Here is a 141,028-nt window from a genome sequence, read left to right as displayed (position 1 = left end):
CAGCCGCAGTTGTAAATGCATTCGCCGGCCTTTACAATAACTGCATTCAACCCCGAGGGTACAAACCCAGAACAACAAGAATCTAGAAAGTACAATTTCTTCAAAAATGAAGCAAAACTACAAATTTCTATAAGTAAGTGCCTTTTAAGTGCTACTAAATTGTTAGTTAAAAAAAAATAAAAATGGATGGCGGGCCGCAGTTGGCACGGGGGCCGTAGTTTGGACACCACTGGTCTAAATCCTTTAAATAATGTTTTCACAATTTAAAAGATCTACAGTGTTTCACCAGAGATCATTAGTTACCTTACACGTTGAAGCCCGGTCATACTGAGGTCCTGGTTAGGGACCATGAGATATGAGTTCTGGTTGGGTTAAGGCTCGGCATGAATTGATAAAGAATGGAAACGTGTGTGTGTGTGTATTTGTACAAATTAACTAAAGTAAGCATGGATGGATTTTCACTCATCATTACGTGGCAGGGATTATCCAGTAACTATTTGCTCACTCAAGTTATTAGCCCATCTCGATTAACGTGGCAGAGATGAAGTGGTGAGAAGCAGTTTGTTTTTTTATTCTCTCCCAACAGAAGTTCATGTTCAAAAGACTGAAGACATGGTGCATGTCAAACTGGCCTGTATCACCAGCTGTCCACAGATGGAAGCTCAAACCATCACATGGTACAAAAACAGACGATTGGAGCCGGAACCACAACCAGTTCCCAGCTTCTCTCCTGACTCTTACTCCTGTGCTGTAGAGAACTTGATCTCAGATGAAGTTTGTGAGTATGAACCCGTTTGTGGTCTGTTATAATTCAAAAAAGATTTGAGTCAAGAGCCTGTAAAAGTCGGAAAGATAAACTGATTGATGATTTGTTTAAAATCTCTCTTTCAGGTATTCAGGATAAAAACTGCTTCAGAGTGAATTATGTCAACAGGAGGATCTGTGCTCTGCAAGGTTCCTCAGTGAACATCTCCAGTGAATACTCGCATCCTTACTACCAGCAGCTGAAGTCTAAATCGTGGTATAAGAATAGGAGAAGTGATATGGCGGCTGGTGAAGAACTGATAAGGAATACACATCGTATTAAGTTTCATGAAGTGATGAACCGCCACATCCTGACAATCAATAAACTAAAGAAGAATGACTCAGCAGAATACATATTCAGAATAGGAAGTGATGCAGGGAAATGGGCGGCTGCTCCTGGGGTGACTTTGGTCGTCACAGGTAGGTACAGTATTTAGATTAAATACCTGCATACTTTCTATAGAGAGTTACTATTGATAATAAGGCAACTAATTCAACAAACTAATAACATTTACCCTTCTTGCTTATTTGGGTTGTTTTAGAAGACACTTGTTCAGGAACGTCTTTATCAACTGACCAATCTCATCTTTCAGTTCTGAGAGTGAAGTTTAGTCCTTCTGAGGAGGTGACCGAGGGGCAGAGAGTCACGCTGACCTGCAGAACCAGTTGTCCTCTGACGGACAACATGAACTACATTTGGTACTTGAACAATCAACCTCTGAATCTGACAAAAACACAAAGCAAGTACCTGGTTCTAGACCCCGTCAGCAGTGAACATGAAGGAAACTACTCCTGCAAAGTTAAAATGCTCCAAAAGAGCTCTCATCAAAAGATGCTCACTGTCCACAGAAGAAGAAAAAGGACTCAAGCAGCCATAGGATATGTTGCTCTTCTCCTGGTTGTAATACCCATCATCGTCTTCTTGTGGATCAGGTGAGCATCACTGTGCTCTGCTTCAAAACAATGACTTTCACATTCTCTTTCACACTAACCTGGCTTCACCTATTCATTTCACTCTCTAGAAGAAAGAAGACTTCCATCCAGTCTCCTAGAACTGAAACCTCTGTCAACTTGGAGGAGGTAAAGCAGAGAATTTTAACAGTTTCTTCCATTAGACAAACGTCCTCATCTCTTCAGAGAGTTCAACTGAGTCCAAACAGCAGCTTCAACCATTGTTCTAATGAAACAGAGATGCATTGTCCCATATGTTCCAGGAATGTTATATTTTACAATACTGTACATAAATCATGTTTTATTTTCCGAGTACAATTCAGTTTTTAATTTACCCTTCCATTCATTTGACCTCCATTAGGAATATGTTAATTTCATCTAGAGAATTTTAAAAACACAGAATTAGTAAATAAAAATGTTTCTCTTGTCTCTTCATCAGATAAGCCCAGATCATGTTTACGATGACATCTCAGCTCAACCAATAGATGAGGAAAATAGTCACTATAGCAGGGTTCAACACCCCAACAACAGAGATGCTCTCTACTCAAAGATCCAGACACATCAGCCCCAAGAAGAAGAGCAAAGCCCCTATGATGTTGTCAGCTTTACACCCAAAACAACACCTGAGCAAACATCTGTTATTACAAGTGATTCAGACTTTGTGACTACACAAAATTAAAAGCTGCCTCAGACCATATTCATTATTTTATATGTTTGTATTAATAGGCTACTTTGATTGTAATGGCATTTCCTTGACATGTTATCTGCTATGCTGAATGTAATTAAAGAGTCTTATGACGAATATGAGAAAACATTTTTTATTTCTAATATTTTTATTTTTTTATATTTGTTTGTTTATGTTGCAACGTGATTGACCACAAGTCTACAAATGCATTTCTATTTCCTCTTTCAGGCAAACTGGCCTGTAAGTCGAACTCTAAAATTAGCACATCACTACAGACAAAGGCCTTGTCTAAACTACTGCAGATAACAAACACTCAAACGATCTTGCTGGGCCAGTAGGTGGTGAAAAAGTCTGTGATAAACAATCAACCAAACATTGTTTATGTTAGAGGTGAGCAAAATTCACAATTATGCAACATTTGTTAAAGAAAACATTTATTATGGCAATAATAAAAGGATACTAGAAAATTCCTCCTGCCGAGAAATTTCGAATGGGTGCCTAGAATTTGCCGGCTCGAAAAGAGACGCTTTTTTTGGGGGGGAAGAGAGACAGACTGTGTCAATTTGAGAGAGAGAGACAGAGAGAGAGACCCAGAGAGAGAGACCCAGAGAGAGAGCGGGACAGAGAGAGAGCGGGACAGAGAGAGAGATTGGCTATTATAAAATAGAAAGAAAGAGAGAGAGAAAGAGAGAGAGAGAGAAACAGACTGGTTGCTTTAAGAGAGAGATATACAGACCAAGAGAGAGAGAGAGAAACTGGCTGGTATAAAAGAGAGCGACAGACTTGATCAGTAGGTGGCGCTATCACTAACACTGCATACACACTCATAGATCTCTTCAGGACAGGGCTCTGATCATGTGACAGGATTTTGGGGACGATTGCTTAAACTTCATTTTCACACCGACCACCAGGTGGCGCTATCATTGTCACTTCATACACACTAATACAGGAATCTGATGTAGAGCCAATCACATTGCAGTACAACAGTTCCTCCCCTGAAAGACAAAGAAAAAAAAAATCAATGTTCAACTGTCACCCACACTGGGACTTGCACCGACAACCTCTGGGTCACTGTCCCTCTGCTTTACCACCTAAAGTGTTGATTAACACAGGTGCAGTAGTTTATTTATAGATCTCACTCTCCCCTTCCCCCATTTGGCCCCCCTCCTCAGCGTGTGTGACTCACTGATTACCGCAGGTGTGCGAGAATGAGAGGGAGACATCAGACCTCAGGAGAACGTCCCAAACAAAATGCTCTAATACAAAATCTATAACTCCTACCCGTGAAATGAAAACACCGTAAGAATGACAAGGCTTGGACGAACAAGTACATATCTATATTATTGTTTAGAGCCAAAAAATGAGGCCATGCGAGCAGTTTAGAAACATACTTCTCATTCCAAAGATTGTCCTCCGAAAAAGTACATTGACGTCAATAGAGCAGATTTATTTCCACACTCTAGCACCGTCATCAAACAATTACTTGTTACTCAAAAACTTTAAGTCCTATCTGGAAAATGAAAACATTTTGAGAATCACAAGAGTTTACACTACAACCAGATATTTTTTATTCATGAGAGCTGAGATATTGAGCCGTGGGAGCGATTTACGTTTTATTTTTCAGTTTTAATCTTTTCAGAAAAACTCTTCAGAATTAACATGGGGCTCCAATGGGAGAAGGATCCGGAAATAATTCCTCGATTTTTCGATGCGCATATAAGAATAGGTCCGAAAAATGAGAGTGACATGTCTGCGAAGGAAACAATCTCACCACCTCAAATATCTAAAAATCATGTCTGAGGACCTCTGTTTGGGGATTTGAGAGCAGTTTTAGTGACGAAAAAAGGGTCTAAAAACACTGATTTTCAGCCTCTCGCTCTTTTGGTAGAGCGAGCTTGTGTCCCATTGTACGTTTTTGGCCACGTTATCGCGATTTTTGTGCGAACCGGGGGACGAATCAAAAATCGGAATAATAGCACACCAATCGACGTAATTCCGCAGGTTTATTTGTTGGTCTCGTGAATGTGCGACAATTTGTGGGAGGAGAAGCGTTGCGCCATGCAATGCACTGCCTAGTGCTGCCTGCACCTCTAGGCACCCATAACTACTAAAAGTGTACTAACTATATATAAAGGTGTGTATGTGAGTATGCGTGTGTGTGTCTGTGTGAGTGAGTGTGCTTTCAAAATGGCAGCTGACCACTATGAAGGCAATAAACCATCACCTCTGGTATGTTTACGACATTTAGCAGGGGTCAGAGAGGTGTGTGGGGAGATGTGTGTGTGTGTATGTGTGTTGGTGTGTGTGTGTGTGTTGGTGCCAGGATATGGAAAGTAGCTAGTAGCATGCAAAGAAAGACTGTGAAGAGCATTACAAAACTAACAATTTCTTTCAAATAACTTGTATCCAAAATATCACAGCAACACAAATCAAATGCATCAACATCACAAAGAATCGAATAAACAGTGTTTGCTTAGCCTAGAATAATTATTAGGTCCAGTTGTGTTACCAGTTCATGAAAAGGGAAAACAAGTTGATGTGCTGTTTGAAGTCCAGTGAAGTCGTCTTGCTGGTTTGTGGCTCCTGTGTTTGTGGTTCTGCTGTGCGATGCAGCTCTTGTGTTGAAGTTCTTAGGCAGGCTCTCGAGACGCTGACTTTTGGAAGGTTTCAGCAGTCTGCTCCAGGCAGGCCTGCTTGAAGGTTGGTAGAGCTTGGGTAGGGAGGAGGTTTCCCTTGCTGTGTGAGCTGGAGACCTGCAACTCTCCTCCATGGAAGTTGTGCAGAAAGAGAGGTGAGCTCCTCTCAGAGAGTAGAGTAGAAGGAGTTGAGTCGAAAGAGGAAGAAGAGAGGGTACTTTGCTTATATTGGCCTGGTGACCTCATGGGTCATGGGACCCAAAGTGACCAATAGTGGTTGAAAGGTCCAATTTCACACCTCTGTGTGACGTTGAGGCACCCTGGGAGACTGAGTTCTTCAGGCTCTGCTTGTCTCCCGAACACAGAAACACTTGGATAGGATTTGATGAACCATGTAGGCCGAACTGTAGTTCACAAATACCAGGTCCCAACAACACTTCCATGATTAATAAGAGACTAATGCTTGTGAGGACCCAGCCGGTGAGCAGTGCCCCACATGGCTGAGGACAGCCAGGCAGAGGAAGCTAAGGGGCGTGGTGTTGGATGGGCAGTACTACTCGAGAGGATCATCAAGGGAACTCCTCCCCCCCAGGTGGCTCTGATTGTCCCTCACAGGTGGAGTGAATCAGTGAATGTTTGTGAATGAAGAGGATTAATTGCTGACTCTCTCTCGTTGGACCAGGAAGAGCCCGACGGAATCCCAGACACCAACTGCCAGTCCGGTGAAGTGTGCTGAGTTACCTTTGTGCGCCCTCCTCCCTTTTCCCCTCAACTTATAAATAAACCTCATATGTTATATTCACCACAACCCCTGCTTCTGACTGCTCTTTTTCCGGTTTGTGTACCCACTGTCTTCTTTTGCATAGCCAGGCTCCCACATGCTGCTTACAAATGAAACTTCTGAGTTTATGGTTATGACGTTGTGTAAATGGGGTTGAAGTTGTGAAAACACTGCTGCAAGCGAACTCTTTACTGACGTTACTGTCATTATCGAGAAGCCACAGTTACACAATCTAGAACGTTGGCAGGCGAATCACATACAACAGGAAACGCATAGAACTCTTTTCATGAGGAAGCAATTTTTTCCAAGTTGAGATCTGACAAACCGTCTCACACAGACAAGCAGATCATTCTGACTTCAGTCTTTCATTTTCTAAGTGAGAGATTTTTACCATTTATAATTATAATTTTTGATGAGCTTCATTTAAAGTCATACTTTCTGTTGAGAAGCTGAAGACAACACCATGTTGTCGGCAGGAGCTGAATGTGTGTTCATGGGTTTGTTCCTGTACATCTCAGGTAAGAATGATCATTTATTTCTACAACACTAACTGTGAATCGTAACTGAACCATAAGAAATTTAATGTTTATCAAAATATTAGTCAATTGTAGATTGAGTAAAAGAAAAAAAGATGAAACCTAAAATGTTTTCTCAGATTCTGCTCTTCACATATATTACAGCAAATTGTTATTTACAAAAGTAATTATTATATACAATTAATCTCCTAGAAGTTAAGAACTTTAAAAATTATTTTCTGTTAAAGGGGTTGGAGCAAACAGCATCTGTGCCTTAAAAAATTCATCAGTGGATCTACACTGCTCAGCTCAACTTCCCGATTCAAGCAGGAAATGGTTCACTGTTCGCGGGGAGGGCAAGAAGAAGGTTCCAGATCAGATTGTTGCAGATGGAAAACATGTGATCATATCTGAAGAGAGCAACTTCACGATGACAATCAATGATCTGAGAGAGAGTGATAAAAACACTTACTGTTGTAGTGACGTTAATGACAAACAAACAAAATGCCAGGGGAAAGAAATTCAACTCGATGTTGCAGGTACAGTGGAAAAGTTATTTATTATTAATTTATTACTAAAAAATAACATCAGTGCATTAATTCTTGTTTTATTCAACATCATCTCAGACCTGCAAGTGAAGGTGTTTCCTGCCACAGGAGAAAAGACAGTGTCACTGATGTGCAGCAGCAGTTGTCCTCTGACTGAAAGACCTGTGGTCTATATCTGGTACAAGAACACAGAGTTTCTCTATGAGGACTTGTCTCCTTGGTACCAGGAGCTAATCAGCAGCGAGGAATCAGTCACATACTCCTGTGCTGTCAAAGGCTACAAGCATCTCAGAGCCCCTGAAGTCTCAGTGGGTGAGTGACAACATGTGGCTCCGTATCCTGCTGCCTTGATTTGTAAAGTTTGTGAAAAACTGTTCACCACAGAATGTCGTTTTTCTTTTGTCCAGCTTCTCTCACATCAGCCTGCTTCACTGTGACCTATGCTAAAGGCAGAATGTGCTCAAATCAGCAGAGACCAGAAGATGAGCCGTGCTCTATCACATATCCCAGAGGTGAAGTTTCACAAATAATTACATGCAAACACACTCCCAACCCCATACGTCTAAATCCTTTAAATAATGTTTTCACAATTTAAAAGATCTACAGTGTTTCAACAGAGATCATTAGTTACCTTACACGTTGAAGCCCGGTCATACTGAGGTCCTGGTTAGGGACCATGAGATATGAGTTCTGGTTGGGTTAAGGTTAGGCATGAACTGGTCAAGAATGGAAACGTGTGTGTGTGTATGTGTACAAATTCACTAAAGAAAGCATGGAGGGATTTTCACTCATCATTATGTGGCATGGATGTAACTATTTGGTCACTCAAGTTATTAGCCCATCTCGATTAACGTGGCAGAGATGAAGTGGTGAGAAGCAGTTTGTTGTTTTATTCTCTCTCAACAGAAGTTCATGTTCAAAAGACTAAAGAAAGTGCGTATGTCAAACTGGCCTGTAACACCAGCTGTCCACAGCAGCAAACTCAAAACATCACATGGTACAAAAACAGACAATTGGAGGAGGCACCACAACCAGTTCTCATCACCTCTGCTGAATCTTACTCCTGTGCTGTAGAGCACTTGTTCTCAGATGAGGTCTGTAAGTATATTTATATATTATTATGTTATTGCTCTGTTATAATTCATAAAAGCTTTGAGTTATAAAATGGAGCCTGTAAAATGGATAAAGATAAACTGTTGATGATTTGGAGCGGTGTGGCCAAGGGGGTAGAGTTGCCGTTCTCCAACAAGAAGGTGGCCAGGTCAATTCCCAATCTTCCCCATATGCATGCCAAAGTGTCCTTGGCAAGACACTGAACCCCTAAATGGCCCCTCATAAAATGTTGAGTGTACTAAAGATTTTAGTCGCTTTGGACAAAAGCGTCAGCTAAATGATATGTAATGTAATGATTTTGTTTAAAATCTCTGTTTCAGGTATTCAGGATCTAAACTGCATCACAGTGAATTATGTCGACAGGAGGATCTGTGCTCTGCAAGGTTCCTCAGTGAACATCTCCAGTGAATACTCACATCCAAAGAACCAGCAAGCGAATTCTTTATTGTGGTATAAGGATTGGAGAAGTGATATGGCGGCTGGTGAAGAACTGATAAGGAATACACATCGTATTAAGTTTCATGAAGTGATGAACATCCACATCCTGACAATCAATAAACTAAACAAGAATGACTCAGCAGAATACATATTCAGAATAAGAAGTGATGAAGGGAGATGGTCGGCTGTTCCTGGGGTGACTTTGGTCGTCACAGGTAGGTACAGTATTTAGATTAAATACCTGCATACTTTCTATAGAGAGTTACTATCGATAATAATAAGACAACTCATCAAACCAACTAATTCCATTTACCCTTCTTGCTTATTTGGGTTGTTTTAGAAGAAGCTTGTTCAGGAACGTCTTTATCAACTGACCAATCTCATCTTTCAGATCTGAGAGTGAAGTTTAGTCCTTCTGAGGAGGTGACCGAGGGGCAGAGAGTCACGCTGACCTGCAGCACCAGTTGTCCTCTGACAGACAACATGAACTACATTTGGTACTTGAACAATCAACCTCTGAATCTGACAAAAACACAAAGCAAGTACCTGGTTCTAGACCCCGTCAGCAGTGAACATGAAGGAAACTACTCCTGCAAAGTTAAAATGCTTCAAAAGAGCTCTCATCAAAAGATGCTCACTGTCCACAGAAGAAGAAAATGGACTCAAGCCGCCATAAGAATCGTTGTTCTTCTCCTGGTTGTAATACCCATCTCCATCTTCTTCTGGATTAGGTGAGCATCACTTTGCTCTGCTTCAAAACAATGACTTTCACATTCTCTTTCACACTAACCTGGCTTCACCTATTCATTTCACTCTCTAGAAGAAAGAAGATTTCCATCCAGTCTCCTAGAACTGAAACCTCTGTCAACTTGGAGGAGGTAAAGCAGAGAATTTTAACAGTTTCTTCCATTAGACAAACGTCCTCATCTATTCAGAGAGTTCAACTGAGTCCAAACAGCAGCTTCAACCTTTGTTCTAATGAAACAGAGATGCATTGTCCCATATTTTCCATGAATATTATATTTTACAATACTGTACATAAATCATGTTTTATTTTCTCAGTACATTTCAGTTATTAATTTAATATACATCAAGGGTTATTCCAGGCAAATGCAGCTATATTGAATCCTCCCATTCATTTGACCCCAGTTTGGAATCTGTTAATTTCATTAAAAGACTTTTAAATGCACAGAAATAGTAAATAAAGATGTTTCTCTTGTCTCTTCATCAGATAAGCCCAGATCATGAGTACGAGAACAACTCGGCTCAACCAGTAGAGGAGGATGATATTCTCTAAAGCAGCATCCAATTCCCCAACAACAGAGATGCTCTCTACTCACAGATCCACACACATCAGCCCCAAGAAGAAGAGCAAAGCCCCTATGATGTTGTCAGCTTTACACTCAAAACAACACCTGAGCAAACATCTGTTATTACAAGTGATTCAGACTTTGTGACTACTCAAAATTAAAAGCTGCCTCCGACCATATTCATTATTTTATATGTTTGTATTAATAGGCTACTTTGATTGTAATGGCATTTCCTTGACATGTTACCTGCTATGCTGAATGAAATTAAAGAGTCTTATGACGAAAATGAGAAAAAATAAATATGTTTCTAATATTTTTTTTTAAAATATTTGTTTGTTAATGTTGCAACATGATTGACCACAAGTCTACAAATGCATTTCTATTTCCTCTTTCAGGCGAACTGGCTTGTTAGTGGATATTCACAAATTTGCACATCACTTCAGACAAAGGCCTTGTCTAAACTACTGCAGACAACAAACACTCAAACGAGCTTGCTGGGCCAGTAGGTGGTGAAAAAGTCTATGATAAACAATCCACCAAACACCAGAGAAGAATAATGTGTTCCAAGTAAATTTGGTCAGGTCAAGCTCCGGTCAATGTTTGAAATGTGGAGCTATGCTGCTACATTTAATTGCACACTTGTAACTGGACCAAGAACTGCTAACAAAACTACTGACACTGGTAAACAGCTGCTATTGTTGTTGTTGTTTCTGGTGTATGCTCATAACACAAAGCAACAGTCTCCACTTGCGAAAGTAAACTGTGACATCATCGTTTCCCAAATGCTTTGTTTTGTTTTCACACACAGAAAAACAGAAACCAGGTTCTGCAAAAATCTGCACTATTGGAAGGAGTTTGAAACAATCTCTGTATCAGTGAGTTAAAATGCCGTTTGCATTTAGATGAAAGGCCAAAACACAGAGGAAACATTTCAATCAGCAAAATATCAGCATTAGCATGGACAACATTCTCGGCCAGTCCCTCAACAGAGTTCGTCAACATTAAGCTCTAATTCTTACAACAACGAAAGAGAGGAAGTGTAAAAACATTAAATTTTCAAATTACTTACATTTTTCTCAAAAAATAAAACAGAGAACCTTAAAACCTTCTAATTTTTTTAATGTAAATAGAAAAAACAATATAAATGTCAATGAATAAACGCCATGAATCATCAATGTTTTTAGTTTGTAAATTAGCAGGATTACACAAAAACAACTGAACTGACACCATGACATTTTGTGGAGGGGTGGGACGTGGCCAAAGGAAGAATACACACAGGATTTTTCCCACAAATTTAACTCAATACGTATATGGTTAATTCCAAGTGACAGCAAACAAGCACAAACTGCAGCTGAAACTGAGGTCTGACTGACTGCGTGGATGGTAAAATCTTTAGGGATGATAGTGCAAGCACATGGCAAATAGTGCTGCAATTTGCACGACACAAAACGATACAATGCAGCAATGTGGCAAAACACCAAACTAGAGATTCCATGTTATAATAATAAATGAAGCCTTAAAGTGGTTTGGTTGATTATGAAAATATAGTGGAACAAACTACAATCTGGTGGCCGCCACCGTCTGGAGAATAACTGGACACGCTGCTTTGACATATTACATAATACTTATTAGCCTTGGTGGAGGTATGGACTGTCAGAGCAACATTCTAGTTTCAAATTAGTTTCATGTGAGCAACACCTAAGAAACTTCTGAAAAGGCAATGGGAGATGGAACTCTAGGTTTATTATGTTAAATCCAATACACTTCCATGATTATTAAGAGACTATTGCTTCTCACAAATGAAACTTGTGAGTTTGTGGTTGTGACGTCATGTACATTATGTTTAGATTGTGAGAACATTTCTGCAAGGCAAAGCTTTACTGACGTTACTGTCAGTATCTAGATGCCACAATTACACAATCTAACACGTTTGAAGGCGAGTCAAATAACACAGGAAATGCATAGAGCTCTTTTTTTAAACTAAGAATAACGAGGAAACAGTTTTTTAAACAAGTTGAGGTTTGACAAACCGTCTCACACAGACAAGTAGACCATTCTGACTTCAGTCTTTTATTTTCTCTATGATAGATTTTTACCATTTAAAATTATTATTTTTGATGAGCTTTCATTTAAAGTCATACTTTCCGTTGAGAAGCTGAAGACAACACTTGCCATGTTGTCTACAGGAGCAGAATGTGTGTTCATGGGTTTGTTCCTGTACATCTCAGGTAAGAATGATCGTTTATTTCTACAACACTAACTGTGAATCGTAACTGCACCGGAAGAAATAAAAAAATGTTTATCAGCATATTAGTCAATTGTAGATTGATTTGAAGAAAAAAAGATGACACTCAAAATGTTTTCTCAGATTCTGCTCTTCACATATGTTGCAGCAAATCGGTATTTACAAAAATAATTAATGTAAAATGTATTTTCTAGAAGTTAAGAACTATAAAAATGCTTTTCTGTTAAAGGGGTTGGAGCAAACAGCATCTGTGCCTTAAAAGGTTCATCAGTGGATCTACACTGCTCAGCTCAACTTCCCACATCAAGCAGGAAATGGTTCACTGTTCGATGGGAGAACAACAAGATGGTTCCAGATCAGATCGTTGCAGACGGAAAACATGTGATCATATCTGAAGAGAGCGACTTCACTATGACGATCAATGATCTGAGAGAGAGTGATACAAACACTTACTGTTGTAGTGACGTTAGTGAAAAACAAACAAAATGCGATGGGGGGGAAATTCAGCTCCTTGTTGCAGGTACAGTGGTTCAGTTATTTATTTTTAATTTATTACTGCAAAAATAACATCAGTGCATTAATTCTTGTTTATTCAACATCATCTCAGACCTGCAGGTGAAGGTGTTTCCTGCCACAGGAGAAAAGACAGTGTCCCTGATGTGCAACAGCAGTTGTCCTCTGACTGAAAGACCTGTGGTCTATATCTGGTACAAGAACACAGAGTTTCTCTATGAGGACTTGTCTCCTTGGTACCAGGAGCTAATCAGCAGCGAGGAATCAGTCACATACTCCTGTGCTGTCAAAGGCTACAAGCATCTCAGAGCCCCTGAAGTCTCAGTGGGTGAGTGACAACATGTGGCTCCGTATTCTGCTGCCTTGAATTGTTAAGCTTGTGAAAAACTGTTCAACCACAGAATGTTGTTTTTCTTTTGTCCAGCTTCTCTCACATCAGCCTGCTTCACTGTGACCTATGCTAAAGGCAGAATGTGCTCAAATCAGCAGAGACCAGAAGATGAGCCGTGCTCCATCACATATCCCAGAGGTGAAGTTTCACAAATAATTACACACAAACACACTCCCAACCCCATACGTCTAAATCCTTTAAATAATGTTTTCACAATTTAAAAGATCTAAAGTGTTTCACCAGAGATCATTAGTTACCTTACACGTTGAAGCCCGGTCATACTGAGGTCCTGGTTAGGGACCATGAGATATGAGTTCTGGTTGGGTTAATGTTAGGCATGAATTGATAAAGAATGGAACGTGTGTGTGTGTATTTGTACAAATTAACTAAAGAAAGCATGGATGGATTTTCACTCTTCATTATGTGGCAGGGATTATCCAGTAACTATTTGCTCACTCAAGTTATTAGCCCATCTCGACTAAGGTGGCAGAGATGAAGTGTTGAGAAGCAGTTGTTTTTTTTTTCTTTCCCAACAGAAATACATGTTCAAAAGACTGATGACAGCTGGCATGTCAAACTGGCCTGTAACACCAGCTGTCCACAGATGGAAGCTCAAACCATCACATGGTACAAAAACAGACGATCTGATCAGGAACCACAACCAGTTCCCATCACCTCTCCTGACTCTTACTCCTGTGCTGTAGAGCACTTGTTCTCAGATGAAGTTTGTGAGTATGAGCCCGTTTGTGGTCTGTTATAATTCATAAAAGATTTTAGTCAAGAGCCTGTAAAAGTCGGAAAGATAAACTGATTGATGATTTGTTTAAAATCTCTGTTTTAGGTATTCAGGATCAAAACTGCTTCAGAGTGAATTATGTCAACAGGAGGATCTGTGCTCTGCAAGGTTCCTCAGTGAACATCTCCAGTGAATACTCACATCCTTCCTACCAGCAGCCGAAGTATAAATTGTGGTATAAGAGTAGGAGAAGTGATATGGCGGCTGGTGAAGAGCTGATAAGGAATACAGATCGTATTCCGTTTCATGAACTGATGAACATCCACATCCTGACAATCAATAAACTAAACAAGAATGACTCAGCAGAATACATATTCAGAATAGGAAGTGATGCAGGGAAATGGGCGGCTGTTCCTGGGGTGACTTTGGTCGTCACAGGTAGGTACAGTATTTAGATTAAATACCTGCATACTTTCTATAGAGAGTTACTATCGATAATAATAAGACAACTCATCAAACCAACTAATTCCATTTACCCTTCTTGCTTATTTGGGTTGTTTTAGAAGAAGCTTGTTCAGGAACGTCTTTATCAACTGACCAATCTCATCTTTCAGATCTGAGAGTGAAGTTTAGTCCTTCTGAGGAGGTGACCGAGGGGCAGAGAGTCACGCTGACCTGCAGCACCAGTTGTCCTCTGACGGACAACATGAACTACATTTGGTACTTGAACAATCAACCTCTGAATCTGACAAAAACACAAAGCAAGTACCTGGTTCTAGACCCCGTCAGCAGTGAACATGAAGGAAACTACTCCTGCAAAGTTAAAATGCTTCAAAAGAGCTCTCATCAAAAGATGCTCACTGTCCACAGAAGAAGAAAATGGACTCAAGCCGCCATAAGAATCGTTGTTCTTCTCCTGGTTGTAATACCCATCTCCATCTTCTTCTGGATTAGGTGAGCATCACTGTGCTCTGCTTCAAAACAATGACTTTCACACTAATCTGACTTCACCTATTCATTTCACTCTCTAGAAGAAAGAAGAGTTCCATCCAGTCTCCTAGAACTGAAACCTCTGTCAACTTGGAGGAGGTAAAGCTGAGAATTTTAACAGTTTCTTCCATTAGACAAAAGTCCTCATCTATTCAGAGAGTTCAACTGAGTCCAAACAGCAGCTTCAACCATTGTTCTAATGAAACAGAGATGCATTGTCCCATATGTTCCATGAATGTTATATTTTACAATACTGTACATAAATCATGTTTTATTTTCTCAGTACATTTCAGTTATTAATTTAATATACATCAAGGGTTATTCCAGGCAAATGCAGCTATATTGAATCCTCCCATTCATTTGACCTCAGTTTGGAATCTGTTAATTTCATTAAAAAACTTTTAAATGCACAGAAATAGTAAATAAAGATGTTTCTCTTGTCTCTTCATCAGATAAGCCCAGATCATGAGTACGACGATATCTCGGCTCAACCAGTAGAGGAGGATGATATTCTCTAAAGCAGCATCCAATTCCCCAACAACAGAGATGCTCTCTACTCACAGATCCACACACATCAGCCCCAAGAAGAAGAGCAAAGCCCCTATGATGTTGTCAGCTTTACACCCAAAAAAACACCTGAGCAAACATCTGTTATTACAAGTGATTCAGACTTTGTGACTACTCAAAATTAAAAGCTGCCTCAGACCATATTCATTATTTTATATGTTTGTATTAATAGGCTACTTTGATTGTAATGGCATTTCCTTGACACGTTACCTGCTATGCTGAATGTAATTAAAGAGTCTTATGACGAAAATGAGAAAAAATAAATATGTTTCTAATATTTTTTTTTTAAATATTTGTTTGTTAATGTTGCAACATGATTGACCACAAGTCTACAAATGCATTTCTATTTCCTCTTTCAGGCAAACTGGCCTGTTAGTGGATATTCACAAATTTGCACATCACTTCAGACAAAGGCCTTGTCTAAACTACTGCAGACAACAAACACTCAAACGAGCTTGCTGGGCCAGTAGGTGGTGAAAAAGTCTATGATAAACAATCCACCAAACACCAGAGAAGAATAATGTGTTCCAAGTAAATTTGGTCAAGTCAAGCTCCGGTCAATGTTTGAAATGTGGAGCTATGCTGCTACATTTAATTGCACACTTGTAACTGGACCAAGAACTGCTAACAAAACTACTGACACTGGTAAACAGCTGCTATTGTTGTTGTTGTTTCTGGTGTATGCTCATAACACAAAGCAACAGTCTCCACTTGCGAAAGTAAACTGTGACATCATCGTTTCCCAAATGCTTTGTTTTGTTTTCACACACAGAAAAACAGAAACCAGGTTCTGCAAAAATCTGCACTATTGGAAGGAGTTTGAAACAATCTCTGTATCAGTGAGTTAAAATGCCGTTTGCATTTAGATGAAAGGCCAAAACACAGAGGAAACATTTCAATCAGCAAAATATCAGCATTAGCATGGACAACATTCTTGGCCGGTCCCTCCACAGAGTTCGTCAACATTAAGCTCTAATTCTTACAACAACGAAAGAGAGGAAGTGTAAAAACATTAAATTTTCAAATTACTTACATTTTTCTCAAAAAATAAAACAGAGAACCTTAAAACCTTCTAATTTTTTTAATGTAAATAGAAAAAACAATATAAATGTCAATGAATAAACGCCATGAATCATCAATGTTTTTAGTTTGTAAATTAGCAGGATTACACAAAACCAACTGAACTGACACCATGACATTTTGTGGAGGGGTGGGACGTGGCCAAAGGAAGAATACACACAGGATTTTTCCCACAAATTTAACTCAATACGTATATGGTTAATTCCAAGTGACAGCAAACAAGCACAAACTGCAGCTGAAACTGAGGTCTGACTGACTGCGTGGATGGTAAAATCTTTAGGGATGATAGTGCAAGCACATGGCAAATAGTGCTGCAATTTGCACGACACAAAACGATACAATGCAGCAATGTGGCAAAACACCAAACTAGAGATTCCATGTTATAATAATAAATGAAGCCTTAAAGTGGTTTGGTTGATTATGAAAATATAGTGGAACAAACTACAATCTGGTGGCCGCCACCGTCTGGAGAATAACTGGACACGCTGCTTTGACATATTACATAATACTTATTAGCCTTGGTGGAGGTATGGACTGTCAGAGCAACATTCTAGTTTCAAATTAGTTTCATGTGAGCAACACCTAAGAAACTTCTGAAAAGACAATGGGAGATGGAACTCTAGGTTTATTATGTTAAATCCAATACACTTCCATGATTATTAAGAGACTATTGCTTCTCACAAATGAAACTTGTGAGTTTGTGGTTGTGACGTCATGTACATTATGTTTAGATTGTGAGAACATTTCTGCAAGGCAAAGCTTTACTGACGTTACTGTCAGTATCTAGATGCCACAATTACACAATCTAACACGTTTGAAGGCGAGTCAAATAACACAGGAAATGCATAGAGCTCTTTTTTTAAACTAAGAATAACGAGGAAACAGTTTTTTAAACAAGTTGAGGTTTGACAAACCGTCTCACACAGACAAGTAGACCATTCTGACTTCAGTCTTTTATTTTCTCTATGATAGATTTTTACCATTTAAAATTATTATTTTTGATGAGCTTTCATTTAAAGTCATACTTTCCGTTGAGAAGCTGAAGACAACACTTGCCATGTTGTCTACAGGAGCTGAATGTGTGTTCATGGGTTTGTTCCTGTACGTCTCAGGTAAGAATGATCGTTTATTTCTACAACACTAACTGTGAATCGTAACTGAACCGTAAGAAATTTAAATGTTTATCAGCATATTAGTCAATTGTAGATTGATTGGAAGAAAAAAAGATGACGCTCAAAATGTTTTCTCATATTCTGCTCTTCACATATGTTACAGCAAATCAGTGTTTACAAAAACAATTAATGTAGAATTTATCTTCTAGAAGTTATGAACTATAAAAATGCTTTTCTGTTAAAGGGGTTGGAGCAAACAGCATCTGTGTCTTAAAAGGTTCATCAGTGGATCTACACTGCTCAGCTCAACTTCCCACATCAAGCAGGAAATGGTTCACTGTTCGATGGGAGGGAAACAAGAAGGTTCGAGATCAGATCGTTGCAGACGGAAAACATGTGAACATATCTGAAGAGAGCGACTTCACTATGACGATCAATGATCTGAGAGAGAGTGATACAAACACTTACTGTTGTAGTGACGTTAATGACAAACAAACTAGATGCAAGGGTGGAGTCATTCAGCTCCTTGTTGCAGGTACAGTGGTTCAGTTATATATTGTTAATTTATTACTGCAAAAATAACATCAGTGCATTAATTCTTGTTTTATTCAACATCATCTCAGACCTGCAGGTGAAGGTGTTTCCTGCCACAGGAGAAAAGACAGTGTCACTGATGTGCAGCAGCAGTTGTCCTCTGACTGAAAGACCTGTGGTCTATATCTGGTACAAGAACACAGAGTTTCTCTATGAGGACTTGTCTCCTTGGTACCAGGAGCTAATCAGCAGCGAGGAATCAGTCACATACTCCTGTGCTGTCAAAGGCTACAAGCATCTCAGAGCCCCTGAAGTCTCAGTGGGTGAGTGACAACATGTGGCTCCGTATCCTGCTGCCCTGAATTGTAAAGTTGTGAAAAACTGTTCACCACAGAATGTCTTTTTTCTTTTGTCCAGCTTCTCTCACATCAGCCTGCTTCACTGTGACCTATGCTAAAGGCAGAATGTGCTCAAATCAGCAGAGACCAGAAGATGAGCCGTGCTCCATCACATATCCCAGAGGTGAAGTTTCACAAATAATTACACACAACCACACTCCCAACCCCATACGTCTAAATCCTTTAAATAATGTTTTCACAATTTAAAAGATCTACAGTGTTTCACCAGAGATCATTAGTTACCTTACACGTTGAAGCCCAGTCATACTGAGGTCCTGGTTAGGGACCATGAGATATGAGTTCTGGTTGGGTTAAGGTTAGGCATGAATCGATCAAGAATGGAAACGTGTGTGTGTGTATTTGTACAAATTAACTAAAGAAAGCATGGATGGATTTTCACTCTTCATGACGTGATTATCCAGTAACTATTTGCTGACTCAGATTATAAGTCCATCTCGATTAACATGGCAGAGATGAAGTGGTGAGAAGCAGTTTGTTGTTTTATTCTCTCCCAACAGAAGGTCATGTTCAAAAGACTAAAGTCAAGGCGCATGTCAAACTGGCCTGTAACACCAGCTGTCCACAGACTGAAGCTCAAACCATCACATGGTACAGAAATAGACGATTGGAGCAGGAACCACAACCAGTTCTCATCACCTCTCCTGACTCTTACTCCTGTGCTGTAAAGCACCTGCTCTCAGATGAAGTTTGTGAGTATGAACCCGCTTGTTTTATAATTCATAAAATATTTTAGTCAAGAGCCTGTAAAAGAGAGAAAGATAAACTGTTTGATGATTTGTTTAAAATCTCTGTTTCAGGTGTTCAGGATCTAAACTGCTTCACAGTGAATTATGTCAACAGGAGGATCTGTGCTCTGCAAGGTTCCTCAGTGAACATCTCCAGTGAATACTCACATCCAAAGAACAAGCAGTTGAAGTTTAAATTGTGGTATAAGAATAGGAGAAATGATATGGCGGCTGGTGAAGAGCTGATAAGGAACACAAGTCGTTTTAAGTTTCATGGAGTGATGAACATCCACATCCTGACAATCAATAAACTGAACAAGAATGACTCAGCAGAATACATATTCAGAATAGGAAGTGATGCAGGGAAATGGTCGGCTGCTCCTGGGGTGACTTTGGTCGTCACAGGTAGGTTCAGTGTTTAGATTAAATACCTGCATACTTTCTATCGAGAGTTACTATCGATAATAATAAGGCAACTAATTCAACAAACTAATTCCATTTACCCTTCTTGCTTATTTGGGTTGTTTTAGAAGACACTTGTTCAGGAACGTCTTTATCAACTGACCAATCTCATCTTTCAGTTCTGAGAGTGAAGTTTAGTCCTTCTGAGGAGGTGACCGAGGGGCAGAGAGTCACGCTGACCTGCAGAACCAGTTGTCCTCTGACGGACAACATGAACTACATTTGGTACTTGAACAATCAACCAGTGAATCTGACATAAACACAAAGCAAGTACCTGGTTCTAGACCCCGTCAGCAGTGAACATGAAGGAAACTACTCCTGCAAAGTTAAAATGCTTCAAAAGAGCTCTCATCAAAAGATGCTCACTGTCCACAGAAGAAGAAAATGGACTCAAGCCGCCATAAGAATCGTTGTTCTTCTCCTGGTTGTAATACCCACCTCCATCTTCTTGTGGATCAGGTGAGCATCACTGTGCTCTGCTTCAAAACAATGACTTTCATATTCTCTTTCACACTAACCTGGCTTCACCTATTCATTTCACTCTCTAGAAGAAAGAAGACTTCCATCCAGTCTCCTAGAACTGAAACCTCTGTCAACTTGGAGGAGGTAAAGCTGAGAATTTTAACAGTTTCTTCCTTTAGACAAACGTCCTCATCTATTCAGACAGTTCAACTGAGTCCAAACAGCAGCTTCAACCATTGTTCTAATGAAACAGAGATGCATTGTCCCATATGTTCCATGAATGTAATATTTAACAATACTGTACATAAATCATGTTTTATTTTCTCAGTACAATTCAGTTTTTAATTTAATATACATCAAGAGTTATTCCAGGCAAATGCAGCTATATTGAATCCTCCCATTCATTTGACCTCAGTTTGGAATCTGTTAATTTCATCAAAAGACTTTTAAATACACAGAAATAGTCACTAAAATTATTTCTCTTGTCTCTTCATCAGATAAGCCCAGATCATGAGTACGAGAACAACTCGGCTCAACCAGTAGATGAGGATGATATTCACTAAAGCAGCATCCAACACCCCAACAACAGAGATGCTCTCTACTCACAGATCCAGACACATCAGCCCCAAGAAGAAGAGCAAAGCCCCTATGATGTTGTCAGCTTTACACCCAAAACAACACCTGAGTAAACATCTGTTATTGCAAGTGATTCAGACTTTGCCTCTACTCAGAATCAAAAGCTGCCTCAGACCATGTTCATTATTTGATATGTTTGTATAAATAGGCTACTTTTACTGTAATGGCATTTACTTGACATGTTACCTGCTTTGCTGAATGTAATTAAAGAGTCTTATAATGAAAATGAGAAACAAATTACATTTCTAATAAATGTTTTTTTATATTCGTTTTTTTTTTTAGGTTGCAACATGATAGACCACAGGTCTACGAATGCATTTCTATTTCCTCTTTCAGGCAAACTGGCCTGTTCGTGGATATTCAAAAATGTGCACATCACTTCAGACAAAGGCCTTGTCTTAACTACTGCAGACAACAAACACTCAAATGCACTTTCTGGGCCAGTAGGTTGCAAAAAAGTCTACGATCAACAATCCACCAAACACCAGAGAAGAAGAATTTGTTCCAAGTAAATTTGGTCAAGTCAAGCTCCGGTCAATGCTTGAAATGTGGAGCTATGCTGCTACATTTAGCTGCACACGTGTAACTGGACCAAGAACTGCTAACAAAACTACTGAAACTGGTAAACAGCTGCCATTGTTGTTGTTGTTTCTGGTGTATGGTCATAACACACAGCAACAGTCGGCACGTGCGAAGTAAACTGTGACATCATCGTTTCCCAAATGCTTTGTTTTGTTTTTACACACGGAAAAACAGAAACCAGGTTCTGCAAAAATCTGCACTATTGGAAGGAGTATGTGTCAATCTCTGTATTAGTGAGTTATAATGTAATTTGCATTTAGATGAGAGGCCCAAACAAAGAGGAAACCTTTCATTGAGCAAAATACCAGCATTAGCATGGACAACATTCTCGGCTGGTCCCTCAACAGAGTTCGTCAACATTATGTTATAATTCTTACAGCAACGAAAGAAAGGAAGTGAAAAACATTTTAACATCAAATTAAGTTTATTTTCCATCGACACTAAAACAAAGAACAATGAAACTTAAGTAAATAATATAACTTAAAATTAAGTAAATAAAAATAAAAAACGGAAACAAAGAACCTTAAAATGTTCTAATTTTCAAAATATAAATAGAAAGAACAATAAAAATGTCACCGAATAAACGCCATAAATAATCAGTGTTTGAGTTTGTAAATTAGCAGGATTACACAAAAACAACTGAACTGACACCATGACATTTTATGGAGGGGTGGGACGTGAACAAAGGAAGAATACACACAGGAAGTCTCCCACGATCTTAACTCAATGCGTATAAGGTAAATTCCAAGTGACAGCAAACAAGCGTAAACTGAAGCTGAAACTGAGGTCTGACTGACTGCGTGGATGGTAAAAACTTTAGGGATGATAGTGCACGCACATGGCAAATAGTGCTGCAATTTGCACGACACAAAACGATACAATGCAGCAATGTGGAAAAACACCAATCTAGAGATTCCATGTTATAATAACAAGAGAAGAGTAAAATTGGTTTGGTTGATTATGAAAATATGGTGGAACAAACTACAATCTGGTGGCCGCCACCGTCTGGATAATTAACTGGACACGCTGCTTTGACATATTACATAATACTTATTAGCCTTGGTGGAGGTATGGACTGTCAGAGCAACATTCTAGTTTCAAATTAGTTTCATGTAAGCAACAGCAAAAAACTTGTTAAAAGGCAATGGGAGATGGAACTCTAGGTTTATTATGTTACATCCAATAGACTTCCATGATTATTAAGAGACTATTGCTGCTGACAAATGAAACTTGTGAGTTTGTGATTGTGATGTCATGTACATTGTGTTTAAGTTGTGAGAACATTGCTGCAAGGAAAAGCTTTACTGACGTTACTGTCAGTATCTAGAGGCCACAATTACACAATCTAGAACGTTGGCAGGCGAGTCACATAACACAGGAAATGCATAGAACTCTTTTATGAGGAAACCATTTTTTCCAAGTTGAGATCTGATAAACTGTCTCACACAGACAAGCAGACCATTCTGACTTCAGTCTTTTATTTGCTCAGGATAGATTTTTACCATATAAAATTATTATTTTTGATGAGCTTTCATTTAAAGTCATACTTTCTGTTGAGAAGCAAAAGACAACACTGGCCATGTTGTCTACAGGAGCAGAATGTGTGTTCATGGGTTTGTTCCTGTACATCTCAGGTAAGAATGATCGTTTATTTCTACAACTCTAACTGTGAATCCTAACTGCACCGGAAGAAATAAAAAAATGTTTATCAGCATATTAGTCAATTGTAGATTGATTTGAAGAAAAAAAGATGACACTCAAAATGTTTTCTCAGATTCTGCTCTTCACATATGTTGCAGCAAATCGGTATTTACAAAAATAATTAATGTAAAATGTATTTTCTAGAAGTTAAGAACTATAAAAATGCTTTTCTGTTAAAGGGGTTGGAGCAAACAGCATCTGTGCCTTAAAAGGTTCATCAGTGGATCTACACTGCTCAGCTCAACTTCCCACATCAAGCAGGAAATGGTTCACTGTTCGATGGGAGAACAACAAGATGGTTCCAGATCAGATCGTTGCAGACGGAAAACATGTGATCATATCTGAAGAGAGCGACTTCACTATGACGATCAATGATCTGAGAGAGAGTGATACAAACACTTACTGTTGTAGTGACGTTAGTGAAAAACAAACAAAATGCGATGGGGGGGAAATTCAGCTCCTTGTTGCAGGTACAGTGGTTCAGTTATTTATTTTTAATTTATTACTGCAAAAATAACATCAGTGCATTAATTCTTGTTTATTCAACATCATCTCAGACCTGCAGGTGAAGGTGTTTCCTGCCACAGGAGAAAAGACAGTGTCCCTGATGTGCAACAGCAGTTGTCCTCTGACTGAAAGACCTGTGGTCTATATCTGGTACAAGAACACAGAGTTTCTCTATGAGGACTTGTCTCCTTGGTACCAGGAGCTAATCAGCAGCGAGGAATCAGTCACATACTCCTGTGCTGTCAAAGGCTACGAGCATCTCAGAGCCCCTGAAGTCTCAGTGGGTGAGTGACAACATGTGGCTCCGTATTCTGCTGCCTTGAATTGTTAAGCTTGTGAAAAACTGTTCAACCACAGAATGTTGTTTTTCTTTTGTCCAGCTTCTCTCACATCAGCCTGCTTCACTGTGACCTATGCTAAAGGCAGAATGTGCTCAAATCAGCAGAGACCAGAAGATGAGCCGTGCTCCATCACATATCCCAGAGGTGAAGTTTCACAAATAATTACACACAAACACACTCCCAACCCCATACGTCTAAATCCTTTAAATAATGTTTTCACAATTTAAAAGATCTAAAGTGTTTCACCAGAGATCATTAGTTACCTTACACGTTGCAGCCCGGTCATACTGAGGTCCTGGTTAGGGACCATGAGATATGAGTTCTGGTTGGGTTAATGTTAGGCATGAATTGATAAAGAATGGAACGTGTGTGTGTGTATTTGTACAAATTAACTAAAGAAAGCATGGAGGGATTTTCACTCTTCATTATGTGGCAGGGATTATCCAGTAACTATTTGCTCACTCAAGTTATTAGCCCATCTCGACTAAGGTGGCAGAGATGAAGTGTTGAGAAGCAGTTGTTTTTTTTTTCTTTCCCAACAGAAATACATGTTCAAAAGACTGATGACAGCTGGCATGTCAAACTGGCCTGTAACACCAGCTGTCCACAGATGGAAGCTCAAACCATCACATGGTACAAAAACAGACGATCTGATCAGGAACCACAACCAGTTCCCATCACCTCTCCTGACTCTTACTCCTGTGCTGTAGAGCACTTGTTCTCAGATGAAGTTTGTGAGTATGAGCCCGTTTGTGGTCTGTTATAATTCATAAAAGATTTTAGTCAAGAGCCTGTAAAAGTCGGAAAGATAAACTGATTGATGATTTGTTTAAAATCTCTGTTTTAGGTATTCAGGATCAAAACTGCTTCAGAGTGAATTATGTCAACAGGAGGATCTGTGCTCTGCAAGGTTCCTCAGTGAACATCTCCAGTGAATACTCACATCCTTCCTACCAGCAGCCGAAGTATAAATTGTGGTATAAGAGTAGGAGAAGTGATATGGCGGCTGGTGAAGAGCTGATAAGGAATACAGATCGTATTCCGTTTCATGAACTGATGAACATCCACATCCTGACAATCAATAAACTAAACAAGAATGACTCAGCAGAATACATATTCAGAATAGTAACAGATGCAGGGAAATGGGCGGCTGTTCCTGGGGTGACTTTGGTCGTCACAGGTAGGTTCAGTGTTTAGATTAAATACCTGCATACTTTCTATAGAGAGTTACTATCGATAATAATAAGACAACTCATCAAACCAACTAATTCCATTTACCCTTCTTGCTTATTTGGGTTGTTTTAGAAGAAGCTTGTTCAGGAACGTCTTTATCAACTGACCAATCTCATCTTTCAGATCTGAGAGTGAAGTTTAGTCCTTCTGAGGAGGTGACCGAGGGGCAGAGAGTCACGCTGACCTGCAGCACCATTTGTCCTCTGACGGACAACATGAACTACATTTGGTACTTGAACAATCAACCTCTGAATCTGACAAAAACACAAAGCAAGTACCTGGTTCTAGACCCCGTCAGCAGTGAACATGAAGGAAACTACTCCTGCAAAGTTAAAATGCTTCAAAAGAGCTCTCATCAAAAGATGCTCACTGTCCACAGAAGAAGAAAATGGACTCAAGCCGCCATAAGAATCGTTGTTCTTCTCCTGGTTGTAATACCCATCTCCATCTTCTTCTGGATTAGGTGAGCATCACTGTGCTCTGCTTCAAAACAATGACTTTCACACTAATCTGACTTCACCTATTCATTTCACTCTCTAGAAGAAAGAAGAGTTCCATCCAGTCTCCTAGAACTGAAACCTCTGTCAACTTGGAGGAGGTAAAGCTGAGAATTTTAACAGTTTCTTCCATTAGACAAAAGTCCTCATCTATTCAGAGAGTTCAACTGAGTCCAAACAGCAGCTTCAACCATTGTTCTAATGAAACAGAGATGCATTGTCCCATATGTTCCATGAATGTTATATTTTACAATACTGTACATAAATCATGTTTTATTTTCTCAGTACATTTCAGTTATTAATTTAATATACATCAAGGGTTATTCCAGGCAAATGCAGCTATATTGAATCCTCCCATTCATTTGACCTCAGTTTGGAATCTGTTAATTTCATTAAAAAACTTTTAAATGCACAGAAATAGTAAATAAAGATGTTTCTCTTGTCTCTTCATCAGATAAGCCCAGATCATGAGTACGACGATATCTCGGCTCAACCAGTAGAGGAGGATGATATTCTCTAAAGCAGCATCCAATTCCCCAACAACAGAGATGCTCTCTACTCACAGATCCACACACATCAGCCCCAAGAAGAAGAGCAAAGCCCCAATGCTGTTGTCAGCTTTACACCCAAAAAAACACCTGAGCAAACATCTGTTATTACAAGTGATTCAGACTTTGTGACTACTCAAAATTAAAAGCTGCCTCAGACCATATTCATTATTTTATATGTTTGTATTAATAGGCTACTTTGATTGTAATGGCATTTCCTTGACACGTTACCTGCTATGCTGAATGTAATTAAAGAGTCTTATGACGAAAATGAGAAAAAATAAATATGTTTCTAATATTTTTTTTTTAAATATTTGTTTGTTAATGTTGCAACATGATTGACCACAAGTCTACAAATGCATTTCTATTTCCTCTTTCAGGCAAACTGGCCTGTTAGTGGATATTCACAAATTTGCACATCACTTCAGACAAAGGCCTTGTCTAAACTACTGCAGACAACAAACACTCAAACGAGCTTGCTGGGCCAGTAGGTGGTGAAAAAGTCTATGATAAACAATCCACCAAACACCAGAGAAGAATAATGTGTTCCAAGTAAATTTGGTCAAGTCAAGCTCCGGTCAATGTTTGAAATGTGGAGCTATGCTGCTACATTTAATTGCACACTTGTAACTGGACCAAGAACTGCTAACAAAACTACTGACACTGGTAAACAGCTGCTATTGTTGTTGTTGTTTCTGGTGTATGCTCATAACACAAAGCAACAGTCTCCACTTGCGAAAGTAAACTGTGACATCATCGTTTCCCAAATGCTTTGTTTTGTTTTCACACACAGAAAAACAGAAACCAGGTTCTGCAAAAATCTGCACTATTGGAAGGAGTTTGAAACAATCTCTGTATCAGTGAGTTAAAATGCCGTTTGCATTTAGATGAAAGGCCAAAACACAGAGGAAACATTTCAATCAGCAAAATATCAGCATTAGCATGGACAACATTCTTGGCCGGTCCCTCCACAGAGTTCGTCAACATTAAGCTCTAATTCTTACAACAACGAAAGAGAGGAAGTGTAAAAACATTAAATTTTCAAATTACTTACATTTTTCTCAAAAAATAAAACAGAGAACCTTAAAACCTTCTAATTTTTTTAATGTAAATAGAAAAAACAATATAAATGTCAATGAATAAACGCCATGAATCATCAATGTTTTTAGTTTGTAAATTAGCAGGATTACACAAAACCAACTGAACTGACACCATGACATTTTGTGGAGGGGTGGGACGTGGCCAAAGGAAGAATACACACAGGATTTTTCCCACAAATTTAACTCAATACGTATATGGTTAATTCCAAGTGACAGCAAACAAGCACAAACTGCAGCTGAAACTGAGGTCTGACTGACTGCGTGGATGGTAAAATCTTTAGGGATGATAGTGCAAGCACATGGCAAATAGTGCTGCAATTTGCACGACACAAAACGATACAATGCAGCAATGTGGCAAAACACCAAACTAGAGATTCCATGTTATAATAATAAATGAAGCCTTAAAGTGGTTTGGTTGATTATGAAAATATAGTGGAACAAACTACAATCTGGTGGCCGCCACCGTCTGGAGAATAACTGGACACGCTGCTTTGACATATTACATAATACTTATTAGCCTTGGTGGAGGTATGGACTGTCAGAGCAACATTCTAGTTTCAAATTAGTTTCATGTGAGCAACAGCTAAGAAACTTCTGAAAAGGCAATGGGAGATGGAACTCTAGGTTTATTATGTTAAATCCAATACACCTCCATGATTATTAGGAGACTATTGCTGCTCACAAATGAAACAAGTGAGTTTGTGGTTGTGACGTCATGTACATTATGTTTAGGTTGTGAGAACATTTCTGCAAGGCAAAGCTTTACTGACGTTACTGTCAGTATATAGATGCCACAGTTACACAATCTAACACGTTTGAAGGCGAGTCAAATAACACAGGAAATGCATAGAGCTCTTTTTTTAAACTAAGAATAACGAGGAAACAGTTTTTTAAACAAGTTGAGGTTTGACAAACAGTCTCACACAGACAAGTAGACCATTCTGACTTCAGTCTTTTATTTTCTCTATGATAGATTTTTACCATTTAAAATTATAATTTTTGGTGAGCTTTCATTTAAAGTAATACTTTCCGTTGAGAAGCTGAAGACAACACTGGCCATGTTGTCTACAGGAGCTGAATGTGTGTTCATGGGTTTGTTCCTGTACATCTCAGGTAAGAATGACCGTTTATTTCTACAACACTAACTGTGAATCGTAACTGAACCGTAAGAAATTTAAATGTTTATCAGCATATTAGTCAATTGTAGATTGATTGGAAGAAAAAAAGATGACGCTCAAAATGTTTTCTCATATTCTGCTCTTCACATATGTTACAGCAAATCAGTGTTTACAAAAACAATTAATGTAGACTTTATCTTCTAGAAGTTATGAACTATAAAAATGCTTTTCTGTTAAAAGGGGTTGGAGCAAACACCATCTGTGTCTTAAAAGGTTCATCAGTGGATCTACACTGCTCAGCTCAACGTCCCACATCAAGCAGGAAATGGTTCACTGTTCGATGGGAGGGAAACAAGAAGGTTCGAGATCAGATCGTTGCAGACGGAAAACATGTGAACATATCTGAAGAGAGCGACTTCACTATGACGATCAATGATCTGAGAGAGAGTGATAGAAACTTTTACTGTTGTAGTGGCGTTAATGCCAGATGCCAGGGGAGAGTCATTCAGCTCCTTGTTGCAGGTACAGTGGTTCAGTTATATATTATTAATTTATTACTGCAAAAATAACATCAGTGCATTCATTCTTGTTTTATTCAACATCATCTCAGACCTACAGGTGAAGATGTTTCCTGCCACAGGAGAACAGACAGTGTCACTGATGTGCAGCAGCAGTTGTCCTCTGACTGAAAGACCTGTGGTCTATATCTGGTACAAGAACACAGAGTTTCTCTATGAGGACTTGTCTCCTTGGTACCAGGAGCTAATCAGCAGCGAGGAATCAGTCACATACTCCTGTGCTGTCAAAGGCTACAAGCATCTCAGAGCCCCTGAAGTCTCAGTGGGTGAGTGACAACATGTGGCTCCGTATCCTGCTGCCTTGAATTGTAATGTTGTGAAAAACTGTTCACCACAGAATGTCTTTTTTCTTTTGTCCAGCTTCTCTCACATCAGCCTGCTTCACTGTGACCTATGCTAAAGGCAGAATGTGCTCAAATCAGCAGAGACCAGAAGATGAGCCGTGCTCCATCACATATCCCAGAGGTGAAGTTTCACAAATAATTACACAAACACACTCCCAACCCCATACGTCTAAATCCTTTAAATAATGTTTTCACAATTTAAAAGATCTACAGTGTTTCACCAGAGATCGTTAGTTACCTTACACGTTGAAGCCCGGTCATACTGAGGTCCTGGTTAGGGACCATGAGATATGAGTTCTGGTTGGGTTTAGGTTAGGCAGGAATCGATCAAGAATGGAAACGTGTGTGTGTGTATGTGTACAAATTACCTAAAGAAAGCATGGATGGATTTTCACTCATCATGACGTGATTATCCAGTAACTATTTGCTGACTCAGATTATAAATCCATCTCGATTAACGTGGCAGAGATGAAGTGGTGAGAAGCAGTTTGTTGTTTTATTCTCTCCCAACAGAAATACAAGTTCATGTTCAAAAGACTAAAGTCAAGGCGCATGTCAAACTGGCCTGTAACACCAGCTGTCCACAGACTGAAGCTCAAACCATCACATGGTACAGAAATAGACGATTGGAGCAGGAACCACGATCAGTTCCAATCTCCTCTCTTGACTCTTACTCCTGTGCTGTAGAGCACTTGTTCTCAGATGAAGTTTGTGAGTATGAGCCCGTTTGTTTTATAATTCATAAAAGATTTTAGTCAAGAGCCTGTAAAAGGGAGAAAGATAAACTATTTGATGATTTGTTTAAAATCTCTCTTTCAGGTATTCAGGATCCAAACTGCTTCACAGTGAATTATGTCAACAGGAGGATCTGTGCTCTGCAAGGTTCCTCAGTGAACATCTCCAGTGAATACTCACATCCAAAGAACAAGCAGTTGAAGTTTAAATCGTGGTATAAGAGTAGGAGAAGTGATATGGCAGCTGGTGAAGAGTTGACAAGGAATACAGATCGTATTAAGTTTCATGAACTGATGAACATCCACATCCTGACAATCAGTAAACTGAACAAGAATGACTCAGCAGAATACATATTCAGAATAGGAAGTGATGCAGGGAGATGGTCGGCTGTTCCTGGGGTGACTTTGGTCGTCACAGGTAGGTACAGTATTTAGATTAAATACCTGCATACTTTCTATAGAGAGTTACTATCAATAATAATAAGACAACTCATCAAACCAACTAATTCCATTTACCCTTCTTGCTTATTTGGGTTGTTTTAGAAGACACTTGTTCAGAAACGTTTTTAATCAACTGACCAATCTCATCTTTCAGATCTGAGAGTGAAGTTTAGTCCTTCTGAGGAGGTGACCGAGGGGCAGAGAGTCACGCTGACCTGCAGAACCAGTTGTCCTCTGACGGACAACATGAACTACATTTGGTACTTGAACAATCAACCTCTGAATCTGACAAAAACACAAAGCAAGTACCTGGTTCTAGACCCCGTCAGCAGTGAACATGCAGGAAACTACTCCTGCAAAGTTAAAATGCTCCAAAAGAGCTCTCATCAAAAGATGCTCACTGTCCACAGAAGAAGAAAAAGGACTCAAGCAGCCATAGGAATCGTTATTCTTCTCCTGGTTGTAATACCCATCATCGTCTTCTTCTGGATTAGGTGAGCATCACTGTGCTCTGCTTCAAAACAATGACTTTCACATTCTCTTTCACAATAACCGGGCTTCACCTATTCATTTCACTCTCTAGAAGTAAGAAAACTTCCATCCAGTCTCCTAGAAGTGAGACCTCTGTCAACTTGGAGGAGGTAAAGCAGAGAACTTTAACAGTTTCTTCCATTAAACAAACGTCCTCATCTATTCAAAGAGTTCAACTGAGTCCAAACAGCAGCTTCAACCATTGTTCTAATGAAACAGAGATGCATTGTCCCATATGTTCCATGAATGGTATTTTTTAAACATACTGTACATAAATCATGCTATATTTTCATAATACGTCTCAGTTTTTAATATTTTTTAATTAGTGTTTAAAGATTATTAAGAGAATTTGAAATATACAGAAAAATTTAATGAAAATGTTTCTCTTGTCTCTTCATCAGATAAGCCCTGGTCATGTATACGAGAACATCTCAGCTCAACCAACAGAGGAGGATGATATTCTCTATAGCATCATCCGATTTCCCAACAACAGAGATGCTCTCTACTCACAGATCCAGCCACATCAGCCCCAAGAAGAAGAGCAAAGCCCCTATGATGTTGTCAGCTTTACACCCAAAACAACACCTGAGTAAACATTGTCTACAATTGCATTTCTATTTCCACTTTCAGGCAAACTGGCCTGTCAGACGACCTCTAAAATGAATACATTGCTATAAACAAAGGCCTATTTTTCTATCTGATATTTCCCCCTCCATTAAATATATCTGATGGTATCTCTGTCACGACGAGAACAACAACACTACAAACACTCAAACAAGCATGCTGGGCCAGAAGGTGGCGATAAAGTCGAGGATCAACAATCCACCAAACAAGGACATTTTCCATTTTGTAAAAGATCAGCATTAGCATGGACAAGGTGACGTATGGAACATGATAATTCTTCCTGTCATTATCTCTGCATTGCACTTACTGTACGTTGATGGGCATCAGTTCGCTCTGCAGCTTCCTGTGTTTGCACATCTCCAGCTTCTTGATGCCTCAACAGCACATTTGAGAGCCCTGACAAACAGTCACCGCTTGTTTTAGGAAGCAAGAAGATGAAGTTTCAGTGACCAGTCTGTTAAAACTACATAACTGACTGGTACTCTTCACTGTGCATCAACAATCCGTAAAGAAATAATACTACTTCTATGAAATGTCTGGAGCTTGAGTCAATCGAGGTAACAACACAATGTTCTGTACCGCTATTGATTATCCTGCATGATACAAAATACCCACGTTTCCGACACACGGTGGCGATTCTAAAGTCTACTGGGGCCCAAAGCAAAAATTCCCAGGGGGCCTGTCAAACAGCGTTAGTCACAATATGTTATAAATTATCTTACATCAACAAAAGGTACTAAGTGTAAACAGTTATTTAATTTCAAATTTTTCACTAGTACCAAGATATTTTCCCCAAAACTAAAACAAGAACATTCCAAACCTTCAAATTTTCTGAATATAAATATAAACATCATTAAAAACATCAACGAATAAACGCCGTAAATGTAACGCTAGCTTAAATTTAAGTGTATCTCCCATTAGCCAATGCTAATGACAGAATTCAGTTAATTTTAAGCCTCACTTACCACGGCCGTGCTTTCTCCAGCGAGATATTTTATACACTTCTTAGAAATTAATAAAACCTTTATAAATGGTTGGTGAAGGTTAACAATACAGGCTGGTTTACCAGATCAGACATCTCCTAGCTAAAAATGCTAACTAATCTCTAGGCCAATGGCTAATAATAGTTATATTACTTCTTTCTCTAACATTAGATTAAGATAAAGAACTTTTAAAATAAACTGTTGTTGTTCATATTTACTTGGGTAACAACAGATCTCGCGCTGCAGGAAGCTAACGTACGGTTCTTTGAAAAAGAGAAAAATACTCACCCAACAGGAAGTGACTTGTTGGCGCCTGTTTTCAGTGACTGCTAACTCTAACCATGTTGGCTAATGGTCGTCGCTAAATGTCCCTGAAGTCAAAGACACAGAAAACAGAATGAAAGTCGAGTAGTTCTTATTAAACATTTACTAGCTGGATGTTGCTGCGCTAGCTAAAGAGCTAAATCTTTTCATGCTAAGATGGGACTTTTGTGAAGTCATGCTAGCAACCCCCCAGGCTAAAGGTAGCTTAGCTTAACTACTTGCTTCCTAAATAATTAATTCATTTAAAGGAATATATGCTTCTGTTTTAAAACAATTCTCATTTGGGTATCAGCCTTTAAGTTACAGAAAGCTAACGGCTAAAAAATCTGACATTAAAAGATTTTTCTGTGGTAAAGCCTTATGCTACTGACTGAAGCTAATAGGCTAACAGTTTTGTCTTTTTAATTATTTGTGGTGACTGTTAAGCTAAATTCTTCATTTCATTTACTCTATATTTTTGATTTATATAATGCTTGTATATATATATATATATATATATATAATGAAATATTTGCTGTCATCTCTTCTTGCTTCATTCTTACCAAATATTTTTTACAGCACCAGAATTAATAAATTGTTGTTTAACTTGTTTGCATTCAAATAAATAAACAAATAAATAGACAACAGATTGTACCTTTAAATAAAGTCTAGTCAGTTTTCCTCTTTTACTTTTTTAATGGCCACAGGGATTAATGAATCAAACATACAGAGGCAGAAAGAAGCAGAATGAATTAAACTACAAACCACATGGATTAAAGAAACAAATCAGTCATGGATACATCATCTGTAAATATTAATATATTTTTATTATCATACCAGTATACACTTCAGTATTTAATCCACATACAAAAAAAACATAGGAATTAATATGTTGCTTCAAGTTAAACTTCTGCAGGTTGCATTGAGTCGTCTCATTCTTTGTCTTTCAACTCAGTTGATAATTCAAGTCTAGTCTCCAGTCCCATTACAGTAGTTAAAATATGTCCCTGTGAAGTTAGATAGCCGGTTCAAAGTCAGTAAATATAAATTATAAAGGCATGAAAAGGACTTGTGGACATATGCAATGGTTTAAATTTGGGTCCCAGACACATAAGGCTGCACTTTTTAATATTGCCAACATCATCTAAGTGCTTCATTACAAACACCATGTCAGCTCAGGGAGTTTGTGAAGGAAGAAGGTGAAAAGTGTTTTAGTTTAAACACAACCAATCAGAAATGGATTAGAACCTGGTCAGACTCTATTTGAGGCCAAACACTGTGAAGATCATAAAACCAGTTAGCGGACATGTGTTACATCCTGTGTGATTTTGTTGATACCACTCCCTCACACGTTGAGCCTGTATTCACATACTTCCGGAAGTCAAACTCGACACTCTGCCCTTCACTGCTTGGTGTACAAACAGAAAACAGGATAAACCACGATAATGATAAGCTCAGTGATAAGGTCACACGATGCTACATAACTTGCTGTTTATCACGCAACGTGAAGTCAGTTGTTTCCTCCATTAGATTTCAGTATTTGTATCACACCAATGGCTTTGTGCCTTGACCAGGTACTCTCATCCTCTCCTGATATGCACCATCTCCTCTTTTCTCCTGGTCCCGTCTTCTCAGCCTCCATCTCCCTGCGGTTTTTTCTCATGAGGTCATTTATCCAGCAGCAGATTGGCCAGGGATCGGAGGATATCTCTCTTCTCATATAGATACATCTGAGTTTCCCACAGCATGTCCACCAGGACCGCGTCACTCACCTCGTCCAGCATCACCTCCTGTGACAGCTGGGGGCTCAATCTGCACAAGTTAACACAGGGGTTTGTAAAGAGTCACTTTCGGGTTCACAGACATTAATATCAAACTGCAAATGAGCCAAACACTGAGGATAATAGGAGTTATGCATAGCTCTGTATACTAACGTCCATATAAATGGTTTACAGTATATAATGTAATGAGATGTAACTCATATTCAATCCAGGACTCAAAGCAGAGAAGTGGATTTCTGAATCCCAGATAGATTTTATGAAATTATTGCATTAACAAGCTTCCACAGGACTGACACACCCACATTTGACTGCTCTTCTGTTCAAACCACTTTATCTGACAATTACTACGCTTACATGAACACCAATATATCAACTACTGAGTTTAATCATATATTATTTTGATAGATGGCAGTGTCTTATTCAGCCTATTGTCTTAATCAGATCAATATAAGAATATTGCTCATTGTAAGCTATATCAGCTAAATATTTTCTCTTTGTCAACCAGAAAGTCTGTTACACGTCTTTATTATTTTAAACACTGTATAGGAAGCATCAGAGTATAAGAGAGCATGAAAAGTGCGCCACAGAGAAGGTGGTGTGATAAAGATGTTTTGCTGGAATAAACGAAAAAGGGCAGAGAGCAGAGTTAGTTGTAAAAAAGAACCAAAGCACAGCAAGTTCATTTTCAGCAAACCTGTGATAGATGGTGTCGATCATCTCACACCAGGCTCTGGCTCTGTCCACGGCACAACCATCAGAGTCTGTGCACTGTTCAGTCAGAGAGAGGGAGAGACAATTAAAAGGCTAAAAAAACATGACAAACACAACTCTGACTCATGGGACAGTAGAAATCAATGGTTAAGAGTCCAACAGGCTTTTTGTTTAACTAGAAAACAAAGAGTTGGAGACTGAAGCAGCGGCCGTAGCTCAACTCACACAGTCCACCAGCATCTTGCCCAGCTCCTTGGCTCCTACAAAGCTCTTGGCCAGCTCCAGAGGATTGGAGGGTCGGAACACGTCCACAGAGCTCACCACCACCTGAGGGGGTTTACCTGCAGACACAGGGGAGCACGTTTATGATGCAAGTATTCATTCACTATAACGATTTCTGTGCAACTAGAGCTGTTGCATGTTTACATGAAGAAGGAACAACAACGATGCCTACACCCCCCAGTCAAACTTAGTGCCTTTTATATAGACTGGTCAAGAGGAATAAGGGCTATAGTCTAGTATGAGACAGACTTGCCATTCATGCTCCTGCCAACACGAAGTGGTTGTTGACACTTTCAGATTAAGAAAGTGATCTTGACTTTTGAATTTAGTCCAGAAGGAGCATGAAATATATAATTAGTTGTGATGAGACACAATGAAGTGGCCTACCTGTCCCAAGGGAGACGACTATACCCAACTTCTTGATTTCCTCCATGTGGCCCTGAGAGGCAGGAGTGTGACGATGAGTTAGAAAGTGAGGGAACAGATAGATGAATGACACAATGAGAAAAATAAGACCTAACAAATCCATGTGGGTTAGCGATTGAATGAGCAACTAATGGAAGGGAGCAATACAAATATGAAGCTGCTGTCAATGTGCCCACCTCTGCTTTGAAGGCTTTGTTGCACTGATGGATTTCTGACATGGCGTCGAGTGTCGGGTTATTGGCCAGCAGCCCTCCATCCAGAAAGCGGCCCATTGGTCGGAAGTAGGTGGGAGCAGCACCGCTGGAGCGGGCAGCTCGCCACACCAGTTGTTCTGATGTAAAGACAAGAATATGACAATGAGCCGAAAAGGCAGTTTAGAGAATCCAAACTTCAGACAAAGATTGTTAATGACTTAATGCTTAATTTTTAAAACAAACACATTGATTGATAGTGAGAAACACAAAGAGCTGAAACGTATTTATTTGCTGTTTGTTCCTCTTAAGTAAGTATTTTTACACATTAACATATTTAAATGTACGAGTTAATACAACTTTTTGACAGATTAAAATCTTTGTGAAGCTTTTCCTTGCAGCTGCTCGTCATCTCTCATTCACACCCACACACCTTCATCCGTCACCTTCCTACGCTTTCTGGGCGGCTCCTCTGTGAATCCTACTATCAACACATCCTCATCCTCCCATCCTGCAACAACACACACGCCAACAGGTGCACTTGTTCTCGGACACACAAACTCACATGGAGGGATTTGCATTCACACAATTTCTAAAGTTAACTAAGCTGAGACTTTGTTTTCACTATTCAGATTCAAAGTCACTGAAGGTAAGATTTGACGCCATCCAGTGGTAGTTTTAATGTACTCCATTATTCTGCACTAGTCTAAAGCCAACGCACACAAGTGGTAGTTCTGGATTACCTTGTGGGATGGTGATTGGTTGGAATGTGGCAGTGGTGGTGTATGGGGCCTCTCTGTGGACGGAGGGAGGGTTGTAGTTCCTGAAGATGTGCAGCTCGCCTGGATGTCTGTCTGCCAGGACACTGGTCACCATCACCCTGTGCACCAACAAGTGAGAGGGAAGAGAAAAGAGGAACTGTTAGAGAGGAGACAGATAAAGTGCCACAATTTAAATCAATACATTTTTTTTAATCTTTTTACTTTCCCCATTGGTTTCAGATGTAGACTCTATGTAAAGCTTGGCTGCAGTATTGATCATAAACCCCACCTCCTCCATGTTAGCGGAGGGGGCATGGACCACACTATAAAGTCATATTTTTTCTCCGAAGATGGTGTCTGTCATTTTATTTAGCTATAAGTATACAGATGTATGTTGCAATGTTAGTTTTTCTGTTTAGTTTGGTTTTAATTTTTTGTTTGATGCTAGAAAAACTGTGCGAATCATCATGATTGACAGCTGAGACGGTCTCACGATTGGTCGAGACATCACTACTGCTCAAGCTCTGGCTCCAAATCACATCATAATCACGAGATGGCAGCAAATTAATCTGGGATATTTTGGCCTCATCTATGAACAGTGGCAGGAAGCATCTTTATTTACAGTCTGTGGTTTCAGAGCAGAGTCGGTTTCACCCAAAATCAGCTCAAACCTTCAAAGGCACAGTAAAACCCAAAATTGCATTTCAAGATGGTTTATTCAATTTCTCTAAGCAGCAGAAACTAAGAAGAAACACAGGTCCCCACAAGAAAGAGACACAGCCTTCTTTATGGGAACTAATTGGCAGAACACTGAATCTTTAAGGGAAGTTTTTGCGAGTATTGGTTTTATTTTTGCATATTTTCCTGTTGTGCAGTAGTGGTACTTTACACAATCATGAAGCTAACACTGGAGCATTCGATAACATGTTTCGCTGCCACTGTAAGTTACAATACAAGAGCAGGTACCTCGGGTATTGGACGTCTGTCATCTTGGTGTTCTCCCCAAACTCTTTTTTCAGGAAGTCCTCCAGCGGTGCGGATTCATAAGGTCGTGACCCCTTAAATACCATCTCCTTCATCCGAAAGTACAAGCAGCGCAGGTAATCCATAGACTTACCTACATGTAAAAGAACCGCCATTATTGTTTTGATGCAGTTTTATACAAACAATGTGGAGTGGAAAGGGACAAGCACAAACCGTGGACTATAGCGAGGGCCAGGATGCCCCCGGTGCTCGTGCCAGCGACCCAGTCAAAGAGCTCCCTGGTTGATCGACCGGCCTCTTTCTCCAGAGCGATCAACATCTGGATCAACACGAGACCCTTGATACCTCCACCGTCCAGACACAGCAGACTGTCCATCCTGCAGCAGAGGAGAGGAGAACAAAATGACTTCTTTACACCAGAGAGCTTTGTCGTCTAATATAAAAAGATCGATAGAAACTTTAAGGTTCTTTAATACATGGTATTGGAAGTAGAACTAAATCAGAAAAAATAAACAAGGACATCTCTTTATCTTAATAAAAACTACAATACTCAACATCTCATTAAATATGGATTCACCCTCAGTCTACACCCAGATTACCCTCATTTCAGAATAAAATGTAGAATGTACTCACTTCTTTTTCACCATTCTGCGACCGTCCACTTCAGACGGGCCTCTGCTCATCGCACTGATCGTTGCCCCCACATGCATGATGTCCTCAAACCCTGTCAGCCAATCACAACAGCTATTGGTGGTGATGACAACTCAATGGGCCAGTAATTGATTGGTAAATCATGGAAGACTAAAGGGGGCACTGGGTTATTTCTTCAAGCCACATTGGAGTTTTACTACGAATATCTATTCAGTTAAATACTATTTTAGATTTCGTATTAATAAATGTTGCTTTATTTGTGAGTTATGCAAATTTGGTTAAGTTAGAAAGAATGTAAGAAATAGTTAAACTATATTAGAATTCGTATCATTTTAATATCAGCGTAACTTCCTCTCAGACTATGATCCATTTGACCTATTTCCCAGATAACTCATGGATCTTTTTGAGGGGACTGTTGAGCCTTGGCAGAGTTATCCGTTCAATGAGAACAATCAGCTCAACTGTAAAATATACAACGAATATAAAAAGAATGACTGAAAATTTAAAAAGCGTTCACAGTAGATACAGCTCCTCCCTGACCCAACGAGAGAGATTTAAATTGTGGAAAAGCCTGAACCAGTGGAGCCGTGAGGTAAATGTGAGGAACAGGTGGTTTTACCTATAGTTTGAGACTTGGCCTTGAAGGTGACGGGGGGAGGGCTGCCAGGGGAGGGAGGGTGGCAACGCTGGACCCCTACACTACACAGCATGTCCAGCAGTATCTTTCTATTAGGACCTATCGTGTTAACACAAACACACAGACACACACGCAAGCAAGTCAATATGTTAAATCATGCAAACCCCACAAAAAGCAGAAAGAGAGAAAAGAGAGAGAGAGAGAGAGAGAGAGAGAGAGAGAGAGAGAGAGAGAGAGAGAGAGAGAGAGAGAGAGAGAGAGAGAGAGAGCATTTGCAAACATCATCATCATGCATTTAAAATCAATAACAGCAAATTCTATTCTTCACCATCTCTGCTTCCGAGTGTCTGGTGGAGGTTTCATGCACAATCATATCATTGTGTAAACAACAAATGAGCTCCTGCAATAATCTCAAAATAAACAGTCAATGTCAATTATGATTATACAGTTAATCATTATTGTAATTACATTGAACAATTAAGTTCAATCTTTGTGTTTTTACACCTTTAGACTGTTTCTTGTCCTGTAGCATGCAATATTAATTCTGCATGTGAGAATCAACAATATTCATCACACTACAAGGCAGAGAGATTTCCTAATTGCACCTAGTAAAGATTACAGTTATTCATTACATATAATTATTTCATGCAGAATAATGTGCTATCAACAGCAGAACATGTGCTTCCAAATAAAACCACATGAAATCAAACCCAGGCAGTTAGACGAGGCACAGTAAGTTTCATCACAAGCATTTCACTATCAAAACTCAGACTTCCTTTCTAACAGAATCTATCATCCGTCTCCCTCTCAGCTCAAAGCCCTCGTCCCTCCGGCCTCGTTTACCTTTGCTGGTGCGTGCAGCGATCAGTCCGGGGGTTTCTCCCAGGTCGTTGTGGATCTCCACATCGGCCCCGAACACCATCAGAGCTTTGATCAGCTCCATGTGGTCCATCTACAGCCAGAGCAAGTGGATATGAGTCAATTCAACTTTTCAGTACAGTCTGTGGATTTCACCTGGAAGATAAGACTAAAGATGTATCCTGGGCACAAACCTTCATGGCCAGGTGAAGGGCTGTATTCCCATCCTGCCCCTTCAGGTTGGCATTTGCCCCGTGAGTGAGCAACACCATGGACGCCTCAAAGCGCCCCCTCTTGGTCAAAATGTGGAGGGCGCTCTCTCCAGTCTTGCTGAGGTAGTTCACTGCACAGCCATGCTCCAGCAGGATACGACACATCTGACAACAGAAACCCCCCCAAACATCTTTTAACATCCAAAAACCTGAGTTAATTTGAGCGACCAGAGAAACACCATTAACAGGAGACCATCACAGGAGCTCTGTGTCACAGGAGACACAGAGCTGCAGCTCACGGGGTCATCAAAGCTTTAACATGCTCACACCACTGAAGGTGAACTCCATCACCAGAATACAAGTATGTCATTTAAACAGCTCCTCTAATGGATTTCTAACCACAGCACCTATGACGTGGCGTTTTATTACCTCAGCAGTTTTGGCCCAGTGCAGCGGCGTCCCTCCGTACAGAGAGTCTTCAGCCTGGAGCTGGCCTGGGTCGGCTTTTAGGATCTCCTGCACACAGCTGACAGACAAACACACATTTACCATTAAGTATTAAGAACATAACTCATCGTCTCTAAAACACACTGCATAGAATCCCGGTTTTACAACAGTTATTGTAAAGCTTTCAAAAAAAGTTCTTAAATGCTCCTCATTTCCTTTAAAACAATATCTTGACTCTATTCAACAACCTCAACAGCTTCCCCAACATTAGTAAAGATGTTGTCTCATGGTCCTCACCCCTTCTCGCTGTACTTCATGGCGCTGTGGATGGGATAGCCAGTGCCTCCCACGACACCACACTTGGCTCCTCCATCCAACAGAGCTTTGACGGCCTCCATGCGTCCCATGCGGCAGGCCACGTGCAGCGGCGTCTCCCCGTTGCTGTTCAGCTCGTTCACGCCCGAGCACAGACGAGAGCACAGGACCTGTTGACGAGAGGTTTAGTTGACTCCAGGAACCAGTGGAGCTGAACTCTGCTGGTCGTTAGAGAGAATACAGGTCCCAGGGACTTCTGCATGAGCTTCCCTTTCCAGACCCAGAGTCTACGTCACTTTTAAGGACAGACGATGGACTGATGTTTTCCCTCTGACCTGAATTCACGATGCACTCACTGACCAACCTTTAAACATGGGGGGGGGGGACTTCCCTTGTGCTCACCTGGATGACGGCAGGAGAATCCTGCTTGGCGGCAAAGTGCATGGGCGTCTCTCCGTTGCGGTCTCTGATGTCAGTCCGAGCTTGGCTCTCGTCCAGCAGCTCCTTCACGCACACCAGGTCTCCACGCTCACAGGCCAGGTGCAGCGGCGTCTGACCGGCTACGTTCCGGGAGTTGATCTGACTGGAAACACAAAGAGGACGGGTTGATTCCACCCTTTCACTTAGTGGGGGTTTAAAGTGTAAGCAGCTGTTGTACAGGTTCGTGTTCAACAGGCCTTCACACCAAATCCAAAACCTACAAACTTCTTATCTTACCTCTGGACATAGTTGTGTTTGAGACACTCTCTAAGGGCCGTCTCCACAGCGATGTGGGCAGAGCTCCAGTCCGGGTGGCTGCGGATGCAGTCCACGATGGGCTGCGTGGCCTCCGCCTTCAGGGGAAGGGTCTCGTAGAAGGGCCGGAGCTTGAGAGCATACTGCGCAAACCAGTTCATGGCGTCCTCCTCCGAGCCCACCTGAAACAGCCTGGCTCGGACAGGACAGTGGATGCAATGTTAAAGATAACGTTAAAGAGAAGTACGGATATTATAGATCAGTACAGTAGTATTTAAAAGTTAGTCCGAACCTGGAAAATTGTATTTTTGGCATATTTTTTGTAAGTGTAAATAGAATCTATGTAGCAAACAGACTTTAAAAGAGTAACTTTCTCCAAATTGTAAATGTTAATACACAGCACAGCCTCTTTCTACCCACAACATTTCAGTCATGTTCAAATCGGGGGATAATGAGGGTTGTTCCAACAGATTCAGTTTGGAGTTCGTGGAACATGTTGAGGTTTACAGATCATTGACTTGTTTGTAGAAGCTTCTTTCTTCTCAGTTCCAGTTTCTTAAAACAGTTTGTTTTTCTCGTGAAAGTTTTTGAAATAAAAGCGAGAGTGCATTAACATTCAAAGAAAGGCTCATTTTTAATGTTTCCCGTTGGGCTTGGACTGATTTATTTTTTGCTTCAAAGAATCCATATAAAATCTAATTAGCCTTTTGCATAAAACTGTATTTTCCTCCACAAGAAAAGATGACTGAACAGCCCGGAGCCCCAGGGTGCCTCATCAATCGTCTGTTTGATGTGGACATTTGTTAGAGAAAATCATTTTTGTTCATTGAACTCTTTCTTAATGAAAAGATGCTGTCAAATCCATCTTCTTTTGTTTCTCCTTACTAATAAACATGTTAGAATCTAACTTTTAATTTTGTGGCAGTGAGGCACAAGAGGCTCAAGTTTAAGAAGCAGCTTTAACAGCTCTATGATGATTAGCACACATGTTTGAGCATGCTATACGTTTAATCCCTTTATGACCAATAAAGTTGACAGAAATGATAACGTTTGTAGAGGAGACCATTGCTTTCATATCTGTGGCTGAATGACTCAACACCTGCTTCATTCAAGATAAAGGCTCTGGTTTAGGTTGAAGGTCGGAATCACAGACTGTATGTAAAGATACATATACACCAAACTAAAAAGTAAAAGTACACATCAATAAAACAACTCTCAGAGGTGAATTCTGTCATGTTTAATTAGTTCTTATCAGAATGATGTTTCTCTAATTGTTTGCTTTTCGGATTAGTTTGGTTTTAATTTGTTAATTGATGCTATGAAAACAGGGTGAAATGTCATGATTGACAGATGAGACTGACTCTGGATTAATTCTGCTCAGACTTTTGTTCAAAATTACATCAAAAGTGCAAGATTTTGGAATCGTTTTTGCAAAAGTGGAAGTGGACACGCACCACACACAGTCCGTGGTGGGAAACAAATCTGCAGGTGCTATTTAAAAAATCACAGACATCCTAACAGATACCTCCTATTTAAACCTATAGTTGATTGGCTGTATTACACAACACGTGACACATCACCAGTCTGTGATAAGATCTCCACTCTCCCACTCGGTCATGTGATCAACACTGACCTCAGGACCATCGATGGCGTCTCCGGGCACATGAGCAGGCAGTCCCATGACTGACAGTGGGTGTTTTTGTACAAGAGGATACGCCCCTCCTCTTTCAGCAAGACTTTGCCTGCTCCACCGTAGTCGGACAGCGGCACCTCCCTGACCCGGTAGGGGTTGGTGAAGAGGGTCGACACAGAGGAGACTGTGTCCAACAGGCGGCCAAGGAACTGCATCGTCACCTGATGGAGAACAGAGAGCTCTGTTGTTACCCCTGTTCCACCGTGAGTGGGTTCCGAGCCGATGGCTAATCTCCGATCAGTTCTCGGTGTTTCAAACGCTAAAGAACTGTCTCTCTACCGCTTTCCTCCGGGGGGGGGCCTATCAAGGGTTAGGGTTAGGAAATAGGAAAAGATCAACCAAAACATTGTGATCACCATTTTGTAAACAACAGGGTTACGGGGCAGGTTTCAACAAGTTAAATGTAGAACTTTTAAATGAAAATCTAGAATGTTGAATATTCTTTCTGAAACGTATAGTGTGGCTGAGGGGTAGAGTGGTCGTCCTCCAAGCTGAAAGTCGGCAGTTCGATCCCCATCTGCATGCCGAGGTGTCCTTGGGCAAGATACTGAACCCTGAATGGCCCCGCATAGAATAACAAAGTGCTGCGAATAGATGCACTGTACGAATGTGTGTGTGAATGGGTGAATGTAAAACTGTACTGTAAAGTGCTTTGAGTGGACATCAAGACTAGAAGCACATGTAGAATAAGAGCAGCTCTCGTCACAGGTCTGCTCCACCGCAGGCTGAGGGTTTGTTGTCAGCATCAATGAATGATTTATTCTAACCACAGGAGGAAATGATGTCACAGGAACAACAACGCAGGTGTAACAACCCTTGACATTTCCTCTTCTGGATGCTGACAGACCATAACGTGTGGTTAGTGGAATAATGGAACTGCACTATCAGAGGCTTGTTCCTGTGTTGTGCTCCTGATGGATCCTGATGGTGGTGGCAGCTTGATCGTGGACTATGATTACAACAGACTGCCTGACACACTATCCTCCTACTCACATATTCCACCATGTCTGACAACAGCTGATCCGTTTCAGTCGTCGCTGCTGCTCCCTTCATCTCTATCTCACATTTCCTTCAGTACAAACACTTTAAACATGTGACACACTTACAAACTTCCTCGCATTAATGTTTGTTGACATGTTCAGTAACACGCAGCACCTGGGAGACGGATCCCTCACATGTGTCTCTCTCTCTCTGAGGTTCTATCCCCTGTTACCAGGTGGGGGGGTTTCAGTAGTTTCACTCTTGTTATGAGTTAAGAACAGAAGATGAGAAACGGATGGGGGCTGACGGACACTTTGATGACACCACAGGAGCTGATTGGAGGCATGTTTGTTTCTCTTTCTGTCTTGCTCGCCATTACTTCAATTGGCTGTTTACCCCAGAGACTCCAGAAGTGATGTGTGGACTCACTTCCCCCACTCCCTCCCTCCCTCCCTCCCTCGGCACAGTTTCAAGTTTCAAATTTCAACTGCTTATTATCAAATGCACAACAATAACAGTAAGCAGTCGCTGGCAATGAAATGCTTGATTCACAGGTTCTCTTCTAGCAATGCTCAAGTTATTACAACCAAAGGAAAAACAAAATTTGAATAAAATAGTATATAATAGAATATAAAAAATGGTGGTGGTTGAGCAGATGGTGAGTGAATTGTCATTTTTTGGGGGGGAACCATCCCTTTGAGCCCAATGAGGCAAATGGTGATGTATGAAAATGGTCTGTACCAATGTGATTAGTTGATTGGCTGATGGTTGCTAATGGGTTCTAATGAGCTGGGGCTAACCCAACAACACATTAGCAGAAACTAGCAACTCTCCCCTTCCTGTCCTCACTCTACAGGAGCTTCTAGTTCTGATGGAAACCGGCTAACAAACGAGGCCGGTTCCTTTTAAAACACACGAACAAGTGGCTCCACTCATTCCGCTCCGGAGTTTCCCAGTAATCCCAGATCAGTGTGACACGATGGGGAGCTAAGGAGGCGACACGCAGTCCCGCTGCTGGTCCCAGTGGCTCCTGTCCTTCATGTTGAATCAGACCTCAGATCAGAGCCTCTGGAGCGGGGTTTGGGGTCTGAACGCTGCGGGGGGCTGCGGGTTAAAGGCGTGAAAGTGCGTGAGTCTTCTCACCTGCTCGCGGGCTCCTCGGCTCGTCTCTGACTCCTGACAGCAGAGTCAACAACCGCGTCACTGCAACCGGACGTGACACCGAGCGGGATGGACGGGCCGCTCCGCCAATCGCAGCCTGGGGGGGCGGGGCCAGGTCCCACCAGCACATGGGAGAGTTTACTAGTTGGGTTCATTGTGAGTTGGAGCTTAGCGTCAAAACTCTATTAATAATCATAAATGTATTATATTTAATCAATAGAAATATAAGCAAAAAGCATTATGTAATGTTGATCCACAGTGAGGATGTATAACACTTTATTTATCTGCCACAGATTTGTAAAAATCTCATGCTAAAAAAGTATTTGTCATTCTCTGCCCATAAACAAGAGTTTGTTTTACTTATTATTATTATATTTAACATTCATCACACGGACCAACACATCAACACTCTTACAAAACATACAATACAAACAACGGCATAAAAGACAATATTCACAAAATAAGTTAAGGTTCCTGTTCAATTTCATGAAAACAAGAGTTTCATTAAAATTATTATAATTATATTTAACTTTCATCACAGAGACAAAAACTAAACACCCTTTCCCTCCCACTTTTTTCATATGTCACTCAATTATACTATTTTGCATTATTTCTTATGGTAAATAACTTTTTATTGTCATCTGTGCATCACAATATGTCCCTATATTTATGTTCAAAAGGTTTCATCATTCCGCGCTACTGCCGTTACTTAACAACATCGCTATACATTGAAACATGAATATAATGTACTCACCATTTTTTTGTTATTTGTTGTTTTTATTCTTTTGCATATTTTATATTTGTCATTCTCTTTTCTACCTCAGTCTGACCTGCCTGCTGCTGTAACAACTGAATTTCCCCGGTGTGAAGCTCACAATAGTTTTATTTTACCCTGTCTTGTTTTACAGCCAGGTTCATCACTTTATTGGGTCCCCTGGAAACATTTCGTTTCTGTTGTGATATTTTGTAGCGCATGTGTCGTCATATTGATGAAGTTGTTTTCATGTTCGTATGAGTGGAGCTCTCCCAGCCGACGAACAAGTGTTATATCAGATGAACGGCTCCCAAGATGCGAGAGCCACAGACAGAGATTTCTGGAATTAGTAGCTGGATTATAAATCATTGGATTTAGGATTTACTGTGACCTTGTTTATTGTCGTGTTTTAATCACATTATTTCGTATCCAAATCCCCTCACCACCTTTAGTAGCAGTGAGTAGGAGGGAGAGGCTCTTCTTGTTTTATGTATCTTTTCTCCTTGTTTATAGGAGCTAGGTTATATGTTTGTGTAATTTAATTTATGTCATTGTTATTGCAGGGTAGTTTAGGGCCTATAGAGAATTCTCCTTTGTTGTTTTTGACCCTCTCTGAAGCTGATAAACTGCTCATCTCTTTATGTAACTTATGCTCTGTGAGGGATGGGAAGACTGGGAAGCCACACCGCAGGTTATGTCTAGGTTTCCTCTAGACCTAGGACAAACACCATTTGGTGGGAGGGGGCTTGTGCCCCCCAGAGTTTTCAACATAATGGTTACGGCCCTGACACGTTGCAGCTGTCTGTGGATCACACTGGTCATAAGATAAGATAAGGTAAGATAAGATAAGATAAGATGAGATGAGATGAAGTGTTAAGATAAGGTCAGGTAAGGTAAGATGAGATGAGATAAGTTAAGACAAGGCAAGGCAAGACGAGACGAGACAATTTGAGACGAGATGAGATAAGTTAAGATAAAATAAGATAAGATAAGATAAAATAAGATAAAATAAGATAAGATAAAATGAGATTAGATTAGATCAAATAAAATTTGATTAGATTAGATTAGTTTAGATTAAATTAGATTAGATTAGATAAGATTAGATAAATTAAGTCAAGTTAAGTTAAGATAAATTAAGTTATGATAAGATAAATTAAGTTAAGTAAAGATAAGATAAATTAAGATGAGATGAGTTAAGTTAAGATGAGTTAAGTTAAGTTAAGTTAAGTTAAGATAAGATAAGTTAAGATGAGTAAAGATAAGATAAGTTAAGATGAGATGAGTTAAGTTAAGTTAAGATAAGATAAAATTAGATTAGATCAAATAAAATTAGATTAGATAAATTAAGTCAAGTTAAGTTAAGATAAGTTAAGTTAAGATAAGATAAATTAAGTAAAGTAAAGATAAGATAAGTTAAGATGAGATGAGTTAAGTTAAGATAAGATAAGTTAAGATTAGATAAGTTAAGTTAAGTTAAGTTAAGATTAGTTAAGTTAAGTTAAAATAAGATAAGGTAAGTTAAAAGAAAATAAGTTAAGATGAGATAAGTTAAGTTAAGAGAAGAGAAGAAGAGAAGTTAAGATGATTTAAGTTAAGTTAAGATAAGATAAGATAAGATAAGTTATGTTAAGATAAGTAAAGATAAGTAAAGATAAGTAAAGATAAGTTAAGTTAAGTTAAGTTAAGTTAAGTTAAGTTAAGTTAAGTTAAGTTAAGTTAAGATACGTTCAGTTAAGGTCTGTCTCCCCACGCAGTGATGCTCGGTGTGTGTCCATGTGTTTAAGGAGAAGTCATCATGGCGGCGCCTCCTTTCATCATCACAGACACGTGACAGCAGCGCGCGCTTCTTCGCATCCTCGTGAGTGTCTTCTCCGTTGCCAGGACGACCAGAGGGGCTGACCCCAGCCACGTGACATGCTGCAGCACTCGTAGTAGAGAGTGTGTGTGTCACAGAGTGTGTGTGTGTTACACAGTGTGAGTCGGTGTGTGTGTGTTTGTGTGTGTGTGCCGCCCCTCTCTCACTTCGGCCGGGCAGTCAGTGGAGCTGTTCGCCCGCAGACAGGCAGCTCAGTCCGGGCAGAGAAAGATGGAGACGGCGAAGGCGACGGGGGATCGGATTTTCGCCGCGGAAGCCATCCTGAAGCGCCGCGTCCGCAAGGTGAGACACGCCGCCGCCGTCCCGCGTCTTTCGGCCGGCCTGCAGATGTTGGCCCTCGGTCAACACGGCACGGCTCGGCTCGGGTCCACTCGTGAACATAGAGCTCCAGCAGAGGCCTCGGTACTGCCAGGTGCCTTTGGTTAGTCACAGCTAGCTCGAGGCTAACTAGCGCGGGCGAGTGGAAGCAGGGCAATAAACCAGCGACACAAAGAAGAGGCCAGGAGCGGAGGCAGGAGGGAAATGGAGGCGCCCGACGTCTCTGCTGCTCCGAGCTAACGGGAGCTAAAGCTACACGGTCCCTGTCTTCACCTCGGACCCGACTCATGTGGAAGAGGCTGCCCGCTCCTGCAGCCTCTGATTCACGGTCCATTGACACATTAGCCCCGGGTCCCGTGGAGGAGACCGAGGTCCACCGACCACAGCTGGCTGGGTTTTATCAGCCTGTTGTGGCTTGTGTACCATGAGAAGACCCCTTAAAGGAGGGCTGGATGCCATCTTAAGAGACTGGTGCACACAGCCAGGCCTCCAGTCACTGGACTTCCCAGTTGTGCCTCTGCTTGTTGGGATGCAGATGTGCTTTGTTGAGCCTGAACTGGGAAATTCCTGTGTCACAGCAGGACGTTTCCAGCTGCAGCACACCAGTACGAGATATAAGAACATAATCCACACAGCTAATATGTGCTTTATATATAAAGTTTAATTCCATCATCGAACCAAACATAACTATTTAAATGCAAACACAAAATCTAAAATGAAAAGGAGCAGAAAGAGGATGAATCTTATAAACACTGTTCCCCTTTCACGAGACATTAATTAACGATGCAAATCATTCAATTATCTTAAAAATAAAACTAGCTTCAGGGCAACACAGCCCCTCACTTCCTTCTATTAGTTCCTATGTTCATTTTATACCATTCACAGAAGTTCACAAAAGGATTTACCTGTCACGACAAAACTTAATCAGCACATTTAGTTAGTTTTTTAATGTACTGTTTGTTTTTCGATTCTTTGGTTTGTTTGTTGGTGTTGTTCCACCAGCCACAGCTGATTGAGGTTGTTTTTATCAGCCTGTTGTGGCTCGTATACTGGAAAAGACCCATTAAAGGAAGGTTGGATGCCATCTTGAGAGACTGGTCCACACCGTCAGGCCTCCAGTTACTGGACCTTTTTCTGCAGCAGAAAGTTTTCTGGCACATAACGTTCTATACAAGATTTGAAAATACAACATGCTTCACAAAACTATACAAAGTATAAGTATTAAATAGTGTCAATAATTAATATATTATAATCGATTCGCTTGCACGTAAACAGACCTTCCATTTGAAGGCCCGATATTGTTTGATTTATTGAGAGTGACTCGTCCGTTTTGGCAATGCAGATATTTAATGGTTACCGTGCAGCTCGAGTTCCCTCAGTGTGGAAAAAAGTTTGTGATAATCATGACTTCATCGAGTGAATGGGATTTTAAATGGGAGGGGATGAGCTCAGCAGTAAGGCATCCCCCAACTCAAAGTGATTGTCCCTAACTGAAAACTAATTAAGAGCCAATATGATGTTTGCCAGACGAATATCGAACCTGACAAGGACAGAAACAAGGTTCAATTCATGTGATTGTGATGTTCTGCTTGAAAAGCATCCTGCGGGATCTGATTCTGTGTAAATAACAAAAATCCGAGAATATAAAGTCACAGCTGCAAATGGATTCCAGATTGAAAGTATTTTATTTGGAAATCTCTCTTCATTGTCATATAATAGCTGCTTTCGCTTATCCACCTTCTCTCTTCTTTTTTTTGCAGGGGAGCCTTGAATACCTGGTGAAATGGAAAGGATGGGCAATGAAGTAAGTGATGAATTTAATCTAAACATCACGACTCTCAGTCTGTTGAAAAACGAGGGATTTCTCTGTGTTTTCGTGCTTTTAAAATGTCTTCATAATAAACCTGAGATGTGGATTAAGTGGATGTTGCTCTGTCCCTGTTCAGGCACAGCACTTGGGAGCCAGAGGAGAACATTCTGGATGACAGGCTGATAATGGGCTTTGAGCAAAAGTGAGTACACACGATGACAGGACACACACCGTAGCTGCTTCCAGACATGCCGTCGTGTCCGGGCATTTTCCTGTGATCTTTTCTGGTGTCTGGCTGTATGTGACAACCTAAATGTCAGTTGCTCCCGACTTTTCCTGGAACTTCTCCTGCCAGCCCCTTTAGCAAAATGTCAAGAAAATTCACAGTGAGCCGTTGGGAGGGTTGATGGCGGTTCTGAAAGATGACGGACGCAAAACTGGAAGAATACAAATATCTCAAAATGCAAAACGTAGGATTTGGGCTCTTAACCTCTGGTCTATTTTGTTTATTGAAGTTTTAATTTCTTGTTTTCTTGTACATGTTTTCTCATCTCACTGAAAGTTAACTCCTGTGTCTCTTAGTGTGTCTACTTGCTCTTGTCAGTGTCTTCACATTCTGAAGTCCTTTATTTCTGCTGCCAGGCCACTTGTGCTGCATGTGAGAGTCGATGTTAAGACTGAAGCTAAAACGGACACCATGAAACTGACAACACTGAAATGAAACATCAAGTGGAAACTAAATCACAAGATGACAGAGAGCGGCCGCCTTCAAGCATCCTGCGTGTCTCACTGCTTTACTTTCAACCGCCCACAACCTTCACCAACCTTCTCATTTGATCCGTTTCATGTATTTGCTCATCAAGACGTCTCACTCTGTTTTTAGCTTTTAGTTGTTTGTGTGTTGGTTTAACTGTCGTTTCTTTTCTTCAGGGAACGGGACAGGGAAATGAACGGCCCGAAGAAGAGAGGACCGAAACCCAAAAACTTAGTCATGAAGGTAGATTTGGATGCTTTTAAATCTGCATGGACCTAAACTACATGTTCTTACTATTCAAATAGAGTTAGAGACACTTATGTGAGTGGGAGAGAAGTGGTGTCGTAGGCGGATTTAGATTTGAAAGGTTTCTTCAGGAAACGATACTTAAGTTTTCAGCTGCTGCCTAGCTGCAGTTCACTGTTTTAATCGACCTGATTTGGTCGATTTTAAGGTCAAAACACCACATTCAAATTAAATCCTTATTAAATCGGGTTGGAAGTGTTTTTAGTTGAGGTACTCAAGCAGCATTTTCAGGTATCTGCACCTGGACATAGTTTAATCCCAGAGATCATAAATTACCATGTTTTATCTAACAAATCACAAAAAGCGTGATTCCTAGACTAACTATTAGAAGCAGATTGAGTAATTTGACATCCAGCTTTTCAAACTAGCAGATTCTTTTTCTGTGAAGGTCAAATACTCACTCCTGAAAACACGGTTTCTTACATTGATTGTTTCTTTCAGGCACGTGGTCATAAAAAGGAGCCGAGCAGCCAGGCCTCCACCGCCCGACAACAAGCCTCCACCGCTCGTCAGACCACATCACGTTCCTCCTCCATCCGAGCACCTTCCTCCTCTTCTGCCACAGCTCGTCTTTTGCCGACTTTGTCCTCTTCCTCAACCGTCGCACCCTCTCCCAAGCTCAACTCTCTCGCAACCACCCACAAGCTGAAGAAGGACATTCACCGTTGCCACAGGATGTCCAGGCGTCCCCTGCCCCGCCCAGACCCCACAGGGCCCTCTCTCTCTAACCCTGGAGGTTTCCCCTCCCGCATGCACGTCTCTCCGTTCTCCGAGACCGTCCGCATCCTCAACCGTAGGGTCAAACCTCGAGAGGTCAAGAGAGGTCGGATCATCCTCAACCTGAAGGTCATTGACAAGCCAGGCCGGGGTGGCGCAGCTGCTGGCAGTAGGAATGTTTCAACAGGACGCCAGAGCATCCCTTCACGCAATCGTATCATTGGGAAAAAGGGAGAGGCCCCATATAGACCTTTCCAGCCTCCTCTGAAGATGCTGGGGTTCCCGATGTATGGGAAGCCATTTGGGCTGCAGTGTGGAGGCCCTGCGGCTTTCCCTTCCCAGCCAGGGTCATGCTCCAGCACAGCAGCCGGGGCCGACCACACCACCTCCTCTCAGTACAAGTCACCTCCATCTCCTTCCAGCTCCAGCGGCTCTGACGGAAAATCTCCCACCACCTCCCAGCCCCCCACTGGAGCCTCACCTTCCAGCGAGGGTCCCAAGCCAAGTAAACCTCACACAGACACCCAGAAGGGGCAGAGCGCCACGCCAGCCGCTCCCGCCCCATCCTCGGATGCAAACCCAGTGTTGTCAGCATCACCCTTCCTCCCCTCCTCACCCTCTTCCTCCTTGGAAGACGAGGAGGAGGAGGAGGGTGATGCCCTGGACCGCGTGGAGCCCTCAGAGGGAGCCAGGAATAATCCTCGCCAATGCCTGGCTAAACGCCATCCGCCCGCCACTCCCCCCTCCGTCCCAGCCGGGGACCAGAGCTCTGCCCCCAGCGAACCCAAGAGGGTGCCTGCCGAGGGAGACCCTGACTGGTACCCCGAAATGGCGCCAAGCTGCAAGGATGTTGTGGTCACTGATGTCACCACCAACCTTGTCACCGTCACAATAAAGGAGTTCCCCTCCCCGGCCTCCTGCCCTGCCTCCCCCTCTGCCTGCCCCGAAAACGCCTCCTCCCCTCCCCCTGCGGTCCCGTCCGACGACCCCTCCCCAGCCAAGCCATAGGAGAGCAGATGTTATGAAGTCGTTTGCCATTGATAAGTGAATATCATGCCAGTGTTGCCACTTCAGCCCCTCCGACCTTTTCCTTAAAAGTTTGTCCATATTTGTGTATCGATTAATGAAATGTAATGTAACTTTACACCACCCAGCCATTGAATAGTGGGAAAAAGCATATTTTTATTAAAAGGAGACTATATGAATTTGAAATGGGGCAGCTAATACGCCCTTGTTGTCACTTAAATTGCCATATTTTGATCAATTGCACATTACTGACTCTCGGAAGCAGACGGAGAGAGAAGATTGTTTGTTTTCTTTCTCTTGTTCCAGACATAATGAGTTTAGCTTCTCTGGAGTAACACAAATGGGAAGTGTTGTCCATCTGTTGTGTTGCTTGAGCCTTTATCAAGCGACCTGTTTGTGCGTTTGAAAGAAACAAATCTATTTCCCGATCCACGCTCTGCGGCGGAGGCCGATCCAGACGGCCTTCAGGTGTTACGCCAATTCCCTGCCCCCCCTGTTCTCATCGGAAGTCCAGCTTGTTAATGATAAGTGAGGTGTTGTGTCTTTGCACTTAACACAGTTGGACTCATATATTGCATCAATACAGCGAGGTAAATGCAATGCACTTGACTGCATCAAAACAAAATGACCTATTCTATGTAGTTCATCAATTTTTCAAGGCCTTTCCCTCTTGCTCTCTTGAACGCACATGCATATACGTACAGAAGGCGTTAGTATTCATATGCACGCACAACCTTAAAAGCTGCAAAGAAAAAATACTAGAGCGGTAGTTTTTAAGTTATTGCTGTCCTGACTGTCTCTCCTTGCTTGCCTTGTTTTCTCACAACCCACCATCTTTTTCTGTAACGTCCACCAAGACTCTAAACTGGCCTAGGGTTAGTCACGAGATATTCTCCTTTCAACGTTTAACTTCTCAACATGTCAAGGTCTAGAGGTTCCGTGAGCTGAACACAGTTTAGACTGATGCTTCCAACTGAGAGCAGCTAAAAATTGTCATTTGTTGAAGCTGTGAGCTACTTGGTTAGTGTTTGAAGTCTTTTGGCTTGTTGGCTTGTTCAGAAACTTGACAGGTTTGCCTGTTTACCTTCAACGTGGCAGGTAGAGTGAAGATCTAGTTTGTTGGTTTGTCTTTCAGCCAAGTGCTTTATTTGTCGTCTTGATGGCCACTCAGAGTCCCTGACAGTACAGACACTTGGAATGGTGGAGCCTGGGATGGAACCAACAACCTTCTGGTTAGTCAACGACCTGCCCGACTCCTGAGCCGCCTCCGATGGGAGCTGAGGTTCCCCTGCTGCTCTTGGTTCAGTAGATTTTTTTCCATGAAGGGTAGAAATGGCAAAACAGTCCTTGAAACACAACTTTGTGTGTGTCTGCCAGGGGCAGTTGGAAACGATGTCATGTACCTCGATGGTCAGGCAATCATTTTCACGTCAGAAGGTTTGATCCATTATGTTGTTAAACATGTGTTCTTTCAGTTTGAGAGCAGGACTTATTGATTTCATGTTGTGATGCTCTCAGTCAAAACCTTGCGCTTGCACTCGAATAGCCCCCCCGCTTGTGCTCAAACTGTTCACTTGCACTCAGATCTTTTTTCCGAACCACAGCTTCAGCTCTTCTCCTCTCGCTCACACCTCTTTTGTGCACAAGTGAAATGTTTGCTGCTCTTTGATTTCTCCTCTGCTCTTGGATTTTGTCTTCTGAACTTGGATTTTTTTGTCCAATTTCCCCGACCAATAGAATGTCAGGTGTATTGTTAAAAAATGAAATCGTCCAGACGCCCACACGTCCTTTCACCATGAAACTCTGATGAGCTCATCTCTGCAGGTTTTTTTCAATCCTTTCGATCGCTTGAAATCTAGGATCAAACTTTTTGACCCTCGAGAGGATCTGAAGTTCTCGACCCTTTGAACACAGACTCTAAACCCTCTCTCTGGTGCTTTCTGCTCTTTCTCCACCTTCCCCGACCTTGACTTCACTCCGGTGTACCTGTGTGTTACAGTTTTTAAAAACAATCTTCCGCATGTACTGCCTTATAGCTGCTCCACTCAACCCCAGTTACACTCCAGGTGGACGTTTGCCTCGTCTTACTCGGCTCCTCTCAGAGAGCTTGATCTAATACAAAACACTCTCAAACCATAACTTTAACGTGGTAACTTTAAGAATCACCTCATCGTTAACTGTAATAACTCGACTGCTCTTGTTATCATCTTCTCTACAAGTCTACAAACACTGACGAGGGAGATGTCGACTCCTCTCCTGTCACATACTGGATGGGTCTAGTCGGCGTCCATACTGTTTCAATACTCTGATAGGTTACAAATGGAAGGATTTATTCCAAAATTACATATACATAATATGAAGAAATAGACACTGTTGTGAAAAGGTCAATATCTCATATTCACATGAAGATACTTTAAGGAAGGACAGTTATTAACTTCAGTCCGGTTTCGACGTGAAGCGTGAACGGACTGAATCGTTTATCATTTTCCAGAAACACTATGAATTCAAGGATTATCTTCTTCACTGAATGGATATTTCGCAGTTTGGGAAAGATTTGTTTCATCTACTTTATCTTTAATATCTTTAAGTGGTGGATAGAAGTGACTCTTTGCAGTTGGTAGATGTGTAAGGTATTAGGCTGCTAAGCTACTTTCTCACACGGGGAAGCACAACTCAACTTAGTGGCCTCTCATTCAACCAAATAGGGCTGTTGATTTTGTTATTTGAATTTTTAAAGCTTTTTTCCCCTTTTTTGAATTTTGTTGCATTTATATATATATATATATGTATGATGTAATTTTAAGTGCTGGAGTAATTTGGCACTAATTGAGGAAAAAAGGAAGGATCCTTGTTTAAATGTACGGATAAATATGCTTAATGAATTTAAATTGTGCTTTTTAAGCTATTTTTCCCTTTGTACTGTACTTTAATAGTTTGTTTTTTTAAATATGCATAATGGTGTTAATGTGATGCAGTTTATTTGAATGCCATTTAAAAAATTTAAAAAAAGTCCAACATGGGTTTGTGCAGAAGACGAACCCCGACGGCTTTTGATGTGTGAAGACTGCGGTTCTGTCTGTTTTTATGCTAATATGAATAATGTACATTGTATTGATGGTAATGATGAGGAGGTGGAGGATAACTATGACATTGAAATGTATCTGAACTTCTGAAGCATGTTTTGCAAACCCTTATTGTACAGATTATGTATTCAGTGTCATGTTAACTGTTACCGATGTTGCTTTCTGTGTTTCTTGTACAAGGCTTTTAATTAAAAGCTCCTTTAAAAAAAAAACGGCTTCCATTTGCGTATTCATTTTGTTTCCTCTAAGAACGACTTGAATGTAGCAGGAGGCTACTGATTACACATAGAAGCAAAATCACTCACGTCAAGGTGACAAATGTTCTACAGCTTCGTCCCTGAAAGAAAGACAGCAACACTATCCTGTAAAGCTTTTAAGGTTCCATTGTACAAAATGTCTGCCTTTCATTTGTGCCTGGAATGAGCTCACTCACCTCCCTGCAGAGGAGCGAGTGACCCTGACTGGCACATCACACAGACAGGAGCCCATTCGTTCTGTGACTTAATTACTCGGATGGATGGATGAATGGTTAAATGAATAGATGGATGGATATTATCTAATCAAAACGAAGAAACAAGTTTATCTCAACAGAAATGAGCTTAGGCCGAAGCCAGGGCCAAACAGTCTCCTTCAGTTCAATCAAGTCGAACCAAATTATACACACTCGTAGAAATAAGTTCCCTCAATATGACAGATTATTTCCATCAAGATCCATTATTCATTTAATGAGAAATTAGCCTATCCCACGTTGTTACAAGGTGATTTAAAAAAACTGGATCCGTCCCTTTTCCCCTGATCAACACCAGAATCTAATGAATTCCTGTTTGACCAGTTCTCTCCTCTCTCCATTAAGTGTTGTGCAAAGCAGTTGTGTAGTTTTAGCTGATAATCCAACAAGAAGTAAAAATCCTCCCCTCCTTGGCCGTGATGCAAAACTGAGCAGACATACATAATGCATGATTCTCATAGAGGTTGTCAGAGTCACTGCCGACGTGTAGATGGAGTCGAACGTGTTTGCACGGAGAGAAATATACGAACTTCAGGCCTTTCCACTGAACATGTCTCCTACTGCCATCAATCCACACGCCTGGTGCCACAAGGCGGCGCTGCTGAGCTGCTTTGATGCACTCAGAGCTGTGTGTGAGGGCCGGGGTGACGTTAAGGTCGTCTGGGCTTTCATCTCTCAGTGTTTTGATGTTGTGATGAGAAGCCACATACATGGAGTTCAGGCAGATTTTATTTATCTGTTTGCTGCTCAGACACGTGAAGGATGTGTGGAGCAGAAGAGGAGGGATGTGATCCAGTGGTTTCTCCTCGCTGTGATCGTCTGTTCCCTCTCAGGCACGACACCGCCAGGCTTACGAGCCAGATGGAACTGAACAGTGGTTTGATACGAGTGGCCTACATCTGCAAGTGTGTGTTTGTGTGTGTGTGTGTGTGTGTGTGCGTGCAACATCCACCACCTCTGCAGATTAATCCACAATCTGGGCGACTGGGCACTGTGGGGAAGCCTGACTGGAGTCGGGCTGGAGCCTCTGGTTGTGTTGGAGGTTTGTAATAACCATAATAATTTGACAGACACCAAAGAAATGCATTCACACAATGATAAAACCAGTTAATAAATGAAACCAATAAAAGGCAGCATAAGGTAAAAGTGTTCAAGTAAAAACAAGAAGGCCAATAAATAGACATACAAAGCAATAAAGGATAAAAACATTGAAAAGATGACATCAGATGAACTGAATTATCGCTAAAATTTTTAAATATTAAACATTTACGCTAAATTTCAAACCAAACCATCAGAGTAACACACCTTCAGTCGATTGTTTAACTATTCAGAGATTCAAATGTCTTTTATTCCACATTAAAGCACTTACATGAAAAGGATAAACAAAGAACTGTATTTCCATTCTCCAGTTTATAGAAAACATATTTTCCTGGATTATTTAACTAATGTGATTCCGAGGTTTAAACTTCTTCCACATTCACATTAAACACTGACATAAACACCATGTGGATAAAAACAGGAGATGGAATAACCTAAAAGCTGGAACTATCTAGTTTTTCTGCGACTATGTTCCCTCTAGAAAACCTCATGTAAGTTCTGTGTTGATATTTCAAACTCAAGCTTCAGTTTACGTCTGAAGGGAAGAAGAAGTCTCTGGAACATCCGAGTGAGAGACAGAAGTCACACAGGGATTAATGCATCATGGAGGAGAGGAGAAGAGATGCTCCACCGACTGAGGAGAAACTACGAGCTGCACTTTACATTCACTCCTGATCTGCACCAGAGCTCTGAAATATCGTTTGATGGATGGCCATGAAATGCTGTAACAGTGTTTTTTCAGTGCCTGCAGGATGAATCTAAAGGACTTTGATGATCCCCTGAGAGAAGAGGTCTTTTTATTGGACTGATTAAACTTTGAACGAGGCCTCGTGTCCTCCTCAGAAATAACTTTGTTGGTTGTTAGTTTTCACAGATTCCTCCTGAGCTGCACGTCTCTGCATTAATAAAACTAACGCTGAGAGAAAAACTGACTAAAGGTGATTTAACCGGCGCTTGAAACTTCGGCGTGTTTGTTTGCTGAACGTGGCCACAGAGGAGGAGAGTGTCGGGGGTCGGATCGGAGGCTGCTGGTGGTGAGCTGCAGTTTGCACGGCCTCCTGGGAAAAAACACACATTCTCCATCTCCGCCTACTCAGACCAGAAACCTCAGTGTCGAGGCTCCAGAGCTTTTCTGTTTCTCCTTCTTCGTCGTCTTCTGTTATCCAGAGCCGCCTCCTCCTCCTCCTCCTCAGCATAAATTGCCTGTGAACTTCTTCTTTGCCACTCAAGTGCGATAATGTGAATTCTGCGGATACAACCACCAGACTACACACACTTAACGATTTCAGTCCCCAGTAGCTGTGTCGTTGCAGAAGTGTGTTTATCGTGCATGTATTGGAGTCTGTGCATGGACCTAAGGTGCATTTCTCACTATATCACAGATGAATTATACTGGCCTCTTCTTCTCTCTAATCATAAATTCAATGGTTATAGTTGTTTTAAATGTTTAGATGTTTTAAAGGCAGCTGAACCTTTTTCCCGACCTCAACCTCATTCTGACCCTGAAGTCTTAACCCTCACAACCACACACAGCCTTTCTGAGGACCAGGGAAAATGTCCCCACAACGTCTCAATGTCCTCACGGTATTGAACCAAAAGTGTCCCTTATAACTAAAGATAGACCAACACAGACACACACACACACACACACACACACACACACACACACACACACACACACACACACACACACACACACACACGCACACACATTGATCCATCACCTCGCTCCTCCTCTCCCGCGGTCCCCATGGTAACGCGCGGAGGAGAGCAGCTTAGCAACAGAGAGAGAGAGAGAGAGAGAGAGAGAGAGAGAGAGAGAGAGAGAGAGAGAGAGAGAGAGAGGGAGGAAGCAGCTCTGGACCAGACATCGCGGAGCCCTCTGTACACCGGAGCTACACGGAGCGAACAGCAGAACATCTGGAGAACAACTTCAACGTGTAAGTTCCTCCTTTGATCTTACATTTAGTGTAGATGATGATGATGATGTTGGTGTGATGGTGTGATGATGATGGTGATGTTGGTATGATGCAGCCTTCTCTCCATCCTCCTCCTCCAGGATCCCGGTGTGTTTATCTGAGATCTCCGCACCCAGCATGAAGTTCGTGGTGGTGCTGGTGGGAGCGGGCAGCCTGGCCTTCCTCGGCGCCGTCATCTGCATCGTCGCCAGTGTTTATCCCCGGAAACAGTCCGCGCCTCTCGGTGACAACAGCACGCTGACGTCGGAGTCGCTGCTCCTGGAGCCCGGCTCGGTGGCTCACGCCGGGCCGCTGGGCGCGCTGCACGGAGCCGAGTCCTACGGAGGAGGCAACGGGCTCGGCGGGCTCGGACTGGAGGGTCCCACTCTGAACGAGCTCCACCTCGGCGAGGAGACGGGAGGAGGCTCCGCGAAGCAGTTCAGCTTCAGCCGCCTGATCTGCACCCCGGTGCCGGCGGGTGAGTGCAACACGAAGGACCTGAGGCGGGAGCAGCCGCAGGCGGACGAGCCGCTGTACGGAGCCGGGGACGAGGACTGGACCTACCTCCGCACCACCGCGGAGGAGCTCCGGCAGATGGTCCTGCAGCAGAACGACCAGATCCTCATGGACCAGAGGACCATCCGCGAGCTGACGGGCAAGCTGAGCGAGTGCGAGAGCGGCCTGGAGGACGACCGGACCGTCCCGGAGCGGAGCCTCGGGGTGTGGAGCGGGAACCGGCGCGTCATGGCCGGGGACGAGGTGAGCTCCTCCACCGCGGCGCAGCTGCAGACGGCGCGGGCCGTGGAGGAGCTGGCCCGGGCCATCATGGACCTGAAGGACCGCATAGAGAAGCTGGAGGTGAGTCCAGGGCGGAGTCCCCCCGGAGGAACCCGTGGTCCCTGCGGCTCCACATTTGTCTGACAGCAGGGGATGAGGACTCATACCAGAATTATGACTCAGCCATTGTTTTGCAGGGACTAATTTAGACCTGAACACCCACTACTCCCAGTAAGAAGGCCAGTTTAAGACCTCAGAGTGAAAGTGATATAATACTTTTCACATATTTTCTATTACTTGATTAAAATCAGCCTCAAATGTAAAGTTTAGTAAAGAGTCACATCCGTCTGCTGCTGTCAGAGGTGAAGGCTTTACATGAGCATCCTCTCCTCCAGCTTTCATCTTCACTTCTCCTCTCACAAGTCACTCTTCATCACTTTTTATTATGCACAAGCTCCCCTGCATGCACCCAAGGGAAATCTGTCCCCCCATGGCCCTCACCCCCCCACCCACCCATAGCCAGCCACCCCCCTCCCGACTGGTGTCAGCCGCCTCTCCCCTCCCATCTCTGCATCCAGCTGCAGGAGAGGGGGGGATAAATAAAAGATGAAGCTGGCTGGACAGGAAGGAGGAGGGTGGTGCTGTTGATGGAGGAGAGTCAGGTGTATGTGTGTGTGTGTGTGTGCTGAGAGTGAGATGTATAGATGCTACACACACACACACACACAAACACACACTGCCGCATCACCGCCTCCCTGAACACAGTCAGGTACAAGGTTGTGTCTGTCAGTGTGAATTTATATCCTGGACGTCCTCATCTCTTTGTGCCTCAGCAGCTCTGTTGATATTATATATCGCCCTGGCACTTTGTATTGTGTGTGTGCTGAGCTTTTTATAAACAGTCCCTGGTGCAGAGAGAAGTTAGAGAGCGTTGTGTTCATCCTGCAGACTGTCATGGTATTTATAGTTGGATGCTGACACGCAGACGTCCAATGTTGCAGGACAAAGAACACTGTCAGTCCCTGGTAGTTGTGTCTTGTGCAGTAGTGCGAGTGTTGTGCGTGTCCGGGTGCATGAGTGAGGCTGGACTCTGTTCATTTGAGTCCGTGCACAAAATATAAGCACAAGTAGACACAATAAAATGAGGCAACAACCCCCTCAGGTGACATTTTTCAAGTTTCTCTGCAAACCAAAGTGATAAAACTGCTTTATTTGTGATTGCAAAATCCATCCAAACACAAAATGATGCAAGCGTGCTCACACACATACACACATACACACATACACACAGACACACACACGGGGGGTTATTTTTTCTTGCTGTTGTCTCCTTTGCTCTGCAGGAAGAATTTGCATTGACTTGCATTATTTCCCGCAGAATTACTCAGACTTTAATCTCAGGCCATACTCTATATATATTTATTTTAATATACCTGCCTCAGCTCCTGTCTTTTTATTATTTATCGCCCTCATAGCGTCTGAGGCTCAAACTGCAGCAATTTTCCTTCTTCAAAGATTAATTCTCGTACTGTCACTGTCGGTCTCTTATACATTTTATGAATACAACCCCCCCCCCCCCCCCGCTTTGCTTTTACACCTCTTCCGTCAGAATCATTTCCACCACGACCGTACTAAACAGTAACATGTTTCTATTTATGCTGATACACAAAGACAGGAATAGACTCTATTGTTCCTTTATGTTAAATGTCCTAACGTCCTCCAGGTGCAGCTGACAGGGAACAAAGGGTCCAGCATCAGGACCAGATGTTCAACAATAACATAGAATCAATCAGAATAATCACAATCTCTCCAGCAGAGATACTAAAGCTAATTGATCAGTATGTAATCATTGATATTCGCCATAACAAAACACAACACACACTTTATACAGAAGACAGAGTCAGAGATGTTTGTGTATTTAAGGCCACGGGCAGAATCTTCGTAAAGAAATTAATTATTAGCCGAGCATTTCATCTTTAGATCTTCATTAGGGAAAATGGCATCAAAAAGAGCACACGTGGGAAATTGAGAAAAATCCCAAATTCAGTGGAAGCTTCACAGACACAACACATCACAAAGGCTGAGGATGAATCCAGAATGAAAGCTATGAGAATATGAATGAAAAGCAAAGCAGTGATGAGCCTGTTCAGCTTCTGGACTGTCAAGCCTTTAAAAAACATTGATGCTACCTAGAGAAATACATTTTCACGTCCCATCTGTGAATTATACGTTGAAATGAAGTGCTAATCTGTACTGCAACTATCAAACTACAATAATTTATAAAATAGGCATCATGCTGTATTGAAGAAGATGCAGGATTCAGGGTCTTCCTCATTGGCTTCACTTTCTGTACCTGGAATCTACGTCCAGTCAGATAACTCATTATTCTATCCTGTATAAGCTTATCTCCACTAAACCCTGTTGATACTGACACCAGGCTGCTTTCATCAAAGATCTCCCATGAAGTGTTTTTTAGTTTTCTTTTATTATTTCTCTTTATATCTTTGCTCTGGAGTTTTTTATCTTTAATATTTTAAATACCTACCTAACCTGTGTTTCCCCTCGTCCCTCCCTCGCAGGCGGAGATAGGCCCGGCTGCCCTGAACCTCACCGACTCGTCCCTGGGGACAAGCGGCAGCAGTAACACTGGCAGCAGCAGCAGCAGCAGCAGCGGCGGGGGCAGCCCGGGTGGTAACACCGTCAAGGCCCCTGCTCCACCCGCCGGCAGCGCCTCCTCCCCACCTGCAGCCGCCGCCCCAGCCAGCCGCCGTCCCGCGTCCCCCGCGTCCCCTGCCCTCAAACCCCCCTCTCCCAAGGTGTCCCCCGGGCGCGGAAAGGGCACCTGGAGGGTGGAGGACCTGGAGGGGGAGCTGGAGCGGAAGATAAAGATGTTGGAGAAGGAGCGTCAGGCCATGAGGAAGGAGACTCATGGGCAGCACGAGAAGATCAACCAGGGGCTGGACACGGTCAACCACCGCGTCACCGAGCTGGAACACAGTGAGTGGGGGGGGGGGGGAGAGGTGGAGGGGGGGTGGATGTATGGATGACCTGTTCAGAGAGGATGTCAGATCACAGTGTCCCTGAGCTGACTCACAGGAGAGCTGACACGTTGATGAGCTGGGTGGGCGGGTGGTGTCATCGCTGCTGAGAAGAGGCTGTAGATTCAGACGAGGTGATTCACGAGTGCTGAAGGCTGTGAAATGTCAAATGAGGCCAGAAGAGGGAAAATATGAATGAAAGGGAAGTGAAAGCTCCCAAAATCAATTACTGCCCCCCCGAGGGACATGCAAATCTTCATAATAAATATATATTATACATGTTTGTGATGCAGTCGGGAAATGTCACATTGGTTCAGAGAGCTCACGATGGGAGAGGAGGAGAGAGACGGATAAAAAGATAAATCACTTCTCTTTTTTATCTCCCTCACTCCCCCGACCTCTCCGCCTGTCTCCTCATCCTCTTCACTGTGGCCTCGAGTCAGAAGAGCCCATCATTACCTGTAACAGGCGCTGTGGGGGCGTTTGTGTACCAACCTGGCAGGGGAACAAGCACTAATGACAGTGTGTCCTTGTGTGAATGGGCCATTAACACAGCGAAAACACTTCATCTCAGCCTCGTCTCTGCACCTCCCTCCCTCCCTCCCTGACTGACTGTCTCTCTCTCTCTCTCCTCCATCAGCGCTGACAGAGCCGTCGTTCCCCGATGGCTTCGTCCTCTCCTTCCCCATGCGCACCAACTACATGTACGGCCTGGTGAGGAAGGAGATCAGTGAGATGTACGCCTTCACGGCCTGCGTGTGGTTGAAGGCCAAAGAAGGAGGCATCGGGACGCCCTTCTCCTACTCGGTGCCGGGGCAGCCCAACGAGCTGGTGCTGCTGCAGGGCGTCCACAACCCGGTGGAGCTGCTCATCAACGACAAGGTATAGGCAACGTTGTTTATTGTGTTGTGTGTGTGTTTTGTGTGCGAGGGAAATTAATGACTTCTTCTGGTTGGAAAAGATTGAGCATATTGCACCCTGCAGGCTTCCTTCTAATTAGTCAGGCAAAAATAGACCGAAATGGAAATCGTTATTAGTTTATGATTCCGATCTCGGAGCCTGTGGGTTATCGTGGGGATGAATGAGCCTCGGGGGGGGAAGCGGCTGTACTTTGGGGAGTTGGCCCAGGACTCTGTTCACCGCACATTGTTTACAGTTTTTGGATACGTGTGTTGATTTCCCTCTGGGCTTTAACAACCATTTAAAACGGATGGATAATCCGCATTGAATAATTCAAAAACTGCATTTTAATAGCAGTGATTTACCGGAGAATAACAGCAAATGAGGACATTTCTTTTGAAGATAATATTTTTCTTCCGGAATAAGATGGTCCCAGAGGAGCCTGTGTCGTCTTTTTATTTTGTCACGTTTGTTGTGGGTCCTCAGCAAACATATGTTACCGAGGGGGCGCGGCACACAGGGCAGCTCTAGCCAGCTGTCGTTTTATGTTGTGTGTTACTGTTTTCTTTTTATAGAGCTTAAGGCTTATAGGCCCCTAGGCAGAGCCGAGTGCTGGTCTGCAGCAGCGATGGGAGGCAGGTTGGAGCCGGACTGAGTTCTGCTGACACACACCTGTCAGGGCAGGGTGTAACCACATGCCACTGTTCTCTCTCACCCCTAGGTGGCGCAGCTGCCCCTGTCCCTACCGCAGGACGAGTGGCAGCACATCTGTGTCAGCTGGACCCTGAGGGACGGAGTGTGGAAGGCCTATCAGGGCGGCAAGATGAAGGGCAGGGGGGAGGGGCTGGCTGCCTGGCACCCCATCAAACCAGGAGGGGTCCTCATACTGGGACAGGAGCAGGTGAGACGGACGGATGGATGGATGAACCTCTGAAAGTGTGGACATTGGACCGATTGGTGGATGAGCAGATATATGGATGGATGGATGAAGGACCTGAATAATAATTTGGTGGATGAATCATCAGATTGATTGATGGATGGATGTTTAGAAGGATGGATGATGGACCTGGAAAATAATGGGTGGATGGATGTACAATTTGGGGGATGAATCAGCGGATGGATGGATGTACAGATAGATGGACGGATGGATGCATGAATGTATGAATGTATGGATGAAAGGTTCAATGGATGAATCATCTAATGGATGGATGAATAAAGTCTTTGAGGGCTGCACCGACAGCTTTTCACACATGAACAAACAGAAACCTGAAGGCCCCCCCCCCTCCCCCCCCTCTCCTTCATTAGCGAGGCGACCACGTTACATAACCTTTATGAAATCTGACATTATCCGTCCTCCGCTGTGTGGAGAGAGCGACACAGAGGCCGTTCAGCTTCTCATCGTCAGCGCATAGAGGTTCTAATCAGAGCTGTGGGCCCGATGCTGCACTGATGCAACAACACTTGATTTAATGGACATTTTCTAAAGAGAGGTAGAGGTGAGGGGAGGGGGGGGGGTGAGAGAGAGAGAGAGAGTGCTTTATTAATCTGTCTGGTGGATGGATGCTGATCCCGTTACTTTCCCTTTACAAAGATGCTTTGAATGGACTTTTAAAAAAAAAAAGAGGAATCATCAAAACACGATTTTTCTTTTCATGGTTAAAGCTTCAGCTGCAGTTTCACTCTCACTGGACCAGAAAATACAAACACAGTGTTTACTTCACAGCAAAGTTGTTTTATATATTATATAGACTTTATATAATCACCTCAATATACGACATGTTTACATCCAGAAAAGTACATTATTGGAACATATTTTGAGATTGAAGGACCCATAATAACTTTCAGGAGGTACTGGTCTTGTTAATTGTTTGTTCCCTGAACGGCTGACATACAAAACACAAACAGTAAACATGGCCCCAGTAGTTCCTAAGTCACTGGTCAGTGGGGGGGGACTCTTGGTTAATCACGCTAACATTTTCACATCCCACCATTCTAACCCTTTGTCAATCTCCTCCTCCTCCTGAAGGACACGCTGGGCGGGCGATTCGACGCCTCGCAGGCCCTGGTCGGGGAGCTTTCCCAGTTCAACCTGTGGGATCGAGTGCTGAAGCCCATAGAGGTGGCTGCCCTGGCCGAGTGCAGCTCCCCCGCGCTCGGCAACATCGCCCCCTGGACCGACCTGGACGTGGATGTGTACGGCGGGGCGACCAAGGAGTCCCTGGACCCCTGCCACGCCGCCCAGAGGTCCAACCCCTCCAGCCCCAAACAGTGAGGGCGGGCGGAGAGAACTCGGCCGTGGGCGGTCGGGCTACAGGTCGTGTTACGAGTTGATTCCGGGCGTTTCAAGACACGTCATATTGGACTTTACAGTATATTTATTTGTTTGGGGGAAGGTAACCCTTGTGGTGGATCGAATGTTAGACCTCTGTGGTCGTTCAGAGGTGGTGGTGTATCGGTTTTGTTTTTTGTGTTGGTGTCCACGCTCGTGTGTTAACTTCTGCAGTGAGATACAATGAGTGAGCGAAGGCTGCATGGGTGGATCAACTTTCTGGCATGAACCGGACGATGATGGAATATTTCCATAAATGTCTACTGTGGGTGAGAGTGTGTTGGGCCAGTTAACTTCACGGGCTGACTCAGGCAGAGGGCTGGGTTGGGTCTGGATGCCGATATGGACGAACCTCTCATGATGCCATATCCAATCCTTCTCTTCATTTTACAAACACAAAGCTTTATCTTTGTATTGTTGTGTCCAGTTAGCGCAGAGTCATGCTATCATGGTAACAGTGAAAAAAAAGGAGTTTTGTTCTTTTTGTTTCGACTCTATATGATCCTGTCGAGTAACGTCTGTGTTCTTTTAAGTTTTCTATATTACGTACCATGACTTGGTAAAAACGGTGGTCTTATAAATGTACAGTATATTGTGTAATGTATCTCTGCTGATGTTGCTCTGCGCCAGTCTGCTGTCGCTTCACACACAAACACACAACTCACACTCCTGCAGTGTCAGGTCACAGCTTTTTTGTTTTTGCAGCTTAAAAACGAAGCAGCACTCGACCTTTTGATTGACGTCTGAAGTTAACACTCGTTGTGTAACTCACACACCGGCCGGACACCGAGGCTACATCCACACAACCTTCTACTTTTAAAAAAACGATTCACTGCCACTCACCTGAAAACCTAGAAACCAGGACTGTGTTGTAGCATGAACTGGTCTAAACGGAGCATGCCCAGTGTACTCGAGTGGTCATGTGATGTGTGGACTGGGATTCTTATGCTCGACTCACATGTAAGCGTTGTGTTAATGCCTTGCTGTGGGCGTGACCTATTCTTGATGGCATAACGATCATCATAACGACAACAAGACACACAACTAGTTATCAATACAGTGATAAAGAGCAGCTCATGGGAAATACAATCCACAACCAGATGAACACACACCAGGTTCAACAGCTGCTGCCTCTGCGTTCATATTGACGTTTGCAGGGTTGTGTTGCTCTGTTTGCAGTTACAACTCCCGAAACCCTCCCAGCACCAATTTCCTAAATTTCCCTCGGGATCAACAAGTGTCCAACTATCGATCTGTTTGATTGGCTTGCGGCTGCGCTTGAGTGTTGGCTTGAACACGATTTCATTGGCTGGAACCTACATGATAAGTTGAGCTCTGCAGCAAGAGCAACGCAACACAACGGACCCACAATGCAACAGATGAAAGACGCCATCAGCCCTTTCAAAGTAAATTATGGTTACGGTTGACGTGTCCAACGCAGAAGTGTGAGTCCAGCATAACTGATAGAGAGAGTTTCAAAAGGAGAAGGTACCAGTGTGGATGCAGCCTGACCTCGGAGCAGCTTCTCTGACTTTGTGATGTTTCCTTGAACGTAATCCAGATGGAATGTGAGTTAATGTGCATGACCAGGGTCAAATCTGCTGTCACCTCAGAAACAAAGTAGAAATGTCGGTGTCCGTGAACAGCCCCCCCCCCCCCCCCGCTCTCTGAAGCACACAGATATCTGTTGGTAAATCACATCCTCACAGAACACATGACCGACCGAGAGGATTTACTCTATGATGACCATTTTGTACTGTACGTCCAGCTCTGTGTAAAAGATCAGCATGAAGTGTTTGTGTTTATTTAACCTCGGTGTGGACAGAGACAGTAGCAGGCGGACAAACTGAAAAACCCACAAACCAAATAAATAAATAGATTCTAAAACAGCACATGTGACGCATTTGATTCCCAAATCATCTCCTCCTTCATCCTGAAGCTGTTGAAATGTATGTGACGGAAACATTTTACATTTCAAAAGCATCTAAAGGCACTTTTACATAACGTTGATTTATTGTTGAATAATAACATTAATAACAATATAATATGTCTTATTTGTGACAGTAATACAGTATAGAATTAAATAAAACATGGGGGAGAACAAAGGCTGGAAGCAAACACACCAGGATGTTATTATCTGGTGTAGCTTCATCCAGCAAAATATATATTTATCTAGACTGTGATGCTGAAATCTCCCATTTCTGAGATTAGTCCTAATCGTCCGTTCGCTTTGGTTCAATGCAAATTCAAAATGGTCATCATAGGCATCGAGATTCGAGAGGGTTGAGGGTTTGAATCTTAAAATTCTGTCAGTTTTACCTCCAGACATCAGCCTGTACGATTACAACACCACACACTGAGTTGTAAAGTGCCTGCCTGGGCTCTGATGCCCGAAAAGTTTAAATGTTTTCTTCTTCTTCTCTTTCTCCTCCTTCTCTCTCTCTGTCACTTTCTCTCTCTCTGTCACTTTCTCTCTCTCTCATGCTTTTGGTCGTTGAAGGCTGTGACAGTGTTGCACTCGTCCTTATTTGCATCTTCATGGATCTTCTATGATATTGTGAAATAGATGGAATAAAATAATAAAAAATGGTTGTGACAACATTTCCAGCCTCGTGGCTCAATTACAGTGTGTGTGTGTGTGTGTGTGTGTGTGTGTGTGTGTGATTCCCTTTATCTGTTTACATGGTCTCAATAAGAAAAAAAGCAAGTCGCCATAATGTGATGTCACCCCTAGGTCGCCGATAATTGTGTGTGTGTGTGTCTGTGTGTGTGTGTGTTTATAAGTTGGCTGTGAACAGTTTATTGTGAGAGATATTTACACACCTCAGTTTATTTGTGTTGGTCCTCAAGCTACTGCCCTTTATGACCCTAACACACACACACACACACACACACACACACACACACAAACACACACACACAAATCTTGTTTCGCTGAAATGAGATTAGATCAGCTGCGTTTATGCTTTTTGTGTGTTTGTGTGATTGTGTTTAGGTGTGTGTGTGAGTGTGTGTATGTGTTTGTGTGTGTGTGTGTTTGTGTGTATGTGTGTGTATATGTAAGAGGATGAGGCGATTCATCATCAGAGAAACACGTCTCTTCATGTAGACATGATGGTTTACTCATAGATTTAAACAAAGCTCTGATTCGTGGCCACTGATCTTCCCACGCACGACATTTCCTGGCGTTGGGCCTCGGCTGAACTGGGATCTGATGTGTAGCCTCCCACTGGTTACATTTCATTTTACTGGTCTCACTTTCGGTCAGCTTCCTCTCTTTCCCTCCGGCCGCCACACGTCACACACAGTTATGACCAAAGGACCATGACTCAACTCCTGATCGGTTTTTAAATCCAGCACCTGATCCAGATCCGCTCCAGACACACACCACATCTGTGCAGTGGTTTCTGTGTAACAATCCAAAACCAGTAAACACACAATCACTTCTAATGAAGACATAACTCCTGGTAGGAGCTAATTATGAAGTCAGTGTGTCGATCTTTCAGAGATTTCTTCCCTCTCAGCTTTTTAATGATGATGAAACTCTGCTCCGTCTCATTTGATCTCTGTCACAGCTTGTTAGCAGAGTCACATGGGGTCCCCCCCCCCCCCCTCACAATCTGCTTCCTCTGCTGCTGAATTATAGATACACAGTAATTACCTCTCTCCAGACGTTATGGAAAATCCTGGTGTGACCCTGCTCTCTGTCGCACGTCGGCACCGACACGACAACTCACATGTTGAATTTACAGCAACCCCCCCCCCCCCCCCCCCCCGTTCATCGTCTTTCTCCATTTTGGTCCACGTGCTCTGCTGCAGAGATGCTGGAGTCTCAACCCTCCTCGTGACTCCAGATGAATTGAATTCTCTCTGCATCGCTCCATCGCCGATAGCTCATCTCCACTCGAGCAATCGGAAAACATCCTCCTCATCATTCACCTTGAGCTGCCTCAGAACCTGTCTTCCATTATTCCCCTACTTTCCTCATCAGTAAGTGAGGCGGCTTGTTGATGTTTTTATTGAACACTTTGCCTCATCTCATCATTTAACCACAATTTGGTTATACAACATCTTTTCCCCTCACGGTGAAAACTTTCCTGCAGGTATTTATACCACCACCTCCTCCACCTCTCTTTTATCCCTCTCTCTTCACCTGTTGCAATCTTATTCTCTCCACCTTGTTTGAAAAACAACCACATCTCCTTCTCCACTCGTGTTTTGACACTTTTATTTCAGCTGCCTCCCGGCCCTCTGGCACTTTCCTCTGCCAGCGTCTCACCCGGGTATTTAATGTTCCCTCTCTCTCTCTCTGCTCTCAGTGTATTTCTGAGATGTTTCACACTTGATCCGAGACGAGTGCACACAGTGGCATGCAGGAGCTCCGGCTCATTTAAATGATGAAGTGTTTGAATACAAAAAAAAAAAATCCAGCATATTGTTGAGCGTAGAGAAATATAACACATACTTGAACTATACATGTTCACAGTTCAGTGACCTGATAGTGAAGTTATCATTATGTGCAATCATACAAACCAACACTTATAAAATACATGATTAAACACTAAAATGAAGCACACATTTAATCCAGGAGTTATTCCGTTCCTTTATTTTGAAATCCTCTGTTCTCCTCTACATCATGAACATCATTTATATTTTAGACGAGTGATGATTAAAATAGATTTTATTCTTTCTTAAAATTGGAAGAATTATAAGACAATAATATAAGGGTTAGGGTTAGTATCTAGAATCACAATAAACTACGATGATTAAATTAAAGGTAGATAATTTGAATAAAACTTTTTATAGCCTACTGTCTATAAATGGGACTTTATAAGCCGTTTATATGGATTCACAGTTAACTGCTTTTGGACAAGGTAAGATAAGATAGGATACTATTGAAAACTAGTTCAATGTAATACAACATGTATTGTGGGGTAAAGTAACACTTAAAAATAGTGTCTCCATGACAGATCAGAGGCTCTATAGTCGTTGATAGTTCTTACAGTTAATCTGAACCAAACAAACACTGCTGAGAAAAGGAGGCAGATCTGAACTTGTGATCAAGACGAGGAGCGACAGACAGAATAAAGGAGAAAAACGAATCATGTGATCTGTCTGTGATCTGTCTGTGATCTGTTTGTCTGCCTCTCCAGGGATTGATTGACAATCCTCTCTAATCCCGAGGACAGTCGTTGTTTCAGACACCAAATGAATCCAGATGTTCATGAGCTGGTGTTTCAGGCTCTAAAAGCACAACCCAGGTTTATGCAACCGCCACACAATCTGGGACTCACTTTCACAGCTTTGTGGGTCTTTATTTGTGTGTCTGTGTGTGTGTAGACGATTCTGGGTCAGGACTCTCCACCTGGGGATTCCACCCATATGCTTCCAGCTGAATGTGGGACAGAGACAGTGAGAGGATGGAAACACAGTCTGTTCCACAGTCGTGTTATTTCAGTACAAATAGTTAGAATAAAAAAATAAGAGAACGAAACAGACAAATACAAATATAAGAAACCATAAGTTCATATAACATAACATGGTATCATGATAATTATGATGATTGATTGAAATTAATACATATATATATATTAATTGTATTTGTAAGAGTTAACAACGTGAAACAGATAATTACTGACATTATAATAATATAACATCAGTTACATTTTCTCCACCCTGCAATAATAGGAGATGAGATCAGAATCAGAATCAGAAAGTATTTATTGCCAAGTAAGTTTACACCTACAAGGAATTTGCTCTGGTTATTGGTGCATACAATGAACATAGAAACATAAAAACATAAAAACACAATAAATACAACACACATAAAATATATATTTACTCCCTATTTACTTCTTATTAACTCTTATTTTATACAAAGTAACATTTATTTAGACATAAACATATCTACATAAAAATATATAATAGATAAAAGATATAAAAAGGGAAATGCAAGATGCAAAACAGTGAACACTGTCAGATTGCAATATGCAATGTAATGCAGTATAATATAATATAATATAATGTGTTATATGATGTGATAAGATGAAATAGAGAACAAGTAAATACACAATAAAACACAAAAAATGTAATAAAATAAGATTACTGACAATATCTACACATTACACACCATGATATGATTGTAGAGTAATGTGGCATTCTAGTTTAAATATGATGTTAAATTATATTACATGTATACTCTGAAATGATGGATAGTGATTATGATGGCTCCTCAATTCATTTGTCTTTTCTGTTCCTATCATCTCTATCAGATATGTATATATAAATATTTGTATACAGCCGGTAAAATAAGTATATCCATATATATTTCTCATCTATCTCATTATTATATACCAACCCACTGTCCATCCCTTTACTGGCTATACTAGCCCCATGCACAGACTTTACCACTACATATTCTTATATATTTAGATATTTATATATATATTTTTTTCTGCTGTTTTTATATATAAACATTTAATATTTTACTGTACTATCAACTCCAGCAGCACAAGAACACTTTCCTACTGGACACTGACACAATCACATCATTGCATTCCATTCCTGTATCTCAAAATTTGTTCTCCTTCAGTGATTTTTGTGATTTATGTGATTTATGTATGTGTGTCAGTGATGTGTTAAGTGTACAAGCTACTGGATGATCTGAATTTCCCACGGGATTAATAAAGTATTCATCTATCTATCTATCTATCTATCTATCTATCTATCTATCTATCTATCTATCAATCTATCTCTAAAGGTGCTATTGACATGAAACTTTCACCAGATGTCGGTAACAACACAATTAATCCAAACACACAAAGAAAACCAAACAAATAAGTTCATAAATTAAGTTCTGTGTAATGAAATGACTGAGGGGACTTTAAACAGTGTGGCACCAGGGAAGCTGCCTTCACCTAGCAGCCGTTTCTGTTGACACCGGAAGTGCCTGGACGAACTGCCGCTGCCACATCTGATCTTGCCCTGACTGTCGTAAGTACCTCTGCGTCCGTATCTAACTCTCACCAGCACCGACGAACCTCTGGTAGCAGCTCGTCGGTGGATTCACGGGTTAACATGTGTTTGAAATGTTGAAGAAACCACCGACCGGTGTCTGTTTGCTATCAAGCTAGCTGGGTTAGCTAGCTCCCTGAACCTGTGAAGCTAGTGACGGTTGGTAACGTGATGGAGCCCGGTTGAGTTTAAAGCGGGTTAGGGGCTCACCAGCATCTGTCTGTTGTGTGTCTGTGGTTTAAATACGACGCGTTTGTCTACAGAGGGAGTCTGAGGTCAGTCGCTTGTGTTAGCATCTCACCGCAGCTAGCCGTTACTTAGTAACGGCTAAGTGTTGTCAGCTAACTTAGCCTCAGCTGCAGATGTGTACTCAGGAAATAAGTCCCCCTAAAACAGCTGGTTCACGTGTGTGTGTGTGTGTGTGTGTGTGTGTGTTAGCTTGTGTGTGTTTAACGTGTGGCCTGTGTGTTTGCAGGGGTCGGGATGGCGGCGACGGGCGAGGGGAAGAAGGAGGAGGACTACAAGAAACTGCACAGCTTCCCTCTCATCCGGGTAGGACGGGGACACGGGACACAACATGGGAGCAGCTCGTTCTGCAGACACACACAGGACACCTTCATTGTTTCAGTTCCTCTCCTCAGGCGACAGTAGTCTGTGCTGCACATCAGACTCTACAAAACACACCACAGCAAATTAAGAAACTAATTAAGAAAACAGAAGCATCCATTTGATGACACGTGTTCTTTCTGGTGTGGTTTTGGCAGCTTGTTTTGTGTTTTCATGTGTGGTGCAAGTGGTTTTTAACTTGCAGTGCATTCAGCCCCTCGACCACCGTGGAATCTGGTTTTATTGCTAATAGGATGGCTATAATTGTGCGTTTGTCTAAAATTACCCAGAGACACAAACTAGTACCTTGTGTGTAGACTCTTCAGTCATCAAACACACAAACCAACATGCAGACATTCTCTGCTTCCATCCATCAAGCTTCAGATATTGTACATTGGCCCAGACGACTCAACTCACTGCAATTTAACAAAACTTGCAAATGGAGAAAACATCTTCGTCAATATGACAACACAACCAAATCCCCACAACACAACAGAAGTTATTTCCAGGGGGTCACTGAGAAGTGATGAACCGGCTGAGTCACCTAACCTGCCAGTTCTAGTAATCTGATAAAAATATTAATAATTAATTGACAATACGATGATATCCTGTTGGCATGATGACATCTTAACTCAGTTCATCATGTATCATCTTTATCTGAAAAAGCTCAGATTGAGGAAGCATCATTTTTACTAATGTAATGTAAACTATATTGTCCTCAAGGGAAACTAGTCTTGGTCTCTGAGCCACATTAATACATCATAAGTACATCAAACATATGAGCAGTTACACACATGTTATCAGCCTGGATCCTCTGAAACGCGTTCATAGTCATGGTTGTTCATATGAAAGATGGATGTTAGTCATGTGCTAAATTAAAGAAAGATGAGTTGAACTCGTTTTTGCCGCTTTCAGAAAAACACATTTAGCTTTAACCTTGTATTTTTGGTCCCAGAGGGAATTTTATAAACATCTTAAGTCAGCAGATTAGTTGAATGCTCGTTGGCCCATAGTGCATGTGATAGAATATAGAGATTCATAAAGGGACAATATATTTAAAACTAAATGTAGACCCTTACAAAATGTGTGGTTCTCAGCACACGGACATGCCAGAAGAAATGAGGGTGGAGACCATGGAGCTTTGTGTCACAGCCTGTGAAAAGTTCGCCACCAACAATGAGGTGAGTGTGTGTTGTGTATTCGATGCTTATCTGGTAGCATTGTCATGACTTTTCTATGGTAACCTCAGGCTTGATTCACCACAACTTCATCTGTTGTGCGTCTTCTCCAGAGTGCAGCGAAGATGATCAAGGAGTCTTTGGACAAGAAGTTCGGCAGCTCGTGGCACGTGGTGATCGGGGAAGGCTTCGGCTTCGAGGTCACCCACGAGGTGAAGAGCCTGCTCTACATGTTCTTCGGAGGGAGCCTGGCCGTGTGCGTGTGGAAGTGCTCGTAGCACCCCCCCCCCCCCCCCCTTCCCTGTGCCGTGGCTTACTGGGCTAGGAATAAACACCAGCTACCAACCAGATGCTGGTTAACATTTGTGTTGTGGCAGGGCAGTTTGTCCACACTACCAGCCACTCTGGCAGATAATAAACCACCACTTCAAGATCTCGCCCAGGTTGTTGGCAGGGACAATACTTGATACTTGAAAGGGAATGTCTGAGAGCAGCCGTCACTTTGGCATTAACACAGCTTCCTGCCTTGTCTGTCACTTTTTTTTTCTTTTCCTTTCCGTGGTTCTAAACATTTGTGTGTGCGTGTGCAAGTTCAACTTTTACAAACAATACAGCCAGGGTCTCCAAAGTCCTTTACCCTCATTCCTCTTCAGGGAGCGTGTGTGTGTGTGTGCGTTTATATGTTGGTGTGTGCTGGACACACACAGTTTTTTGAAGTAACACTTCATGTTCACCTCCCTCAGCAGTTTTGAGCAACAGTAAACTGTCCGTTTGCACTCGTCTCTCTCTCTCTCTCTCTCTCTTGCTCTCTCTCTCTCAAGCCGTGCAAGTCTTTTAATAAAATTCTTAATATTTTTTATGTGTACATAGTTTGATGCGACTTGACAAACTTCTTTTTAAAGACCAGAGGCATCTTCTTACAACTGAACGGCTCCGAGCCGAACCACACCAGACCCGGTCCACCTTTTCTCCCTGTAAAGCTGTTTGTAATAATCCAGAACAATATCACCGCGCCGAGTGATACGAGCAATGTGATTGTTTTCATGGTGATGCCAGTGTGATAATGATCCAGCACAACGGACCATTATGTGTGAACTGACCTGATTGTACAATAAAAGTCTGAAATGTGATGAAATAGGAACTTAGATTGTCGCCTGTGTTCTTCGCAACATTTTTATTTCATTTCTGGCGGAACATCTTCGTGCAGATTTATCAGAAGCAAATTGTAATTTTTACGACGCCTGTGGTGGAGATAATAGCTTCAGAGGGGATTTCTTGTAAGTAGAGACCAAATTAGAACGTGAATAAGGCAAATCATTTGTTTGTCATAACAGCTAATGCAGTTACAGAATCGTTAGTGACTGCTCCTCCATTGCCAAGAGTCAAATTACACATTAGTTTAAAGTAGTTGGCTGGGTTTGGAAAAAAGTGTAAAAAGTACGTGAGTCACACGGAGGAGTCATATGCCAGTAACTGCTTTTTTACAAATACTTTATAAAACTAAGAAATCCACAGAGGAGGACGGCTCCAAAAATAACTCAAAAAGAAAAAAGGGTAAACGATGGAGTTTCAGGGACTTGTCACAAAGAATGATGGGAACTTGCCTGAGACAGGTTTTTCCCTGAGAACCTGGAGGAAGTCGTGTTGAAGAGATGATGAATTAAAGAGTTAAAATATAACTTCCCTCTAAAGGCAGTTGAAATATTTTGGAAAGGAAGTTGCTCAAAGTGTCAGATTTTCTCAAACGTCTCAGCAGAGTTTGTGATTGACACCAGGATCCAAACTGTTCTGAGGTGTCACTGAGCGAGTTCATACAAATCACTTAGAGTGCTGCTCGGCATCAGTGAATATCAGTCTGTATGAGCAGGGATATAAAATCAGCTTCTAGCCGCACTTACAACAGGTAAGAGGCAACTTCTGTCCATGCAGGAGTTTTATCTTCAATTAAATTAAACACTTTTTGCAAGATTTAGTTTAACATTGATTTAATTAAAGATAAAATGATAAAAGAAAGAGACTCATCAGCTTTACTTGAGGTTCAAAGTCATTTTCCATTGTTGACAGATGAGCTAAATCTGGCAACTTCATCCTGGACATTTGAATCCACAAACACACTGACCCCAGATCAGGTCAGTCTGCTCTCTGGCTCTGTGTCTAGTTCATGCAGGGAACTGAATGTGGTTTTTCACCTAATTAGCAAACTATTAGCAATCATACACATACACATATTCTGAATGTGGTGAATCTCACATTTAATAACAGAGATCAAGCCTCGAATCCAGAGCTGCTGAGCAATATGAATTGTCATCTGTTTTGTTTTTAAGAAATTGGCCAGAAGGGAAAAGGAAACGTTTCTAAAAACAATTCAGAGTAAAAAACAAACAACCACTATTAGTTAAGTTCTTGAGAAAGTTCGTAGCTCAATGACTCTGAGAGTGAGAATGAATCCAGATCTCGTTAAGAGACGTAGAGATTGCTTTTCAGTCTCAGCTGTCAATCATGCCCCCCCCCCCAATCAAATAACTAATTAAAATCCAACTTTCCCGTAAAGATAAACACTTGAGCATCAGTGTGATATGAACCACCCAAAATAACAGAAATCTTTGAGAGTCATTTATGAAACATGCTCTTTGACTTTTTACTTCGGTCTATGTCCCATCTACTAACATGGAGGAATATACCACCCCATACAGAGTCTATGGTAATGACCCATTTGAGATCTCTTTACCAGGACTCGATCTGTCACTTCCATGTTCATCTTTGGCATTTCTCCATCCCGCCATTTTACATCCTCTCTTTTAATGGCTGAATTGAATTGGACCCATGCATCCAGAGTTTCTCGTCCTCCTGCTAATGTAATCCACTGATGCTTTTCAATCAGATTCCCCCGGTTGGACCATTTCACGTAAACGCAGTCGGCTCATTCTGCAGTTATCCCGGCGCCTCTCTGATTAATCCAGTGGGTTTAGTGTCAGTAAACATGGTTCCACCCTGTGATGCATCTCATTCATTATTCACCCCAGACGCTCTTTATATATATCTCCCCCCTCTCGCTGGGACTCCTCAGCGCTGTTAAAAATTCATACAAAGAGCCGCAGAGGCACTAAAGACGCTGCTGGTCGGCTCACTCCTGAGTCCTGACCCCCCCCCCCCCTGTGCACAGGAAGGAGCCTCGTTATCCCAGTGTCGAGTCAGGCTCCTGATCCACTGGTTCCAGCTGCAGACACAGACAAGGGGGGGGGGGGGGGGGGGGGGTTACGTGATGGAGATGATGATGCTGTGGACGAAGGTGGGGATCAGTGCAGAGCGGTGACGGGAGTCACGAGGCTGGGATCCAGGGCCTGAAGCTGGGGTCTGCCACAGGGTGATAGTGGAAGAGCTGGGAGCTTCTACTGGGTTTGATTCATGATGAGGAGGCAGCCAAGATGAATCGTAACAAGAACTTTTCAAGGCTGAGACACGCCCACACCAAGTCTGGTTCCCGAAGTTTCTTCTTCTTCTTTCAAGGTCTCGAACTTATGCAAAGTGCCTCGAGATAATTTGTGATATCAGCTTGAACTGAATTGAATTAAACGCAGGCTTTGCAGCTGTGGCCGCTGAGGAGGTCGTGACTGGTGTTCGTGTCGGAGAAGTCTCAGAGGTAGGAGTTGGAATCTATCTCCAAATCCAGAAATCTATCCACTTTGCACTTGTCAGGTTGAATTTGTTGTGATTTGGACGAGTGATACGCTTGATATCAATAAGTTGGAATAAAGAGGTGACCAGTGCTCTGTAGCTGCAGGGTTTGGATTCACTAAACCAATCAAACAGCCCATTCCAGACAGACACTGCACTTGTACTTGATTATTCTTCAAAACGTTGATTACAGATTAAACAAAGCAGGGAAGAGTTTACATTTTATCTAGAAACATGTATACTTTCTTAATTCAAGCTCTATATATTTGTCTGCATTTGTGTTTTTTTTTTAAATGTACAGTTATCTGTAATTACATTTCTTGGTCATATATCGATATCACAAGTGGAAGTCGGCTTTGGCCACAAAAAAACGATGTTACCTACTCAGTACAGATTTGTCCAATGATAACAGATGCTCTTAATACTGACTATTCTCAGTCCCACCAAATAAATCCAAATAAATAAAATACCTCATTAAACTTTAAAGACAATGTAAGCATGGTACATTTTTTAAATGGATAAAGACACAGAGATGATAATAAAACAGTTGAATCAGTAAACAGGACCTTGCTCATGTTTCTACAGGCGCTGTGGTTGTGGTGATTAGTTGAAGTTTAAACTCGACTGTGTGCTCTCACCATGTGAGTCTGTATCTTAGCAACCTCCTCACCTCCTGTGATGCAAGTGGAGTGTGTGTGTGTGCGTGTGTGTGTGTGTGTGTGTGTGTGTGTGTGTGTGTGTGTGTACAGGAGGTAAAAGAAAATGAAAAGAACCTGTAGGTGGTTGGAAAAGGTGACTGACAGCTCTCTGGATTCGATGGCTGGTAAAGAAGAGGGAGACGTCTCAAAATTCACAGGATGAAGATTCACAGATTTCATCAGTGGCTCAAGGACACAGGGAGTCAGAGGGAGGTGGAGCGAGACGGGGGGCGTATCGGGCGGCCACCAGTCAGAGACGGAGGACGACAGGGGACAGCAGAGGACAACGGCTCTTTATTTAATTGAGAAATGAGAACCACTATTCAATATTGATGAGTGTGCGCCGCATTCGATCGTCTCCAGACTGAAGTGAAAGAGGAAGCTCGAGTGTGCTGGGGAAACTAGAGCGAGAAGAAGGAGGCGGAGGAGATGAAAGGAGAACATTGTGTTTGGAGGAAGTCTAAGACGGTTTGTTTATAATGCATCAGTGAGAGGCAGAGACAGAACGAGTGCATGAGACAAAAACTGAGACGCTTATAAAAGGAGGAAAAGGCCCAGAAGACATGGAGCTGAGAGATGTTTGTCTGATTCGATCTGTGTCACTGACGACTGAAGAGATCGTCAACACAACATTCAGAAAGTCGAGAAAAAACTAATTTCATCTTTTAACAGAACGACCACCTCGAAGAATTATGAACCAGCTCCTCCGGCTGCAAGGCCGAGCCAGGCTGCGTCCACGGTCAAATAAAAACATAAAGACCAATAACATCAAGCTCTCAATCCTTTTTAATTAAACAAGTCAAAGCTGCATCGTCGGCATAAAGCAAATCATCGCAGTGGAAATCCCTCATTGACCCCAGAAAACTACATCGAGGCACGAATCAGGACTAATTCATAACCCTGTGATCTATGAAGTGAAATCTCAGAAATGTCTTAAGTTAACGTACTTTACCTAAACTGCTGCGTTGTTTGATCTCAGGCTAATATGCCTTTATTTAATGTATTTATTGTAGTTACTGTTTTTACTGTCTGGATCCTTCTCAGCCCAACATATCCCAGGATTCATTGCACTTCTTGTCTTTGAATGAGACAGTTGTGGCAATGTTTGATTCTTACGCTTTTAAATGTCGGTAACAAGTGTAACGATCCTGGTCCTTGATTTAAAGCTCTCTGGAAAGTCCCCTCCTCAGATCCACTGAGCCCTGAGTCCTCCTCCACTTGTTCACTCTCTTTAGTCACTTGTCGATAGAAGCTAATCCCCACAGATAATAATCACAGCTCCCTCATGCAGGGATTTAATCTTGTTTAACCCTCCAGCAAGACTCAGTCCCACTGTGGATTTCATAATGTCCACGAAAACCACGTTTCTTCTGCTCCACCAGCAACGTGCATGTTTTATAAGTGCTGATAAATAACACATGAACCTGAGCACCTGACCCAATGAGAGAGCTCACAGTAGATCTGTTTCATCTCATCAGATCATATGCATGTGTGGGACATTTCAGTTTCTTCAGGAAAGCTGATTGTCTTTGCGTCACATTAACAGTCCCACAGGTTCAACACACGTGTTTTTGTTAACCTCTCTCACCTGTGTGAACAACTTTACACAACACGTACAAAACGCACACACAGACCTTGAAGAGCCGCACTTCACAGGACGTGTGTGTCCTGCGGGAGGCGGCGGGAGGCCTGACTCAAAGTCTCAGTGCAAACTCACACTCAGAATGTGAAACATGTGTCTCGCCCAGCGCCTGGTTATTAAAAGCCGGCTTCATCAGATCCTCTGACTCACGACTCACAACTCACCGGCTGTGATTCAGGCCGCAGGAGATGGAGCCTGACGGAGTTTCCAACAGGAGCAGGTGGTGGTAGTGGATTTGTTTTCTCACGGCTTCACACACGCTGCGGATTTAATGCCAAATAGAATGAGTAGCACTGAGTAGAGCACTACACCAACAGGCCGACAGGCTCCTTACATACAATCCAGCTGCATTAGATTGTTCACACTCACAGATATTAGTAATCTAAGTATTACAGATTAATTATTCTGTGGGAAAATTTCAAAAATCTCCATTTATCTCCCAGTTTTAAAGAGAGGAAAATTAAAACCTGCACCTTCCTCTTCGAGTAAACATTTCTCTTTTACTCCATGTCCCATTCTTCCACTTCAGGTACCAGGATATTTGTATTTGTAGTTTTTTCATGATCGTGCACTCCACGAGTACACTCCAACAACATGATACAGATTATTATTATTATTATTATTTGTATTGTAAAGTGTAGTATAATGCAATTATCATCTTTGTCCCTCAAAATGAAATCCCTGTTCCTTTATATAGGTTTATAAAGACATTTTAGATTTGGCAGAAAAAAATCTTGGATCCAAAATTGAATGGGTTTGTTTTGGGGCCAACCTTCCACCAGATGAGAGACCAGTCAGATCTGATGAGCTTCAAACAGCCTGAACTCTGAGGTTACTTCGGTCTGTATGGTCCAGTAAACCAAACTCCACAAGAAGATCCCTCAGGAACCCAGGTCAGTTTCCTCAAGGAAGCTTTTTTAACTTTCAAACGGTTCCTCCAGTGACCTCCTCTCTAAATCCAGCTGTGAGAGCCTCCTCATCCCCAGAGTTCCTTGAGGTTCTCCTAATTCTCCCCAGAGACGAGGCTCTAATGGAAATGACAAGACACATTGAGATTCCTCTTCTGTTCTTTCAACACCAAATGAGCCCCCCCCCCCCCCCCCCCCCCCCTCTCCCTGGAGATTCTAACCTGTTGAGATATCTATGTTTCTCTGTATCTTGTGATTATATTTTACCTATATCCTGTGAACAAATATTAACTGTATAATCCATATAATCAATAATGCTACAACTGTTTCTTATATTTAGAATGATGTATAATCTTTTTGACTCAGACGCAGGGTCAGGCCCAGAGCACGACCACAGAAAGAGCAGGTGTCAATCTGAATGTCAATCTGACCCAAAATACAATTCAGAGAAAAGTGTGTGATGGAAATTCATCTTGAGATTTGAAATAATGAAAGCACGGATGCTCAGAAAAGAGAGAGGACGTGCCAGAACTAATACAATGAGGTGCTTCATGAAACATGGTGAGAAAAAGGTATGAAATCCTCCTGAAATGTTTAATCTGCTGGGTCTCTCCACTGTAGCAAGCTCCCTGTTTGCCAAGGCCACAGTAGTGGGACACCTGGTCAGTTGAAAGTGATGTGCTTGCAAAAAACTGCACTTTGAGGAAACAGTATACATCTGGCCAATAACTGGCCAGATGAATTCCCTCAAAGAAAAAGAACCGCCTCTGTGCCCACCTTGTGTCTGATTATATATACTGTGGACTTAGGATTGAACGGGGAATCTTCTCGACATGATCCAGTGAACCTGGTGACGTGTCCGGCAGAACCCCAGAGACTCTCTGTAAGTATTTCTTTATTTTACAATAAATGTTCAATTTCCAGAACTTCATGTATAAGTGTCTAATTATTCCTTCTCAAATCCTGGATCAACAAACACGCTTGTCCAATCGCCGGAGGCGAGTTCAAGTTTAAAAGCCTGGCGACGACAAACCCTCAACCCTCAGATCAGTTGGCAGAAAGAGAGCGACTGTGGGAAACATATTGATCCGTGTCCAGATCACTGTGACCTGGCTGCTCTCCAGCCCTGAGCTCGGTGGCCGACCCACAGAGCGGTTCAAACACCCGGGTGAAGGCTGTGGGGACACTGGGCAGAGTTTCATTCCACTGGGAAGCAGAAGGGAAGCACTCTGAAGAGGAAGGAAGACGAGTTGTGAGTTTGCTTTTTTTCTGGTGTTTTTCCCTAGACTTCGAAAATCCACAGGAGAATGAGAGCGACTCGACTTTTAAATAAGTGCTGAGAGCTTCCTGAATGTTTTCTTTCATTATCAAGGCCACGGCCTCTCTCTCTCTCGATGTTTTTACTCCAACTTTTTATCTTCCTCTCTCCTCTTCCCTTCATGCGCTCACCTCCCCTGACCTCCCCTCTCAGCAGGATGATGTGGTGTTTGCGCCGCCGCTCTCGGACAATGTGTGTGTCCTTGGCCTTCATCACGGTTCTCCTCCACCTCCTCCTGGGGCTCGCCTCTCTGTCCATTTACCAACCGCCGTGCGACTCCCCCCCGTCACCCAACATCCTGAGGAGCCTGGCACGCAGCAGCTACACCCCCACAGGGACCAGTGGTCTCGCTGACCCACCAGCTGACACCACCCGGAGAGACTCCTCCGATGGAGATGCCAGTGAGGAGGTCAAAGGTCGTGTGGGAACGGCTCCTGCTCCAGTTGAAGTGGCTGGCAGCCGGGGTCATCATGAACCTTTGGAGTCTGGGACGTCCAAACTGGAGGCGCTGTTTGACCATCCCCTGTACGCCACGCCCGGGCCGGCTGTCCCCGAGGACGACTGGCTGCTGAGAGTGAAGCCAAAGGTCAAGACTGCAGTGGAGAGCTCACAGATGTGGTCAGTGTCTAAAAAGAACTGTGTGTGCATGAGATTTCTCCTCTGGCATCATTTCTTTTTATTATCCAAACATCCTAGAAACCACTGATCCTGGTCACAGAGGAACTTCTTCAGTGTCTGTTTTGATTGCCACTAACTGGATATTAAAAGACGTGGGCACATTTACAGAAAGATTGATTTATTGGATTTAGACAAATGAATTAAACGATAAAGAAATTAAATAAAATAATAATCGCAATTAAATTATTATTTGTTGTACAAAATATTATAAAAAATGTGCCATCAGAATGTTTATCTTTAAAATAGATTTTTATGCTTCTGTGTCAGCATCAGTGAGGCGATGAGAAATTATGTTTCATCAGTACGCCTGTCCCTCAATCTGTCCCTCAATCCGTCCCTCAATCTGTCCGTCAATCTGTCCCTCAATCTGTCCCTCAATCTGTCCCTCAATCTGTCCCTCAATCTGTCCCTCAGTCTGTCCCTCAGTCTGTCCCTCAATCTGTCCCTCAATCTGTCCCTCAATCTGTCCCTCAATCTGTCCCTCAGTCTGTGCCTCAATCTGTCCCTCAATCTGTCCCTCAATCTGTCCCTCAATCTGTCCCTCAATCTGTCCCTCAGTCTGTCCCTCAGTCTGTCCCTCAATCTGTCCCTCAATCTGTCCCTCAATCTGTCCCTCAATCTGTCCCTCCATCTGTCCCTCAATCTGTCCCTCCATCTGTCCCTCAATCTGTCCCTCAATCACATTCTTGTGAACATGTCATCTCAAGAAGCCTTCAGGGAATTCCTTTGTGGTTCTTACAAACCTTCACTGAGATTGAAAGATGAATTGATTAAAATCAAAGGCACATGACTGAAGGTCGGTATTTCTAGTTCTGACCAGAGTCCCTCTCTCCCTCTCTCTCTCTCTCTCTCTCCCTCCCTCTCTCCCTCCTTCTCTCCCTCTCTCCATCTCTCCCTCTCTCCCTCCCTCTCTCTCTCTCTCTCTCGCTCTCTCCCCCCCCCCTCTTCCTCTCTCTCTCTCCCTCTCTCCCTCTCTCCCTCTCCCTCTCTCCCTCTCTCCCTCCCTCTCTCCCTCTCTCCCTCTCTCCCTCTCCCTCTCTCCCTCCATCCCGTCTCCCTCTCCCTCTCCCTCTCTCTCTCCCTCTCTCCCTCTCTCCCTCTCTCTCTCTCTCCCTCTCTCCCTCTCTCCCCTCTCTCTCTCTCTCTCTCTCTCTCTCTCTCTCTCTCCCTCCCTCTCTCCCTCCTTCTCTCCCTCTCTCCCTCTCTCCATCTCTCCCTCTCTCCCTCCCTCTCTCTCTCTCTCTCTCTCTCTCTTCCCCCCCCCCCTCTTCCTCTCTCTCTCTCCCTCTCTTCCTTTCTCCCTCCCTCCCTCCCTCTCTCTCTCTCTCTCTCTCTCTCTCTCTCTCTCTCTCTCTCTCTCTCTCTCTCTTTCTCTCTCTCTCTCTGCAGGACCAGTGGCAGTCAGCAGACCTACGAGGAGGTTCGGTGGAACAGCAGCAGTGACAGCCACCCCCCCTGGCTGCGCTTCCACCTGGGTATCTCCCGCTGGCAGCTCTACCCTCATCGTGACCCCAACATGGCGGCTCTGACGCAGCAGCTCGCCACGCACCGCATCGTCAGTGCAGGTCTGACTCCGCGGCCTCCCACCTTCATCTCCACTCAGTCCTCGTCTGTGCAGCTTGTTCTTGTTCTTGTGTTTGTTCAGCTCCATCAGTTTGGTCAGTTTGGTCCGAGCAGGGCACGGAGCCTGTGTCACACCTGGTGAGTGACAGCCGAGGTGTCAGGCCCACACAGGCAGGGTTCTTTTGAAGTAGACGATCAGAGACGGAGGGCGACTTGAAAAGGAGGGTGGGCGGGGCTTCGGGGAGGGCGAGGGCAGGAGGAGAATGATTGTGATGGTTTTGACTCGTCAGGTTTAAGGTTCGACTTTCATATGCAGACTCACTTTGAAGTTCCCCTGACATGAAAGCTGCTGTGAAGCTTTGAGGAGACTCAGCAGAGGATGGACAGGAATACTTGAACATCTCCGTGCACGTTTCTCTACGGGGGAACTTTAGTCCAGTGTCGGCAGCGACCCTCAGAAGGACGAGCAGCTTCCAGATAATGGATCAATGGATGTGTAACCTCTGACAGTGATGTTGCTGTGAGGACATTTTGGTTTGTGATGGAGATGATGGTCAAATGGACAATTTAAGGTTTAGTGGTTAGAACAAGGAACTGGCTTGAAAATGGTAAATTGGTTTAAAAGTCGATTTACCAGTGGATCTAGATTTCAACCATCATCTACGGCGAAATGCTCTGGGTACTGACCCTAGGCTTTATAAATATATGTATATAAAGATGGACTACATAGTTGCTCCACAAAAGTGAAGCCAACTCGGTCTTAAACCCCGCCTCCTCCAACCTTCAATCAAATTTCATGGGAATCCATTCAGTTGCTTTTCTGTGATCTTGCAGACAAACCAACAAACGGACAGAGGTGGAAACATAACCTCCCCCACAGATGTAATAATGTTGGTAGAATAAAATACATTAACCTTTAGATTGGTACTTTCAAATGTGTTTATTTACTTCCTAAAAAGAGACAGAAACATCCTGTAGATCCGGTTTTCTCTCCAGGTCAACATGCATAGCTGAGGAATTTCTAATTTCCTCTTTCAGAAGTCGAACTCGCAGCGTGAATATGAGCCGGGAGAGTTTTTAGTTTGAGTCGTGAGGCTGACGCGGTTCAATCTTCACTCGACCTTGACAAACTTTTGATTGGTTTGAAGCCACAAAGCCTCAGATTCTGTCTGTGCTCATCATTTCCGGATTTCAACATCACAGCTCGGAAACACAAAAAAGAAAAAGAAATAGATGAGACTTTTGTCTCCGTACTTTTGGTTTCGATTCCGCTTCAATTCAATCAGACTTTTTCAGAATAAACTCGAAAGAATCACAATAATAAGTTGATAAGAACATTTTTAACATTTTGGGAATAGTGCACATAATAGAAATGTTTGTCAAAACTTTGTGGATAAATCTCAGAAAAGAGAAAAAGAGAAAAGAAAAGAAGGCAAAAAAATGTATTAAAATCTTTGGCAAACAATATATAATAATGATGTAATACTTTTTATTTATTTAACACTAAAAGCAGAGTTTGCAAAGTTTGACAGCAAAGCCAGAAAAGTAATTGGAAGAGAAATAACAATCAGCAGGAGGCAGCAAGACAAGGAAACAAGGAAGTGTTCAAACTAAATGAATATATATATATAAAGCTATGTCACGTGAAATAACAGTAACTTGTACATAAAAGCATTAATTTGACAATAAAAATAAATGAACAAATCAAACAAAAGAGGAAAAGAAATCAATAAAAACAGTAAAAAAAACACATCAGATTGAAGCAAGTCTATAAAAATGGATTTAAAAGAAGTCACATATATAAAATGGATGTAAACACATTAAAGATTAATCCTTCTACATGTATTTACTGAGTCACATCCAGCAGTGAGGCTGAGAAACATCTGTAACATCTGTAACATCTGTAACTCTGAGTGAATCCAAAGTGTCTGGACACCGAATATAGAAAAAGAGACAAACATAGACTCAGTGGAGTCGGATCGAGCTGTGCACTGTCTTCACTGTGACGCACAAACTGAAAGGTCTCTTCAGCTTCCCCTTGATGTGTGTGTGTGTGTGTGTGCATGTGTGTGTGTGCATGTGCTGTGAGCTCTGTAGCTATGGTAACCCCCTCAGTCCTGTTGTGCAGTGCAGAAGTCTGGAGGGACGCAGCTGAAGCTGGTGATGTCATTTCCCAACTATGGACGAGCTCTGATCAAACCCATGAAGTGAGTCGCAGAGTGAAAATCCAACACAGACATGAAATCAATATCAAATTCTTTAAAGTAGATTGAGACTGGAACCTGAAGATTGAGGCAAGGAGGGAGATTTTTGAGCTTTAACACAAACTGGGAAATGTGTTTTCAAGGGAATACTGGGAAGGAAAGTGTCGGGTAATTCACAAACTGAAATGTGTGTGAGAAGATTGGTGCAGAATGAAAACCACTCGACTGAGGGGTTTGTCAGAGATGTGAAGTTAACCCTTCTGTTTGACTCGACCTCTCGCCGGCAGGCAGGAGAGAGAGGATGAAACCAACCTCAACCTCTTCTACTTCTCGGACCTCGAGAGGCACAATGCAGAAATCGCTGCTTTTCACCTCGACAGGTGAGTCAGAGAAACCGGGTTCATCCAAGAAGCACAAGATGGAGGAGGAAGATGGCAGCGAGGAGAAGAATACATGTTATTTAACTCTGCATTGGGTTAACTCCCCCCCCCCCCCCCCCCCTCCTCTGCAGGATTTTGGGTTTCAGGCGAGTGCCTCCTGTGGTCGGGCGACTGCTGGACGTGGTTAAAGAGATAAAGGAGATCACCACCGACCGCAAGCTGGCCCGGACCTTCTTTACCTCCCCTGGTAACACACACACACACAACACACACACACACACACATACAGACACACACACACACACACACACACACACACACACACACACACACACACACACACACACACACACATACAGACACACACACACCTACAAACACACCCACACCTCCATTTTCAAATTTTCAATGTAACAATCTCCCAATTTCTCTTCTGTCACCCTCCTCTTCTTCTCTCCTCTTTCCTCCTCTCCTGTTTCCTCCTTTCCTGTTTCCTCCTCTCCTCCTCTCCTCCTCTCCTGCTCTCCTCCTCTCCTCCTCTCTTCCTCTTCTCCTCCTCTCCTTTCCACCTCTCCTTCTCTCCTTCTTTCCTCTTCCCTCCTCTCCTGTTTCTACCTCTCCTCCTCTCCTTTCCTCCTCTCCTTCTCTCCTCCTCTCCTTCTTTCCTCTTCCCTCCTCTCCTGTTTCTACCTCTCCTCCTCTCATCCTCTCATCCTCTCCTCCTCTCCTCCTCTCCTCCTCTCCTCCTCTCCTCCTCTCCAATCCGCCCTCCTCCTCTCCCCCTTTCCTCCTCTCCTCTCCTCTCCTCCTGTCCTCCTGTCCTCCTGTCGTCCTCTCCTCCACTCCTCCTCCTCTCCTCCCTCTCTACCTCTCTCCTCCTCTCCTCCCTCTCTACCTCTCTCCTCCTCTCCTCCTCTCCTCCCTCTCTCCTTCTCTCCTCCTCTCCTCCTCCTATGCTCTTCTGGCTCCCCCTAGTGGGCAGTGTGTGCTTCTATGGCCAGTGCTCGTACTACTGTTCCACAGAGCATGCAGTGTGCGGCCGCCCCACGGCCCTGGAGGCCTCCCTGGCCGTGCTGCTCCCTGACCTGTCCCTGGCCACCAGGAGGAGCTGGAGATCCCCCTGGAGGCGCTCGTACAGCCGCAGCAAGCTGGCAACGTTAGTGGTGGTTCTATGTTCTGTATCAATATCTCCTCAGTTTGCCTCCAATATTATTCACAAAGCACCAGAACAATAAAGAGGTTGCTGGACCTGGTTTTTCACTGGAGGTTACACATACAGCTGCTGATATTAATAAATCATCACTGATCGATGCCTCATACATTTTTGAGATACTGGCTCAGTTGCTGTTCTTAAGGAAAACATAGAAATGTATTTTCTTCAGCAGCTTTGGATTTCTTTGACATAAGAGTCAGACAGAGGTAAAACTGGAAATGAAAACATCAAAGCCTCGGTTAAGTCTGTTATCTTCAGGTTTGTATATAAATAAGTAAATTTATGTCATAAATCATCAATTTCTTCAATTTATGATTAAAACGATTTTCTCTCAATCTAAGCATTTTATTCTTGCACCAGTTTCGTGTTTTCACCTTCTTGCTTGTTCTGGGTTAAATCCGTCCTTATCAATGACACCTTCATTTATATTGCCACGTAAAAAAGTGATGAAAATATGAAAAACATATTTTCTCAAACACGAGCAGCAGAAACCCACAGAGGCGTCTGATCATTGAAGGTGAATGGAAACCCGTCTGTTTTCAGGTGGGAGACAGAATCCGACTACTGCTCCAAGGTGAAGACGACTCCACCCTACGACCAGGGCTCCAGGCTGCTGGACTTCATGGACATGGTCGTTCTGGACTTCCTGATGAGTATGTTCACTCTGTTACTTTGAACTTCTCCATGCAGGTGCAGAAGAGAGTCGGGGATCTACAAACCTTTTCCATGAGCTTCTTCCCTGCAGACATTTAGACGTGCAACAGCAGCAAAGCCTCTCAGGTGACAGGTGTACATACTCACTGTGATGATGGCTGCAATCCACTTACATGTCTCTAAATGAATGTGTCCACCAGTTTCCACAGTCAAAGGTCAAACGGGGATCTTTGCGTTTTAGACAGATCATATAAAACATGATCTCTTTACCATATAATTTGTTAATAATTGGCATATATGCAGTTTTGATTTAGTGCATGACTCCAAGACTCTACGACTTTATTTCTCATGTCAACAATTCCACACAGCAGTCTATGGCAATTCAATCTTTGGGTCACAGGCTCCCTCTCACCATGCTCAAAAATATTTAGATAGAAAACCACACAAGCATAAAATATAGAATATGAAAACTATAATATAAAATATAAATATTTGTGTTATCAACCTGCTTTCTTCTATATCATGTAAAACGCTACAGGACTCCATGCACCTTGAACCCCATCTTAAAAACTCCTCAATCCTGCATCAGCACTTTACAAATGAATAACTCCCAATGAACTTTATTGTATTTTATTGTATTTACTTATATTCTGTATTTATTCTGTAGTTTACATCCACAGACGTATGTGATCTTTCTATGGTGAAGGGTTGTAGGGTTGAAGTGTTTTGTTATGTTCTGCTGTGTTTGTTTTATTGAATCTATTGAATCTTAATTCCATAACCGAGCCACAGACATGTACCTGTTTCTCAGTTAATAATAAAACTAGAGCAATAGATTAAAATGTCCCACGTGTAACATCGCATCTTGAATTATATTATAAATGTGTTTCTTTTGATAGAAACAGGGAAAAAGCAGCAGTTGTGAGTGAAATGCTCAGATTTGTATTTAACATATAATCCTGTAATTTGCTGGAGGATCTGTATCACTACCTTTACACCATAGAACTAAAATATGATTATTGAACAAGCTGAAAATGAAACGCGTCGTGTTATTCGTAGACTCGTGAGCCACAGACAGAATCCGAACAGGAAGTGAAGAAAACTTCAGTTTGACCTTCAGATCTGAAGTTAGTGCGCGTGACCGTGGCAACGCGCCGTCGCCGTGGCTGCGCTCACAACTTCTTCAGAGTCAGGTAAGAAAAGTCACGTGAGTTTATTTCCTCTTCTTCTTTGGTTTTATTAACGTGCTTAACGTGTTTATTTAACCGTAGACTAGTCCCCCGCTGTTTGAACGCTCTCTGTGTCTGCGCAGATTTCACAACAGGTGGAGAAACTACGTCAAGTTTAACGTCTTTGATTGTGACGTCACGGGTTATTATTCGGTGATTTCAAAGTTAACTCCCGAGTTCCAAGCTTAAGAAGCAGCGTGTTGTGATGTGATGGAGGATAAAGGACGTGAAGTTTAACGCAGGGAACAAAGAAGTGGAGCCTGAATGAAAACAAGATGGATTTCTGTGTTTTTGTGACGTTTTGTAAGAATTAATGTAAATCAGAGATGATCTATCGATGACATTTAACCGGTTTGATATCTTATTCCTATGGTTTGATAGTGAAAGGTCTTAATATGTCTTCATTTCTGAGAAGAATGCAGCTTTTTCCAATTACGAAAAGCTTCTATATCGAAATAGTCAGCTAATGTTTTAATTAGTCATAGTATGTAGATGACTCTATATTCATATCATCATTTTAGAACATAGGACAGGATGGAGAGTATCCCCTGTGCGTTTGAATGGTCTTCTGCAGTAACCACCAGGAGATGTTAGCAGATGTTAACCACCAGCAGATGTTAGCAGATGTTAACCACCAGCAGATGTTCTGGGACATGTCTTCAGTTGTGCACCTCAGCATCTGCCTTTTAATGCGAAGGACAAAATCTACAGGAAATAATTTTTCCCTAATGCTATAAAAAATATTAATCAGTAAAAGACAGTCAGCCCTAATTTTGATTGTTGTGTTTTATGTAAGTATCTTTTGTGTAAACGTTTTAAATCACATGACACCCTTTTCCAAGCCTGGCCTACTGTAAAATACATGTTGGTCTCTGTAGAGAGGACCTGCTCCAGATGTTAATATAATGTATTTAGATACAAAGGGCCCATTCTCGGTTAAAGAAAACCACACTTTGTACAGTTTAGATGAAGCACACTCGTGAAAACATCACTAGGATTATTATATAGTCAGTTTCTGCTAATAGATCCTCTTCACCTAAATCGTACACTCTGAACTTCAAAGGCTCGACCTGTTCTTTGAGTTTGGCATCATTCCCTCTCATTTATTTCTTTCTCTGGTTTATTTGCGGGAGTCAACACATACATCAACGTGCACCTAATGTTGGAACGGGATCTCCTTTGAAGATTCCGTAGGTTTTACATCAAAGGACAATGAACCAGTAGAAAATAGTCTTTGATCTATGTTGGTGTGAAGTGACCCAAACTAAACCAAACAACCAATGCAAAACCAATTTAATTATTTATTTTTCCTGTTCTAATGTTGCGTGGCGACACAAAGCATGGGGCGGGTGACCCTGCTGATGGTCTTCAGCTGACTGGTGGTCTTCAGCCTACTGATGGTCCTGATGGAAAGATGAGCATCATATGGGTCGGCGCCTCAGAGGGGGGGTCTCTTCAAATCCCCTTTCAGACCGGTGGTAGAGACATCACACGTTCAAGAACACCTAAGAAGAAGACCCCCCCTCCGGTAGGGACTCTCCCTCCTCTGTGCACAAAGACCTCCTCTCTCCCACCGGTGTTTGTGAGTCGGCCCCTGTTCAGCCGATCAGCCCTCCTCCCCAGTCCCCCCTCTGAAAGAGCACCTCCTCATCACATCGCCCAGGTCGGACCCAGGAGACCCACAGAGGACACAAAACGGAAAGTGCCTCAGTTGATGCCGTCCCTGGCTGATACCTCACAACTGAGACGTCCTGCTGGGTTGTTCTCACTGAGGTACATGAAACAATGTGGTGATTTATAATATATACAGTCCTGTATTAATTTAGTAATAAACTGCATGATGAAATAGGATGGTGTTGGAGTGTAACAGGCTGCGCTGTGTCTGCTGCAAATACACATTCTTTCCTTTTTATTCTTCTTATGTTGTTGAAACTTCTTCTAGAAACGAAACTGACCTTCTCTGTTGTTTACTCTGCTTTTATTGTTTCAGTGTCAAGGAGAAAGATGAATTATCAAAAGTTACAGCTCGTAAGGAGAAGAACCAAAGGGCTGTTAAAGGTGGGAAAGCGACCAAACCTAATAAACATCCACTGACGGGACGAGACGTCTTTCAAATCCTTTCCCAGAAGGTACCCCAGGCAGAATTGAAGATTTATTACCTGAAAGAAGCAGATGAAGACTCTCACAGGTACAACTGAGTATTTTCCCTCCTGCAATTCCATACCTCTATAGATCCCTTCATTTACTAATTTATGAAATGCATTACAGTTTGAATAAAAGTTGATAAATGCTCTTTTCTTTAGACCCTATGACCTGGAAGTGGTCCAGTTCGATGAAGCCGGCTCAGAGCATTACGTCTTCTCCCCCCTGTCTGTGCTGCATGAGACAGAGACTGGTTACGGTGGAGTGGTCAGTCTGGCTGACTGGAACTTAGAGTCTGTGTTGTGGACGGCTTTGCAGGAAATCCCATTTTTCAGGGACTTCCGGCTGCAGAAGGCTTTCACCTGGTAACTCCACACAGGCTGTCATTCATGTCTCCGTCTTTGTCTTATTCTCATTTGGCCCGTGCCGTTTTCTTTTTTCTCCAGGTGGAATATAAATGTACGCAGGATCGTTTTTCAGCGCAGGTGTGAGGCCCTGGAGGACCAGCTGCTTGTGGCTGTACCTCAGTTCAGAAGTTCTCTTCATCTGTTCGCCGGGTAAGTTTGAGCAGATACAAGTCACAGGGCTCTGAGGTGCTGCTCTCCGACAGACTCTGACGTCTGGACCTTTTCTGGGAATCTTCTGGAGGTGGAGTTTGTGAGAATGAAAAATGTCTGAGTCAGTTGCTGATGTAGTAAAATGTCTGGAATCTTCTGTGGGAGGAAGTTGCCGTGATGATGATGTTTCTTAAACGCGTCTTTAAGTGAATGGTTCTCAACCTCACCTCTGTAACTTTCACCTTGAGCATGTTCCTCCCTTCACTCTGTTTCTTTTACAGCCTGACTGAAGATCTGAACCAGACCCACTGGCTGCCCCACGATGAATCTCAAACCTACACATTGATGGAATTCAAGAACGTTCTGATGACCAGGAATCGAGAGGGTCTGCAGGCTCTGGAGACGTTATCACAGCATCGCAATGCTATCCTGAACGCGGTACTTCATGTTTGTTCCTGACAAAATACTAAAATACAACAACTCCCACAATTGAGTGTTGGAAAGAACTTATATGTTTTATTCTGTCAAAGAAAGAAGACTTTAGTTCCCTGGAATCATCTCTTGTAATACTCTTCTATCCCCAGGTGAAGGAGAACTGCTATAAGTCGCACCAGGAGCTGCAACTACACATGAAATACGCCAAAAAGCCAAATCAATGCTACGAACCCATTCACCTCCACCTGGCTCACAAGCAGGAGCTGGAGAAGGAGCTGGCTCGGTCGGAAGCGGCTCTGCAGAAACTGGGGATCTTTGGTTCCCTCGTGGATCAGATGTTTGTTCAGAGTCTCGTCTCAGTCATCCGTCAAGACGTCCTCTTCTTTCTCAGCAATTTTCTGAAGGTGACACAAGCATTCATCTAATCCATTCTATTTCCCAGTGTTCCTCTACATCAGGGGTGTCCAAACTACGGCCTGCGGGCTAACTGCGGCCCGCCATCCATTTTTAATTGGCTCGCATCAATGTCAAAAAATATCATATATATAAAAAAAAAAAAATTGAAACTAACAATTTAGTAGCACTTATATGGCACTTACTTATAGCACTTTGTTTTGCTTTTTGAAGAAATTGCACTTCTTTGATTCTTGTTGTTCTGGGTTTGTAACCTCTGGGTTGATGCACTTAAGGCCGGCGCCTGCTTCTGCGTTTTCAGAGACACACAAGAAGGGGTACGCAAGCACGCAAGAGCCCCTTTCGTGCTTGCGTACCCCTTCTTGTGTGCGTTGCCCAATTTTTATTACTATACGACAAAGCAACGCAAGCCTCCCGCAGCCCGCAAGGCTGTGATTGGTCCGCTAACTACATCTTTTCCGGAGGCACACTTCCGGCTTCATGCCTCATAATACCGGCAGAAACCACGGAAGATTTAGAAGAACGAATATCGATCCGAAAGTATGACCACTTGTATGACCCGTCATTGACAGAATACAAGGACGCGCAGATGGCCTGCAATTCCTGGAAGGAGCTCCGGCTAACTACAGATGGCAGGTCGACGAGTGTAAGAAGCTGAGTGGCCCATACCTTCGTATTTTTTTTGTATGTGGCCCTCGGGACAAAACGTTTGGACACCCCTGCTCCACATGAACACCCGTTCTGCTAGAAAACTATTCATGCTGATTAAAAACATATTAGCCTTGTCCTTTCTGTCTGTAAGGCACATCTGTAATTCACAGTACGTTCAGGTAGAACTTGCTCTTAAGCTATAACCAGAAGAGACTTGCATATGTGAAGCAGAGTGAAATAAAAAAAATGTCATTAGTATTTCACTAAACAAAGCTATTAATGTGTTTTTTCTTTGTTTGTTAGAGAAATAAATCTCCGCTGGTTAGTCTCTTCTACACTGAGCTGTGTTTCGATTCGAGCAGTCAGCTGACTGTGGCCCCCCCGCTACGACTGTTCCAAGAAGCAGTGAGTGAAGCACTGCTGACCGTTGGCGACTCCATCATTCAGGTAACTTACACATTTCTACATTTGCAATTAAAGCTTTACCTACAGTTGTGGGTGGTGTGTAGTTTTAATGTTACTGGAAATTGACTTTACAGTTGGTCCCCATTAACAGAAATGTACAGTAGCCCTAAGGTGCAAATTACAATTGTAAACACCAAAACACAACAGCAACTTAACAAGTTTTTACGCAGTTTGTTTTATAGTAATCAATTGCTTATAGTGATCATCTTGGTTCAGGACAAACAAGATCTTTTTAAGCCGTTTCCTGAATCATGTGAAATCATGTGGCCATGAAACCAATAAAAAAAAAAATTTCAGTAATGCATCAATTATGTAGGATTATCGTTTGCATGGTATTGAAGCAGTGTTGTAACTTTGACCAGTGTCTGGACCGTGACACCTCTCTTCTCCGGTAGATGTGTGACACTTGTGGATTCTTCTTGGAAATTAGCAGCAGCGTGGATACAGACGACGACAGTTCGGATAGTGATCAGGATTCAACTTGTGACCTCGGTTGCATCGAACCTCCTTCTATCATAGGTACGATCCTTTTCCCTGGAGATGTTCCTGGTCTTTCACAGAATTCTTCACATATCTGATATCAGATAATTTGAAAGTTTGCTGACCCTGTTTCTACAGATGCACATACATAATAAATGTTTGATCAACAATTGAAACATGAAGTATCCGTGTGTTTTTATTCCCAGGGGACAATCAGAACAGTGGTGGAAGGAGACGTCGTAGAAAGTTCTGCTGCTTGCATCTGCTCGGAGATCAGTTAGCTCCCGGTCTGGTGCTGCCAAACCAAGCCCTGTCGATGGTGCAGGGCAACACGGTGCATGGCTGCTTCCAGCCGCTCTCCAAGGCCCAGCTGGAGTGGCAGATTAGGATCAGTGACCTTTCAGAAGACGTTGAGAGAGAGACGATGAAGATCATGAAGGTGAGTCTCACTTTCAGACTCAATGATTGTGAAGAAAGATGCACACCAGCTCATTTATTTATTTATTGATTCTTACTTCTTAGGAAGCTGAATTAGAAATCCTGCAGCTGTGTGAGAGCAGCACATTTTTGGCGGACAGTCATTCGTTCATCCGTCAATGCAGTCGAGCCTTTTTGGAATCCATGAAGGGTCAGCCTGCTCCACAGTACGAGGAGCTTATTCTAAGGATCCGCAGCTGGACTCAACAAATCAACCTGGTTCCCTCATCGATCTCTACCTCCAACCAAGTGTTCATAATCCACTGCGCCCACCTGAAGGAAACTCTGGGTATGAATGCGTTTGATGAAAGTTATTATATCTCCTCTACAGATACGATTCCTATTCGAGGAACCAGGAAATCACCTCTGTTGTCTTTTCATGGGTAAAAGAAAACTAACTTCCCGATCTTAATAATAATGATGTTCTTGTTGCCTTTGTTTTGATCTCAGGGCGCCAGCTGAGGCTCATTGAGCAGAAGGTGCTCCGGCAGCTGGTTGAGCAGATAAAGCTGCGGTCAGAGAACCTGGTATCAGACCTGGAGAAGACCACAGCCGAGCTCAAGACAGAACCAATACACCTGGAGGACTTCTCCAAATATTCTCTCATGGTACAGAAACTCTTTGAACTGGAGATACTTGCATGAGAAATAAAACATCAACACACATTAGTTACCACAAAGAAATGCCCCAAGTAGTTATCTTTACCTCAACATGGGAGGATGATGGGGAATTCTAATCCTCCTGAGACTCTGGGTCACACGCTCACTCTGATTGAATTATTCATCCCAAGGGCTCTGCCTCATCAGAGCAAATGTGTTTTGAATTTATATTTGATTCTTCCAAGAATGATCAGATGATGCATATTCTACTCAGGTCTTTCATGCTTTTGTTTGAGGGCACACTGGGGAAGGTACACTTGTGTTTACTTTTGTAAGTGGCATGAGTAAGTACTCCAGTGAAATCTGGTGATGATGAGAGTGTGTTGGTTGTATTTCATCTAATTGTTCATTATCCATTCAGAAGACACAAGAATATTCTCTCTTTCCTCTCCAAGTCTAAATGGTGTAAACCTGCGTAACGTTTCCAAACTTAAAATCAAATCGAGAACTATAATAGATGAGGCTAAAGTTAAATTGTTTTGGCCTCACAACATAAGAGATTAATTAATTGTATGATAAACTGTTGAAATAAATGAATAAGGGATGAAAGCGTCTCTCTGCAGGTGACGGAGTCGTGGAGAATGCAGTCAGACACACAGAAGCAGTTGATTTACATCCACTCGCTCCAGGACACCGTCACCAGGACCCTCAGACAGATGACTGAGCAGGAGCGCACCTTGGAAGAAAAGGTCTGCAGGCATAGAATCATTTCATTAATAACCACGTCCGAGGGATTTCTTCTTTTCCAACACTGCTTCTGTTTGTGCTCTATATTTAGATGCTGGGCCTGTGGGACTGCTTAACGCCCATCTTGAAGGAGGCAGTGAGGATTGTGTGGCAGCGTCTTCCCACGGTGGCAAATGCGTTGGACACGATGGTCCCATTCTTGGTCTCTGACCTTAAACGTACGGTCTCTAAAGCTACAAGTGGACCCTGCCTCGACCCAGCACAGAGCGTCAAAGAGACGGCCTCCAAACTGAAGAGCATGTGGACTCACGTGCACAATCTAAAGAAAAAGCTGGAGGAACTTAACAGGATCGGTCAAAACCTACACGGTATAAATCATGGATATGGATCATTTATAGATGCAAGTTGCTGTTAAATCCACTGGGAACAACTTGTAAGAATGATAAATATATCAGAATGTAACGTTCTGTTTGCTCCCTTCAGAACCGACATTGGATCTGACCTCTTTGACCCTGGATATTCAGAAGATCACAGCCTGTAAAGACTTGTGGGAGCTGGTAGCTGCATATACAGCATGGACAGAAGAATGGAAACAGTTCCATCTCAGTGAGGTAACCTGTCAAAACTCTTTCTGTTTATTGATAATTTGACTTCTTTCATTTAGTTGGAGGACATAATAGGTAGAATATTGTAAATCAAACCCTATATCATAATAAATACATGAATTGTGCGAGTTAAACACTTTACATTTCAAATGTTTTCCATCAGGTTGTGGTGTCTCAAGGCCAGGAGAAGATTGCCAAGTGGAAGGAGCAGGCTCTGTCTCTAACAAGCATCATTCCTACCCATGATGCAGTGCTGCAGGAGACTTTAGGAAAACTGGAAAACCTAAGCCATCAGCTTTCAGTTGTGGCCCAGCTGCAGAGCCCCACTTTGAAACATAAACACTGGAGAGATATTTCTGAAGGTCAGACTGAGTTTTTATATTGTAATAACATAAGAATAATTTGTGAACAATGTAAAATTATGGAAACACCTTCCTTCTGGCAGGCATGGGCCGACTCTATGTCCAGGAGAAGACGGTCACTGTTGCTGACCTCATCTCTGAAAAGTTTCAAGATCACCAGGAAGTCATTAGCAAGGTAAGAGTAGGAGAAATGTTCCATACTGACAATATTTTGTGCCAGAATAATGATTTATTGAAACTCCACAAATTTGTACTTTCTCAGATATGCAGGGATGCACAAGCAGAATGTGACATGGAAGAAACCTTCAAAAAGCTTCAGCTGGGATGGAAAGCAAAGCTCTTTCAGCTGGACAGATTCACCCATTGTGGTTTGCAGAGTTGTCGGCCACAACATGGATTAACAGAAGCAGGGAATCCCACAGAGGGCATTGTGTCCAGGCCCCAAACTGCCGGTCGATGCTCCTGTGAAGAAATAAGATTCACCATTATTGGTGAGGCTGAATAGCAAACTAGGAATTAACAGAGATGTGCTTCTAAACAAGCTTATTGGATTATAGCAGGATGTTGCTGGGCCACTTCTCTTATAAATGGAGCTCTGCTTGCCTTCTTGTTGTGAAAGATTTTAGCTAGTTCTGGTTTATTTGGTTCATTATTGGCTGACACGCAGCATCGCTCTGGCTTGTGGCCCAGATCTGGCACTTCCACTCGGTACATGGGCTGAATGAAAGTGTTGTCTTGCTAGGTTGTTTGGGGGAAATTTGTTCTGCTCTCAACTCTCTGTGTTTTCTTCCCTTCAGGTCTTGAAATTCACTTTGCTGAGATAGAGAATGATTTGTTAACCCTGTCCATCATGTTGAAGTCTCCGCACAGTCTTGACTTCAGGCAGCAGCTGGAAGAGTGGATGCAATCTCTGCAGGATCTCGGTGAATATGACAGATTCTCTCTTCATGTCCTCAAGTGCAAAAATAGTTTGAACTGTAAAAAACTTGTTGTGCTTTTTCTCTCAATATTAATAGAGAACCTGCTCGATTTATTTGAAAGATTCCAGCAAATATGGACCTTCCTGATGTTGAATGAAACGTTCTTGAGGGTTCAACGAGTGGATCTGGTAAGTGTCCTCACCAGTCAAACCTTTGCAATGCCAAGAGTTTATATGTTATAACAACTCATGGGATTTTTGTGTTTCTTCACAGCTGGAGAAGTTCAAACCGGTTGACGAGATATTCAAGGAAATCATGCGGGGTACAACAGGATTCCCTGAGGTGTTGAGATTCGTACATTCCACAAATACAAATGGGAAGTTTCATGGTAAAAGCCTTCGCCGGATACTCGTTGGTGGTTTGTCTACAATGGAATCGATTTCCAACCAGATGGGGGATTTCCTGGATGCCTTCCGTGAGAAGTTTCCAAGACTCTGGTTCTTGAGCAACGTGGAAGTAACACAACTACTCTCCTTTCACCCAGATCCATCCAAGCTGCTACCCTATGTACGCAAATGTTTTAGAGGGATCCACTCGCTTGAACTGCAAAGTGAAATTCCATGTGATACAAGAGATGGAAAGCCTGACAGGGTTTCATCTGGAAGCCACAGACAGATGAAGGTGCTGGGGGTTTTCTCCAGCCTCCAGGAGCACATCAGCTTCCTGTCTCCTTTAGAATCAAACCCTAATGCCTTGGACTGGTTTTGTCAACTTGAGAAACAATTAGAATTGACCATGATGCAGCTTGTAAAACAATGTAATGTTGCTCAATACCAGCTTCAACAATCCTGTACATATCTGGCATGTGACGAGAAAAGCTTGCTTCAATTTGAGCAAGGCAGACAAAATATTCAATGTGTGCTGGATCTGCTTATTGCGTTCCCTCTCCAGTGTATGCTTGTGGCTGAGGAGGCAGTGTGGTCCAGTTTTGTTCTCAAAGCTCTCCGAGAATCAAGCCCGGTGAAGCTGAGACACATAAAGGCCCACAACTCGGCAAAACTGAAAAGCCTTTGTCGTTTTATAAGAGACAGGGGCACAGGGGCAGAACGAGAATCTCTGGTTTCTAGATACATGATGGTGTGTCTGGGCTCTTTAGTGCATCTTACAATGAACCATGCACAGCAGCTGGCTCAACTCATGGAGGTGCGCTGTGATCCGGAGTCATCTTACGAGTGGCTTACCGCGATGAAGTATCATATAAACTCAGAAGATCAGAGTTTGAAATGCGCTGATGACCCTGTGTGTTACATTGATGTTTTGGGCCATCGCCTCCAATATGGCTATGAGTACTTTGGTCCAGAAGACTTGGTGATGGTGCAAACTCCTTCTACAGATCGGGCAATACTGGGGATTCTCCTTGCTCTGACAAGCTACAGATGTGGGTTTGTCAGCGGACCCTGCATGTCTGGAAAGAAAAATACCGTGCTCCAGTTAGGAAAAGCACTGGGGCGGCAGGTTGTCACTGTGCAGTGTTATCCAAGCATGAGACTTGATGTTGTCCAGCAGATGCTGTTCGGTGCCCTCCAGACTGGAGCATGGCTTCTGTTTGATTCTGTGGACTTACTAGCACAAGGGGTCCTATCGTCACTGGGACAGCATCTATTAGACATTCACCAGTCTTTCAATGGGTTTACAGAAAATGGGAATCAAAGAGTACATAATGAGCGAAAGGACCAGACTGACGATGAGGTGGTAGGATGTACAAAAACTGATCCGGAATGTCGGATGATACTCGCAGGGAAAGACATCTCTGCAAACCTCAACTATGGATGTGTTGTCATCTCTTCAACGCGGTACACATTTGAGCTTCCGGAGAGTCTGCGATTTGCAATGAGACCAGTGGCGTTGACCCATCCCAGTTACAGGATCATTGCAGAAGTTACGCTGACTTCCATTGGCTTCTCAGATGCCATGCCCTTGAGTCAGCGTCTGGTGTCTCTCATCAATCTGGCTCAGGATTGTCGCTGTCTGCCTGATTTCATCACCGACAACCATAGCTGTTTTCTTGTTGTCCTGCAAAAGATCATCTCTGCGTCTGAGATACATTTAAATCAAAGTGTAAGACAACAACAAATGTCAGATGAAGCTAGAAGAGCAGCTGCAGAAAACACTGACCCAGTGTCTCCTGAAGATGTGTCTGACAGAGATCCTGATCCAACGTTGCAAAGTTCTCGTTTGTTAATCATACAGAGCTTGATGGAAGAAAGAGCCCTTGTAGAAGGCATTATTTCGGTCTTACTACCTGTTCTTTACGACCACAAAAAAGTCTTGGGGTTCTGCACCATTTTCAAGGATGCTTTCCCCATCGCATTGGAATTTCCTCTTTTCCAACAATATTTTGAAGAAGAAAAAAACATTCAACTTAAATTAGCAATTACAGAAGAATTGCAATGGAAGCAGCTGCATCCTGACAAAGAGACCATCTGCAACGCTCTCACACTCTACCAGACTATGGAATCGTCTCAGGCAGTTCTGCTCATAGGCCCGTCAGGCAGTGGAAAAACCACCTGTCACTCTGCTCTGGCTGGAGCAATCGATAGTCTGGCTGCCAAGGCAATGGAGAATGTGTTTGAAAATGACAGTTTGACAAGAGGAGACTCCCCACAGGCAGAACCACAGATCTGGAACTCAGTTGATACTGTGGTTTTATTTCCTAATGCCATGTCCCATGAGGAGCTATTTGGCAGATTCTATGAAAAGAGAGGATGGCAAGACGGAGCTATAGCAAAAGTGGTGAGAGATTCAGGACGATGGGAACACACACGCTCTAAAGTGTTCAACAATAAGAGGAGACGTGATCAGACACCAAGGGCCAAATGGCTGGTAATGGACGGCGAGCCTGTTGGGCAGCCAGGCTGGTTGGATTACTTAACCACTCTGTGCAACCCAGAGGACCCGTTCCTCCTCCTCTCATCAGGGGAGAAACTGGTCTCAACCCAATCCTCCCTAAAGCTACTAATGGAGATCACAGACCTTAGTGATGCAACCCCCTCTGCAGTTACCCGCTGTAGCTTCATTCATTTTACAGGAAGTGATCTGTGGAAGGCTGTGTGGAAGAAACAAATGGATGTTCTCCACTCTGAATACAAACTGGATCAAGGAACATTGAAAATGTGGAATCGTCTGGGTGAAGATCTTTTCTCCAGCACTCTTGGGCAAATGGTGTTAACCTCTGCAGTTCAGAGTGAAGGACAATCTTCCAACAGCTCTGCCTATGGACTACAAGAAATCACGTCATTTGGTCGGATCCTAACCGCCCTCCTACAACATCTAAGGATCCAAGTAGAAAAAGCTGAGGCAGCACTTGAAGACAAAGCAGGTATAACTTTTGTTCATTGTCTTATAACCTTGTGATAGTAATGTAGTGGTTTTTATCATTAAAACTAAAACTTGTCTCTTCAGATTTACCTCTTCATGGAGCCGGTACATCAGACATTGATGCACAAAGTCAACTCACCAGAAACCTCTTTCTGTTGGCTTATATTTGGGGATTTGGCGGACATCTGCATCCTCGGTAGGATATCTTTTAATTGTTGTTGTTAAAATATATGTATAAGCAGAAAGTCTGTATAATCAGTAACCATTGGCATTCACGGGTGTTTGTATTTGTTTCAGTCACTGGCCACAGTTCGACTTGATAGTTCGCCAGATGCTGTTTTCCTGCCGGTTCAACATCCTGGTTCCTGATGACGAGAATGTGTTTGAACACTTTTTTAACCTCGACGGTAAAATGTGCCCCAAGAAAACACTGTTGATAAACTCCATCACTCCCAAGGTTTGTCTTAAACATTTCATCTAGTGACAATTCCATAAATATGGTGATCACTACATTTGATTACTTACAACTGTCTTAATTGTTTGAACATAGTTTGGTAAATACACCTTTCTACTGAGCCTCATGTTGGAGGCAAACCAGCCAGTGCTGCTCGCAGGGGAGCCCAGCTCTGGGAAAACCAGCCTGTGTCAATCTTTGCTGAGTTTTGACAAGCCACACATCAGCCTGACAGCCAGTCCATCCCTGAGCTCCAGAGACCTGCGCACTGTACTGAGAAACATCAGCCGCCCGAAGTACTGTAAAGATTCTGTGGGATCTGAGACCAAAAAGCAGAGACTCCTTCTGTTTGTGGACGATTTGCACGAAGCCCCCTGTGGTGAGTACGATCATTCATCTCAGATCAGCTAAATTACTTCAATTTGAATACGAGTTTTTATAACTGGAATATTTATGCTTCTTGTTGATAGATGTCTTTGGGAAAACATCGTCTGCTCTAGAATCTCTACGACAGAGCATTTCAAAGGGACAGATTCTAACCTTAGATACCTACCACTTCAAGCCATTGTGTTCTGGACTCATCGGTTACATGGCTACCTGTTGTGCCTCTGGATCGGGCAACTTCCACCGTAATGGGATATCCTCCCGGCTCTCACGCCTGTTCTCCATCTTTGTCCTCCCAAGCCCCTCTACAGACATCATACTGTCTGTCCACTCTCCAAGGCTACAAGCTTGGCTCAAAGGAATGCCGATTCAGCAGAGTGGTGAGGACATGGCATGTTGTGTCATCACTGCAACTAAAACTCTATATCACGCTGTATGTGAGCAGTTCCAGCCGAGTGAGCAGAGGCCCTTCTTCATGTTCTCCCATCATGACCTGCAGAAGGTGTTTCAGGGGATGTACCTGTGGCAGCCAAGCATCCAAAACACACAGAGAATGCAGGATAAGGTCGTTGGTCTACCTGAGTTTCCTCCCGACCTGCCAGAGTCAGAAGCATCGGTTCTTCAAGTAGCACATCTCTGGATGCATGAGTGCATGCGTACTTTCAATGATAGATGCTCCGAGGAGGAGAGCAAAACTCTTGTGTCACTTATAGCAGAGGTTGCAGCAGCAGAGTTTGGCGTTAGATTGGACACAGCAGGCGCCTGTGAAGAAATACATCAGAGTCCAGATCCATTAAGTCTGTCAGCAGAGCCAGAACCAGCTGCCCAGTCAGACCTGAAGGAAGACGATACACTGCCTGAGCCTTTCCTTTTGCCTGAAAACAATTCTTCAGAAGGTGAAAACCTAACAACTCGTCCTCCGCAGCTCCAGATCCTTCAGCACATGGAGGAAACAGTGGTTGGGCTTGTGTATGGTCCAGAGCTCTCAGAGACCTGGAGTTCAATGGATCCACAACACGGTTCTAAATGGAGCTTGTGTTACAAGGAGCAAGACCTTGATGCGGTTCTGCAACAGCTGCCGGCTCTCCTTGACCGAAATCGAGACGACAAAGGACCTGATGTTGATAATAACCACATTACATCCAGATACATGTTGCACAGACAGAGAGTGAGTCAACTGTTACACATACTCCGAGCTTTGCTCACACCTAAAGGTCACGGAGTACTGATTGGCTCAGACAAAGGAACAGGACGTAAAACCGCTGTACGTCTGGCGGCCGACCTGACAGGCTACCCACTGATGGAGCTACATGCAGGTAACGAGAGCAAGTTGCACGAAATCCTCAAAGAGGCTGGGAATCAGTCGAGAGTGGAGGGAGTTCATGTCATCATACTGGTCCATGAGGATATCAGCCAGTCTGTGAGAGATGACCTGTTGGCAGCAATGGAGCGTAGAACCTTCCCAGCGCTCTACACGGAGGAGGAGCTGAGGAACCTGGTTTCCAGTGTGATGGACGTGACGAGGTCGAGACAATACCTCATGGACAGTTGGCTGCTTGAGAAGTAAGAGGAAATACTCAAGTGATATATATACCTCGAAGTACATTCAGTCAGTGTTTAGTGTCCTCATGTACTTGTGATGTGGGTGTACCAGTATTGTTGGTATATTTATAGTAATGCAAAATCACTCACTACAATGAGCTTATAGTAAAATAGTTTAGGTACTTAGAAAACCTTTAAGGAAAATATAATGAGTACACTTTGTAAACCATACATTTCTTATTTCTTATTTTTTATTTAAGGTACTTAAGCAAAGTCCACAAAAATGTGCATGTGTTCCTTATGATGTCCTCCACCAGCGATGGAACCCACGTTACCACTGTGAGTATTTTCTTTGAATTATTCCCCCTGCAATCTAGCTTTGTATCTAACAATCTTCTTTTTTTTATAAAATTCATAAAAACAAATGCCCACTTTATTTTAAAATGTATTTTCCGACCCCCTCTTCCAAACTGACCCAGTGAGCTCCACGGTTTTGACTTTAGCCCTTGTTGTGTATTCAGTGTTGTATACAAAGTGAAGTCCTAAATGTAGGACTTTGTTTTACGTTCCAGAGACAAATGAGCAAGTCCCTGAGTCTGAGCTGCTGCGTTGAGTTGTACCAGCCGTGGTGCATCCAGTCTCTAGCTGGAGTTGCTGCTCAATTTCTCAAAACCAGTCTCCACAAAAGTGAGTAACTTCACATAAACCAGTCTATTCTCACTTTATTTTAACCTTTCTTTACTGACAATGATAATTCCACACTACACCCTGACATGATTTCTCTATTCTTACTTTGATTCAGTGGAGCTAGACGGCTCACTGACCGGCCTGTCAGTGGCTATGGCAGGAGTCCATCAATCTGCACGCCGGTATGCGTCTGTCCTTCTCAAAGCTCAGCCTTTCAACCCCATGACCTACATGGAGTTCATCTCCCACTTCGGTTTCCTCTGCAAACACCTGCTCAAACAGAGGCAGGGACAAGCCAACAGGTGATCAGTCTTTCTCTGGTATTTGAGTCAAAGGTCTTAATGGTCTTTTCTTTACACAAGTAAAACCTATACACATATTGGTCTATAACAATTTTTTTTTCTTTTTCAGAGTTGCCTTTGTTTTGTCTCATTTGGATGTTTTGAACGCAACAACTCTGCGGAACAAACTGCTCTTAGAGACACGGAGGAAAAAGGTTGCTGAGACCCAGCAGGTAATCGTGTAGCACTTCAGACCCAGCAGCTTCATTGGGATCAATACTCTTTTATCCTATTCTGTACTTCATCAATGTCATATTCGTTGGGCTTCTCCTTTTTAAGTTAAAGATTATGTTAAAGTCCCCAAGCTACATGTAAACCTCAGTTAATATTGTAATTGTAATCATATTTATATTTCATTCAACCTTTAAAGCTTTGTTCCCCTCACCTTGTTCCTGCAGCGTGAGACAGATCTCATCAAAGCTGTCGATGAGCAGACAATCCTGTTTGAGGGAGTTCAGACCAAATGTGCGGAGGTGAAGACCAAGCAGCTGGACGTGGAGGAACGGTTTAATGAAGCTCATAACCAGGTTGATAGATCATCTGTTTTATCGGCATCCAATCCCATGTAAATAGCAGCTAATTAGCATTTAGACATTCAGAAGAAGAGTCACTAAATCCTTTCTTCTTCTTCTAGTTGATGCCTGTGTTCCTGTCATGCAAAAACATTCTGGATTGCCTGGATTTCTCCGACCTGGAGGAGGTGCGTCACTACAGAGACCCCCCCGTTGGAGTGGTCATAGTCATGGATGCTATTTGTCTGCTGTTCAATCATCCACCCGGCTGGGAGAGCGCTCGACTGCTTCTTAGACGCCCTAACTTTTTTCAAGTGAGTAAAAAAGTAAATGTTATTTCGGAACAGATTTTGTTATAATACCTCAGATTTAGCAACTGTCAGCAAATTAAACCCAACACTGTAAAATAACAAGACACACACACACACACACGTACCAGGCACTTAGTTCAGTCATTGCTCCAGTTTGTGTAGTGTAAGCTTTGGTATTGTCGTATTGAATTCTTGCTAAATGTTGGTGTTATTAAACTGTATCACCTTTCACCAGGAGCTGGAATTCTTTGACCGGTTCACGCTGACACAAGCACAGCTGTGGCAGCTCCGCCAGATAATCACCAGTCCTGAGTTTGTGCCAGAGTCTGTGCGAGATGTGAGCAAAGCCTGCGAGTCCCTGTGTCGATGGGTCCAGGCTCTATATGGATACTACTCTCTGCGACACCAGCTGCTGGTCAGACGTCAGCTGGAGGAGCAGGACAGAGAAGTGCGAGCTCAGCTGCACCAGGCCAAGCGGCACAAAGAGGAGGCTCACCATCATCTGGCGGATTTGAAGCGTCAGCTTCAGTTAATACAAAAGCTCCAAAAAAGGCTTCTCCCCAAGCTGCATGAAGCTGAGAAGATGGACAGAGAATTGACTGCGACTGCTGAGCAGTTAGAGGAACATGTCCGAGACTGGAGAGCTGCTGCTGAGGTAACACCATTTTCCAGATGGACTGTACATGTAACTTTAACATTGGATATTTTATTTAAATGATTATAATTTGTTTTGATTTTCCCTTCAGGAGGCAAAGTTACAAAAACACAACTTAGCGGGAGACGCCCTTGTCCTGGCTGCTGTCGTGGCTTATTTAGGCCCCTTCCCTCCGGATGTGCGCACGGAGCTACTAACCAAGTGGAGGAAACTGTGTGAGACAGGAGGCATCAACCTGAACCCAGAGGACCCTAGAACCTCCCTGTGTCCACAGTCACACCCTGCACCTCCTTCTCCACCTCCGGGTTTTCCCATCCCTGTTTTTGAGAGGCCGCAGCTTCCTCTGGGTCGAGCGTTAGGTCTGAGCGACCTGCAGATCCAGAACACTGTATCTTCCAGACTTGTGGTCCAGCTGCTGCTGTGGGGCTACAGGAATACCCAGTGTCAGCGCTGGCCTCTACTGGCAGACATCCAGCAGTATCAAGAGAGAAGCTCCCAGAGCTGGTTCATCACAGGTGGGTCCTGAGACAACTTCTGAGCTGGGGATTTTGGTTTTCAGCCACAAGTAGTCCGTCTATTTCCTCTATAGAACAGGATGAATTTTAAAAACAAAGTGTCTGCTCTTCAGGTGACGATATGGATCCGGAGACTGAGTGTGGGATGGTGATTTGTGCCGATGACCCAGAGCTGCTGGGGAAACTGGACCAGGCTGCTGAGCAGGGTGAATTTCTACACTAAAGAGAATAATCAAATATATTCAGTGTCTGTTTTCACCCTGAAGTCAATCCAGCCATTTTGTTTCTGCAGGTTTGAGAGTCCTGGTAACTCGAGTGGAAAATGCAAACCCCAGTTCTCAGCTCCTGGACAGATTGGCGCCCCCTGCTGGTTGCTGCCCTCCAGGGATAAAGCAGCAGGCTCAACCCCCCCACCCTGATTTTCGCCTCTTTCTTAGCACTCATCTTCCAGTCCGACTGCTCAGCAGTGGTAAGAACGAATTGTTAGAGTAAAGATGTACAGGTAGTCTCTGTTAAAGTTGTCTATCTGTTTTTTAATGCAAGAGGAGTAAAGGATAGGTCTAAAGGGAATTAATGAAGAGTTTTTGCAGTTGTGGTTTCGTGGTTTTTAATTTCTATCCTTAGCTGTTCGTGAATTTGACTTTTAAAAAGTCTTTGTTCCATTTCATTTTTCTGTTAAGTAGGGCTGGTTTGATATGACTTCAAATCAATATCTCAATTATTTCCAACTTTTACCTCCATTAAGTATTAATCGAATTAACATGAGAAACATTAGGTCATCATTTGGAAACTCTGTTTTTCTAGCACGCTGTGGATTTGACATCAATGCGAAGATGAACTAACTTTTCACAGATCATATAATATCGTGTTAAGACAGGATTCTTTTTAAACGTCTGTTTGCATAAAAAGCTTGATCCTGGCTTTTAAAAGATCCTTAAACAGTCATGAACTCGACACTAGACATTTAGGATATGAGCTCTCTTAACTTACAAGCAGTGAGTATTTATCCCTGCTCTCGTTCCTCAGAGATCCATCCATCCATCTTGGCTCTGGTCCACGTGGTCGACCTCTCTCTGGGCTCGGAGGAGATGGAGGAGCTGATGCTGACGCTGCTGCTGCGATCTGAGTGTGAAGAGCTGCTGATTCAACACCGACGGCTGCAGAATGACAAGCAGCTGCTGCAGGAGAAGCTAGTCAGAGAAGAGGTGACTACACCAAACAGATACTAAAGGCCCTGTGCACTGTGTAGATTCATCTGACTGATTACCCAGGAGCTGGAGTCTGACTGTTCATGTACATCAGGGCACTGAGAGTGATTTACGCATTATTTTAATTGAGCTGCCATGTTTTATGCAAAATCTGATTTGCTATATGATCTAAGCTGCTGTTCATCTGGTGACTTCTCCTCCTCTCCTCTCAGGATGCTCTGATGAACCACATCCTGCAGTCCAACGCCTCGATGCCGCCGGCTCCTGATTTTCTCCCCAACGCGGCCGTTTTTCAAGAGGCGATGAAAAACCTGCGATCTGAGATCCGGCAGCTGAGCGAGGAGCTGGAGCACCACGAGGCTCTGGTGGCTCCCCCCCGACAGCTGGTGAGGCTGGCCGCCGCCCTCTACCAGGCGCTGCAGGAGGTGACCCGTCTTTCCCCCGCCTACTACTTCTCCCTGCGTGGCTTCATCGCAGAAGACATGCAAGATGTCTTCTTTGAGAAGGACAGGCCGTTAGTGTCGTTTGCCATCGGTAAAGTGCCAACAGGCATAAAGCCAGAGATCACAAACAAGATGGTTTCCCAGCTGCTGCTCCAGTACAGGCCTCTTCTGTTCAAGAGTCATTTCTCTGTTCTGAAGCTGCTGGTGTCTGTCGCTCTGCTGCAGCACAACCAGCTCTGCTCTGAGGGCGAGAGGGGGGCCTTCCTCAGGGGCCTTCAAGACATCGGACATCCACCCTGTCCCCCGTCGCAGTCCACCCCTCCTCTGCCCAGCTGGACCCCCCCTCAGATACACCCAGAGCTCCTCAGCCTGGGGAGGGTCCCGGCCTTCACAGGGCTGCTCTCCTCACTCTCCACTCACCCCACACAGTGGCAGGAGTACCTGCGCTCCCCAGCCTCCACTGTGGGGGGCGCTGTCCCCTGTCACTCACACTCCCATCTGTCCCTGGTTCAGCGGGCCCTCCTCTGGAAGACCTTGAACCCGAACCGCCTGGAGGGACTGGCTGACATGATCTGTGCCTCGCAGCTCTGCCTGCCCGTTCAGACTGTGAGGTCTGAGGCCCCCCACACCGGGAACCCAGGGTCTCTCTCACGACTCCTGCTCAGACACGAAGGAGCCATCACTCTTACCCTGCCGAGTCCAGGAGGAGACAACAGGACGAGTACTCGGCCTCTTCACTTGATAAACACACTGGCAGACTGTGTAGGAGAAACGGGGGTTAAACCGGAGGTAACACAGCATTTTATTTTATTTTAACTGAATAGCAGTTTACATGAATTCAGCAGTTCTTTAATATTAATTTAAAATGTTTTATTTTCAGGTAAAAGTCATTTCATTAGGGGCTCTGTGTGACAGAGAAGTCCTCCTCTCAGCGCTGGACAAAGCAGTGGACGACGGCCACTGGTTGGTTTTCAGCGACTGTCATCTGCTGGAGCGATGGGATGATGAAGTCCTGGCTCGCCTCAGTCAGATGATCTCCTCCTTCAAAGGTAGAGGTCACTTTACATTGTGTTTGTATCATTCATAAGCATTGAGTCCAGTCTTTAGTGTGTATCTGCATCTGTGTGCTTCCCTGATGACCTTGTTGTTTCACAGAAGAGCCAGGCCTCACTCGCCCGGGCGTCCGCTTGTGGTTTGTAACTCAAGAATGTGCGTCTCACCACATACCAGGTAAACAACTCTATTTCCATCACTGCTTTGATTAGGTTAAGTTTTCCTTTCAAGCTCAGAAACCGTGGATAATTGCTTTTTGGTATCGTGGAGCAGCCACAGTGCGAATGAGCTGCCTGCCTCTGGTCTGTGACTCCCCCTGGGACCTGAAGGAGGAGCTGAGCCGCTCCCTGCGTCAGGTTGTTTCCATCACACAGAGTCGATCCCCGGCGGGAGGGAAGGCCGACCACATGGAGCTGCTCCTCCGCTGTGCCGTCTTCCACTCCGTCCTGCTGCAGAGACAGACCTGTAAACACCTGGGCCAGGGCAGAATCTACAGCTGGTGAGGAAAACGGGCCCAAATAACGTCTACTGCATTTCTCATTACATATTTCTATATTTGCCAGCCTGAAAACAAATTGGATTAATGTGTTTGTTGTTCAAATGGTGGATATCTACTCATGGATAAAGAGTTTGAACTTGTGGATTGTCTCTAGGGACCAGGGCGACCTCCTGGCTCTGGTGGAAGCTCACAACTCCATCAGACGTCTCTGTCCGGTCCAGACTAAAGCTCTGCAGTACATCGCAGGTGAGGCAGCATGAACATCTGAGCCTGTCCCTCTGGTTCACTTCCTGTTTGACTTAACCCTGTTTTACTTTTCATTCTCAGGCGACCTGGTGCACGGCGGCCATGCGCTCGACTCTGCAGATTTGGAGCTGGTGGAAAACACGGCCAAGGCCTGCCTGAGCAGACTGTCCCCCCTGTGGGGCCGAGGACCACACGTCCTCTCAGACATCATCAGGAACCCGGGCGAGTTCGGTAACCACACCCGTTTCTTATTGTCACGTATTCTGAATAGTTTGATGAGCTAATTAATGAGAGAGGGAACTGGAGAACATGAGGTCAGACAATCTCCAGAACATTCAGGCGGTGAGGGGCACCTGGATAGAGAAAGCAGGAGGCAGGACATCACTAACAAAGTCCTCTGTGTAAATCACGTGTGTTGACTTTGTTTTTGCTTCTTAGCCTCAGATCTGACAGGATTGCTGCAGATCCTGGAGCAGGGTCTTCAGGATGCAGTGGACATCAACAACCCGGCCGTGCTGGGCTTCAAGGCAGATATGGCAGCCGAGATGATCAAGATCAACAGCCACAACTTGAACCTTCTGCTGCAGGCCTCCCAGAATCCCCTGGGAGCAGCGAGGAGTTCACGTGGCACCTTCACGGTGTCGACCAGCAGCCACGCCAGAGACAGACTGCTGGCTCTGAAGAGTTCCCTCACAAACAGGAGGGACAGCAGAGTCAGACAGGCTGAGGCTGTGTCCCCCGGCTCCCTGAGTGTCTTCCTCCGGGCGGAGTGGGAGGAGCTTGATGACACCGTGTCCTCGCTCCTGTCACAGCCTCAGCAGCCGACCTCCGCTTCCCTCGCCGCCCTGTCCCGCCTGGAGAGGAGGGCGGAGCTGCTCAGCGCTTATGTCGAGCGCACCAACACCTCAGATCCACCGGGGGCATACCGACTCGCGGCTTTCAGCAACGCCAGAGGATTCCTGGTGGCACTTAAGAGGAAGGCGGCTCGAGTAAATCTCAGATATATCAGTGATGTAAAACTGCATTTTCAGGTAGATCACGACTTCACAGTAAAGTGACTGGAACCCAGTGGTTGAACATGTTTTAACTTTAACTACAGGATGAAGATTGATGGTTTTCTTGTCCCCGCAGGTTCTGAGTGACGGCAGGTTCCCGGACCCCCCCCCTGTGGATGCTGTGTATCTATGTGGCCTGGAGCTCAGAGGGGCGTCGTGGGACCCCCAGCTGGGAGCCCTGCAGGGAACAGACTCCCCACGGCCATGCTCCCTGCCCCTTGTTTGTGTCACGGCTCACGTCGGGAGCACAAATCACACCCGAGATAACGTTCGAGTCCCGGAGGCGTCTTCGTCCACCGCCCCTCAGTTACCAGTCCACCGCTGCCCCCTCTATCTGGATGAAGGGCGAGAGCCGGGAGACTCGGGGCTGGCGGACGCTCACATTATAACTGAGATTCCCCTTCACGCCAGTTTAAATCCTGTGTTGTGTAGTTTGAGAAGAGTGAGGATAGTGAGTCTGCTGTGAAGTGTTAATAAAATAGTTACACATCCCATGGAACCTGCACACAAATGAAAAGACTCTTGATTTGCTAAAAGATGCCTCAAAGAATGTCTGATTCTTCAAGTTCCTTTGCAGTGACTGTGTAATGTCTGTTTGTACATTTGTCTTGTTGTACCAATTTGTAAAACTTGAGATTTTTCAAATAAACTGTTGCACAAACACATAAAGGCAGTTTCTCACATTTTGTCTAAAGTAGCAGAGGTTCCCTCATCTGAATAAAATGGACTCAATCTACTGAAAGGTTTATAAAAAATAGAATTCACCAAATAACCTCAAATAACTTTGGTCAAAACTTTTCAAAAAGCTTGTTTCTTCAGGGAGTTTATCAGAGATTAAAGATTCATTCAACTGTTGATTGATGGATTTAGATGTTGAGGTTCATGGTTTATAGAGGTGATAAACAAACAGTTGTGTAATTGTTGTGGTTTAATGTGATGTCAATAGCAGGAGTGTGCGTTCACCATGTAGTTGTTGACAATATTAACAGAAGTTTTCCTTTTTCCTCCCACAGGCAACATGGACCGACACCACTATGAGACTTTTGAGAAGTTTGGCAACAACACTGTTCTGCTGCACCTCGACAACGGCCGAGCGCAAGTTTTCCTCTCATTGTTCTCATGATCCGAGTTCACGGTAACACACTTAGTTTGTATGCCTCAGTGCTGGACACAGTGGCTGGAGACACATCTTTGGGTTATGAAGGAATTTCTTCACAACAACAATAAGACTCAGGAATTGACTGATTTTATTTTGGTGGTCAAACATCAGAGTGGCCTCACAAAACAAGTTTTCTCAAATCTGTCTGTGAGGAACTCCTTTAAGTTTGGTCCAGTTTTCACTTGGACTCAAAGATGAACTGATTCGATTTCAGTGTCCAAAGGTCAAAGGTCACAGTGTGGACTGCACTGGTTGGCAGAGGCAAACGACCACAGGGCTGTAATTCAATTCCTTTATTTCCTTTGCTTGTATATGTCTGCGATTGTGACTCAAATGATTTCCACTGTGTTGTCACTGCAGATTCGGGCGTCACTCCAAAGATGAGCCGACCATCCTCGCTCCACTTGAACAGTGCTGCAGGTACAATGAGAAAAGAGTTTCTTCTCTGGCTACATTAAGTCAAAATAAAAGATTTTTCCTTTCAGCACATGAGAAGTTAATCCAGATTTGTTTATGCATTAAAAAAAAGTCCATCCTGTCCTTTATTCTTAAGCACCTCTTATTTTAATTTTTTCTCCAGGATCCGTCAGAGCACGTGGCTTCGCCTGCGTCTCCTCTCTCAGCCTCAGTATCGTCTCAGTGATGTCATGCGGGCGTCTCTTTCCCAGGATCCCTTGCACCACGTGGCCCCTCTGCTGGCAGAGCCCCACCTCGCCGCTCTGGATCGGCGTCTGAGCAAAGTGCTGGAGACTGTGAGTCGCTGCATAGAGCAGCAGAGCGTGGACGGTGGTGGTGATGAGGTCATTTTTGATGACACCGCCCACTTGAAGGACACGTTGACTCCTGCAGGTTAGAGAAGCCTCACTGATCATCACACAGGTTACAGTGACTTCATAGTTAAAGTCATAAGGACTGAAAATGTTTCTTTACATATTTTGTAAAGTGACATCTTCTAAACACAAAAATAGGTTTTGTTATAAATTTTATATTTATTAAAAAACCTGAGTCATTTACATGTGATGATCACATTATGTGACAAAAGCAATAATTTCCCTAACTGTTAACAAAGTGCTTTAAAAACTTTTATATGGTCTGATAATGCCCCTTCACCGAAATGCAGATATGTACAGTAAATTGATTATAACTTGGTTTCTTGATTCTTTTCTCCATATTTGAAATACATTCTTACCCTCTCTCCTTTGAATACATGCCTCATGTAGTATGTGATAAATTATTGCATTAGTCATCACTATGACAATAAATTCTGAAGTGGAAAATTATAGCTCAGAAACCCGTTTGATGATTTTGAGGATTGAAATAATGTTTTCTACTCTTTTTAATTTGTGTTTTTATCACCTAGTGTTTGGTTTGTTAGCACCGACATATGCAAATCTATTTACATATAAAAGAAATGTTTCTAGGCCTGAGATATTTGCTCAGTCAGCAGAATACCACCAGTGCAGTTCTGTGTTCTGTCCAATAGGAAACATCAGAAGCAGATTCCTCACACTTTAATGCAGATGTGAATTCTTTCATCACCTGTTTGTCTTCAACTCTTTGTTACTGAGATCTCAGCTTTGATCTGGATTCATTATGAGGGTTGGTTTTATTGATCCTTCTCTTATTTTCATGTTTATATTCTAAGTCTTTTCGAACATTTGAACTTGAATGTGTGAAACTTCCTAAAGAAGTAAATTCTGTGCAACTAACCACATGATCATTTATTAATCTATCGGTTGTGGGGCAGTAGTGTGTTTCACCAAAGTTACCAGTGAGGTGTGAGTGTACATCACAGCCAGTGGAGCAGCCGTCCTCCTCCTCAATCAATAATTCACCTGGCCCGGGTCATATCGATGGCACCTGCTCGCTCTCCTCTTCCCCCTCCTCACTCGTTCACTCTTTCCATGAGAGCTGCTGCTGACAGGGGGCTAGAGGAGAACACCTGAGGAGGCTTGAATGGGATTCGGACTCTTCACAGAAGTTTCCTTCTGTCTCTGACGTTCAGGTTTCAAGACTTTTATCTTTGAGAGAAGTTTGTATTATATTTACACGATGTCAGGAGCCGGTAGTGACCAGCTGCACAGATCCACTCTGACTGTCTATTCGGTGAGTTTGTATTATAAGTCATATGGGTTGTTAAACATCATTCTTCATCGGCCTATTGGTCTGTTCATGTGTATTTAAGTCTCTGTGTGTGTGTGTGTGTGTGTGTGTGTGTGTGTGTGTGTGGTGTGTGTGTGTGTGTGTGTGTGTGTGTGTGTGTGTGTGTATATGCAGAACCTGATGGAGCACTTCAATCCGGGCCTCCAGAAGCTCGTTGCTCTAGGAAACAGCTACGTCAAAGCTTTTCAAGGTGAGTGAGCGTCATGAGTGACCGGCTGTGTGGTTCAATTAGAGTGTGTCTGTGTGTGTGTGTGTGTCTGAGTGTGTCTGAGTGTGCACGTGTGTATCAGGCAGATTAATGCCATTTACACACTAATATAAGTAAAAAATATATGTTGAATAGGCCTTTTTGCTTTTGATCTTGCACGTGTGTAATAGATTATGTATTCTATATTTTATAATGTTATAATCAGCAAAATGTTGTTGTCCTTACGTGGGACGGACCAGAATATAAAGATATTAGAAGATGTTAGAGGACATTTTACTGTAGGTGCTGTAAAAAGACATTCCATGGTGATGTCGGTGAGGAGAAGAGGATTTGACTGAAATCACTGAGACACAAGTTGTGACGGGAGACAAGGGAACTCTGACAGGAAGGTCATGACCCGTCTGTCACAAGAGCCTCGGTGTCTGTGACTCATTAGAACTTCACCTTATTTTCACTGCAGTGCTTTTAGTTCTTGAACGAGAACTTGTTATTATTTTCCTTAAGTCACTGGACATGTCTGAGGTGTTTTGGGAAAAGTGATGTGTTTAGTGGAGCTGGATGATATGGCAAAGAGTATATCCAGATTACAATGTTCCCCTCAGAAGATATGGATGATTATCACATTGTTATTTCTTTTAAGTTTAAAGTTTAAAGACAGTTTCTTTCTTCAGCGTGAAGGTTGTGTTTTTAAACTCTTCTTAATGAGCAGAGAATGATTTAACAAAGATATAAATTATGTGTTTTTTGCATTATATCGATATATAGTGAACAGTATTGCTATCGATGAATATTATAATATCATACTTCAGCAATGAAAACAACTTCTTTCTTTAAAACATCTCCACGTGTATGTCCGAGCTCACTTATCCTTCTCGACTGCGCTTCTCTTTGGGGGGGGGGGGGTAGTAACACCAGAACAGGACGTCAGCGTGGTAAAACAACACCCTTCTATAAACCACCTCTCACGTGTCAACACTGCGAGGCTTGTGTGTATGAAGGAATAGAAATTAGAGCCGATTGTCTTAGGGAGGAGAAGTTTAACTGGTTAAAAGCTGTAAGTTGTGTATATTTTTGTGTATTTGTTTGTGCCCTGCAGCCTTAGCTGTTTGCAGTGAGGCTTACTTCAGCGCCGTGGCTAAGATGGGTGACCAGGCTCTGCACACACTCTCATCTCGCTCTCTTGGTAAGTGTGTGTGTGTGTGTGTGTGTGTGTAACTAATTTGTGTTTGTATGTCTGATTTGATTACTCAGTCTTTCCATGATGGGGTTTATATTAAATTTGTTGCACTCATCACAGAAACAGAACTGTCCTGTTGATCAGGTGGGAAAACTTTCTCCTTTCAAATCATTTCAAATATTATAACATCCTCATAGATCTTACTAAACCATTGATCAAATGGACTAAACGTCTCTAATGTCTCTTCACTGAGGCAGCTGATGTCAGATGATACTGATGATGATGACGGTGGATTTAGCTCAAATAACTTGTTTTAACAAATCCTCACCTTTGGTTGTTTCTCTTGTCACAGTCCAGAGACGGAAACAGGATATTTCTTGTGTTGTCTTTAGTTTTTTCAATATCTTGTTCCGTGTCAGTAATCTGCTGTGCTGCTGTTCTTTGAGACAAATATAAAAATATATTTGATTCTGTGGAACCTTCACAAATTGTCCCTTTAAATTAAGTTTCAGCTTTTTAGTTATTTGTTTGCTCACCACAATACGTCCCTTTTTTTTGACTCGTCTAAACGTCCTGGGGCCAAATTAGGACACATCCTCGATTCTACATCCTTCACTGCTCTTTCTCCTCCTCTCCTGTGTGTGTGTCTCTGTATGTGTCTGTGTGTGTGTGTGTTTTTCCACAAGCTTAACTTTCACTCCCACCCTGGATAGGTGCCAAAGCATTGTTAGCAATAATTAGCAACATGCTAGCTCCTCCCTGTTGGGTGTGTGTGGGTTCATGCATTAGTGCGAGAGGTTCTGGTCGGTCGGCTAACTGAGAAGGTCAGGGAGCCACAGCGTGACCTGGGGCCCTATTGAGTGACGGCCCCTGAATTATAGATGGGGACCGTCTTTCAGCTGCACCCAATTCATTAGTTCAACCAGAGTCCATCACCATAGACCAGACCAGTAGCACCAGTCGCACAAAAAGCCTGAACAACTTTCCACCATTCACACAAGAGTCTGTTTGAGTTGAGTTGTGTTAAAGTCGTTTTAGAAACTATTATTTCTAATGGACACATATTAAACAAATTGAGAGTTTTACCACCTGAATTCTTCAAAGGGCCATTTTGTTGTACATGGAAAACTCAATGAAACGAATATTATCACGTAAAATATTCACACAACTGTTATTTTAAACTGAGGCAGTTTGAGTGTGTGTTTGTGTGTTAACCTGGTTTTGTTTCAAACAGGGGACGTCCTGATCCAGATATCAGACACACAGAGGAGACTCACTGCAGAGATGGAGGGTGTGGTCAGTACAAGTTTTCTGTTAATTATGTAATTTAAATAAATTAAATTATAATAATTAATATGAATTGCATGAGCGGACACACACATGTTTTCCCATTAGGTTTGGAATCAATTTGTTATTTGATGCTACAAAACCATGTGAAACTTTGTAATTGATGAGCAGAGACTTAGATTACAACACGTTTACATCACATATATTTAGGCTTCATTTTTCCGGGAGGAAACTGAGATACATTGTTCATCTTTTACACAATCTGTGCTAAATGCTGCATAAATCAATAACACACTGCAGATGTTGCTAAGCTGATTGTGCTAAATTGCACAGCCATGGAAAAAGCTGTAACCCAATTAATTAGAGAACAGATCTGCACACTGGGAATTGCACTTGTTAGCCTTTGACCCTGAGATGACCCCTGACAGGGTTAATTCACTGCCTGATTAAAATCCATTGAGCCGTTCAGACCCTGGTGCTTGGTTGCAGTGGCTGTAGCGATGCCAATTAGCAACTGAGGACCCGGCATCATTTGCATATAGATTGATTTAAATAAAACAATCCAGCCCATAATGTCAAGTTTCCATATCAACTCAGTTACATCACAGCAGCACTGTTTTTGTCTCTGCTACAGTTCCGATGGTTCCAGGTTGAGGTGCTGCAGGCCATGGAGAAGAATGTGAAGCTGGACGAGGAATACATCGACGTAAGTTTAGGGGAAAAGGAAGATGTTTTTAAATTATCCTTCAGGTCAACAAATAGGCAGCTGTTGTATTTTAAATCGTTCATTAACAGTCATCAACATTAACAGAGTTTTAAAGTGGAGTTACTGATTGGATCTCGATGGTTTGGCTCGTCTGTGTGGCTCAACGTATCGGATCGTGTTCATGATTTAAATGCAAATGATGAATTAACATTTCTTGAAATTCTATTATGACCACTCCTGAAAACTAACTTTAAATTGTAGTAGAGAAAACAGGTCTGTGATTGTGCAGTTCTTCCTCAAACCGGGCAGGAACACAAGTCCACAAGTTTAACCAAAAACTGTGTGTGGACAAACAAAGTGTCCACAGGTTCAGGAAAAGCTTATTATTATTGTCAGCCTGTTGGATCTGTTTCCTGTGCGGCAGGGGAGTCGCAGAGTGTACGAGCTGGAGGTGAGGAATCAGGCCGAGGCGCTGGAGAAACAGCTCAGACGAGGAGCTTTCAGGGACTCTCTGGTACACACACACACACACACACACACACACACACACACACACACACACACACACAGTCCAGTAGCTACACTCCTGCACCATTGTTCATTTTGGCTTCATATTTGTGTGTGTGTGTGTTTTAGGAGAACAGCGAGTACATGCTGTACCTGAGGCAGAGCCAGCAGGAGATCCTCAAGGAGGAGGAGAGGAGGTATCGCTTCCTGGCAGAGAAACACTGTGGCCTCACTCAGTCACTTCTCTTCCTCATAAACAAGGTTCATGAACACACACCACACAACAACCACATGGTCAACGCAGAGCAGCAGCCGGCCTCCTGCTGTGGTCTGACTCAAACAGTGAAACCAGCAGCACAGAGCTAACTCTGGGTTTGTGTTCTCACGAGGCTGTCTCCTCTCAAAAACGGTTTCTGGTGCTGCAAAGTTCAGATGCAGCTCAATTCAGGCTAATCAGCTGCTTCAAGAATCTGAAAGATCTCCTGAAAGTGTCCAGAGGGGCTGTTTGTGAAAATGCAAATGTCAGAGGCAGTTGCTGGGGATAATCTCCAGAGTTTCTTCTTCCAGCTGCTGTAGTAAAAACTCCAGAGAATGTCCAAATAAGCCCGTTGTTTGAGCCACTGGATGTGTCGACAATGCTTCAATCAAAATCTAAAATGTCTCCTCATTAAATACGTTCTCATGAAAAAGGAGATTTGAACCCAGCAGCTGCTCTAACATATGATCTGAATATTCATATTTCCAGTGACTTCATTTCACATACTGTATATAGTGGATTCTGCGATTTTCATAACTATATCTATAAGACAGCACAGATCGCTGCCATGTGAAGGTTCAATTTAACTGATGCTGATGTCACTGTCTCATTGGACTGTTCAGCATTTTCATTCTCCTCATTTGATATCATGTTAATAGTTTGATTATCTGAAACTGTCTCAGTGTCCATCGTCTTATCTCCTGAAGCTGATGCTGTTGAGTGAGTTTCTGTCTCATGAGGCTGAGTCTCAGTCCCTCGTCTCTCGTCTGTTTGCAGACCGGTGGATCTCTTCAGCAAAAGGCCGACGGCTGGAAGGAGAAAGTGAACGAGACCAGAGGGTCCAGGCCTCGCACGCCCACACACTTAGAACAAGAGGCCCAGGTACCAGCACTTCACCTGCTTTAGTCAATTATTCTTTTCCACAGGGACATTATGGGTCTGTAAATTATGTTCAATACACTGAAGAGGTGGATGGAAGAAGCTCTACTGCACCAGCTTGTGCCTCAGAAAACTGCACAGACAGTTATTATCAGTGCTCTGTAAATTCTCATATTAAGATACAGTACATTGTCCAAGGGTAATTTTTAATATCTGCATAAGGGAGAACAGGCCTTTAGATAAAACGTTTATTATAACATAATATCAGAGACATGTCTTTGTTTAGAATTTGCTTGTTAAGAAGTCGTCTTTTTACTATTATAGACTTTAAATAAAGGTAGATGACGTGATGGCTCTTGATCACCTCCTGGTGGCCGGCTACAGTATAGGTCACAAACCCTGCCTCCTCCATGTTATTGAATGGGACATGCACCAAACTAAAAAAGGTTGAAATACAGGTCAAATAAGATGTTTCTGTCGTTTTAGGTAGTTCTTGTCACTTTTTTCAATATTTCATGTTTCTGGTAATTTCTGTTTTAATTAAATATGTGACATCAAAAGCACAAGATGGGGGAACCCGTATCTGGGCTTCATTTCTAGATACTGGGAGGAAGTTGAGAAGTGTCGTCCATCACTATTCACAGTCTGTGGTGCTAATAAAGTTGTATCAAGTTTACTATATGGTTGTGATGCGTCTCCAGCTCCGAGGTTCAGTGAGCTCCCTGCTGCAGACTGTTGCCAGAGATGAAGACATGTCGTGGGCCAGGAGGGAGCAACAGGCGCTGGGCAGAGTGCCCTCTAGAGGTGGGAGCTATTCACTACTAATACCAGTACCTCTACATTGTCACATCATAAATTGAACGTCACGCTAAACATCTCTTTCCTGTCCCTCCTCCTCCACCTCCAGCACCGTCACCTCTGCCCAGCCGCTCTCGCTCCAGCTCGGTGGGTGAGTCTCTGGGTCTCGGGGGAGGCAGATCCATGAGAGCCCTGGTGTCTCACCCGTCCTCGTCCAACCCGAAGCTCCTGCCCTTCAACAGAGGGGAGACCGTCACCGTCCTGGTGCAGGAGCCGCGCAACGGGTGGTTGTACGGACGCACCGACAGCAGCCTGCGGTGGGTGGAGGAAAACCGAAGGTTCAATGTTCTCTGGACACAGCAGCCGCAAGAAATCGTATCAGACTGCTGTGACTGTCCCTGAGGAACAACTTTCACTTTTTACTCCTTATTATTGACCAGAGAGATGAATAGACGTATTAATTATTGACAAGGTGACAGGTTAATGGTCTCGTAAAGCAGAGAATCGGCTAAAGGGTGTTTTGTAACAGTGGAGTCACTGGTATTGATCAGCTTCTCAACACAACACATGGATCCAAGTGTCATTTAGTCCATTAAGGCTGTAAAACTTACTGTTTACCGATTGCAACCATGAAATAAATGTCAAGTGTTGTTTGCAGGTTTTTATTTGACAAGAGAAACAGAGAATAAAACACCAGTTTGATTATTTAGAGCAGGAAATAGTGTACTGGTTGATTTCACTCTGTGCCGTCTCCTCCAGTCAGGGCTGGTTTCCTGCTGCCTATGTGGCGCCCATTGAAGATTTCTCCAACACTTTAGCAACAAGGTGAGAATCACACGCATACATTTTATTCAGGGTATTCTATTTGTCTGGAACAATTCCCGTCTGTTCCCTGTCTCATGTGAATCCTGTGTGTTCCCTCAGCGGCGGTTCCCTGAGAAGCCACAGTATGAACAACCTGCTGGATCCCACCGACACCTACCCGGAGCAATCGGAGAGCCAGAGCTACGGCGATGTCCCGCCCCCGGCCACGCCCAACCGCCGGGCTTCCGTGGACTTCCGGCCGATCTCTCCCCTCCCCGAGAAGAGGGCGGAGCCGGCGACGGAGAAGAGGCTGGGTCAGACGAAGAGCTACAACGAACACCCGCCTCCTCAGCCGAGTCAGAACCTGAGGAGGAGCTCGGTCGATTTTCAGCCGATCTCCCCGCTCCCTGAGAGGAGGAGTGAATCTGATGTCCAGGTACCAGAGGATTCACACTGAGAAGAAATGGCTTTTATTTTCCTGTTGCATATTAAATAACCCTGAAACAGAAATTTAATCAGAAGTCTGATGTTTGGGTCCTCTCTTGTTTCAGGGCTTATCACCCCAGGGACCTGACAACCCTCTGTTTCCCAGGTAAATATCAACGTGTACGATTTAATCCCCAAAAATCAACAACATAGTTTTTATTTTCCTGGACTTAGTGAATACATGTGTATTAAATATTGCAGAATCATTTCTGTATCCGAAAAACTATCAAGTATCCCTTCATGTGTCATTACAGCGTGAAGAAAACCCTGAACACACTTCGGGAAATTTCACACATCATAAAAATGATGATGGATAAAACAAGTGTCATATAGTATAAAGTTCCTTTGTTGCACTTGGTGGTTGACACAACATTATTTTAGATTTATTAAGATATTCTCTTTTTCACACATTTCACAGTTTATCAAAAATTTTGTAGACAGATGCTTAAATGATTGATTTTCAGTTTCAGTCTTTAAAGATCCACAAAAGTTTAAATCAATAAGCTCTAAAAAAATATATCGTGAATGTCCACCTCTGACTGGTGTAAGTTATCCAGCCTGTAGTGTGTGTGTGTATGTGTGTGTGTGTTTGTGTGTGTGTGTGTGTGTGTCCTTGTGTGTGTGTGTTCTTTCTGTGTGTCGTCAGAGAGCAGCTGATCACACGAGGTCTTGTGTCACATTCTCCATCATCCTCTCGTTTCAGAGGCACAAACCCGTTCGCCACAGTAAAGCTTCGCCCCACGACAACCAATGACAGATCTTCTCCTCGGATCACCTGACCCGGCTTGGTTTGTAACTGACGCTGCCGGATCGGGTTGTGTAGGCAGGACGTGCATTTTGTGTTGTTTCTGTGTAAAGTCGTCTCATCTGAAACGTGAAGGGGGCGGAGTCAGAAGAGCAGAGGAGGAGTCGCTGAGATTCTGGCCCGGTTTTAGAAAAGATGAGGTTTTGTGACTGTAGTAAATCTTTATGGTTAAATATCAAAAACATAAAGTTTTATGTTGATAGGTGCTGGTTTCCTTTCGTAAAATTTGTAAGTAATACACTTATTATCAGTAGTAGTACTTCAAAAGATAAAAATATTAGAATATAGATTTTATTCTCATTATATTGGGGCTTCTTTTCCCATATGAATTCAAACTAAATTCTGTTAAATTACAACCTTTTTTTCATTAAATCATGATTTAATTTTCATAAAATTACCAAAAAAATCTTTATTTCTGTGTAATATTCCAACTTACTTTGATTATGACTTTATCTCATAATATTATGACTTTATCTCATTGAATTACGTCTTTATTTACATTAAATCATGATATTGTTCTTACGTCTTTATTCTCGCAATATTACAACGTTATTCTTGACTCTGCTGTTCTCAGATCTGCCTGATAAATATGAAGCTACAGCCTCCAGCTGATATTAACCCATGTTTATTTATTTGATCTATTTTACTGAAGTTGATATTTGATTCTAACGTATTTCTACTTGTGTGACTGACATGTTTTGCATTGTTCAGTGTCTTTTAGTGAGTTGAATGTTGTGTGTCCACTGTGAGCAACACAAAGTAAAGACACAGTTATTACTCAACCTTTATTTATTATCATTTCTTACTCAGATCTTCTTTTATTTTTCCTTCACAGCTCATCTTATATTTCATATTTACTTTACTACATCATCTGATCGGAGGCAGGGAGAGAGGAGGAGGAGGAAGGGAGGAGGAAGGGAGGAGGAAGGGAGGAGGAGGAAGGGAAAGGGGAGAGGAGGTGAGGTGAGGGAAGGTGGATGAGGAGGAGGAGGAGGAGGAGTGGGAGGAAACTGTTATGTGAACATCTAGAAGTAAAACCAATCAGACAAGATGCACAACCTGAAATACACAGAGGAAGAAGTCTTCATAACATCTACACCATCTACAGCACTAGCACCACCGGTTTTCAGACCACAAACTATCCTCATGAAATCATCAAGAACGATTCTGAAAATCCAAACAGCATGAGCGAGTGGATATGAGATATATATATTTATAAAAGATGACTCCTATGGTGCCTGTGTGTTTCTCCTCGTGGCGTCTCCCTGTCGGCCGGGTTCATCTCAGGTGTGGAAGCGAGCAGCTCTCGTGTGACTCCGTGCTCGGGGTCCAGAGGGAGGTGACAGGGGTTTGGGGGGGGGGGGGGGGGGGTTGGCCGTTACAAAATATGAATGCAGGAACGAAGAGGAGGAGGAGGAGGAGGAGGAGGGAGGGGCTGTTCATCTGTGCCCTACTCATGCACCAAGATCTCAAACTCTGAAAGAGAAAAGTTCAAATGTGCAAAAGTTATAAGACAGAATCGACAGCTGAAAGGAAAATGATTGAAATATGATTTATTTCTATATTGTTAATGATTTCAATAGGTAGAAAAAAAGCGATGTGACTTGTTGAGGCAGAAATAGATCAGGTGTAAATAATAGCATAATGCACAAAAGACTGTAAAGAGGGGAGGATATGACTGCTCCCCAAAAGCCAACGCCTCCTCCATGTTAGTGAATGGGACACGGACCAAGCTAAAAAGCCAAAGTAGCCACAAGGTATTTTTTAACTCACTGATAAATGTTCAAACTTAAATTATTTCCTGAAAGTTTTGTTTTAATCAGTTATTTGATGCTATAAAAACAAGATTCCTGGCTCGTGGGAGGAAGTGGAGACGTCTCGTTAATCTTTATCTACAGTCATTGGTTTAAACAATAACCTGGAGGCACCTGAATGGAATGCAGCCGGGATCAGGGGCTTTTTGACAAGTCAAGATGTCTCATAAAATGGTCTTGTGCCCAAAAATTATTACAATACACTGTTATGAGCTAAACTTCTTAGAAAAACCATCTCTACTTCATTTTGCTTCAGTCCCTCAGACACGGTCCTGCTGCTCTGGATATCCACTGGATTAGTGAATATTTATTAATTTATAAAACTAACAGATGCTCAGTTTATTTCTCTTCGACCAACTGTTTGCAAAGTTTTCAAAGATGCACTCGTGACTTTTGTTCCCAGACAACTTCCTGACCAACTGAAGTAAGTTAACTTCTCTGAACAGGTGTGGGGGTTTTGAGATTGTGTATTTTGTACAAAAACAATATTATTTATTTACACCGTTGAAATTGCATTGTTTGGATTCAGCTTAAATCTGAAGTTGGATTCTGCTTTGCTGCAGAAATACAAGTCAGAATGTTGCTCTCTCCGGCTTCTACCTTTTCTTTAGTAGTAAAATGTTTCATAAGCATCTTTCTCTCACCGTCGATGCCGATCTTGCCGTCTCCGTCCTTGTCTGCTGCTTTGAGGAATTCACTTGTCTCTGCGTCGGTCAGATCTCTGCCCTCCTTGGAGAAGCCCTTCAGGACGTACCTGCAGAGAACCATCCCTCACGGTGTTCAGTGTAAACATGACAGACTCCACACAATCTGCTGGTTATCTGCCTGTAGCCGTGTTGCTGTGTGTGTGTGTGTGTTTGTGTATTTCTGGGTCTTTGTGAATCCCTCACTTGAGCTCTTCCTCCTCGATGAAGCCGCTGCCGTCCACGTCCAGGACCCGGAAGACCTTCTTGACGTTCTCGGCCGACATGGCTCTCATCCCGACCATTTCAAAGAACTTTCTTGGATCAAACGTTTCTCCTTCAATAGGCAAAAAGAGCAATGATACAAAGAGTGAAATCATATCCAGCTGCACAGCTCTACACATTCAGAGCACGATGGTGTGTGTTTATGTGGATTGAACGACGTGTGTGCGTTCGCTGTGATTGTCGGTTTCACTTCTCTGTATGTGCGACGGTTACAGACCTTCGAAGGCTTGAAGAGCTCTCTTGATCTCCTCAGCTTTCAACAGATCTGTCATCGTCATCTTGTCAGCTGGAGAGAGAGAGAGAGACGGAGAGACGGAGACGGAGGGTAAGAAATGACAGGAGGAGAATATTTCAAAGAGTCTGGATCACAGGAGATGGAGGGATCTGTGAGAAGCTGTTTAACTGATTCACTTTATTATACAAGTTGTAACCACACAAGCACAAATGATTTACTTCTTTAATGTGAAATCTCTCTCTAAACTTCTGGTTGTGTTATTTATACATGAACACACAAGGTGTTGGCACCGTGATGGAAAAACATACAAATACCTCTGCTTGTACAACATATTGTATTACAACATTAAGACGCAGAACAGTTTTATTTTAAAAACGTACCCACAACATACAATATCTAAAGGCACTTTACATAACAAGCTCAAGTACATGCTAAATTATATAGAAACCAGACATTTCACACAATCAGCAAACTTTGGTGAAAAAAGTACATATGTCTTTTAATTATTAATATGGCAAAAATCTGCATTTCCACCTCCAGTAACTCCTCACATGCATGTTAATGTTTTCTCTGTGTGAGTTCTGCAGCATTAAGGGATTTAACCTTTAACCTTTCCACTGAAACTTTTGATGTCACAGTGGGAAACTACACTTTGCATTATGAATGTGAAGCTGTTGCTGAAATGTGACATGAATTTTCCATAAAGGCTGAAAACAGCATGTGTCCTTAGCTGCAGTTCACAGAGGCAGCCTGCAGGGGTCAGTAGGTGTCACAGCCGAGCTGGAGTCTCTCTTGTGGCTTGTTGTGTTTCCAGCAGCTTCTGACATCAAGTGTCCAGTTGTCGAGATGTTGACGAACGTGTTTGTGTCTAAAAAGGACCTGAGCTCAGTGTGTGTGTTGTTTTTGTGAGTGTGCACGTGTGTGAATGTACAGGATAAGAGCCTGGCAGATCGGTGGAGTAGTTTCGATGGTTCCCCTCCAGGCTGCGCTGTGTTTATCCCTTAAAGATACTCCACCTTCCTAAGTAAAGGACAAGTGACAGTCATCCCTTTCTTTTCTGCACTTGACACCACAGTTCACATTCACATTGCACCACTCACACATTCTCACACATATCTCTGTCAGTCACACACTTTCACAAGCAGTCGGAAGGAGCTGGGGATCGAACCACCGACCTTCCGATTCGTAAACAATCTGCTCTCTGTCCCGAGTCCCAGCTTCTTCGCTAGGTCTCAACTTTCTCTTAAACTTTTACAGGAGGTGAAAGGCAGTTAGAGAAAATCTACTTGAGCTGTTAAAACCTTTCCCCTGATGAGATAATATCTAATGATTAAATCGACGTTATGTCTCAAACTAATGTCTTTAAGTCTCAGGTCTTTGTACTTTGGTTTGGTGGAGACAGAAAAACTGTGGTTTGTCTTCTGCAGCAAGTGGAAGTGTCCCTGAGCCTCTTCCATCGTGCAGCTTGTACACAGGACCACTGTGAGGTTCTGTTCCGACTCCACTGACACTCTGAGTCTTTGTCTTTTCATTTGCTTTAAAAAACGAGCCCAGACTTTGCATCGTGAAGAGATTTTTCAGTCGTGAACTCTCAGTCAACTTCCCCTGAAGGAGGCAAGAGGTTCATATTTTGAAGCGTGTGTCAACACAGAGATGAAACTCTGATAAAAACACAGTGAGCTGTGACTCATGCCACTACAAGCGTATTATTAATAAAGTATATTTTATTAACTCAGGTAATCTCACTCAGCATCTGGCCATGGCTTGTTTCTTAAGAGCGGCAAATAGTAAGAACAATGAAAACCTTCTAGAATATGTTAAACTGTAAACACACAAGAAGCCATCAGAGCAACACCTGCTCCCAACATGTTGTGTAACACAAACACTGCAGAGGAGAAAACTGTAAAAATACACAAGCATGAGGAGAATGTCAGAAATGAAGATCAACACCAATACATAAGTTTTCACCCCTGAGCGTTTGTTTGTGTGTAAGAGAAGATGACACAACAACTCCCGGACAGATAACAAAGGCAAGTATATGTGATGCTGAATGGGTCATTTACTTTAGTAATATTCACGTCTATATATGCCTCAATATTTATTTATTAATTTAATTTTGTGTTTATGTGAATCAGCTTCTCACAGAACACTGTCTCAGTTTTTCCTCCAAAATCACACGGCTACAAATATTGAATCACTCTGTTTTAAATGTTTATAAAACTAAAAAAGGTATTTTACAAGGCTGCAGCATGGATGGATGGATGTGTGGATGGATGGGTGGATGGATGATGGATGGAAGTTTGGATTGACGGATGGATGGATGGGTGGATGGATGGATGGACGGATGGATGGACGGATGGATGGGTGGATGGATGGGTGGATGAATGGACGGATGGATGGGTGGATGGATGATGGATGGAAGTTTGGATTGACGGATGGATGGATGGGTGGATGGATGGATGGACGGATGGATGGACGGATGGATGGGTGGATGAATGGACGGATGAGTGGCTGGATGGACGGATGGATGGGTGGATTGATGGATGAATGGATGGATGAATGGACAGATGGATGGGTGGATGGATGATGAATGGAAGTATGGATGGATGCCCCAGAGAGGTGACACACAGAGGGCCGGAGGAGGAGTGATGGAGGTAAGACGAGCACGTTGGTCAGGATGTCACAATAAGACTTGTATATCCCTTCACCCACCACCTCTTCCCCTCCTCTCAGTATTCTCTCCATCTTGTTTCTTTCTTTCTTTTTGTGCAGCGGTAACAAATCACCCACAGGCCTGTTAATAACGCCGCTCTATCTAACTGCCCCCTTATCTCCACCCAGGCCTTCTCTCTCTCTCTTCTCTGCACGACCCTCTTCTTCTTCTTTATTTATTTTTCTGCACATCCGTCCTTCTTGCTCTTATCTGCTCTGATTTATTCGGTAATCTCTCCGTTATGGAGCCTGTGTCTTCCCTCTGCCACAGCTGTCACTTTAAATAAGTTTAGAGAAGCCTGGTTCCAGATAAGGAGGAAGAACCATTGAGGCTGACAGGTCGGTGCTGGTGCTTGTCCGGTTTGATTTATTGATTTAATTTGCTTTAAATTCTTAAATTTTATATTTAAATATTGACCTGAGGTGAGAATGTGAGAGTGAATGGTTGTTGGTCACCGTTTGTTGAAGCAGTTAAGATAATGGACGGCTGAAAAATATAAAATCTGAATTTACACATGCAGCATCTACATAAACATGTACACACAAGCCTGTGCATGAAGGAGAGAAACTGAATATTTAGACTTGTTAATGTAAGAAACAAATACTTTTGATTCTTTAAAGTTTAAAATTGAAAAGTAACCGATGTTCCTCTGTTTTAGTTCGACTGTGATCCAGTTCAGCTCCGGCACCAACTGTTGTTTTCAACACCAAACAACTGACGGACAAATTTCAGAACTACCTGGAGAACAAGGTGGAACATTCCGGGGCCGAGAAGGCAGCTGCTCTGTGTGGTAGAGACCAAAACTGAGCTAAAAGTGAAAGAAATGAATAAATATGACGAAATAGGGTTTAGACAGACAGCTCTGTATATGTTCTACTGTTAATTGACATTGACAAGAGGAGATCTGGATGAATATGTCAGTTAATATCAGTTTATCTGTCTCATAGCTTCCTGAAATGATCCTCAGGGTCGTATCAGAGGGTTAAACAACTTGAGGAGCTGTTTTCAGATATTAACCAGAGCACGATCCGCCCCTTCCATCTTGATCCTGTGTCTCCTTGGACAGCAGGAGAGCAGGAAGCTGCTCGTCCATCACCTCAAACAACCTCTTCCTTCATCTAATCCCTTTGCTGATTCCCCCCCTCACGTCTCCTCCTCCTCCAACTTTCACTTAAATCTTAACTCCATCGACAAATTGCTCCTTCCTCTCTGCGTGGGTCTTATCACCCGATCGATCTCCATCCTGTGAGAGGTCTGACAGCCTGTGTCTCGGTCTGACTCTTATCTCTTCTGAGGTGATGTCGTGAATCATCTTGATTCCAGTCAGAGAGATGAATGAAACTATGATCGGTGCATGATTGAGAGATAAGAGCCGTTAAAATGCTGCAGCCAGTTAAAGTAAAGGACATGAGACATATTTTATTTATTAAAAACCCACACTTGACTTTTTAAAGCTCTGGAAACTGTTCAGCACCTTTGAGTTGATATTGGCAGTTTCTGGTTTTTACGTTTTCAATCGTAAAACTTTAATTCAACGTCAAGTTTTCTTAAAATCCTGGAGCATTTTTATCTGATGAAGTCGTAGCTTTACACCAAACAAGATAATTTAATACACTGATCTAGAAACTGTTCAGCAATGAAAAATCTTGCCTCACTGCTTTTGACTCTTGTAACAAGTCGTCACATTAAATTGCCAAAAGAAATGTTTGCTTATCTTGTATTTGTTGACATAGAACTATATAACTAGACCTGTCATTGGTATTCAGCCAAAGAATTTCCAATATAGGGGTAGTTTCCATTCCTACAACTTCTAGGTATCTTAATTAATTGCAACCATCGAAGTGGTAGCCCCAAACATGTATAATTTGATATTCCCAAATCTTGTAGTGTGAGGCTAACATGACCTTGACCTTGACCTTTGACCACCTGAATATAATCAGTTTATCCATGAGTCCAAATGAACATTTGTACCAAATTTGAAGAAATTCCCTCGAGGTTTTCCGGAGATGTTACGTTCACAAAACCAAAAACATGTTTCATGAGGCCAAAGGGACCTGGACCACCGACTTCTCTCTCATCTTTAAGAGCAAGTGATCGTTTGTACCAATTTGAAATGTTCCCTGAAGGCGTTAATGAGACATCAGGTTAAAGACATCAGGACGGACAGAACATTAATCTAAACGTACGTACAGACACACGGACGAGCAGAAAGCATTAAGCCTCCGGCCACTGGCGTCGGTGCGGAGGAATAAAAACAAAACAAATTGCTCTTCTCTGCCTCTTCCTGCCCTGAGCTGACCCTCTGTTCTCTCAGCCTCCTGAGCTCTTTCTCCTCCGTTCAATTTCTCCTCATCAGCACTCTCCAGCTTCTGTATAACAATGATGGAGGGAGGAGAGGGAGGCGGGGAGAAGATGGAGAGATGCAGAAAAATACATATGGATGTGATTATTTCAATGAAATGTCGAAATAATTGAGGAGAGTCGAGTCGGGAGTTTGTCAAGGACGAGAGGGAGTCAGGTTGAGACTGTTATCGGGGCTAATGAAGGAGTCACATTGTGATTCTCACTAGAGAGAAGAGGATGAATAAAGGTGAGACGACGGAGGATGGAGAGAGAATCAGAAAACGTGTTGTCGCTCGCCCTTATTTTTATCTTTTAATATCGTGGTTCACAGCTATGAAAACACTGAAATGTTAAAAAACAGCCAGTAACTCTCAAATGGAAAAATTAAAGACACGGTGCAAAGTCAAATACATTTAAATTGATGGTTATTGTCGACAGTTGATGAATAAACATATTTAAGATTAAACATTGATTTAAATGAAAATTGTGAGGGAGGGAGGAAGAGAGTGACAACGAAAGAGTGAGAGCAGCTAACGATGTAGCTGTAGGAGCGGATATAAAGTTATTAAGTTATATCACAAGGCTGACATTTTATAAACTGCAAACAAGCACACAAAAACACACACATGCACCCCATCTTAAATTCACACACAGAGTCACAATCCACAGATTCTCTCTTTTGCACACTCTTGCTGAAATGTGACAGACTCCAGCAGCTGCTTGAAGACCATGGGGTCGATATATGCACACACACACAAGCACACACACACACACACACAGACACACACACAGCCTCTTCTTTGCAGCGTCATGCTCTATTGCACTTCTTCTTGCACAGTCACACTGACACACATTTCACAGCCGTTACACAACAGACACATATTCTCTCTCCACGTCTCTTTTCTCCGCTCGCTAAATCCTGAGAACAACAGTGAACCTCAACACACCAGGTTTGGTTTACTGGAGCTCGTGACATTCACCCCTGTCAGTCTGGGTGGAGACGTCTCTTCCAGGCCTGTAATTACCAAGCAGACAAAAGGAAAACATGTAGCGTGAGAGCCGAGGGTGTGTTTTGTGTTTGGAGTGGTTCATCTGAACAGTGAATGTGACGTTTTGACATTAAGTACAAATGAACCCGCGGCTGTTCAGAGATACGATAGAGATTAGAACATATAAACACAGAACTACAAGTTTATCTTCAGCTTAAAGCAGCTCTATGTTACTTTTACTGATCAGCAGCGCCCTCTGCAGTCACAGGTGGGGATTTATTCTTTAGGGCTTTGTGATGAAGTGGTTTTAATGCAACATGGATATTACCCATGATCCTCTGCTTCCTGAACCAGTAGAGCTGCTGCTGTAACTAATCCACCAAACTCTTGAGGAGTTTCCTGCGGAATATTGGAGATGAATTCAGGTTTTTAATAACTTCTGAGTGTTTTTAACTGATCGACAGCTCAGCTTCACTCTTCAACTAGCTGGAGCTGATTGTCACAGTTGAAGCTGAGGAAACTTTCTCCATGTTCACACTCACTCAAACATCCAACTACTTTTTAAAGCTGCTGTTTTAAGATTAAAAACCAAGTTAGATAGTCCTGCATCAAACCAACAAATAATAAATTTACTATTTCTGTCTCTGAAATGTAGTTAAATTAAAGTCAAAGCTACTTTATTGACATGAAAGTTTAAAGAAACAACAAACTAAAGTGTCAGAATCAACAGAGATAACAGAGAAAGACATTAAACATCATTAGATCAATTAATCATATGTTTATCGTGTGTTTATGTGTGTGTGTGTGTGTGTGTGTGTTTGTTCCTCTGGTTGTGTCATGCAGATAAGGTAGAACAAGCCCTGTCTCTTTTCCCAATCAGAGTGTTTCTCATTTTGTTGTGATGTTGTTTTAGCTCATTTAACTTTTGATTTAATATCATTTTAAGTAAGTGCTCCTTGTTGCATTGAAAGATTTACAGGAGGAAGTGTGTCTCTGTCTCAACCACACCCGTCCACCAGTGACATCACATGCTCGTCATTGTGCCTCTGATTTCTATCTTCATTTGTGGATGGATAACAATCTAATCTGCTTTGGCCTCTAGGTTTTTTCATTCATGCACGTGTCAAATATGTCTGTGTTACAAAATGATGACTCAGACCGAGAGGACTCGTCTCCGGGCTCAGCTCCGTGGGTTGTGTGGTGTCTTTGGATTTGAGGACATCCAACATACTGGATTTAAGGTGATTAAAAATGTAATTGCTCTTTTCTTTCTTTTTTTTTGATCCAAGCTGAAATCTTCCTCTCTCAGTGAGATAAGAAGTGAGAGAGGAAAGAGTTGACATTGACCGTTGACAGGTGGAGGAGAAAGTTTCTCTCAAACCTCAGTGGATAAACACGACAATAGGTTTTCCCAGTGAAGAGCTGGTTCATAAGAATCCATGTGAATTCATTATCAGAAATTAATCAGTAAAATTATACAACTTGCAGCTGATGCTTTGTGTGACAGCAGAGAATGAACTCTCACCTGGGAGAAACTAGAAAAGGTGGAAAAAGACGCCCCAGCTACAAGGAGAACGACTATGACAGAAACTATCTTTTAGAAGTATTGATCTGATGTGTGCTTTTACTTTTTACTTTGGTCCATTTTCTTAAATATTGTACAAGTTGGGTTTATGACCAAATCTGCAGCCAGCCACCAGGGGGCGATCATAACACTTCATGAGCTGTCATGTCCTCCATCTATTTAAAATTTAAATTTAAAATCCACTCTGCAACACATGATGGGAACCAAGTGTTTGTATTTTTGTCTGTGCAATATCAATGATTCATATTAGTTTAATCCCCTTCATATTTGTAATATTCTTTATATACTTGACACTTAAGTATTGCATTTTACTTATTATTACTTTTTGATGCCTATTTGGACTCTTGCTGCTGTAACACGGCACATTTACCCTTTGTGTGAGTAATAACTTATTATCTTATCGTATCTTATCTTATCTTAACCCTACTATCATCTATTATCTTCTATTATCATTTCTTACATATTCATTGTAGCCTCCCAGCCTCAGGGGTCACGTGCCCTCTCTGCTTCCCATGCTCTTATTCTGGAGCTCTCTCTCTTCCTGCTCCACGTTTCCTCTGTGTTGCTGCTGTTCTGCAGCTTTTCAGGTTTCAGTGTGAAGCCTGAAACAGACGCGTGTGTCCACGCACACAACCCGAGCTCCACAGTGTGTGAGCAGTCACAGCTGCAGGTCCCAGGATGCCTCTGCCGCAGCAGCTCCGGGACGAGAGGTGAGTGGGATGCACTGGTTTCACTGGTTCACCGGGGATCGAGCACTTTTACTTTAGTTTCTTCTGCACTCTTTTTTTAAAAAACTTTAGTGAATCTTTTTTCAATCAAAGGTTTGATGGTTGTTTTTGCTGCTTCTCATTTAAAAATGTTGTCTGTCCAACAAATGCGCAGATACACACAAATTACAGCCCACATTTGTTTATTAAATAATAAAAATAACTTTATTTGTAGAGCACTGGGTGCCAAAGAGTTAAAAAGTGCTTAACAATAAACAATATGAAATCCACAGACATTCAGACTTAATAAGAATTAATAATAACAAAGATACAAATATTAAAAGTAAAGATATTTATATATATATATATATATATATATATTTATAAGAAGTTTGATGAAACAGGCTCAGCTCGTTTAGTCTATTCAGATAAAAGACTCCATCTCCTCTGGTTTTCAGTCTTAAGACTTCAGAATGGATCTCAGGCTGCGTCCTGGTTGTGAGATAAAAGTTCTGAAACAGAGGGAGGCGCCCGTCCGGCTTTAAAAGTAAATAAAAGAGTTTTAAAATCAATCCTGAAACCAACAGGCAGCCAGGGCAGGGACACTAAAGACCAGTATAAAAGAAGAGACAATGGTCGAGGTGAGAGGAAACAAGGATGTGAGTGAGTTTTCAGGAGATAAAAGATTTAACCTTGTTTCCTAAATGATAAAAAAAAAAAACTATAGCTCAACTTTCTTAATGTTGAGGTTCGATGCTCTGGTTTCCCCCAGATTTCTTTGCTGTAAATGGTCAAAGTTAAGATAAGTTAATCCTATAATAATTCTTTATTGATCCCAATGGGAGAAATGTGTGTGTTACAGCGGCTCCTAGAATAAACACTTATAACTAAACTAAACTATATTGGGACTTTTAGACATAAAACAGAGCCAGTGGTGTGAATCCTTCTCAAAGTATTTTAACTGATTAAAGTTAGTATTTCATGAAAAAGTGTAAAAAAAAAATACAACCATTGTCTGTTTGTGTTCCTCAGTGACTTCGACCAGTTGCCTGACAACGTCCCCATCAGCGCCACCATCGCTGATATCGAGGAGAAGAAAGGCTTCATCGACTACTTTGTGAGTCGGGAATCAAACACTAACTTCTACCCGGAGGGGTTGGGGACGAGTGTTATTCTCATTTTACCGCCTCTTTGTCGTCTTCCAGAGGTTTGTGATCGAGGTGAAGACGAAGGGAGGAAGCAAGTATCTGATCTACAGGAGGTACCGAGAGTTTTTCAACCTGCACCAGGTGCTGGAGGCCAGATACTCTCCTGAAGACCCAGAGAAGCCTACTGCCAACACCTGCGTCCTGCCATCTCTCCCAGGTGAGAGACACACACACACACACACACACACACACACACACACACACACACACACACACACACACACACACACACACACACACACACACACACACACACACACACACAACACAAACTCACACACGACACAATATTCTACCCGGTGTCTGGTTTCACATTGCTCAAATACTGAACATGTTTTTGATCCTTGAACACACGGTTCAAAGAGGAGTTCTCCATCATGATGTGTGATTCTGGATTCTGTCCTTTCAGATCTGACAGGAAATCTCTGTGTGAAGTCACAGTCTCCGATTTCAAATGTGTTTGATCCTCCTGGCAACATGACTTGTGCCCGAGGCTTCAGAGTTTTAAACTAATTATAACATAAACATTATTATTTGCTCTAAAAGTCTGGACATAAGCGAAAATCTGCAACTCTGATTGGATTCTACCATGAGCAGAGTGTTTCCATGTTTTAGAGATGGTTACTTAAAGATGGACGACATGACACGCCCTGCAAGTGAAGCCAATGTGCCTCCATCGCCCCCTGGTGGCTGGCTGCAGTATAGCTAATAAACAGGAGCTCTGTCCCCCGATGGCCTCCGGTGCTCGATGGTGGCTCCTGCATCTGGGATATTTTTGCTTCATATTTGCACAGTATTTGGCAGTGGAGATGAGTCACCCATCTGTATTTATAGTCTCTGGCTTTAAAATGTCAGATGTGGCTGTGTTTGGATTCTGAGTTTGTATTGTAACGTATCACCAAGGGGATGGGATGGAGTCATGCTCTGTTTCGACCAATCAGGAGCCAGCCAGCACACTTCCTCTTCTTATTTAATTTGTCCCCGGCCGACCTGAAGCAACACTCGTCCACCGACTCACACACTTACACAACGCTGAGCCGTTTCTGGTCTGAACTCTGTGGTTTGATCTGATTCTGATGAAAGTGACTCAACAGGGTCACAAGTCCAGGAAATTACAATAAAGCTGTTTTTATTGTTAAATTAATAATAGTAATAATAATAACAATAGCCCCATTGAATTGATCATTTAGATCCTTGATTGAAAACGTTGTTATTTAGTTTAGAGACTGTAGATGTGAGTGGGCGACTCCTCTGTGGGGTCACAGTGATCTCCTGGAGAATCAGCTGCTGATCCACTGCAGAGTGAAAACTGTTCTTTTCTGCCCAATCGGTTTTGAACCTTCAGCCTCGAATGCAAACTGCCTCCGCTCCGCTTCGTGCACACGGAGAGGAACCGACTGGGGGGGGGGTGGTGACAGCTGTTCTCCCGCGTGGCAGAAGAACTGAAACCCGTCTGAACGTGCCTAACGTGAAAAAGTAGATCCACTGTGCTGGACATAGAGTTGATCATAAATCCTCCTCCCTCCTCTTCTGTGTTTGAGTTTTCACATGATTTAGATGTGATGGATGTTCTTCATAATCCCAAAACACATCAGTTGTAGTTGAAATAAGTTTAATCATTTAATTACTCTTCACAGATCCGATTACAATTTCACCCAATTTCATTCCAGACCCGCTCCTCCATGAATCCAGGTCTGCTCGAGCCACAGGGGAAAAGTGACGGCTTGTTTCAGGCTCATGTTTCTGCATCATAATGTGAAGCTTGATTTTTAAAGGCTGAGATATCATCCATCTGAAGGTGCAGCGAAAAATATTAATCAAATTGAACTTTGATAAGTTTAATGAGTTAGTGTTCACATCTCAACAAATGGGCAAACGTCCCTCCGTTAAGCTCGGTGAACTTTTATCTCTCCTCTTGTCGATGTTGCCAAACCTTCTTCTGCAACTTAAATCAGATTTCACAATCATCATCTTTCAACTTTCAACATTTGGACACTGCAAGATGTTAATTGGATTCAGGGGAAACTGTTATGTTCCACTTTTTAAGGTCAAATCACCCTGATGAAGAAGTTTGAGTAGCTCTACATCTAGAGCGTCCGTCCAGCATGATGCAAACAGCATGGAGCTAACTTTAGTGACTCCTTTGTTACCCCTCCGGTTCGCGACCATAACTTTTGACTCATGATTCCACTCTGGGCTCTCGACTCTTTCTCCGATCACGTGTCGAGCTGCAGGATCTCTACAGATTGAACCATAAGGGAATTTAAAGTCAGCGGTGCCTTTTTATACTAAAGAGAAAACCATGATTTGTAGAAAATCCAGAACAAGGAACTGGTTCAAAAGCTGAAATATGTTTTACTGGGAACAGCGACTCAGCATAAAGTAGCAGGATGACAAGGAGATGAGCTGCATGAAGAGAAAACAGTGAATCAGAAAGTGACAGAATGAAGAAACACACGTCTGGACTTTTAAAGGGCGACGGTCCAGAGAATAAAAGTCATCGACCCGAGCAAGTGAGCTGTTGTTAAAGAAGATTAAGAGGTGGGAGGACGCGTCTCCAGCCACAAGCAACCAGGAACTTTAAATTAGAACCAGTCAGAGGCTGAAGGGTCCCATTTAAAACTCAGACAGACGGGGGCTGCAAACAGCCGACCAGCATCCAGCCGTTAGTTCCCTTCAGATGATCAATCCAGTCATTGTGCGACAGTTTATCTCTGAAGTGGATTCTTACATTGTCTCAAGTTTTAGTTTGAGTTCTTCTTCGGCTTTGATTCTATTGGAATTAGGATCAAGTCACCACAGATGTGAGAGATTGTCACTTTGATGATGTCCAGGCGTCGGCCGTGTTCCTGCTCGTCTGCTCAGCGGCTCCGGTTTGATTCCACAGCTCCGTGTTTCCCCCTGAGTCCGTCTGTCGAGGAGCCGCCGTCAGTTTGGATTATCAGAGCCTGGACACCAGCCTCTGCTCCAATAAAGGGCCTGAAGGCTTCGAACGGGAGGCTGGGACCATTGATTTGGGAGTGATGAGGTGTGTGTGTGTGTGTGTGTGTTAGCATCTGTAAACCTGCTGGTTCCCTGAAGTCTGAATATCAATGTTGTCTCTTTGTCCGTTTGTTGATTGGTTTGTGCGTTTGTGAGCACGATCTCACAAAGAAGTAATAAACCGATTTCAACTCTGGGAGAAGGATGGATCCCGGGCCAAGAAGGAACTCTTTCAGTTTTGGCTCAGATCCCAACA

At 42.8% G+C, this 141,028-nt stretch overlaps 9 protein-coding genes and 1 long non-coding RNA gene across 14 annotated transcripts in view; 7 read left to right on the top strand and 3 right to left on the bottom strand.

The window, feature by feature from the left end:
• Positions 1–33,332, top strand: part of LOC128437572 (uncharacterized) — a 35,331-nt gene extending 1,999 nt beyond the window's left edge. The window contains exons 5-17 of the mRNA XM_053419799.1: positions 7,827–8,018; positions 8,354–8,686; positions 8,812–9,202; positions 9,292–9,349; positions 11,832–12,009; positions 12,256–12,546; positions 12,634–12,867; positions 12,964–13,068; positions 13,467–13,658; positions 13,772–14,104; positions 14,281–14,620; positions 20,104–20,161; positions 31,310–33,332. Of these exons, the coding sequence (XP_053275774.1) occupies positions 7,827–8,018; positions 8,354–8,686; positions 8,812–9,202; positions 9,292–9,349; positions 11,832–12,009; positions 12,256–12,546; positions 12,634–12,867; positions 12,964–13,068; positions 13,467–13,658; positions 13,772–14,104; positions 14,281–14,620; positions 20,104–20,161; positions 31,310–31,501 (2,897 nt within the window). The 3' untranslated portion in view covers positions 31,502–33,332. The remainder of the gene's footprint in view (positions 1–7,826; positions 8,019–8,353; positions 8,687–8,811; positions 9,203–9,291; positions 9,350–11,831; positions 12,010–12,255; positions 12,547–12,633; positions 12,868–12,963; positions 13,069–13,466; positions 13,659–13,771; positions 14,105–14,280; positions 14,621–20,103; positions 20,162–31,309) is intronic.
• On the bottom strand, positions 1,543–5,263 carry LOC128437207 (uncharacterized). The gene is made up of 2 exons (XR_008338178.1): positions 4,950–5,263; positions 1,543–3,435 (listed from the first exon to the last, which is right to left on the bottom strand). It is a non-coding gene; the product is annotated as an uncharacterized LOC128437207 (long non-coding RNA).
• Positions 33,333–33,624: 292 nt separating the features above from the next.
• pla2g6 (phospholipase A2, group VI (cytosolic, calcium-independent)) lies at positions 33,625–45,698 on the bottom strand. 2 transcript variants are annotated; one of them, XM_053419256.1, is made up of 19 exons: positions 45,627–45,698; positions 43,443–43,663; positions 41,792–42,001; positions 41,477–41,657; positions 41,057–41,244; positions 40,742–40,838; positions 40,295–40,477; positions 40,086–40,194; positions 39,225–39,341; positions 38,588–38,678; positions 38,168–38,331; positions 37,937–38,087; positions 36,953–37,089; positions 36,643–36,720; positions 36,195–36,349; positions 35,980–36,031; positions 35,536–35,651; positions 35,294–35,367; positions 33,625–34,630 (listed from the first exon to the last, which is right to left on the bottom strand). In XM_053419256.1, exons 2-19 carry the CDS (start codon positions 43,655–43,657, stop codon positions 34,486–34,488), a joined length of 2,463 nt encoding a protein of 820 aa, XP_053275231.1. In that variant the 5' UTR covers positions 43,658–43,663; positions 45,627–45,698; the 3' UTR covers positions 33,625–34,485. The 2 variants fall into 2 exon arrangements, with proteins under 2 accessions (XP_053275231.1, XP_053275232.1); XM_053419257.1 differs by lacking the exon at positions 36,643–36,720.
• A 2,631-nt stretch (positions 45,699–48,329) lies between these two features.
• cbx6a (chromobox homolog 6a) lies at positions 48,330–56,494 on the top strand. The gene is made up of 5 exons (XM_053419325.1): positions 48,330–48,556; positions 50,353–50,396; positions 50,539–50,604; positions 51,333–51,399; positions 51,904–56,494. Exons 1-5 carry the CDS (start codon positions 48,485–48,487, stop codon positions 53,185–53,187), a joined length of 1,533 nt encoding a protein of 510 aa, XP_053275300.1. The 5' UTR covers positions 48,330–48,484; the 3' UTR covers positions 53,188–56,494.
• Positions 56,495–59,990: 3,496 nt separating this feature from the next.
• Positions 59,991–66,839, top strand: nptxrb (neuronal pentraxin receptor b). The gene is made up of 5 exons (XM_053419324.1): positions 59,991–60,710; positions 63,209–63,626; positions 64,308–64,549; positions 65,289–65,468; positions 66,594–66,839. Exons 1-5 carry the CDS (start codon positions 59,991–59,993, stop codon positions 66,837–66,839), a joined length of 1,806 nt encoding a protein of 601 aa, XP_053275299.1.
• A 6,979-nt stretch (positions 66,840–73,818) lies between these two features.
• Positions 73,819–76,835, top strand: LOC128436742 (dynein axonemal light chain 4). The gene is made up of 4 exons (XM_053418584.1): positions 73,819–73,889; positions 74,386–74,462; positions 75,614–75,697; positions 75,808–76,835. The coding sequence occupies exons 2-4, from the start codon at positions 74,394–74,396 to the stop codon at positions 75,970–75,972; spliced, it is 318 nt and encodes a 105-aa protein (XP_053274559.1). The 5' UTR covers positions 73,819–73,889; positions 74,386–74,393; the 3' UTR covers positions 75,973–76,835.
• Positions 76,836–82,844: 6,009 nt separating this feature from the next.
• On the top strand, positions 82,845–126,010 carry baiap2l2b (BAR/IMD domain containing adaptor protein 2 like 2b). Of its 2 annotated transcripts, XM_053419796.1 has the most exons (26): positions 82,845–83,500; positions 83,616–83,869; positions 84,089–84,553; positions 86,003–86,178; positions 88,305–88,383; positions 88,668–88,760; positions 88,892–89,007; positions 89,736–89,916; positions 90,517–90,626; positions 115,007–115,088; positions 115,513–115,572; positions 115,733–116,001; positions 117,158–117,258; positions 117,430–117,505; positions 118,620–118,706; positions 119,935–119,996; positions 120,622–120,693; positions 121,118–121,207; positions 121,330–121,461; positions 122,234–122,338; positions 123,037–123,139; positions 123,243–123,450; positions 123,893–123,958; positions 124,058–124,373; positions 124,489–124,529; positions 125,127–126,010. In XM_053419796.1, exons 3-26 carry the CDS (start codon positions 84,093–84,095, stop codon positions 125,200–125,202), a joined length of 3,162 nt encoding a protein of 1,053 aa, XP_053275771.1. In that variant the 5' UTR covers positions 82,845–83,500; positions 83,616–83,869; positions 84,089–84,092; the 3' UTR covers positions 125,203–126,010. The 2 variants fall into 2 exon arrangements, with proteins under 2 accessions (XP_053275771.1, XP_053275772.1); XM_053419797.1 differs by having other exon boundaries at positions 82,845–83,869; positions 84,092–84,553.
• Positions 90,672–115,475, top strand: LOC128437568 (dynein heavy chain domain-containing protein 1). Of its 3 annotated transcripts, XM_053419793.1 has the most exons (44): positions 90,672–91,820; positions 93,196–93,629; positions 93,847–94,044; positions 94,160–94,363; positions 94,445–94,555; positions 94,837–94,993; positions 95,140–95,394; positions 96,359–96,502; positions 96,916–97,039; positions 97,207–97,439; positions 97,523–97,766; positions 97,928–98,085; positions 98,700–98,825; positions 98,915–99,191; positions 99,307–99,434; positions 99,592–99,790; positions 99,874–99,965; positions 100,053–100,281; positions 100,588–100,713; positions 100,807–100,898; positions 100,984–104,089; positions 104,173–104,284; positions 104,386–104,545; positions 104,639–104,921; positions 105,013–106,489; positions 106,729–106,807; positions 107,041–107,155; positions 107,271–107,457; positions 107,567–107,669; positions 107,895–108,023; positions 108,131–108,322; positions 108,555–108,974; positions 109,066–109,489; positions 109,603–109,695; positions 109,782–109,958; positions 110,516–110,694; positions 110,910–111,929; positions 112,021–112,189; positions 112,296–112,370; positions 112,467–112,692; positions 112,847–112,938; positions 113,020–113,169; positions 113,377–113,969; positions 114,070–115,475. In XM_053419793.1, exons 2-44 carry the CDS (start codon positions 93,271–93,273, stop codon positions 114,457–114,459), a joined length of 13,407 nt encoding a protein of 4,468 aa, XP_053275768.1. In that variant the 5' UTR covers positions 90,672–91,820; positions 93,196–93,270; the 3' UTR covers positions 114,460–115,475. The 3 variants fall into 3 exon arrangements, with proteins under 3 accessions (XP_053275768.1, XP_053275767.1, XP_053275770.1); XM_053419792.1 differs by having other exon boundaries at positions 90,672–93,629; XM_053419795.1 differs by lacking the exons at positions 90,672–91,820; positions 93,196–93,629; positions 93,847–94,044; ... (2 more) ...; positions 94,837–94,993; positions 95,140–95,394 and having other exon boundaries at positions 96,363–96,502; positions 96,883–97,039.
• A 668-nt stretch (positions 126,011–126,678) lies between the features above and the next one.
• pvalb7 (parvalbumin 7) lies at positions 126,679–128,288 on the bottom strand. Its single transcript, XM_053419791.1, has 4 exons — positions 128,228–128,288; positions 127,933–128,062; positions 127,687–127,796; positions 126,679–126,704 (listed from the first exon to the last, which is right to left on the bottom strand). The coding sequence occupies exons 1-4, from the start codon at positions 128,286–128,288 to the stop codon at positions 126,679–126,681; spliced, it is 327 nt and encodes a 108-aa protein (XP_053275766.1).
• Positions 128,289–136,348: 8,060 nt separating this feature from the next.
• The window catches only part of ncf4 (neutrophil cytosolic factor 4), a 30,312-nt gene continuing 25,632 nt past the window's right edge, over positions 136,349–141,028 (top strand). Inside the window, exons 1-3 of the mRNA XM_053419790.1 lie at positions 136,349–136,585; positions 137,615–137,699; positions 137,788–137,947. Of these exons, the coding sequence (XP_053275765.1) occupies positions 136,554–136,585; positions 137,615–137,699; positions 137,788–137,947 (277 nt within the window). The 5' untranslated portion in view covers positions 136,349–136,553. The remainder of the gene's footprint in view (positions 136,586–137,614; positions 137,700–137,787; positions 137,948–141,028) is intronic.

Source organism: Pleuronectes platessa, chromosome 3 (assembly GCF_947347685.1).
Source record: "Pleuronectes platessa chromosome 3, fPlePla1.1, whole genome shotgun sequence".
Classification (NCBI taxonomy): domain Eukaryota; kingdom Metazoa; phylum Chordata; class Actinopteri; order Pleuronectiformes; family Pleuronectidae; genus Pleuronectes; species Pleuronectes platessa.
The sequence above is the reverse complement of the archived record's forward strand: the minus strand, read 5'-3'. Positions and strand labels throughout refer to the sequence as shown.

Excerpts from the sequence above, each read along its gene's own strand:
- pla2g6 (XM_053419256.1), bottom strand. The coding sequence starts at position 43,657 with ATGCAGTTCCTTGGCCGCCTGTTGGACACAGTCTCCTCTGTGTCGACC. Across the intron at positions 42,002-43,442 it reads ACGCCATCGATGGTCCTGAG|GCTGTTTCAGGTGGGCTCGG; the intron begins GTCAGTGTTGAT and ends TGTCCGAGCCAG. Across the intron at positions 37,090-37,936 it reads ACAGACGTCCAATACCCGAG|GGTGATGGTGACCAGTGTCC; the intron begins GTACCTGCTCTT and ends GTTGGTGCACAG.
- cbx6a (XM_053419325.1), top strand. The coding sequence starts at position 48,485 with ATGGAGACGGCGAAGGCGACGGGGGATCGGATTTTCGCCGCGGAAGCC. Across the intron at positions 48,557-50,352 it reads TGAAGCGCCGCGTCCGCAAG|GGGAGCCTTGAATACCTGGT; the intron begins GTGAGACACGCC and ends TTTTTTTTGCAG. Across the intron at positions 50,397-50,538 it reads TGGAAAGGATGGGCAATGAA|GCACAGCACTTGGGAGCCAG; the intron begins GTAAGTGATGAA and ends GTCCCTGTTCAG.
- nptxrb (XM_053419324.1), top strand. The coding sequence starts at position 59,991 with ATGAAGTTCGTGGTGGTGCTGGTGGGAGCGGGCAGCCTGGCCTTCCTC. Across the intron at positions 63,627-64,307 it reads CGTCACCGAGCTGGAACACA|CGCTGACAGAGCCGTCGTTC; the intron begins GTGAGTGGGGGG and ends CTCCTCCATCAG. Across the intron at positions 64,550-65,288 it reads AGCTGCTCATCAACGACAAG|GTGGCGCAGCTGCCCCTGTC; the intron begins GTATAGGCAACG and ends TCTCACCCCTAG.
- LOC128436742 (XM_053418584.1), top strand. The coding sequence starts at position 74,394 with ATGGCGGCGACGGGCGAGGGGAAGAAGGAGGAGGACTACAAGAAACTG. Across the intron at positions 74,463-75,613 it reads ACAGCTTCCCTCTCATCCGG|CACACGGACATGCCAGAAGA; the intron begins GTAGGACGGGGA and ends TGTGGTTCTCAG. Across the intron at positions 75,698-75,807 it reads AGTTCGCCACCAACAATGAG|AGTGCAGCGAAGATGATCAA; the intron begins GTGAGTGTGTGT and ends CGTCTTCTCCAG.
- baiap2l2b (XM_053419796.1), top strand. The coding sequence starts at position 84,093 with ATGATGTGGTGTTTGCGCCGCCGCTCTCGGACAATGTGTGTGTCCTTG. Across the intron at positions 115,573-115,732 it reads CCACTTGAACAGTGCTGCAG|GATCCGTCAGAGCACGTGGC; the intron begins GTACAATGAGAA and ends TTTTTTCTCCAG. Across the intron at positions 116,002-117,157 it reads GGACACGTTGACTCCTGCAG|GTTTCAAGACTTTTATCTTT; the intron begins GTTAGAGAAGCC and ends TCTGACGTTCAG.
- LOC128437568 (XM_053419792.1), top strand. The coding sequence starts at position 93,175 with ATGTTGCGTGGCGACACAAAGCATGGGGCGGGTGACCCTGCTGATGGT. Across the intron at positions 94,994-95,139 it reads GCAATGCTATCCTGAACGCG|GTGAAGGAGAACTGCTATAA; the intron begins GTACTTCATGTT and ends TTCTATCCCCAG. Across the intron at positions 99,192-99,306 it reads GATCGGTCAAAACCTACACG|AACCGACATTGGATCTGACC; the intron begins GTATAAATCATG and ends TGCTCCCTTCAG.
- pvalb7 (XM_053419791.1), bottom strand. The coding sequence starts at position 128,288 with ATGACGATGACAGATCTGTTGAAAGCTGAGGAGATCAAGAGAGCTCTT. Across the intron at positions 127,797-127,932 it reads ATCGAGGAGGAAGAGCTCAA|GTACGTCCTGAAGGGCTTCT; the intron begins GTGAGGGATTCA and ends GGTTCTCTGCAG. Across the intron at positions 126,705-127,686 it reads CGGCAAGATCGGCATCGACG|AGTTTGAGATCTTGGTGCAT; the intron begins GTGAGAGAAAGA and ends TTTCTCTTTCAG.